The sequence below is a fragment of the Microplitis mediator genome, chromosome 5 (genome assembly GCF_029852145.1).
Source record: "Microplitis mediator isolate UGA2020A chromosome 5, iyMicMedi2.1, whole genome shotgun sequence".
NCBI lineage: Eukaryota > Metazoa > Arthropoda > Insecta > Hymenoptera > Braconidae > Microplitis > Microplitis mediator.
The window spans coordinates 19,660,540-19,785,937 of NC_079973.1; the positions used below are offsets into that span (position 1 = coordinate 19,660,540).

At 29.0% G+C, this 125,398-nt stretch overlaps 13 protein-coding genes and 1 long non-coding RNA gene across 20 annotated transcripts; 3 read left to right on the top strand and 11 right to left on the bottom strand.

Moving 5' to 3' along the window:
- Positions 1–5,429: 5,429 nt before the first annotated feature.
- LOC130667419 (DNA translocase FtsK-like) lies at positions 5,430–6,913 on the bottom strand. Its single transcript, XM_057468969.1, has 2 exons — positions 6,755–6,913; positions 5,430–6,584 (listed from the first exon to the last, which is right to left on the bottom strand). The coding sequence occupies exons 1-2, from the start codon at positions 6,764–6,766 to the stop codon at positions 6,135–6,137; spliced, it is 462 nt and encodes a 153-aa protein (XP_057324952.1). The 5' UTR covers positions 6,767–6,913; the 3' UTR covers positions 5,430–6,134.
- Positions 6,914–8,841: 1,928 nt separating this feature from the next.
- On the bottom strand, positions 8,842–16,839 carry LOC130667414 (uncharacterized). The gene is made up of 10 exons (XM_057468963.1): positions 16,717–16,839; positions 15,167–15,296; positions 13,365–13,739; positions 12,977–13,262; positions 12,526–12,903; positions 12,217–12,438; positions 11,968–12,132; positions 11,032–11,196; positions 10,726–10,962; positions 8,842–10,476 (listed from the first exon to the last, which is right to left on the bottom strand). Exons 1-10 carry the CDS (start codon positions 16,753–16,755, stop codon positions 9,864–9,866), a joined length of 2,610 nt encoding a protein of 869 aa, XP_057324946.1. The 5' UTR covers positions 16,756–16,839; the 3' UTR covers positions 8,842–9,863.
- A 2,158-nt stretch (positions 16,840–18,997) lies between these two features.
- Positions 18,998–21,463, bottom strand: LOC130667417 (uncharacterized). Its single transcript, XM_057468967.1, has 3 exons — positions 21,314–21,463; positions 20,505–20,616; positions 18,998–19,939 (listed from the first exon to the last, which is right to left on the bottom strand). The coding sequence occupies exons 1-3, from the start codon at positions 21,326–21,328 to the stop codon at positions 19,080–19,082; spliced, it is 987 nt and encodes a 328-aa protein (XP_057324950.1). The 5' UTR covers positions 21,329–21,463; the 3' UTR covers positions 18,998–19,079.
- Positions 21,464–24,696: 3,233 nt separating this feature from the next.
- On the bottom strand, positions 24,697–27,648 carry LOC130667351 (rh5-interacting protein-like). The gene is made up of 4 exons (XM_057468864.1): positions 27,358–27,648; positions 27,036–27,284; positions 25,184–25,432; positions 24,697–25,099 (listed from the first exon to the last, which is right to left on the bottom strand). The coding sequence occupies exons 1-4, from the start codon at positions 27,551–27,553 to the stop codon at positions 24,834–24,836; spliced, it is 960 nt and encodes a 319-aa protein (XP_057324847.1). The 5' UTR covers positions 27,554–27,648; the 3' UTR covers positions 24,697–24,833.
- Positions 27,649–34,725: 7,077 nt separating this feature from the next.
- Positions 34,726–36,478, top strand: LOC130667418 (uncharacterized). The gene is made up of 3 exons (XM_057468968.1): positions 34,726–34,948; positions 35,039–35,275; positions 35,607–36,478. Exons 1-3 carry the CDS (start codon positions 34,934–34,936, stop codon positions 36,291–36,293), a joined length of 939 nt encoding a protein of 312 aa, XP_057324951.1. The 5' UTR covers positions 34,726–34,933; the 3' UTR covers positions 36,294–36,478.
- A 2,987-nt stretch (positions 36,479–39,465) lies between these two features.
- Positions 39,466–58,946, bottom strand: LOC130667415 (ras-interacting protein RIP3). Its single transcript, XM_057468964.1, has 6 exons — positions 58,481–58,946; positions 57,837–57,995; positions 50,364–50,605; positions 43,694–43,992; positions 43,198–43,546; positions 39,466–42,514 (listed from the first exon to the last, which is right to left on the bottom strand). Exons 1-6 carry the CDS (start codon positions 58,619–58,621, stop codon positions 42,250–42,252), a joined length of 1,455 nt encoding a protein of 484 aa, XP_057324947.1. The 5' UTR covers positions 58,622–58,946; the 3' UTR covers positions 39,466–42,249.
- LOC130667420 (uncharacterized) lies at positions 46,044–47,505 on the top strand. The gene is made up of 2 exons (XR_008989839.1): positions 46,044–46,770; positions 47,185–47,505. It is a non-coding gene; the product is annotated as an uncharacterized LOC130667420 (long non-coding RNA).
- Positions 58,947–60,421: 1,475 nt separating the features above from the next.
- Positions 60,422–61,806, bottom strand: LOC130667352 (putative ankyrin repeat protein RF_0381). Its single transcript, XM_057468865.1, has 2 exons — positions 60,528–61,806; positions 60,422–60,438 (listed from the first exon to the last, which is right to left on the bottom strand). Exons 1-2 carry the CDS (start codon positions 61,804–61,806, stop codon positions 60,422–60,424), a joined length of 1,296 nt encoding a protein of 431 aa, XP_057324848.1.
- Positions 61,807–66,706: 4,900 nt separating this feature from the next.
- Positions 66,707–72,147, bottom strand: LOC130667680 (odorant receptor 22c-like). Its single transcript, XM_057469448.1, has 8 exons — positions 71,503–72,147; positions 71,047–71,243; positions 70,710–70,935; positions 70,523–70,647; positions 67,978–68,077; positions 67,582–67,692; positions 67,349–67,504; positions 66,707–67,267 (listed from the first exon to the last, which is right to left on the bottom strand). The coding sequence occupies exons 1-8, from the start codon at positions 71,833–71,835 to the stop codon at positions 67,217–67,219; spliced, it is 1,299 nt and encodes a 432-aa protein (XP_057325431.1). The 5' UTR covers positions 71,836–72,147; the 3' UTR covers positions 66,707–67,216.
- A 205-nt stretch (positions 72,148–72,352) lies between these two features.
- Positions 72,353–78,956, bottom strand: LOC130667682 (odorant receptor 22c-like). Its single transcript, XM_057469450.1, has 8 exons — positions 78,640–78,956; positions 78,098–78,294; positions 76,580–76,805; positions 76,405–76,517; positions 73,402–73,501; positions 73,006–73,116; positions 72,777–72,932; positions 72,353–72,689 (listed from the first exon to the last, which is right to left on the bottom strand). The coding sequence occupies exons 1-8, from the start codon at positions 78,931–78,933 to the stop codon at positions 72,639–72,641; spliced, it is 1,248 nt and encodes a 415-aa protein (XP_057325433.1). The 5' UTR covers positions 78,934–78,956; the 3' UTR covers positions 72,353–72,638.
- Positions 78,957–79,374: 418 nt separating this feature from the next.
- On the bottom strand, positions 79,375–83,261 carry LOC130667681 (odorant receptor 22c-like). Its single transcript, XM_057469449.1, has 8 exons — positions 82,926–83,261; positions 82,433–82,629; positions 82,096–82,321; positions 81,909–82,033; positions 80,556–80,655; positions 80,156–80,266; positions 79,927–80,082; positions 79,375–79,846 (listed from the first exon to the last, which is right to left on the bottom strand). Exons 1-8 carry the CDS (start codon positions 83,217–83,219, stop codon positions 79,796–79,798), a joined length of 1,260 nt encoding a protein of 419 aa, XP_057325432.1. The 5' UTR covers positions 83,220–83,261; the 3' UTR covers positions 79,375–79,795.
- Positions 83,251–96,996, top strand: LOC130667676 (sensory neuron membrane protein 2-like). Of its 4 annotated transcripts, none has more exons than XM_057469441.1 (8): positions 83,251–83,801; positions 91,622–91,773; positions 91,989–92,151; positions 92,904–93,152; positions 93,338–93,549; positions 94,507–94,681; positions 95,984–96,229; positions 96,703–96,996. In XM_057469441.1, the coding sequence occupies exons 2-8, from the start codon at positions 91,724–91,726 to the stop codon at positions 96,994–96,996; spliced, it is 1,389 nt and encodes a 462-aa protein (XP_057325424.1). In that variant the 5' UTR covers positions 83,251–83,801; positions 91,622–91,723. The 4 variants fall into 4 exon arrangements, with proteins under 4 accessions (XP_057325424.1, XP_057325423.1, XP_057325422.1 ...); XM_057469440.1 differs by lacking the exon at positions 83,251–83,801 and adding an exon at positions 84,993–85,033; XM_057469439.1 differs by lacking the exon at positions 83,251–83,801 and adding an exon at positions 87,098–87,243.
- LOC130667679 (proton-coupled amino acid transporter-like protein pathetic) lies at positions 95,192–106,588 on the bottom strand. 3 transcript variants are annotated; one of them, XM_057469445.1, is made up of 8 exons: positions 106,351–106,588; positions 104,219–104,341; positions 102,635–102,724; positions 99,906–100,263; positions 99,523–99,798; positions 98,420–98,598; positions 97,680–97,849; positions 95,192–97,592 (listed from the first exon to the last, which is right to left on the bottom strand). In XM_057469445.1, the coding sequence occupies exons 2-8, from the start codon at positions 104,278–104,280 to the stop codon at positions 97,351–97,353; spliced, it is 1,377 nt and encodes a 458-aa protein (XP_057325428.1). In that variant the 5' UTR covers positions 104,281–104,341; positions 106,351–106,588; the 3' UTR covers positions 95,192–97,350. The 3 variants fall into 3 exon arrangements, with proteins under 3 accessions (XP_057325428.1, XP_057325430.1, XP_057325429.1); XM_057469447.1 differs by having other exon boundaries at positions 106,485–106,544; XM_057469446.1 differs by lacking the exon at positions 106,351–106,588 and adding an exon at positions 105,373–105,520.
- Positions 106,589–106,902: 314 nt separating this feature from the next.
- Positions 106,903–121,650, bottom strand: LOC130667678 (proton-coupled amino acid transporter-like protein pathetic). Of its 2 annotated transcripts, none has more exons than XM_057469443.1 (10): positions 121,197–121,650; positions 118,454–118,573; positions 118,169–118,294; positions 116,900–117,050; positions 113,887–114,093; positions 112,559–113,001; positions 109,665–109,843; positions 109,326–109,522; positions 107,760–108,107; positions 106,903–107,674 (listed from the first exon to the last, which is right to left on the bottom strand). In XM_057469443.1, the coding sequence occupies exons 2-9, from the start codon at positions 118,459–118,461 to the stop codon at positions 108,033–108,035; spliced, it is 1,386 nt and encodes a 461-aa protein (XP_057325426.1). In that variant the 5' UTR covers positions 118,462–118,573; positions 121,197–121,650; the 3' UTR covers positions 106,903–107,674; positions 107,760–108,032. The 2 variants fall into 2 exon arrangements, with proteins under 2 accessions (XP_057325426.1, XP_057325425.1); XM_057469442.1 differs by having other exon boundaries at positions 106,903–107,677.
- Between the last annotated feature and the right edge of the window lie 3,748 nt (positions 121,651–125,398).

Sequence of the window (125,398 nt, forward strand, 5' to 3'; positions counted from 1 at the left end):
CAGCGTATTTCTCTTGTTCCTTCCATCCTTCCTGAAAACTTCTCTATTTCCTTCTCTTTATCTTCTCTTACCTCGGGTTTCGAAGAATATATGTCCGGATACATGTATATAGTAGACTTGATTAAAGGTGTCATTGCCGAATAGTCTGTCCAGGATTTTCTCATTTTTGTCTTTTTACCAGATTATGTTTACTAAAGTCCTTTGGCTTTTGAGACACTTTTCAAATGTTTCTTAAGACCATACACTTTTAACGAATATCTATCTATATATCTGTTTTCATTACGGCCCAAAAAATATTTGTCACGCTTCAGCAACTTTTTTCTGGCATCACTTGAATTTTTCTAAATCTTAATCCATTGACTTTCATTGTTTCCAAAATGTCATTTTCTCGATACTTTTCTTAAACGATATTTTTTTACCTTCAATCTACAACTAAACAATGAGACTTATCATCATACCTGCTTAAAATTATTATCTATATTATCCTTTCTAACAAAACGTACTTTTACCTTTTACCCGAACTAAATTTTTCAAGGTATAGATCAAAAATATTTCAAGTTTTCTAAAACTTTAAAGTCATCGCAGCTTAATATGTATTAAATACAACATTACTATGCATCTTCTATTAAAAAAGGATATTATTTGCTAACGAATACTAATTGCCATTGTTTAGATTGTATTATAGCTAACATAAGAAATAAATATATCAAAGGGTAAAACTGGTTTAAGTTTTAAAGTCAAACAAGACTATGGAAACATGTATGGAGGTTTTTTTTTATGTCGGTGAATCACGAGAAAAACGAGTCTCTTTTTGTAATGGCTGACTTCATGAAGGCAAAAATCACAAAGTTAGGGACTGCTCTGGGTTTCTTAAAGGCCTGATGATGCTGGATATAGTTTACCATCGAGGGGTGCACTATTTAGTCCCGAGGGATGCGCAGCTGTCATCTAGTGCATCCTGATTGGCCATCACTTACCGTCGGCCATGCTGAATTTTTACGGTCTAGCTTCTTACTACAATGAAATCATACGTGTTCAAAAAGGATCACTGATGCTGTACTGGGATCTAGGATCTGAGATCATCGACCATTTCATAAAAGAATTAAAACCGTTTTGCTTTAAATTGTAGGTGGTTGATTTTTTTATTTCTTCCTGATGTTGTTTTTTTTATTTTTTATTTTCTAAAGAGTTAACGGATTAGCGAATGTATTTTTATAAATTGTTGTTGAATGAAATCTGGCTCGAAAGTAAACATTTGAGTTTTCGGTTTGGCACTCTTTCGTGTTATTGAAACAAATCCCGAGCGACGGGTTGTCGACGTCGACGTTGTCGTTAATGCAACTCGAGCATATAAAAACGTTTTCAAGTGCTCGAGCTTCCGAGGTACATGTGTGTATGTACATGTCTATGTCTATATAGTGTATGGTTGATATTACAATAAGACGAGGTATGTGTAGAAAGGGTAAGAGAGATGAGAGTCGAATTTACGAGAGGGTTACAGGGATGTCATCTACCACTGGTAGGACGCGTGTGCGCCCACCCTCGTAAGGATTAAGCGCAATTATTGGAATCGTACAATAAACCACAATGTGATTCACACGCTTCTTTCTGTACACAACATGTTTTTTTTTTTTTTTTCAATTATTTATCTACCTTTTTTTAATACAAATGTTTTGTAACTTCTAGTGGCAAATGATTAAAAAAATTTTAAGTGAAACATGAATTTTAAATTTAATTATATTACTGAAAATTTTTGAGAGTACTATATATTGTTCTCTAAAAGCGAATTAGTGAAATTCATTAGCAATAGTGAATATTCACTAATTTAGTTTAAGAGAGTAAAGGATAAATTTTTATATGCGGGATATTTTCAAATAATGATCCATAAAAAAAATTTGGCTTATTTTTTTTTATATCAAAAAATAAAATTACTGTTGAAAAATGGAAACGATAATTCAGTAATATCCGTGTAAAAAAAAATTCGTTCCAAAAAGATTTCAGAAAAGTTCGACATGTGGAAGTTCTAAGCTTGAGACAGATTAGAACTTCGAGTTTCATGGAACTTTTGTAATTTTGATCGTAAAAAAAAGTATCTAAGACTTCATATAAGCAAATTTTGAATCAAAAAAGAAAACATATTTCTGAAAACTTAATTTTGGTATATCTTACCCTGGTTCCGAAAAAGTTTAAAAACCATAAATTTTTAATTTTACGAAAGTGTTTTGATTCTTATGGGGCTATTGGGTTTTAATGGGAACTTTTTTGGAACGAAAGTACAATGAAGTAAAAAATTTGAAATGTTCTTTTTTGACTCAAAACTTGCTTACATAAATTTTAGATAAACTATTTTTGTTTACTATTAAAATTACAAAAGTTCAAAAAAATTTCTACTCGAAGTTCTAATCTGTCTCAAGTTTAGAAGTTCCACATGTCAAACTTTTTTGGAATCTTTTAGGAACGAATTTCTTTTACACGGGATATAAATTAATTTAATTTCATCAAGGACACGGGTAAACAAAGTATATAATCGATAAAATACATGTATTTCTATATGTTTTGAACTCATTTTAATAATTTTATTTGAAATTTTTCATTAACTTCAATTTTTTTTTTGAACACCCTCTTATTTGTTCTATTAAATTATCAAGCAAACATAATTGATTCTAATAAAATAATTACATTAATTCACTTCTCTAGGATTGTAAAGACTGAAATCGTGAAATGAAATTTCAAAATAACTTTTTTCTAAATAAATACGATAACTTAAAAATTTTTTAAACTACATAAATCCAATTTCGTAAGAATAAAAATTTTTTTCATGACACTGGTCGACTGAAAATTTATAAATTACAAACACTATTAATTATTTATATAATTAAATTACGCAATTGTAATATTTCATTAGAATTGATATAAGATAATATCAAATTTACATTGTTACGAAATAATTTCAAGATCTGGTTGTGTGTAATTTGATATAATCTTAAATAAATAATTGAAGTAATTAGAAATGAAAGTATAAAAGTATTTCTGACACATAATAAATTTAACTAAACAAATAATTCACCATATCTACAAAGTTAAGTTAGAAAAATATATATATATATCACAGCAAACTGACAAAGAAATAGAGTGACAAATCGATTAATTTATATAATTTTTTCAAGACTCGATATAAAAATCAGTTGACAAATTTTCAAGCAACTTATTGTCGTCTTGTCACACGGCAACTATTTAACCCCCTCAGCACTCTCCTGGCCAACTGATGGCTTGTTATAACTTCGATAATTATGTTACCAATGCCTCGAAGGACAAAGAGCTCTTGAAACGAGTAGAGGAGATGAATTGAGTTGAACTCTACGAGAGCAGTGAGCGTGGATGATCGTTCTCTCTACTCTGTTATACTCTCGCGACATATATACATATATACAAACGAGTGCTGAAAAAACCACTACGTCGACGACGATGATGATGATGACGACGATGGTTAGCCTGGTAGCCCAGCTGCCGGTAATCCTCCCTTTGTAATTTACTTCCATGACCCCTAGAGCCAATGGCGCGGACCCACAGGACTTTTCAATCTTGAAAAAAAAATTTTTTATTTTTACTCTAAATTCTACTTGACCAATAAATTATTCGTCTTATTAATTTTTATAAAAACAAAATACGCGCCAAAATTAATTTTAACATATATTTATAAATATATATTTTTTTTTAATTAAAATAATTAATGTCTTATTTATTTTATAAACTTTTAGAAGTAAAAAAAAATTTTCTGAACTAAAGAATAAATTTTTTTTTTTTAAATTGAAAATTAAAAATTTTCTTTAAAAATAAAAATAATAAATTTTAAAAAATGATGGTAGAAAAATAAAAATTTTTTGCTGTGTCTGCGCCAATGCTTGACAGTTGATGTCACCATAGAGTTGCCCTACGGATAATAGAGTCCGCGACTTTAATGGACTCGCTAATCCTCTTCCCTGTTTGACGGTGAGGGCATTTTATTGTATATACATCACACATATATAGACATATGTGTACATACACATATATTTATTATTATATACTAGATATAATAGAAAATTACCGAATACATAGAAAAAGACTTGAGCAGGGGTGGTGACTGCGTGGCAGAAACGTAGGGATGAACTGGCCGCACGTACCAAGTCTGTCGACGCGTAATCGTCCTGGTGAAAGGATAATGAAAATAGGGATCGGTACTGTTGTATGTATATATACATTATATATAAGGATGGAGAAGTTTAAGTGAAGAGTAAAAAAGACAAGTTGAATATAGAAAAAGATAGACTTTAAAAAGAGACATGTCAGTATACATCGTTGTATATATGAGTAGATACGCCCCTTGTGTGCAACCACTGGTGCGATGATACCTTGATTTCTCAAGTGACGAGTCAGGCACCCTCGTACTGGACTACATACACACGTGGTTACTTATATACATATATATAAACATACTTATACATTTAAATTTACCTGAGACACAATATACATATTATATTTTATATAATTACATTGATATACAATACGTTTTTTTTTAAAACTTGATACATCAAATAAAATGTATTTTTAAATAATATGTTATTAGTTACACGCAGAGAAATTTTCAGTAAAAATTACCCAAAAAGTTTAATATTGTGAGGACATGTGGTAAATATCTAAATTTTTCCCATGCATATTGTACAACATACTACTCGATAGCATGTAAATGAAGTGCAATTTCTACTGCCTAGTGCAGTCAAATAGACCTGATAAACGGAAACAGGTCAAGCCAGGGCTGATTTTTTGAGGTGAGCTTAAGAACATGATTACAAAACATATACCAAAATATCAAGGTAAAATTTCAATTAGACAGGTGAAAAAAAATACAAACCACTTTTAATTAGCGTTTTATCGAAGAATTAAATAACAACATGCTAAAAATTTAGTTACTGGCTAGACGTCCTTACAGTACCAAACTTTATAGGTAATTTTTACTTGAAAATTTTCTGCGTGTACACTGTAAAAAAACTGGGGTAAGTCCAGGCGATGTAAGTGTTAAAATTTTCGATGTTAATTTTCAACACCGAAAGCATCAGTGTTAAAATAACACCGCCACCGCTGTAAATATTCTTTACTGGTGTTAAAAAAATTTCCCGATGTTACAATATTTTACTTTGTGAATATTTTTACTTAATCGATTACTACAGTTAGAGTTTTTATTAACTAATTAAATTATTGGTGATTGAAATGGTGGGCATTAAATTGTATAATTTTAAAATAAATTACGTATAATATGAATAATTATTTAAATAAGTTCATAGCAAAATTGAAATTTTCTGCAGATAATATTCTTTAAATTTTTATATTTTTTTATATGTAACATTTTTTTTTTTCTAATTTCTATACGTGGAATTTTTTTTTTTTAACACCGCCAAGTTACACCGGTGTTAAATTCAGTCCATTTCTTATACTGCTCTATTACATTGATACTCCTAATTAATAAATTATTAAGTTATTATTTAAATGAATATATAAATTAATTAATTTAATTAAGAGTGTTAATTAAATCAGTTTTTATTAAGTGGATGTTGGTTTAATAAATAAGTAAGTGATCTTAATTATGTAAATCATATTATTGCAGAAAATTGCATATGAATAAAGGCACTGAATATAACTGGATTTACAATCAGGTCGCGAAAATAATATGTATATAAATATATATGTGTGTGTATGTATGTAAGTATCGTGGTGTAGAATTGTATTGAGAGTCGAGATACAGATTGAACAGAATTCCTCTATTTGCCCCCTTCCGAAAGAGTGAGTATGTTCAAGTGAAAGCAATTGTGCAGGAGAAACGATCCAGGAAACTTGTGTACTCTAGTACAGATTCATTGGGTCAGCGAAACGAAACTTATGTATGATAATTGTAGTCAGTTAGAATTTTTATTTTATAACAATAAATTTTTTCATTAGATACAACAATTACTTTTTATTAAAATTACTTTCTTCATTTAAATATTCTGCACAATTTATTTAAATTTATTACAAGTCACGTAATGAAATATTATTTTTTTTGTTATTTATCAAATTTAGTTAGTGATTGATTTAAAAATGATGTAATACTTTATTATTAATTAGCCTTGGTACTGTGGATTTGGTTGTTGATACTGAGGTCCAGGAGCAGCTTGAGGTTGTTGACGCTGTTGATACTGAGCATTGAAAGCAGCAGCTTGATTTTCATAATTAGGCTGCTGAGGGTTCGCACCGTATTGCACTTGAGGTTGGTACTGATGCTGACCCTGGGCTGGCAGCTGACCCTGGGCAATCTGGACTGGTTTAATAGGCTGTGCTGGTCCCAAATTGGGGACAGGCTGTGGTGGAAGATGAACCACTGGTTCACGTGCTTGTTGAAGCTGCAACAATTGCTTTATGTTCGCTGGCGCTTGAGCAAATGGTTGATAATTCAATTGTGGCTCTTGGTAACGTTGTGGCTGTGCCTGTTGAGGTTGGGCTTGAGGTTGATAATTCTGTTGATGTTGAGCTTCAATTATATTTATCACCGTTACTAAAATACCCACCGCAATCTACAAAACCCATAAAAAATAAATGTAATATTATTTGACAGAAAATTACACAATTTTATATATTTTTTGTTACGCCACTTAAAATTACTTAAAATAATTCTGAATATTTAATCTGTCATTAATTTTATTATGACCATAAAATCAAAATAATAAAATTGATAAAAACTCACAAAGAACTTCATGATTGTAGAGAGTTAAAGTAACTTTAGGTCTTAAGGGAGTAATGATTAGAGAACAAGATTCTAAACAGACTGAGACAAAACAGCTTTACGAGTCACTTCTATATGGGCGTCGTTTTACCCATTTCCCAGTACCGCAGGATACTGGAATATATAAACCGCCGCCAACTTTCATGCACGATTGGCCACAAATTTTTAGCACCAACTGCTTACATTATATTATGCATATATTATATATGAAATTGTATTATATATACATTTGTATTCAACTTATCACGTAACTCACACATGCAGCTTCTAATTTACCTGGCACCCGCTGACAGCTTACAAGTCAGGAAGTGATTGCAAGGTTTAAAATTAGTATCACTTATTTTTTTTTTTTTTTTTTTGACGTTTCCTAAAAATCAAAAACACGAGTAAGAAAAAACAACCCAAACTCGTTAGAAGCAATCGGCGTAGGTTTTACATGTACGTGGTACATATGTGAATCGTTGCAAGTCGCCTGTTATAAGCAACGAACGAAAATCCCTTTAAAAAGTCAAATAATAAGTAATAAATTCTGTACAAACTAAAGTTAATGACATAGCAATGCTATTTCATAGAAATATTATGCATTTACGAAAATTTATTATTTTTAATAATTTGCTTTGAACAAAATATTAGTAATAATTATAACGAGCGTCAAGACATGAAATTTGAGCGACCGAAAGAGTGAGAAAGATTTAACTAGATAATGTAAAGCCCCTGATAGCCATTTTGATCGCAAGTTGATGGAAATCTACAATCGAAATAAAATATCAGGTTGACTACAAATATTTCATGGTGCAAATAGTTGACGGTAACTTGTAGTCAACTTGGAAGTAAAATTTTGCACATTTATGTTTTTTGTCAAAACTTTCAGATATAAATTAACCCTAATCCCTTGGGTCGTTTGTATCCATGAATTTTCAAATATTCTACGGTAAACGGCCTACATGCCTCCGAATTTTGATGAAAATGTTTATTGAAAAGGGGATTTTCTGGTCTGGCAACAACTCTATCACTAAGTTAGAAGTCCAAAAAAGATCAATTAATTTTTTCAGATTTTCCTTACAGTATAATATAATTAAACGAGCGGCAAACGCTAATGACCCATGTTCAAGGTTTACGGGTACTGAAAACAGCGACATGGGATTAGGGTTAACTTTTGCTTTCAAAATTTTTTTTCTGAAACTTGAAAGCAACTTTCTGATTCAATTTGCATTCTTATTACGGCTGTATTAATTGACGTCAACTTGTAGTTGATGTTATACTTATATTGCAGTCAAAACTTGGAACAGCAGAACTTGACCTAAACTTGACGATAACCTGACCGAAAATATTAAGCAAGTTTTTGAAGAGAAAGTCCGGCTATCAGAGGCATGACAGAGGAAGTTGCTTGTAACGAGCTTTGACTGAATTTTAATTTTTTAACATCATTAATTATTGATAAAATTTAAATTACTCATTTTTTCCGCTTCCTTAATACAAGAAATACGAACATAATTAATTATTTAAATTGATTATCTTTTGATATCAATTAAATTTCCTAGTATTTTTCAAATAAAATTTTCTACATTGTATTTAAATAGATTGTTTTTATTACCAAGTAAACTAATTTAAATGACGCAACATTGTGTTAACTAGGTTGTAATTAGATACGATTAATTTTTACGATCATAATAGCTACCTTAAGATTTATTTCATCAGAACATTCAATTATCGTGTTTCCTTTTAAAGTTCACTGTTCTCATTTAATTAAATTTAGTAAAAAATAGTAATTCAATCTTCAATTGATGCAACAAAAGTACGGAAAAAAATTGTAGTTGCTACAAAAGCAGCTGTAGTTAAGGTTACTACAAGTTGGAGTAAAGAAATGCCAACTCCAACTTGGAATGACTTCAACCACACGTATAGTAACGTCAGTACTATTTATGTAGTATCCTTTACTACATATTGGATTACTCGCTACTACAATATTATGATTAGAAGATCACAATTTTTTTTCCGTGTAAGAGAACAAATTTTTTTATCAATTAAAAAACAATAAAATAAACCCATTTACTTATACAAAACATGTTTATTTTTTAATAGATATAAAAGTATAAAAGTCTTAAAAATATACATACACATTTTTAAAGTATTTAAACTATCAACTATCACATTGCGTGAATGAACCAGTTTGTTCACCACAACTGCAAAAGATTACGTTATGTACTGACGTAGACAAAAAAATATTATTATTTTATCATCAATAATATCAATAACATACCGATAGATCATGATTAATAATTAATAATTACTATTATATAAATAAATACAAATTTATTATTTTTTTCTTTTTAATGATAACAGTACACAGTTAGAAATTTTGTGTTAAATTAAACACAAATCGTGTTGCAAACGGTCTACACAAATTTTAGTGTTAATTCAACACATTGCGTTTGTGTTGATCTTTAACACAAATTTTATGTTAAATAATTGAACACAAAATCTGTTATTTTGACAGAAAATTTGTGTAAATTTAACAGACTTTTCGTGTTAAAATTATCTAATAAATATAAGCACACAATCTAACCAACTCAAGTATACTGATCTACCCCTAGTACAACTTATGTCAATTTAGCAAACAATTAGTTCGATTTTCTGTGATTTCTAAAAAACGGAGCTATGAATTATCCTCCCGTAAAATATAAATAAAAAAATCATTGAACCTGATCATAAAAAAATATGAAAGTTATCTATGATGATATTTAATTGTAAATCAATTATAATCTAAGTTTCCTTGCAGACAATGCTGCTGCAATGCTTTGCTCGGTTATAGTAATGAAGAAACGCGCAAGAGTGTTTAGCTAAACAACACAAATTTTGTGTTAATTTTTGAATACCACAAGAAATTTGTTACAGTACAGATTTTCTAATCATTTAATATAAAAAATCAGTTAAAGTAAAATAACACAAACGGTTTGTGTTGAATTAACAGCTTTCTGTGTTGAAAATCAACACGAGAAATTTAAGCAAGTAATTTTTTAACACAAATACACAAAATTTGTAACTGTGTATCTTGTATTTAATAAATCACTCAATACTGATTTTCGGTAACGGGGCGAATGCCGCTTTGTGACTGCGCAAAATGTGGATACTGCTGGGGTTGTTGATTGTAAGTAGAAACCGCATTGGGATGATACTGCGGGCGGATAAGTTGAGATTGTTGTTTCAATTGTTGATTGAGTTGATGATTGAGTTGTTGAAATTGAGGGTGCGTCGGAAGAGGTTGAGGTTGAGGCTGAGGCTCAGGCTGTTGATATGGTTGTGGTTGTTGATACTGAGGTTGAATATATTGAGATTGAGGTTGGGGTTGAGGTTGAATATATTGAGATTGGGGTTGAGGTTGAGGTTGAAGCTGTTGGGGCTCTGGTTGATGTTGATAAGGTGTTATTGGGGCGGGTGCAACTTGTTGAGGGACGTAAGGTTTGTCTAATTTATAACTTATACTGTTGGCAATTATATTGTAAGGAACTTGTGATTGAAATTGCAAGAGCTCTTTTATCGAATTTGGAAGATTAGTTGAATATTGGGGAGCTGTTTCTACTTGTGGTTGAGCTATCCTGCTGTACTGGGACAAATCAACTTCTTGTTGCGGTTGCTGCGGTGCTTGACGCTTTTGTCTGTGATTACCAATTATTTTGTCGGCACTGAAAAAAAATAAATAGCAGTTGGTTGTATATTTACAGCTTCTTAAGACCGTACACAGAAGAAAAACGTTATCGGGAACCAAGTCAAGATTTTTTTGAGCAAAGAGAATTTGTACATGTGAAACATCTGCTTTAATTTGACTGTTGGTTGAGTACAAATGGCTATTTGGGATATTTTCTTGAATCAAGAGTATTTACCTTCAGCCGGGAACGTTTTTTTTCTGTGTAAAAATAAAAATGCCAAGATACCTGAATTTTTCTGGAATGCCACTGGTGTATGGAGTTTGGGATTGAAATTTTAGTAATTGTTGAATATGAGCCGGGAGATTAGTACTGTAGTGCGGTTGAGGTTCGGCTGCGGGTTGAGATATTCTTTTGTATTGAGATAAATCAGGCTGTTGTTGTTGTTGTTGTTGAGGCTGCTGATGTTGAGCTTGACGTTTTTGGCGATGTTGACTTCCTTGTTGAGCCGCTAATCTCTCGTATCTAAAAAGTGAGAAATAAAATTAATTATTTATAAATTGAATATAAAATAATTATCGCTCAAATTTATACCTAAGATGCTCAGGAATACCGTTGACATAAGGGGTCTGTGCTTGGAACTTCAACAATTCTTGTAAATGAGCTGGTAAATTGGTACTGTAGTGAGGTTGAGCTTGAGCGTGAGTTTGACGTTTTTGTCTGTGTTGAGATCCTTGTTGGGCTGCTAATCGCTCATACCTATAAAAAAATCGATTATTTATAAATAATTAACATAAAACCGAGTCGCGTTATGAGTCCGTTGACTTATATTTCTATTGAAGACATTCCCCCTTCATGGCTATGAAAATAACCATGTGCATGTAAAATTCTCTCAGCGAGTAAATCGCTGTCGGTTTTTACCCCCACTATGAAAAAGCAAGTCTAATCTCACGCCATTACTACACATTAACATTACAAACCGAAAATTTCCGACAATTCCCAACAGTAATTTACTTTCTGAGAGGACTTTACGGGGTCGTGTTGCCCTCGGCCTGATGGTTCCAAAGGAAGTTACTGAAATATCGAGCCGAGGGCAACACGACCCGGTACAAATTAATGTCGCCGATTAATTACACACTCACACGCTTGTAAAGTAGGGGAAGTGAGAGTTACGGCGTTCGACTGCTGAGCAGAAGTGGGGATACAGGAATTCTGATCAGGGTTGCCAGATTGTACTACTTATCGCAAATTAGGCTACATTTCACATACATGTGATACGACAAAACTTCTTGTGCTACAAGTCGCAATATTTGGTAAGTTACACTAATAGCAATGAAACCATTGTAGACTTTGAATTTTACGCGCCTGAAATATGATTTGTTGAAGCAAATATACAGTTAAGTAGCACATTAGGCTCTTTTTAACCCTGATTCTGATAATTATATTCCCCTACACCCCTGTGAGCAGGTTCATAACGCGAATAGGCTGTGTTAATTATATGTAAAATACTAATGACATTAAAGGGTGTACCTAAGATGTTCGGGAATACCGTTGACATAAGGGGTCTGTGCTTGGAATTTCAACAGTGCTTGTAAATGAGCCGGTAAATTGGTACTGTAATGAGGTTGAGCTTGCGCATGAGTTTGACGTTTTTGTCTGTGTTGGGATCCTTGTTGAGCTGCTAGTCTTTCGTACCTACAAAAAAATTCGATAGCATAAATTATTAACAATAAATTCATAAATTTTGTGTACAAAATAACAATTTTAGTAAATGTGTACCTAAGATGCTCAGGAATACCGTTGACATAAGGAGTCTGTGCTTGGAATTTCAACAATTCTTGTAAATGGGCCGGAAGATTTGTGCTGTAATGAGGTTGAGCTTGCGTATGAGTTTGACGCTTTTGTCTTACACGTTGGCTGTGACGAACTGGTTCTGGTTCAGGTTGACGTTGGAATTTTGGTTGAGGCAAATTCTTTTCTTGAGCCAATAAAGCTTCATACCTACAATTAAATGAACAAAACAATAATTTTTAATTATGACTTATGTATTTATCAAAATTTGCCATTAATTTTAGTGTAAATTTTTACCTCCATTGTTCGGGAATATGATTGACGTAAGGAATTTGCTGCTGGAAGTTAAGCAGCTCTTGGATACGAGATGGAACATTCGTTTGTAGTTTTGGTTGTGGTTGTTGTTGAGGCTGTTGTTGTTGTCGTTGTTGCTGTTGTTGTTGTTGTTGGTGGTGTCTTGATTGCTGACGGCTATGACGAGGCTGTCCAGCTTGACGTTTCTGTCTCGCTGGCCCACGTGGTCTTCCGCGGTACGGAGAACGAGGCCGTTGTTCTACAGGCTGATGAGCTTCAGGTGCTGGCTCAGCTGCAGCTTGTACTGGTGCTGGTTCAGGTTGAGCTTGTCGCTGAGCCTGTGGCTGATTTTGGTATGCTAATGCACTATTGAATTCATATCTAAAAATTGATGAAAATTTTTTTATGCTAGTCAAAAAAGCTCAGCAATATTTTCTAACTCTTAAATATTTACCTAAACTGTTCGGGAATAATGTTCATGTAGGGAATTTGCTGTTGGAATTGAAGTATTTGCTGAATTTGCGGTGGCGCTTTATCGAATACTTTGTAATTTGGGTATTGTCTTTGAGCAGGAGCTACAGGAGCTACAGGAGCTACAGGAGCTTCTGCTTGTTGTTGATACTGTTGTTTTTGTTTCCTACGTCTAGGAATTGGAGCTGGTGCTGGTTCATACTGTTGAGGACTTGGAACAGCATGTGCTCTTGCTGAATGATGATATGATTTCCAATTGACGTTTGCTCCTAATTAATTTATTTTATTTTAGTTCAGTAAAACCGTTTCAAGTTTCGATTCTTTCATGAATGATCAGTGAAAAAAAGTTCTTAAATTTTAATTTTAATTACCACTGTTAGCATCTTTGTATTGTAAAGCGCGCTGTCCTCCTTGATTACCATCATAAGGACCTTGGACAGAGCTCTGACTGTGTCCGTCAGTAGCTCCTTGAATTTGAAAATTAGCATTTCCATCCGTAGCTCCCTGGATCTGGAAATTAGCGTTTCCATCCGTAGCACCTTGAATCTGGAAGTTTGCATTTCCGTCCGTAGCTCCTTGAATTTGGAAATTTGCGTTTCCGGTCGTTGGTCCATAGTATTCAGCCCTGCCGTCTGATGCGCCATGGATTTGGAAATCGGAATTTCCGTCTGATGCACCTTGGATATTAAAATTTGTGGTTCCATCACTGGCACCTTGAATTGAAAAATCTCCTGTACCTAATGATTCTTTTTAAAAAAAATAAAAAATCAATCAGTCAATCAATATATTTTTTCTTTAAATTAGATACAGTACAACCTGGGTATAAGTTACTGTAAAGGGCTATAGGAGAAAAATTTTTTGAAAATGGCTTTCCTTTACTACTATCTTTTAATCTGTTTGTGTTTGTACCCGCAGTAGTTTTATAAGTTAATTGACGTTTGTCATTTATCTACGTATTCTCCCAAGCTGCTCGAAACTTTGATTTGGCTTGAATAGTCCGAGCATCTAAAGGCTCAGAAAGTAGAAAATTCATCAGGGATTGAAGAAACGTCCCCTTTCTGGGTAAACCTCGTAACTACATTTTTTTCATAATTGAAATTATGAGTGAAAAACATTCTTCAATACTGCTATTGGGTGAAAAAAGCTTCAAATTTGAATAATTATAACAGAATGTTCGAGAGACTTGGATTTCAATATTTCCATTACGCACGTGTAGCAGAATAGATGTTGTGACCGATTTTTGAAAAAATTATAATTTTGCAGTTACGAGATTTATCCAGAAAAGGGACGAAATGGGCAGTGTTACAATTCAACTATCAACATCTCTACTCAAGGGAAGTAGCTACAGCTCTACCCACGTATTTTATCCTATCGACAAAATAGCAATTCTTTGTGAGTAGAGTTGTAGCTGAGTAAAGTTGAAGCTGAGTAAAGATATAACTGAGTATAGAGTTAAACCTGAGTAAGAAAAACTGTGTTGAGGCTGAGTAAAGTTGTGAGTGAGTAGAGTTGTAGCTACTTCCCTTGAGTAGAGATGTTGTGAGTAGAATTGTAACACTGCCGACGAAATAGATAATATTAGCTTGTTCGAAACTGAATGGTAACAAATTTAGGAAACCCTTTTTAGGGTATTGAGGAGAAGTTGCATCTTACCATTTATCTCGAAGCAACCTGATCACCAGTTCAGGGAATTGATACCACGGGGGACCTTTTTGATGCCCACTTCGACCAGAGTTTCTTTATTTCCTGAGATGGTAGTAATGTTTGGCCCAAGAGAGGTATGGACTCGTGGTGGCTGTGTCTAGATACCACGCGCATTGAGGATTTTTTATTATACCTCCGGTTAATGTCCACCTTAGTCGTCAATCGATTATATTTTTCGGCTTAGAGTCGTCTGAGGCGGGGATAGGGGTGCCCTGCGACGCGTATATGTCCAAAAGGGCGCGGGAACGGTCTCCCGTAAAACGGAGGTGGACTTCGGTTTCGTTACACTAATTAATTAATTTGCGTACATGCTTGAGTAACTTATTCAAGGACTGCAAAATCTTTTTCGCAACAACTGAAAATTTTCGTTAGTGGAACTGGTGTGGAAGTACCGTTTCGAGACGAGCGACAAAAAATAGAAGGGAAATAACTTATAACCAAGTTGTACTGTAAATATAATTAAATTTACCTTTTTGATCATCATAACTAATACCCTTTTGTCTATCGTACGTTAAACCTTGAGCTTTTCGATTACCATCGCTTGGTCCTTGAATTCTAAACTGAGCTGCACATAGTGGCAGTGCCACCAGAAATAATAACTGAAATAATTTATAAATTTAAAAAATATAATCTATTCATCAACAGAAATCTACTATATATGTCAGGAAATGAATGTAAGAAATTATAATATATAATTAATGCAGTGTGATAAATATTAAAATAATTTTTAAAAAATTATCAGTCAGATTTATCTTAAGTGAGTGGGAATAAACTATCTATTAGTTTTCTTAGATAAATTAGCATAAGACTGCATCGACAAGTGGAAGGGAAAGTTGCTAGACTAACTGCAGTTGCTTTTGCTTTTTCTTATTTTGTATATATTTATATGTACACGTTAATAGATATGTTTGCAATAAATTTAGATTTATCGAAGATAATGAGATTTTTTGTACGATACATTTGACCTTTACTGATTTTAACAAATAACTTGTTGACGTCTTTGTTGATATTTATATTATATATATATATTTAGGGATTAAATTGAGCAGCTAAATCATTAAAATAAACTATATATATATATATATATATATATATATATATATATATATATATATATATATATAAGTGTGTCATTACTCCCCGATATTACGTGATTAGAAAGTGAAGTAAAACAGTAAACTTGCCTTTCCTTGCGCATGCTACAGTTCGCAACAAGTTTTCTGGGCGTGTTATATGTTTACGATAAAAAAGAGATTATAATTTATCTAACAAATTTCTCAATATTTTTTTAAATCTTTATAAAAAATTTTATAATTAAATTATAAATTTTTATTTCAAAAATATTCAAGTTTTAAATACACTGCAAACAATCGGAAGTGAATTTGGAGTGATTATAGACTTTATTTAAATCCGAATTCACACGAAGTTTCGGAGTTTTTAAAGAAAATTACTCCGCTTACGGAATAAATAGGGAGTTTATTTTTTCAGAGGAGTGATTTCGGAGTCGTGGATTTTATTTCAATCCGCATTTACTCCGATTCAGAGTTTGAATATTTAAATTAACTTCCCTCCGGAGTAAAATTCACTCCGAGGGAATTAAGTAAACAAACAGTCATCCGCTCCGTATTCACTTCGCAAATTTTTTACAGTGTAGTAAATGACTTTTAATTGAAATAATAAAATTTATTCAATTAAATTGGCATTCAAAATATATCGTCTATGAACAAATGGAATTTAACAACAAATACTGAGACACTTGAAACAATAAATTTATAAAATTATCAGATTTTTATTTGAAATTAATTACCACTTTTATATTAAAATGCCGATTAATGAGTATTATTAATTAACGTTAATTAATAAATATAATTTTTTTGACAAATTATGAAGTATAAATTCACTGAGAAAAATAAATTAATAATTAATTGAATTAAAAAAATTAAAAATAAAATATAAATAAGTAAATTAAAATTAATAGAATATAAATGTGTTAATTAAATAAAAAAATATAAAACTTACGAGTAATCTCGTCATGATGAAGAGGCAATGCCCGGACATGCTCAAGGGTGGAGTGTATCTGAGGCGGGCGCGCGGCTCTCGAAACCACTTTATAGGCGAGGGTTATAGGCGAGGGGATGTGACTCGTGAAACCCACCTCCATTCCGTTTTCAACTGCTTCTGAGTTAACTTTTAACCATCTACTTTATGGACACATATCGGTCTACTTAATATCTCTATCTATATTTATATATATAAATATAAATTATTACATTTGTGTTTTCATGATTTGCAAGTAATAAAAAAAAAAAAATTATAAAAAATGCTTATTACACTAGACTGATTCATGATCGACTGGTTACAGAATCAGCTGAAGTTTTCCGTTGCTGTCTGACAAGACGTAATGTAAATAATTTTTTTCCGTCAAATAAGAAAAGAAAACTTATTTAATATCGTTATTATTTATAAGGTAAGCTCAGTATTTAATCAGGCAAGTAAGTTTCCTATTGTAGATTAGTCATTTACTCTCGCGCAAGAGTTTGCTTTTAGACGGAAGTTCTAATATGGATTAAAACTCTTCAATGCATGGTTTTAACGATCAATGAACTCATTTTTTTTTTTTTTTATTAATAACATCGCATATGTAATATTATTTTTTTAAATATAAATTGAGTGTTATAAAACCTGACATAAGGTTACTTAATTTTTGAAATGAAAAATGAAAAAAAGTCGATGAAAATATTGATTGAATATGCATATTTATTTGTTTAAAAATTATATAGATTAGTGATGGTATGCAGAAACGAAAGGGACATCCAACATGCGATATATGTGGTATACATATATAGTTTTGAACAAGAACGTATAAAACCATTGCAGCGTGAAGGCCACGAAAGTGGATCGCTTAAATGGTATAACTACTGCGGCCTTCCTGATCCGGAGAAAATCTTACTATCCTGTTCGTTAAAGTGAAATCCAATAAAATTAACCCCCACCCACTCGCCTTTATCTAAGCTCATTAGAATTATTAGTCTAATAAAAAAAAATCTTATTTTTAATCATACATTATAATTAATATATGACACGCTTTATTTAATAATACATCTAATCAGTCTCGAATATTTAACTTTTATGTTTTCATGAGAGCGTTTCTTTTTGTTTCACTTCTCTTGTCTAATCACTTATATTATTTTTTCTGATAAATTATATTAAATAAATTTAATTCACGATACAACCTGGCTATAAGTTACTTAGCTATAAGTTACTTCCCCTTGATTTTTTTTCGCTCGTCTCGAAACGGTACCCCCACTCCAGTTCCACTAATGAAAATTTTTGTTTGTCGCGAAGGAGAGTTTCTGCAGTCTATTTATAAGTTAATCAAGTATGCACGTCGATAAATGACAAACTCTAACTAACTTATAAAAGAACTGCGGGCACAAACACAAACACGGCACACACATATGCAGAAAACCGAGCGATCGCCGAGTAAAAGACAGTAGTAGGGGAAAGTCATTTCCGAAAAATTTTTTCTCCTGTAGCCCTTTACTGTAAATTATAACCAGGTTGTACTGTATATTAATATAGAAGTGACTCCTATGCTGGCATAGAAGTTTCTTCCATTATTTGGTACACTGTAAAAATTTTGCGAAGTGAACGCGGACTCAATCCGGAATAAATTCGGCGTGACTGTTTATTTTATTTAATAAGATTTACTCCGAAGGGGAGTTTATTTTAATATTAAAACTTTGAATCGGAGTTAATGTGGATTTAAATAAAATCCTAATTACTCTGTCAAAAAAAAAACTCCCAATTTACTCCGTATGCGGGGTAATTTCTTTTAAAACTCTAGAATTCCAAGTGACGGAGAGAATTCGGAGTGAAATAAAATCCGGATCGACTTCGAATTCATTTCCGATTTTTTACAATGTACAATATTAATTTTTCTGTGTCACGAAAATTCTTCCACATGTTTATATACAGAGAAGGAGTTTCTATATCGCTGTGTAAAATAATAATCATCAGAAGTATTTAAACCGAATCACAAACATGAAATTTATAAAAAATTATTTTCAGCCGTCAATTTTTTAGTGTAGGAGTGGAAATTATAAGCCATTTCCAAAAAATTTTTCTCCTGTAGCCGGTTTCAGTAACTTATAACCAGGTTGTACTGTAGATAATTCTACAAATTTTTTTTTTTTACTAAGAATATTTATCTAAAAGTTTTTCATAATAATATGATACATACATAAATTAATAATATACAATTATAATGTCAGAAATATTAAAATTTTCTCACTTAAAATTTTTTAATTATATATTTATTGATTTAAAACTTTCTACAGAGACATATCAATCATAGTATTTAAATATATATATTTATAAAATTAATATTTATAACTTTGTTCTTCTGAAATCTGTCTTACGGGAGGATCATCAACAATTTGACCGTCAGGTTGTACATAATAAACTTTATTTGGATAGTGTCCCGAGTATTTAATATCATTTGGCAACGGCTGCGGGACAAATGGTTTTTTGAATTCAAATAAAATCTGGTTGGCTAGAACATTATACGGAATCTGCGCTTGGAATTGTAGCAACTGCTGAATTTCCGGCGGCATTTTTTGATATCCTTGACTGGATGATTCCTGATTATAATTTCCAAAATCATTTTCTAATGACCTCTTTCCTTGATCTTGACGCGAGTAAAGCGACGTACGTGATCCAAAACGTTGATTAGACCTTTCGTCATTTTTGTATTTAATTCCGGCTTTTGGAGTTTTTTTAAATGACGCAATTGTGTGGGTTGGATAATTTGTACGATAATCTGTACCAGTTTGTTGATTATTATTATGATTATTAGTATTCACATTAGAAGGGGTCGTATAACTTGGGTGTCTTATTGATGACGATTCTGCGAATTTTTGAGATGATTCTTGTGGCGGTAAATATTCTTGTGATTTAGCTTCCAAATTATCCTGTGCAGCCGTTTGCGTGGGATTTAAATTATAAAAAAATGCATAAGGATTAACATAGGGAACTTGGGGTGTATAAACTTGATTAATTATTTGTTTAATATGTTCTGGTACAGCGGAAAATGGCTTGTACTGATAAAACGATTCGTCTGTCTGTTTTTGCAGTGTAGGTTTAGCTCTTGGTCCTGCTTGAGGTTCTTGTCTTGAATTTCGTCCTTGTCCATGTGATTTCCATTGCGTATCAGGATGCGATTTATCATTTATTTTGTATCCTTAAAAAAATATTTATTATATTTAGTAATTAATAATTTTTTATTTATAAAAACAAATGATCCTAAAGTTAACAGACAGCTAAAAATTTTCGAATTTTTTTTAACAATTTAATTTAAAAAAAAAAAAAATATGCACATGTAGAAAATTAAAAATACTATAGCTGCAATTTTCAGAAATATTTTTTTTTATCATTTATCGTTTCTAGAAAAAATCAAGAATTATTCGTCGGCTAACATCAGTATTAAAAAAAATAATAATATTTTTATAAATGACTTTTTCTTGATAAATATAAAAAATATATCATTTTTGTCACAAGAATTTATTGACTAAAAATTTTTTGATTAATCAGCGTCAAATATTTAATTTAATTGAAGCCATGAAAATGAAAATAAATTTTCTACTGATACTACTAAATTTTTTTTTTTGTGCAAAAAAATAGTCGATCAAAAAAATGACTAAAAAATAATTTTGAGTCGAGAAAATTGGGATAAATGGTATTATATATTTTTATCGGTAAATATCTAGTTGAATAATTTTTTAAATGAATAAAAAAATATCACTAACCATCTGGGGATCGATAGTTAACACGACTTTGTTGTGGTGCACGAACTGTACGATGTGCAGCAGCATCTTCAGCATGAATCAACTGGCACGACACAGTTGCCAGAAGGAATGCCTTTAAATAAAATAAAACAACACAGAGTATTACAACTATTCAAAAGGTTATTTGTGATGTTACTCGTTACATTGATGATGTAACTTGCGGGTGAATCTAATGAGGATAGAAAGTATGTAAAATGTGCATCCATATATCCTTGAATATATACGCTTCTTCATGCATATATAATACATTCTACGATATTTATCTTATTAATAATGTTAATTTATGTATCCTCATTAACGCTACAATCAATTATTATAAATTACTATAATAAAAATTATTAAATATATAAAATATTAAAAATTAAAATATTTTCTATGATTTAAAAAACATTTTGACACTTGGAAAATTTAAAAAGCACATTCACTTATTTTTCCAAATATTTACATACACAGAAAAAATTAACTTTTTGTTGCAAGAAATATTTTGCATTATGAATTGAAGACAAAAATTTTCTTAAAAAGAATTTTTTTCTGCACCCAATAAATTTTTATTTTCAATTTAGAAATTAAAAAATTTATTGGGACAAATGAAAATTTTTTTGAAGTGAGTAAAAATTTTTCTGTCAAGAAATCCTTTTTTTCTGTGTACAATAATTCACTCAATGTAATAATTTTTCACTTTAAATTGATCAATGAAAAAAAAACACTTGATATTTTATGAAATGAAATGTAAATTAAAAATATTTAAAAAATATAAAATTTAAACTCACGGTAAAAAATATCATCGCGTTAACAAGGATTAGATATTTATTTTCCGTGGATGTGCGACACAAGTTTTGTTGAAGAAATCAGCCGTGGAGACTTGAGAGACTTCTTTATAGAGGCTGAGGTTCTCTCATGTAATTGGCTCTATTCCCGCTGCATTGCTTTACTACTTTTAAGATAATATTTGCCTGAGGTAAAAAGTTTCCATTCAAGAAACTCATAAAATTTCACAGGTACTATCAGATTACTAAAATATTGTTCATGAGTATTATATATAATGATAGATATCTATTGTTGCAACAATAATAATAATAGCCATTAAAATATAATAAATAATACTCCGGAAGTTTAAAATAATTTTTATTGTCGTTATTAAAAAATGATTTTAAATAATTGTTGCATATAAATGATGAATTTATCAAAAATTTTTATGTGTAGATACAGAAAATTATATTCAAAGTGAAATCATAACTCTAGTTGTAGGTTTTGATATTTTTTACTGCAAGGATTCTATAGAAATTATTATAAAATGAAGAAAAAAAAAATTTTTTACTACAATAATGTTTTTATTGTCTGCAATAATGTTTTATTTAATTATGAAAGTAACGTTTTAAAGTTACATGTTTATATATAATATATATATTATATTACTATAAAAGGTAATTGTTCCATTTATTATATTTAAATTTATAAAAAATTTCATTGTTCTATTTAATAATAAAATAAATTGTTTTTTTCCATTTACAAAATCTGCTGTTTATGAACTTTAGTAGAATTTTATTTTCTAATATTTTTATTAATTAAAAACAATAAAGTTTTGTTTAAATTATACATGATTCAGAAATTTTTTAAATTAAAACTTGAATTTTTATACTTGAATTTTTATTTTACAATTTATATCATTTTATGCGTTGAAGATAAATCGGAATCTTCTTCCATCGGATGTATGATCGTTGGGTAACGAATCAAATGACGGTTACATCACCTTCTGTGTTTCCAACTCATGAGATTATTATCAACAACTAAAAAACTAGTACCCTGATAGCCAACTTGACATCAAGCTGTTGACAACTTTCTGCAGCAGTTTGTCGCCAAGTTGGGCGTAAAAATTGGCATTTCTGTAAGTTGATGTCAACTTTCTGAGAAAGTTGATGACAAAAGTTGGCATCCATTGGTTGACGGAAAGTTGCTTTAAATTTTCTCAGAAAGTTGTCGGCAGGTTACGGCAGTAATTTGTCGTCAACCTTCTGGGAAAGTTGGTAACAACTTTTAGTCAACAGTTACAAAAGTTGAAAGTTGTCGACAACTTGTCATCAAGTTAGTCGCAAATAATGTACACCAACTTTCTGACCAGAAAGTCTTGCTATCAGGGTAGTCCCGGTATTTTTAATTATATACACCCTGATAGTGAGACTTTCTGATCAGAAAGTTGGTGTACATTATTTGCGACTAACTTGATGACAAGTTGTTGACAACTTTCAACTTTTGTAACTGTTGGTGTCAATCTGTTGCAATCAAGTTGATGACAATTTTCAGCTTTTGTAACTGTCGAGAAAATTGAAGGCTACTTTCCGTCAACTAATGGAATGCCAACTTTTGCGGTTAACTTGACCACAAGTTGCTGCAGTAGATTGTCGCTAGCTTACTGCCGCAGCCGGTGACACGACCGATGACCCAAAGACAACTGATCCCGACAATTGATCTTTGCGACGATTGATCCGCCGATAAAATATACTCACACACATATAAATGTGAAAAATTTGTGTGTGAGTATATTTTTTATGTTACACGCACACAAAATTAGTGAAAAAAGGGCGTAATTTTTCACATTTATATGTGTGTGAGTATATTTTATCGGTGGATCAATTATCGCAAGGATCAATTGTCGGGGATCAATCGTCTTTGGATCAACGATCAGGTAACCGCCGCAGCCTGTCTATCAGGGTAAAATCAAAAATTTTTTAGTGAAAAATAATCAATTTATTTTTTGTTATTAATTCTAATTAAAATTTTGAAGACAAATATTAAACGGGTAAACACAGATCATTAGACTGTGCCTTAAAGTCTTGCTTGCATTTGCATAGATTATTAACGCACTCAGAGTGATCAGGAAAACATATATCTTTTCTCATACATAATTGACCTAATAATGGCATACATGTTCTGTTTTTTTGTTCATAATGAATAGCACATTCACATATATTGTATTTGTTGCATCTTGCATGTCGGATCTCTTTACAGTCGCGATTGATACGACAGGGCTTAGGTGGTTCAACTGAAAATAAAATCAATTAAACTCCTTTAGACATCAATACTTATTAGTTGTGTGACAATTTTTTTCTTTATATATCAATTAATTGTACAATTGTACAATTTTATTCTGTATATGAAAGTACCTGGTATACATTGATCATTTAACGTGGATAAAAAATCTATTTTGCATCTACATTTATCGTCAACACATTCTGAATTTCTAGGTACGCAGTCTTTATCACTAAAACACATTCCATTCAAAAGTGGTTTACATTCTGATTGATTTTTTTCAACGTATCCTGATTTGCAAACGCATTTATTATTTTCAGAACATTTTAAGAGACTCAGGACATTGCAATCTCCATCTTGGTAACATGATTTCCCTAAGGGTACTGGAATTAAAATATATTTAATGGTAAATGAGAACTAATATTTTTTTTTTTTACAAATTCCCGTGTAAAAAAATTCGTTCCAAAAAAAAATCCCCAAAAAACTCGATGCGTGGAACTTCTAAACTTGAGACAGATTAGAACTTCGAGTGGAACTTTTTTTGAACTTTTGTAATTTAATAGAAAAGAAAAAAAGGTTATCTAAGACTTTATATGAAGTTCTTATTAGAAACCAATAGTCTCATAAGAATCGAAAAATTTTCATAAAAAGTTCAAAATTTGAGGTTTTTAAACTTTTTCGGAACCAGGGTAAAATGTAGTAAAAATATGTTCTAAAGATGTTCGTTTTGTTCCAAAATTCGCCTTTTTTTTTATTATAAAAATTACCAAATTTAAAAAAAAGTTTCACTTGAAGTTCTAATCTGTATCAAGTTTAGAAGTTCCACATGTCGAACTTTTTTGGAACGATTTTTTTTCACACGTGTTCATAATGCAAGATATTTTTTTGAATAATAATTACATTTCACGCAATCGGTACTAGACTCAGGTGTGAAAGAAGGTTTGCATTGACACTCGTTGTCAATACAAATAGAATTATCTGGCGCGCATTTTTCATTTTTCCAACAGAAACTGCCTAAAATCGGCTGGCAGCTCGTATTGTTTACTGCAATGTTATGTTCTCTACAGATGCAAATGCTATTGCTTGAACATTTTGAGTGCCTTATCCCACTACAATCAATGTCCATTTCGCAAAACTTCCCCAACTGTGCTATAATAACAATTGCAGGCTACTTTACTCATTTTTATTAAAAAAAAACACTTCAAAATTTTATTTTTTAAAACATATTAAAAAGTAATTGCATGAGATAATAATCGTTATGTTTCAAAAAATCTGCTTACGTGGTACACATTCAGTATTGGATTGAGTTACAAAACCAGATTGACATTCACATCTAGATTTAAAACATACAGAATTATAAGGCGCACAATCTTCAGCGTCAAGACAAAATTCCCCAATTAGTGGTGCACATCGTAAGCCGTCTACTACCGTGTGATTTGCTTTACAAACACACACTTTATCATTTGAACATTCTGATCTCCAAATGTCTTTGCAATCAGCTTCGGTTTCACATTTCTTGTTCAAGACAGCTTAAATCATAAATAAAAAAATTGATCAACATGTGATTTAATAATGAAACTGCGAATAATTTGGTATTTTTCCAATTCATTTACCCGGCACGCATTTAAATTTTGATTCTCGAACAAATCCTACTTTGCACTGACATTTTTCTTCAGCACAAATAGAATTATTTACTGAACATTCTTCACTCCCCATACAAAATCCATTTAATAATGATCCACATATCGTATCGTCGATTGCAAAATGATTTCGTTTACAAATACAACGATAATCCTCAGAGCATTTTGCATGTTGGATTTTTTCGCAAGCTTCATTATTTTTACAATACCGACCTAAGATCTCTAAAATACAAATAATCAACCCAGATATCAATTTCTATTCCATTAATAATTAGTTCGACTCGGGTCAAAAATAAAACTTTATTCAGGCTCATCGATTCAACTTATTTTCTTTTGAAGTTATCGATTTATCGACGATTTTTTGATAAGATCTCGACTTTTTTGACTTAAATTTAATTTTTGTCAACTTTTAGAGCTTTTCTTAGTTTGAACTCATTCGTCTTTACTTTGAGCACGACAGTCATTCTGTACGGTATTCACCTTACCTTAGACTTGATCAACCAAGTCAAAAGTAAGCAGTATTTTTTTATGTTAATTTTTTTTTCACGTTTCATCTTAGTTTTGAATTTTTTGCCTTATAATTTAAACCAAAATGAGTCTAAATCAAGTCAATTTCGACTTGATTTTGACTTTTTCGTCTTAAAATTTGAGAGGACTCTTTTCTCTGTCACATTCAAGTCGACGAACGGTACTACACTGTAAAAAGAGCGGTGTTAAAAATAAACTCATTTTAACTCCGCCCGGTGTTAAAATGAAATTACACCGGTGTAGGAGGCGTAATTCGGTGGTGTTAAAATACCGGTATTAAATCGGTGCAAAAGCAGGGTAACCGGTGTAAAAGCGGAGTAATACCGATGTAAAAGCGGGGTAAACTGCATCCACTTGGAGTTTTAACTTTAAAGATTATAAAACATAAAAAATGTCAGTTCTTTATGAAAATTAATAAAAAATATGATTTATTAACAAGTACACTGAGAGAAAAAAAAATTAAATTCAAGTAACCATGTTTACTTAACTCATAATACTGAAAACAAGAAAAAATTTTCTACATCGAAGTATAATATTTCTTATCTTTATAACAATTGTTTGAATCTACTCATAAATTTCTACAGACAATGCATTTTTACTAAAATTAAGAAAATATTTACTTGGCACTATTTAAGTAAAATAATACTTAAATCAAGAAATTTTACTTGGAAATATACACTTTTTTCTCTTAGTGTATATAGTGATCGAATAAGTAAAAATATTCACACAGTAAAATATTTTAACACCGGTAAAGAATATCTACACCGGTGGTGGCGTTATTTTAACACCAGGATATGTTTTTTAACACCGGTACAGAATATTTACACCGGTGGCGGCGTTGTTTTCACACCGCTTTCGGTGTTGAAAATTAACACCACCGATTTTAACACCTACACCGCTTGGACACCCCGGTGATTTTTTACAGTGTATGCTTGTTTCAGTAGCGCAGTCAATGGAAACTTTGTCCACGTTTTTCTCTTAAACAAGTGAACATTTTTAAAAAATGAAAACGTAGATTGCTAGATTATAGAGTAATGCATCGATCCTCGTTCTCAATTGTGCGTTTAAAGATTTTCTTTGAGAGAAAAGCTTGTACAAAAATTACTATAGACCCTCCTTAAGCTAAATAAGTCTAAACCATAAGTCAATTTTGACTTTTCGTTATAAATCGTGACTAAGTAAGCCAGTTAAGCCTGAAACGAGGCGAAAACTTAATGTATTTCGACTTGGCAAATCAAGTTTTATTTTTGACCCAGGGAGACTAATGTTTTTTTTCTGTTTATTTTCCCTTACTAACTTCGTACACATTGATCATTAGATTTACTCTCAAAGTGCAGTTTACACTGACATTTGTCAAATACACAAATAGAATTATCGGGTACACATTCTTCCTTTGTCCAGCAATATCCGCCTAATAAAGGCGCACATGTTGCATTATCCAAAGAAATATGATTTTCGCGACAAACACATTTTTTATCTTTAGAACATATTGCACGATTTATATCATTACAATCTTGATCATTGTCACAACGTTGTCCGAAGTAAGCTAAAACAATATCATTTTAAATATAATTAATTATCTTGAATACATCAATTATTTTAAATATATTTTAACTCACATAGTTTACATTCGCGATTAGATACAGCAGAAAATATGTGTTTGCATTGACATTTATTATCAACACAAGCAGAATTTAAAGGAAGGCAATCAGAATCACTACTGCAAAACCCTTCTATGAGCGACGTACACATTTCATTTTGGCCTATTGCAATACTATTCATTTTACAAACACATTTTTTATTTTCGTCGCACATTGCTCGGTTTATATCATAACAATCTTGATCACTGTCACATGATACTCCTAAGTAAGCTAAAAATATTCAAATCCAGTAAAATTTTAAATTACATAAAATTTATACAGTGAAATCTCTTTAATTTTAAATATGAGAGGCTGGAATCAAAGTCACAATTAAAATACATGGCAGTAGACGGGCACATTACACTTTTTGTGTACACTGTAAAAAGAGCGATTCTTTAAGATAAAACGTAACTTGTTAGAGCTTAAAAGGCTCATAATAGTATACTGTACAACTAGTGCGGTAAGTTGTCGATCGCTCACGGGAGCAAAGTTGAGCGCACGAACGAAGTGAGCGATATGAGTACTATTTTAGTTTCGCTGTTTTGTTCACCAAGTAACTTTTTGCTGATTCAACTGTTGCCGCGACATTTTGGTGGGTTATACGATAATTTACTTGTCGCACGCAGATAATCGTATAACGCACACAAATGTCGTGGAAAGTTGAATGGGCAAAAAGTTATTTGGCGAACAAAAGAGCGTGCGCCAAGATAGCACTTATATCGCATGAATGATAAAAAAAAACATGTACCTGAAGATAGGAACGTTTTTCCTGAAACTAAAATCAAAAAATCGAAATGAAAAGTAAAAATAATCTATTGGATCTAGATTTCTGAAATGTTTCGTACGTCAGCCGAAAATTGCAGCCTACCCCATTTACTTCTGAAGTAAAATTATATAAATTTTTTTCATTTTCGTTGCACGGAAAACGTTCCGATCTTCAGGAACATAAAAAAACAATTGCATGCAAAAGCATTTTCGAGCTCGACGAGCTCGAAAATGTGTTCACACTGATGTTTTCGAGCTTTTTGAGCTCGAAAACCGCGGGAAGTTTTGGGACTGGCCCGCAAGGCCAACCGATGCCCAGATTTTTTTTTTTTTTTTTGTCAATCACTATTTATTATGAACTTAATAGTCAATGATTAAAGTTTATTTTAATTTTAAACAAGATATTTTTAAAAAAGCAATTATATATTGCTTAAAATAAACGATTAAAAAATCATAAAAAGTTAATCAAATTTCAAAACTATAAACTGATTTTCTAGTTGAATGTTGAAATACACCTGACGTAGTAATTTAACACTGAGAGTTCTTTTATTGTAAATTGATAAGAAAAAAAATCAAATTGATTCCATACAATTTTTTTACAAAAACGAAATTTTTCGAAAACAGTTAAAAAAAAATTCAAAACGATGCTCAATTATATTTACAAAAGTGATTTTGGAATGTTTGAAAAACATTTAAAAATAAAAAAAAGTGTTTTGTAAAATTTTAGGGGTACCGCGTTTTGTCCCCCTCTCCCCTATTCATAATTAAATATATTTTAATACTCACATCGGGTGCATTCACGATTAGACAATAATGTGAATCCAAACCTGCATTGACACATTTTATTTTCACAAAAAGAGTTGTCAGGTACGCAGTCATCATCTGAATGACAATATCCGCCTATGAGTGGTCCACATGCTGTATCGTTTAATGGTGTGTAATTATCTCTGCAAACACATTTATGTTCAGAACAAATTGCATTTATTGCGTTGCAATCAGCGTTGTATTGACAAGGCATTTGTAAGGATACTAAAATTTTTCATAAGCAATCAATAATCAGTATAATAATAATAACAACTAATTGTTTATCTTCATACCATTGCCTACACAATAATATTGATCCGGCCATTCTAATATTTCGCAGTTGGTATTTTCAGTACAACATGATTTTTCAAGATGAGGATTACACTATTAAAATTATTTCAATATCAATTTTATTTTTTTTGGTGAAATTTTAAGATACATTAAATTTAATTATTGTAGTATTTCAAGATAGGGGAGGGTGGGAGGTCGAGCCCTACGTATAACACCTGGAGCAAAATGGACCAGCCGAAACTTCTGAAAAAATTATTTTTTCATATTTATCGGCCGTTTCTCTATGTCTGAGGCGAATTTGGTCACTAAAAATATTCAAAAATAAAAATTTTTTTTTTAGTTGATAAATTTTTGAAATAAAGTGAAACTATCCATAATCTAAAAAATTAAAAAACACGTTTTTTGGGTTCAAAATAATGCACGGCAAAAAAATATTAGTAAATATTACTGAGATTCTCGTCAAAAGCGCGCCTAGACCGAATCTCAGTAAATTTTACTGAGTAGAACGTAAGAAATTAATAACAGATGCATTTTTTTGACGTCTTGTATTTTTTTAAGGTTTAAGTAGTAATTTTAAATAGTCAAGCAGTATATTTCAACGATTAACTGTTAATTATAACAGTTTAAACATTAAAATCATAATTTTACTGATTGAAACGACATTAGTTATTGGACGTAACATAAATAATTAGAAGTTGAACTACAATTATTGTCAATCATTTTTTTCCGTGTGACAAATAAGAAATATAGAATTGTTTTTTTTTTTTATTAAATAACAATTAGTCATTAAGCTAATCGAGGGTGAACGATTTATTACACCTTAAAAATTTTTTTTTGAGTAACATAAAACCAAAAATAGTTGTCAAGAGAAAGAAATACATTCTTAATAATCAAAACAATTTAAAAAAAAAAAAAAAATTTTTTTATCACTTTTTGGAGGGGGGGGGGGACTCTCTCTGCCCCACAAAAAAATTTTTTTTTCAGAATATCTTCGAAATTTTCATAAATTTGTTCGAAATAGGACAAAAGTACAGTGATCTGATGGTTGAAAGACACAAAAAGTAATAACTGGCTTAGAGGGGCCGCTCTGCCCCACCCTCCCCTATGTGAATCCGATAATTTTAAAACAATAATTTGCATAATGTTTAAATTGTAATTGATTAATACTCACGAAGAATCCATGATCAACGCATTCAGTAATTTCAAAAAACTCTGGTTCCTCAAGATCAACGGCAAATGAGGAAGTCAAAATTCCGAAAAATATTAGAATAATTATACTTGCATTCATCCTGTTAACTATTTAATGAAAATGATTATAAATAAATTTCTACACGGAGAAAATTATGTAGTAAATTTTACTCAATGATTGTTAGTAAACTAGAGGCAAGACGCATAATTACTTGTTTATTTCTAATAATTGTTCGGTTACGAAGTAAAAAATACTCAATTTCGAGTAATTTTTAAACAAAAAAGAATAGAAAATAATACAAAATTAATTAGTTTTTGATTTTTTTTGTATTTTGTTTTTGGCTGAGGTTAATTCTGAACTGTAGGGAAAATTTTTTCAAAAAATTATCTCAACGTAAGGAAAATTATTGCTATCGATAGTTTGGAAATAAAGAAAAAACGGGAGATTTGTATATTCTACTTACTCATCATTTTTACGATTTGTTATTAACTGTACTGATGTAAACGATTTATATTTATTATATATCCTATAAAAAATTATAAACTCAGTTTTTATCAATTTGACTTCATGTTTATTGCTAATAAACATGTTTACAAGATATAAAATCGTGACTTGAAAAATTGTTCCGATATAAAAAAATATCCGTACAAATGTTAGTAAACGTTCTTTACCAGCTATTTAGTTATTTGAAATAATAAAAAATATGTTTATACGACTCTATTATCAAAATCTAATATGATAACGACAGTAAAAATAAAACATGATTTCATAAAGTGAAAACGATTTCTTCTCGGAACGATTACAAAATTTAACGGCTTTAAAATTTTCTAAGCGCAAAATATTTTTTAGCAATTTAAAGTGGAGAGACGGGGGGGGAGTAAAATCACTAAATTTTTGCTGATTAATAATTACTAATAAAACTAAAATTTAAAACAATGTTATTTAATAGTTTTAAAATTATTCATTTCTTCTCCTCTAAAATTATTAATTAATTAGATGTTAATATTTTCATGATTTTGAAAAATAACAAAACAAAAAGTTTCCGCTCAGATGTTTATTTTTAAAATACTACACAGATAGAAATTCATGGTAACCGTTCCTAATACGTTTATGAAATATCATCCCATACCGTTATAGTAATGACTACTTGGATTTATGGGATATAGGCCCATACTTTCTGGGAAAAGTTCCCATATCGCATGTGAAAGAATTATGGTAATGATTACTATAATACTATGGTCATCGTTCCCATTATACTATGGTAAACGTTACTATAATATTATGGTAATGGTTATCATATATTATGGTAATCGTTACCATAATATTATAGTAACCATTATCATAATATATGGTAACCATTACCATAACATTATAGTAACGGTTACTATAATATTACAGTAATGATAACTATAATATATATGGGTGCCGTTCCTAAAATCGACATTTCAAAAAAACCGGTTCCCATGCATTATAGAAACCATTCCCATAATATATTGTAATTGTTACCATAAATTTCTCTCCGTGTAGAATCTTATATTGATTTAAAAATCGTTTAAAATTAAAATTTAAATTAAACTGAATCATATTAACTAATTGATCTTTATACTGACTACTCTCTAAAAATGAACCAGTGAAATCCACTGATTCACCAGTGATATCCACTGGTGAATCAGTGGATTTCACTGGTTCATTTTAAGAAAGTACGGACATAAAAATAATAACCTCTGAGATTTTAATTATAAATTATATAATTTGTAATAAGTCAACGATTCCGTAAAATATATTCTCTACACTTTTTAGTTAACAGCAAAAAAAAAAATATTGACAACTGCTTACTTGAAAATATTCTCTAGTTCAATAATCGATGTTAATTTTATCAATATCTTCAATATACTGAAAAAACAATATTCTCAACGAAGTATAATGATCTTAATTATTAATGATACACATAATTACTATCTAATAAAAAGTAAAAGATATTATCAATTTGGATTTAGTTGAATGTCACCTTGAATATTGTACCGCGTGTAATAGTTTTACTGATAAAAAGAAATAAAGATTTATTTAATTCGATTTTTATAGTTTTCTAAGCACTTAATCGTCTTTATATTTTTGTGATATAATTTTAACATAAGTATTCGTTTCATAATCTTTTGATCGAAGTATAATTTCTTAAAGTACATATAATATGTATAGTAACTTTGAGTTCTGATGATAAGAAAATAAAAAATATTATTTTTTTGAAAATTATGTAAAATATCGTCTACCAGCCAAAATGAAAAGATAATTAGATTATCTTTGTATCATTAATAATTAAATTATATTTAAATATATGTGATATTTAGATATAACAGTATATTAGGCATCAAGGGAGGGAATTGCCTACCCGAGACGTAGGCAAGGGTGGTAACCACGAGGATTGGGACGTCTTACCCCAACTAAAATTTTTCATAAGGGCCTGACGAAGTCTTTATCAGGTTAACCTTATTTCAAATGAGGTCCAGATCAGGGTATCCTGACGAGGAACTGATATGAATGTAACGCTTAAGACCCATGAGGTCCTTATCAGGATTTTCTTATCAGGTCTTTACCAGTATATCCTCATCGAATCCTTATCAGGGTTGCCTTATTAGTAATTATTTGTAAAAAAATATTAAATTGCAAAAAAAAAAAAATAGAGAATTTTAATTTGATCGGAAATGTTATCTATTGTATTAAAAGCATTAATTAGAGGAAGTAAACGTGTTTTTTTATTGATGAAAAAATCCCGATGACTGCTGGGCTCAAACCTGTGCGTCCTTCCGATTCAAAGTCCTTGATGCTATCCACTTCACTGACATAGATATGCGATCTTGTCAGTGTATAAATATTATATTCATTATGATGTCAAAAAATAACTGATGAAGAAGTAAAAAATCCGTGCTGCAGTGATTGACGTGATTTTTATATAATATTCTTTTGTACTTAGTTTAATTTTTAGCCTGTAAATAAAATATTTAAAGGGATTGAATAACTTTCTTTGGAATACGGATATCCTGATGAGGTCTTGATAAGGAACTCGTCAGGTTTGCCTTAATAAGGCAAACCTTATATTAACCTGACAAGGTCCTTATGGTACTTTAGGCAAATCAGGAAAACATTCTAGTCGGGACCTTCCTCCGTGATGTGTATACTATTTTTCACCAGATCTACATCTGAAAGTTTAAATTCCTGCTCTGTTTAGAGGGCGGAAAGTCGATCTTTTCTTTTATGTGAAAACACCCTGATAGCCACACCTTGCTCAGCGAGTTTCTGCAGTGAAACATTTTCGGCTAAGTTAACAACAAGTTTCTGGCAAGCCTTGGCTGGATAATACTTGCGTGCAAGTTGATGTAAATCTGCGGCCGTAAACTGAATGTAATTTGGCAGAAAAACTTGTCAATTTGAAGTGAAACTTTTAATCAACTTAACGTCATTATCTGACAGTAACATTTGAAGTCAAATTGAATTCAAGTTACAATCTACTGTCAACTTAACCACAACTTTTTGCTCTCCGAATTTTGCTGTTAAGTTGACTTCAGATTCCAGCCGCAACTTGAAGTTAACTTGCGGTTATGGTGGCTATCAGAGCAAATGATAAAAATTATCGCAAGCACCATTCTTGCCACAAACAGAGGCAAAAATTTAAACTTTCAGGTTCAGATCTGGTGAAAAATAGTATACACACCACGGAGGAAGGTAGAACGTCTCAATCCTCGTGGTTACCACCCTCGCCTTCGTCTCGGGTAGGCAATTATACCCGCGGCTTGGAATGTCCTACTTTTCTCCCTTGATGTGTGATATACCATTGCCTCTGTTTATGAGAAGAATGGCGCATGCACTGTTTTTTATAATTTGTTTTCTCACAAAAAAAAATAACGACTTTCTTCCTCTAAACAGAGCAGGAATTTATATTTTCGGCGCCGGTATGGTGGAAAAAACTTTTTTAACTAATGATAATTTAAAAACCTACTCAACTAATTAAGACATATCATGACAAAATTATCTGAAAGGTAGTGGAGGACTTGAATGACACCTTACATACAATGATTATAAATTATCACAATGACAATACTATAAACCGGATACAATTACTGTGGGTTGCAACTAGTTGCCGCACCCAATAAAAAGATATATTTACTAAAACAAAACGACTACTTGTACTTGTATACAAGCACTTGAATAACTTTATGGACCAGAGCGTGGTTGAAACCTGTATCGACCACACCAACAAACGCATCAGCACCCAAAAAAATATTTTTATACATAGTAATACATCACATAGATTTTCAATAGACTTCATACTCCTGAGAGAAGCGAAGGAAATTAGATATAGCAATAGTAATAGAATGATCAAGGCCTTTTGGCCCCGTAGATCACGAGAAACTCGAGAACTCAGCCTTAGTATAAAACGCCCCTCTTGCTTATTCCCGCCGCATTATTATTGTTCTTCGTCTTATTGAACGTTTCAATATTACGTACATCAATATGTATTCGATCATTGTAAGTTTAATCTCAAAAATTACCATTATGTCAAATAATTAAATTAAATTTTTATATAAAACAGTGAATTTAAAATATAAATATTTATAGATACTAGGATTAATTGGTTCATCAATAGCTCAAGATTTACGGCAACCATCAATTTTGTCCGAAGCGCGTTATCTTTCTGGTGACGGAACATTTGGTGCTGCTTATACTCAAGATGACGGAGTGCAATTTAAAGAAGAAAGTGACGCTAATGGTGACCGAAAAGGTTCTTATTCTTACATAGATCCGACTGGACAAAGAAGAACTGTTTATTATACTGCTGGTAAAAATGGCTTTCAGGTAAATAATTAATTATAGTTATTGTTATTGCACTGTAAAAAATTTACGGAGTGAACGCGGATTAAATCCGGAGTGAATACGGAGTGGATGACTGTTTATTTTTTTGATGCTCCCGGAGTAAAATTCACCCCGAAGGGGAGTTTATTTTAACTGAATCAGAGTGAATGCGAATTTAAATAAAATCTAGATTACTCCGAAATAAACTCCGTATTTATTCCGAGTGGTGAAGTGAATTCGAATTTAAATAAAATCCGTAATCACTCCGAATTCACTCCCGATTTTTTACAGAGTATTATTATAAATAAATAAAAATATAAAAAAAAAAATTTAGGCAAGTGGTGACGGTATTCCGGAAATAACACCGCCGACACCTGAATACGAGCCTCTACCAGAATATAATCCCCCTGATTATCGACCACCGCCACCACGTTCATATAAATTTCAAACAGACCCAGATGCCAGACAATTAACTTACGACTCGCCTTCACCATCACCTCCTCCGCCACCCCCTCGTCCACGTTTACATCCACACCCACACCCACGTCCAGCTCGTCCGCGTATAATTTATCAACCCCAATATCAACCAGAGTACTCGCCGGTGACTCAACCACCCGAAGTCCATGAGTACCAATACGAACCGCGACCAACGCCGACTTACAAACCACGTCTACAAATTCGTTATACACCAGCGCAGCCTCAACCTCAACCTCAACCTCAGCCTCAGCCGCGGTTTCAATCTCAGCCGCAACTTCATTATCACCAACCAAAACCTCAGTACCAACCGGAGCCAGAGTATAATGAACCCGTACCTCAATATCAACAAACAGAGCCACAGTATCAACGACCTGACACTTACAGACCTTATGTTGAGTATTCATTCCAAACTCCGACAAATCCAGCGCCTCGACCTCGATACAATGAAATCACAACTCCTGCGCCTCGTAGATTTTATCCACCAGGTAAATTAGATTTTACCAGAACTTCTGACGGATTCTCTTATACTTTTAATAAAAATTAAATATATGGAATTTTTTTTTTAATTTTATGTATATTTATATATTTAATAATATAGAACATATATTAATTAGTCGCAATTATTGTGTTAATTTTGTAACGGCATTTATTTCTTTTTTTTTTAAATAAAAATTGTAACAATACAATGCAAAGGTCAACAAGTTTGTGGTATTTAATTGCGAAATTTTAATTATTTTTTAAAAATAAATATTAAATAATTTCCGCACTACTTTACTATTTATTTTTATTTAATTTATTCAAGAATTATTGAGTGATATTTATTTATTATAATCATGAGAAAGTATATGGATTTAAATAATCTTATAAATTATTTATTCTATTTTAATCTTATTGTCGTTGTTATGATAATGGAGTGCCGTGAAATCAATCATTAGACTACGCCCTGAAATAAAATTCTGAATTTTATTGCATTTAACATCGAGAAGAGGGCACAGTTATCTCACTAGTGTGTTTTAAGTTCACTTCACTTTACTTTCATCTTTTAACCTTTGAGACTCTCCCTTTGTGATGCAAGAGACTCCGAATCATTGGTAAAATAAACTTTACCCACGATGTACATACATCAATTCACGGATTTAAGTTTAGTAGCAATCTATGGAAATGCCAATTGTTCATTACTTATTCATTATATTTTTATTTCGTTACTCTATCATCAATTTGACGTAAATAAACAGTAATACTTGCAACTATAAAATATATTAGTACACAGAGAGAAATTTATGGTAACAATTACAATATATTATGGGAATGGTTCCCATAATGTATGGTAACCAGTTTTTTTTTAAATGTCGATTATAGGAACGACACCCATATATATTATAGGTTTCTAGGCCAGAATATCCAATGTAAAAAGATCCAGTAGATAAAATATCCATAAGTAATAATTACCACTTGAAATAAATCCGTGTTTAAAAATATCCATAACCGCTTTGCCGATTGGTATCCACTAATTATAAGATTTATTATCAGTAATTATACATTAAATACATTCAAATTATAATAATCCATCAAAAATATCATATTATTAACATGTTCTATATCTATTTCATGGGCCATTAATAAAAAATACCCTATTTTCTAACAGTTACAACACATTTGTTTTATCATTATTGCATATATAAATATTCATTAAAAAATCTATATTTTTACAATAATGGTATTAAAAATATCCATGTATAAATTGTTGTTTTCATATCAATGAACCACTTTTGCAAAGAATTATTATTCGCAACCGAATGGCCTAAATATCAAATAATAAAAATTTTTGTATGATCAGTCCTAAGCGTATTTAACGCTTCAGGCATGAAAAGATATGACCAGACATGAACAGGCATGGACAAGTATGATCAGGCCTGATCATACATGAACAGGCATGGTCAGTTCTGATCATTTTTTCCCGGGTTCCTTAACCTTGATCCATAATCATTAACATTATGGCAAAAACAGTTCCAAGAATTGCTATTTTGGATATTTTTGGGAATTGATTATTTTCATTTGGAAATGTTTATTTATGGATAATTTTTTCAATGGATATTATTGCATTGGAGATTTTCCATGGATATTTTTGCATTGGATATTTTTATGATGGATATTTTGACCGGTCACCTATTATAGTTATCATTACTATAATATTATAGTAACCGTTACCATAATATTATACACGGAGAAAAATGCTGGCTCGAAACCTAACAATTTTTATTATGCTGTCGACCAAACTGGAAACAGGAAGGGAAGCATACAAAAAATTATTGTGCTCATACGAAAAATTATTATATATCACAACACTTACTACGCGCGAGAAACTTATCGATAAGCTTTAATAACAATTACTTTCATACATTATAACAATTGTGATGCGGCATAATAATTTTTTATAAGAGCATGATAAATTTTTGGATGCTTCACTTCCTGTTTCAAGTTTGGTCGACAGCATAATAAAAATTGTTAGGTTTTGAGCCAAAATTTTTCTCCGTGTCGTAATGGTTACTATAATATATGGTAACCATTACCATAATCATATGGTAATAATTCCCATACATTATGGGATCGATTACCATAATATATGGTAAAGTTTACCATAGTATAATGGGAACGATTGCCATGATATTATGGGAATAGTTACCATAATATATTGGGTTCATCCCCATATGCACTTAGGAACCATTACAATATGGTTATAGGATTGGTACATATTTACTTATGTGAACTATTCCTATAAGTATGGTAATCATTACCATAGTTCTTTTACATGTGATATGGGAACTGTAACCATAATGATGGGAACTTTTCCCAGAAAGTATAGGCCTATATCCCATAATTCCAAGTAATTATTACCATAACGGTATTGGATGATATTTCATATACGTACTAGGAACGGTTACCATAAATGTCTCTCTGTGTAAATAATTATTTATAAATAAGTCGAAACTGTTCAATAGTATATTATATACCTAGGTCAGTAAAATAAGAAAAGTCTCAGATCACATGCAATTGTTGATCGAGGCAAAGCCGAGGCTGACAAACTTGTGCTCTGAGGCTTTCTTTTTCACTGGCCAATGTGCGTATACTATTTTTCTGCTCGATGGAGCCGGAAAGTTGCAACTTCGTTCAGGGCAGCGGCCTGAAAGTTTCCACTTTCCGGCCAGAGGGCAGAAATATAATAATCTGCAAAAAAAAATAAAAATAGTATATTACACACCTAGGGCAGTAAAGTAAGAATTGTCCCAGATCACATGTAATTGTTGGCCGAGGCGAAGCCTCAACAAAAATGTGATCTGAGGCTTTCTTCTTTACTTCCTGAGGTGTGTATATTATTTTTCTCATCGATCGAGGCGGAAAGCGGCAACTTCGTTTTGCACAGCGGGACGAAAGTTGACGCTTTCCGCCCAAAGACGAGAAAAATCAATTTTTTGAGAATTTCAAAGGTACATTGAAAAAATTGGGATTTTATGTCAATCAAAATTCACTTCGTCACTCAAAATTGCTGAGTTTAAAAAAAAATTACTCCACGTACGGAGCTAGTAGGGAATTTTTCTCTTTCAGCGCAGTGATTTGGGAGTGATGAAGATTTTATTTAAATCCGGATTCATTATGAGTGAATTAAATAAACAAAAAATCATCCGCTCCGCATATTCACTCTGAATTTAATCCGAATTTTTTTACAGTGTATGCAACTCCTCAATAAATCATAAAATAATAAAATAAAATGAATGATATTTTTAATGATATTTATTTATATAAAGACATTATGAGTATACAGATGCATTATAATGATTATGGCAGTAATATACTGACTCTTAGCTTAAAGTATGTGACATCAACGGTATAAAAAGTAGATAAAAACAGCTGCTAGAGGCGATGGCATTTTAATACAAATATCTTAACAAAAATAAACTTAATCAAATAATAATAATAATAATAATAACTAATAACATAAAAAATTACATCAATATTACAATAAACCTTAAATCTATTTATTATTAAATGCGTGCCAGTGTGCCTCCTTCTATCGGTATATTACTAAAATAATCTAAACAAATATAATAAATTTACAGTACGTAGTTCCAAAGACAAGGCACTATGCGTCTAATAAACCAGTTCATTAATTATTATTTATATTTTAAACATCGTTGCATATTGATTATCTATTCACACACTAGTTATGATTATTTATTATTAATTTGTATTTTTTTTCTTTTCATTATTCTATTTTATTTAAATTATTATTATCATTATCAAAGATTATCGAAGCACAGAGAAATTTAATTGTTATTCAATTGCACTGTAATTTTTTCATTCATCAAAAATGTTTTACGAACTCTCGTCAGTTACCTCACCTTGTTAATTATATTTTTAACGTAACGAAAAAAAAAAAATTAACAATATTTTTAAAATTTGATTATTATTTTAAATAATTTATCAAAAGTATCATTCAATATTTAAAAACTAAATAATTTTACTATTAAATCACTGGACTAATTACTTATAGTAAACTTTAGTATTAAAAGACAATAGTTATGTTTTATTGAAAATATTTTTTTAATATTTCCGTTATTTGTTTTTTTAAACTTCCCGCTGTAAAAAATTGAAAATTAAAAAAAAAAGGGTCATTGGTTTTGGTTCGATTTCCAAAAATCGAGTTTTCATCAGATCTTATTTTGAGATCCTAGGAAACTATTCCATGTCCGGATGAACGCCCGTGTGTGTGTGTGTGTGTTTGTAAATTAATTTTTATGGTACACAGAAAGATTGGAACCCGACTGGTTACTGTTCTGCACCCGACTCAATACGTTGCTGGAAAAAAATGCTCGATTGTGGTGCAGCGCCACACTGATTACTGTGCGGAACCTGATTGAGTGATATGCGCACATAACTTAGTCAAGTCCCACACAGTAATCAGTGTAGTGCTGCACCACAATCGAGCATTTTTTCCAGCACCGCACTGAGTCCGGTGCAGAACAGTAACCAGTCGGGTTCCAATCTTTCTGAGAACGATATCTTTGGAACGAATCAACCGATTTGGTCATTTTTGGTGGCAATCGAAAGGGTTTATCAAGACTTAGATCTGGATAAATTTTAAAATCGAACGGTCGAATGAGTTACGAGTTATACGAAAAATAAATATTAAAAATGTTTTTTTTGAGGTTATTTTCATATAACTCATAATCTACTTGCCCGAATCACCTCGTAATGTATTGAGCTCTAAATCTTGATGAGTCCTTTCGATTGCCGCCAAGTAAATTCAAATCGGTTGATTCGTTCCAAAGAATTCATACGACAAAAATTAATTAATGTTTAACTAATTGTATTTTTTTTTTGTTGAACAAAATAAAAATTTTTGAATCTGGAAGAATTCAAAAATTTACGTTTAATAACTTTCTGAGCAGTGCTGCCAGATCGTGGGATTGTTTTACCATTCCCGTGGTGAAATAGTACAGAGTATAACACCAGGCGGGGGTAAAAATATCCCACGATCTGGCCGCACTGTTTCTGAGCTTGAAAACATCGGGAAGTTTTTGGTGTTGGTCGCAGAGTCAACCATTTTTCAGATGTTTTCTTATTTTTTAGTAGAAATTACAATATGTACAATAATTTCAACTCAACATTTTGTCCTTAAAAAAACTGTGATCACTTGAAATATTCAAGCCAAAAATTTAAACAATTAAATTTCTTGAATTATTTAAAGAAATAAAATCGTTAAAAAAAACTATAGTAGCAATCAGTCGTGAGTCAGTCCAATAAAAGTGAAAAATTAATATTTCCTTAGGAGGCACGGCAACTTTTCCATACTCGTGTTCTTAAAATTATTATCAATTTATTATACACGTAAAATGTAATAATAATTATAATTATATTTATTAAAACTGTTATAATTATATTTACGAAGACATAAAGGAAGAAAGCGATGTCATAAGCAAATTTAATAGATTGTAATTTTACTTTTTATAAAATATTATTAAAATAAAAATTAACATCGCAAAGTAATTTATAGTGGAAGCTTATTTATCTTTTAACTGTCACTTTACTTAAAATTAATTAAATAAAGTAACAAGTGTTATGTAATTTTAATTTCATATTTTGACTTTACGGTTCAAAAAAAAAAATGTCTTATTTATGAGGGATATTTCAAAATCGCGATAAAAATATGTAATGGATATTAAGTATCCACGTAATTAACAATATTATCTACCTTACGCATTAAAGTCATTAAAGAATAAATTTTAATTAAAAATTAATTAATAAAAAAACAAATCACTAATTATTTTTAGTGAATTATAAAAAAAAAAAAATGATTATCTAAAAATAGAATCACAAAACGCACGGTGATGCAGCCGTTATTATTATGTGTGTGAACGAATAATTGTTATTAGTATTGTTATTTTTTTTTTATACTACAGTAAGACACGTATCGACGTCGGATTACGATAGTGAGGAAAATTCTAGCTGCATAGTGTAGGATCTACCATACCACGTGCTATCATCTCGGCAATAGCTGGGTCCTGTTTAATCTGATTCTGCAATAAGGTCTGTTGTCCTGAAGTGAAATGAGTGCGTAAGTGAAATACGGTGTCTTCTTTATTCGGGAAATCCATACGACACACTGGACAAAAATTGCCGCCAGTGTTGTAAGTTTGCAGCGGTGGTGCTGAATTTGGAAAATATGCTGCTGCATGTTGGACTTGACCAGACTCTATTGAATGAGATCTATAACATTTAATTTATTTTAAAATTATTGGTAATTATTCATGTTTAAATATAGAAATTTTGTTTATTCGTTATTAACCTTTACAATAAATTGAAATTTAAGAAATAAGGTACCGGCGGGTAATAAGGCCTAGCTAAGGGCCCACCATTTAAATATAGTGGAAACCTAAACATGCAAACATGCAAATAACCTTCTCAATAAGACAATTTATAGGAAGCGGTTAGTTTAAATATCATTTTTGTCACTTAGGCCTTATTACCCGTGGGTACCTTAGTTCTAATCTGTCTCAAATATAGAAGTTCCACATGTCAAACTCTTTTGGAATCTTTTTGGAATTAATATTTTCTACACGAGAGACCAACTGAAGGTTTAAATTTAAAATCAAAGTATTTTTTTTCAAAACAATCAGTAGTATCATCTTGAAAATTTCTTACATGGTAAAAACATTCTAGTTCTTCTAACCACAATATTGTAGTAAAACATCTGTAGCTGCCAGTACTCCAATATGTAGTAAAGGATACTACATAAATAGTACTGACGGTACTGACTTCACTACAACTGTGGGTGAAGTTATTCTAAGTTGGAGTCAGTATTTCTTTACTCCAACTTGTAGTAACCTCAACTACAGCTGCTGCTGTAGCAGCTTCAATTTTTTTCGGTGTACATATAAATAAATAATTACCGTGCATGTTGTATCCATTCATCTCTAACAGTAAATACTCTATTGCATATTTCACAAACATAAGTAAGAGGTTCTTCTTTTAATTTATGAACAGAAACTTCTCTACGCAACTGCTGCTGTTGTTGCTGCTGCTGCTGTTGTTGTTGTTGTTGTTGTTGTTGCTGCTGTTGTTGTTGTTGTTGCTGCTGCTGTTGCTGTTGTTGTTGCTGCTGTTGTTGTTGCTGCTGTTGCTGTTGCTGCTGTTGATCAGAATTAGGAGCAGTAGGCGTTGATAATGGAGTAACTCCCGGTCTATGTCGAAGTTTATTCATGTGAATAACAAGTTTATCACGTCGTGCAAATGCTTTTCCTATAACCACACAAAAAATCTTATGAATAAAATATCCAATAATAATTTAACAAAAAAAATTTTATAAAAAAATTTTAACGCTCAATTATCATTAAAGATTAAATGAATCGTTAAGTGAATTAAATGAGCCATAAATAAATAACGTACCACAAACTTCACAGGAATACGGTTTTTCACCCGTATGTATACGCATATGTATAACAAGTTTATCTTTACGTGCTAAACCTTTGCCACAAACAGTACAAGCAAATGCTTTAGTTGTTGGTTCTCCAGTATTTGTAGCTTTTGAAACAGAACCAGGACGTACACCGCCTACATTATTTGTCGTTCTTAACGGTTGATTTAATGTAGCCGCGCGATTATTTGGAAATTGTTGATCTGTTGTACCAGGAAATACTGGCATTACACCACTTGGTCGTGCCATTGCTGCTGAATAATCTGGTGACCTTTACAAAAATTGAATTTATTTAAAATTATTGTTTTATTAACTTAATAATTAACGGGCAACCTACAGTCACTGTAGGTTCCTCGAGTATTACCGCAATAGTAGTTTATCTATCGAGTGCGATTGTGTTCAAGACGCGAGTGTGAAGATTGGTGCCCGAGCCGAAGGCGAAGGTACCAACACACGAGCGTCTTAGACTCGATTGTACTACATAAATACATTAGTTTTTGTGACAGATATTTGAAATTTACTACATTTTAGGGATGGACGATATTGAAAAAAAAACATCGATATCGTAGCATCGATAGTTTTAATTTTTTATTATTGAGTATCAATATATCTTGTCTAAAAAATATCGATAGAAAATATCGATAATTTAGAAAAAAAAATCGATAGTTGAAATATCGACAGATATAGCGATTCCTAATTGAAAAAAAACATCGATAGTGTTAATTTTTTATTATTGAGTATCGATATATCTTGTCCAAAAAATATCGATAGAAAATATCGATATTTTAGAAAAATAACATCAATAGTTGAAATATCGACAGATATATCTCATTCCTAATTGAAAAAAAACATCGATATCGTAACATCGATAGTTTTAATTTTTTTATTATCGAGTGTCGATGTATCGTATCCAAAAAATATCGATAGATAACATCGATACTTTAGAAAAAAAGCATCGATAGTTGAAATATCGATAGATATCTTCCATCCCTAACTACATTTAGTGCCTATAAATGGCAGGTTATAAATCCGCGTTTATTCATTTGGTACGATTTTTTTTTTTTGGTTCCTTTTTGGCTATCGTCCCGATAGAGCCACGTGCTACTTACTGTTGTTTATATTTATTTCTATATTTTTTGTTTATTATTTAAAATGTCTTGTATATTTTTTACTTTCGTTTTCCAAATACTTGACTTGTTGGTATGTTGGTATTTTGCAAAGTGTCGTATGTATATGTGCTTTGGAGCTGTTGAATGAAATGTTTTTATGTAGGGTAATAGTTAGTAGGTGTTAGGTATTATAACGTTAAAGGATTTTTTAAATGTCAAAGTAAATGCTTCTTATGAATTTGGTAAAATTATTTTGAGTATTTGTTGAAAATTAGAGAGAAGTCGGTAAGTTCACGAATTAAAATGATGATAAATTTTGTCACAAGATGGCTCGTTAAGTTACTTCGATATATTTTGATCGTTTGTTGTCGCACATGCAACCAAAAAATATTTTTTGATCCGATGATGACGTCACTATTAGAACGATTAGGTATCTTTTTTACCAGCCGTATCTTATCTAATATTTTTAGCTGCTGGCTATAGGCGCTAAATGTCGTAGATTTCAAGTGTCTGTCACAAAAAATTTATTAAATATGATTTGAATTTAATTGTTTATTAAAATGTCTACTCTAAAATTTACTCTATAATCGTTTGTTTATTTTTATTATCATTGAAATTCAATAAGACAGATCTCATCAATAACTCGCAAACTTATTGATTTCGATGATTGTATAATCATGGAATTCTTGAAAAAAAATCTTCACACTGTCAAACTTTTTTTTATTAATCGTCTAATATATTTTTTTTTCACTGATACCAAATTAACTTTTTTTTCATTTTTATTATCATAGAAGACATGGCATGCACTAAATTTGTCTTACTCTCTTAATTATATATATATATATGTACGAGCAACCTGCAGTCACTACGTGACTGCCCAAATATATCACTATTAAGTTTATGAAATACACAAAAAAAAAAAAGATTTTTTGCTGCAAAAAATTTGTAATTTGCACCAAGAAATTGTATGCATTATGAATCGAATACTAAAATTTTCTTGTGGCGAGAAAAGATGTTTTTGGTCAAGAAATAATTCCTTGCACCAAGTAATTTTTTCTAGTTTTAAATAAATTTTTGTTTTCAATTCACAATGCAAAAAATTTATTGGGGTAAGTTAAAATTTTCTTTAATCGAGTAAAGATTTTTTGTGTCAATGAATCCTTTTTTTTCTGTGTACGATCTTTTGGCTTTGAGAAGCTCCCTAAAACCAAAAAGGAGTATAAAAATATGTCATTTTGGAATTAGTAACGCGATAAAATAATATAGCTATATATTCAGTGACATTCAGTCATATCTACACGGAAAAAAAATTCGACGAAAAATTCCAATATTACTATCGTAATCCTGGACTATACTTTTATTATCTGTAACATTCAAATATATGATACGAAAATTTACAGTTTTTAAAAGATTTTTTACTATTCACTATCGTAATTTCATTAAGAGTTTATTGTAATCAATTCAATAAGAAATATTACAATGTTACTATCGTAAATAGTAAAAGAATAAAAAATAAGATTTAATTATACTATTTATTCTTTTATTCTTCCTTTTAATTTACAGTGCTGCCTCTATGTTTTTACAATACAAGCTACAAAAATTACGATAGTTGGATTGTAAATTTTCTGAAATGGTATAGTATATGCCATCTGAAGCGTTTACGTATGAAAGACAAGTGTTGTCACAAACCATGATGTGATGCTTGTATGAGTGTATATATATATATAAATACAAATGATGACATCTACTTTGTCTGTATTATTTGTGGTTCAACTATATATATTTATAAATCAGTTCATCTTTATCCACAGTGGAGTGCAGAAATAGAGGTTATTATTCATGACGTTTTTCGGACAATTGTAAATAAGAAATTTAAAATAAAAACTGTACTTTCGTCATTACAAACCTACATAGATTGTGGAATATAATAATTTGGTGGTGTAAGTATAATTATTATTATTCAATTTTTATTAAACTTAATATTCTGTGGGTATATCGTATGATCCTGAAGTTGGCAGATAATTAGTAATTTTCGGATTTTTTTTTTCACCAAAGAAATTACAAAAAAAAAAAAACTAAAAAAATACACATGTAGAAAATTTAAAAAACTATGGGTGCAATTTTTTTAAATATTTTTTTTTTAATTATTTATCGTCTAAAAAAAAATCCAAAAATTATTAGATATCTGCTAACTTCAGTATCATGTATATCGTTCGTTTTAAAATCATTTATCTGGACAAGAAGTTTATTTTTATAAACAATTTAGTAGTATTTTGTGGTCATAGGATAAATGATTCTAAATGAATGAAAATTTATTTTTTCTAATAAATTCAATTCTCCTAATTTTGTTACAGGATAATCTTCATTTGTCGACAATGAATAATTTTACCCGGCTTTGCGAGAGGTAAAACATTTCAATAACCTCAAATTATGGACATTCAACATTTCTTTATGATACTGAAGTTAGCAGACGCCTAATAATTTTTGGATTTTTTTAAAAATGATAAATTATAGAAAAAAAGTATTCGAAAAAATTGCACCTATGGTTTTTTTAATTTTCTACATGTGCGTATTTTGAATACAAATAAATGAGTTATTTATTCATAAATTTTATATATACCAAAAAAATATGTTTGAAAAAATATTAAATAAATGTTTTATTATTACTACTTCAACATGTTTTATTTTTATTTCGAGATTGTATTTTCCTTCTCAATTTAACTGTTAAAAAAAAAAAAAAAATTCCAAATGATAAATTTTTCTTTTTTATTAATTATAAGTTCTACTTTTTTAAGAAAATATATTTTACTCCATTGACTTCTAATTATTATTTTATATTTAAAGAAATTCTACATTACCGACTCATTCATTTTACGATAGTTGTATTAGAATTTATGTTAACACAACTTGTATAATTTACTCTATAGTATCTGATTTTTTCTTTCTGGTAGTAGTATAAATTATAAAATAAAAATTACGATAGTCTATTGTAAAAATTATTATTGAAAACTTATAGTCCAGCGTTACAATACTATATAATGAAAATTACGATAGTTAAATCGTAAAAAATCCGTGAATTTTTTTTCCGTGTAGTGACAGAATAATTAGAATATTAATTTATTTAAAGAAAATAAATACGATCGTCTTTTTTCTCGCGTAATTTAAATGCGATTCGAATGATATAAAAGATAGTACCAGAATAATTAAAATATTAAGAGCATGTACCAGGTGATTTTCAAATGAACAGTTTTCACAGGTAAAGATCCAAATCATTAAACAAAATATTTCATTCGATGCGTAAACTTATTATTTATCGAATGAAATGTTTCTCGATCGGAAATTGCAGTTTATATCTGAGAACAGCTCATTTGAAATTTCCATTTGCTAGTGTAAGTGCAACAAGGACCGTTTCGTTTGTTCACATGTGTGTTAGAAAGAGAATAGACGGCATATCCTCTTAATTTACTTAAATAAAATAAATACGACGGTCTTTTTTATGTGTAATTTAAATGTAATTCAAATGATATTGATAAAATAATTTATCTCAGTACTTGGCAATAAAATAGAATCAAAAATTGAAACCAAGAAAAGGAACAAATTCAAGCCAAGACCTTTTCAACGATACCAATTTTAATAACATTAACTAATTCTATCATAAAGATATGGCACAAAATTTTTCTTACTCTCTTAATGATTAATTAATCACTTATATTAAAATTACAACATACTTATATTAGAAATAATAACACCACAATTACAGCGATAAAGAAAAGCAAAGAAAAGATCGTTTATTGAATACAAGATATGCGCTGTATTAATGTCATTAAGTGACTGACTGAATCTCTCTTAAAATGAATCAGTGAAATTTCACTGGTTGAATTAGTAAATGTAGCGCTCACTGGTTTCAACCAGTGAACTTAAAATATGTAAATAAAAAAAATGTAAACAAGTAAAAAGTTCTGAAATTAAGTGTGAATTTACGTTAATAAATAAACAATATTTACTTATTATCTTTATGTGATATTTCAACTAAGTTTTACGTAACAATAATAATTATATGACCAAAATTTTTACAGAGTATAAAAACAAATAACTTGGGAGTTAATTTGATAGTTTGGAACTAAACTCAATCATGAGTGACATTTTAAAATTTAATGTTCAATAATTATTGGATTATTTAAAGCTAATTATCAAGGATGATGATACTCGAATAGAACTTTATTTTATTATTAAGTAATTTAAAATCAAATATAATTATTATTAAGAATTATTTAATTAATAATCTCAACTTTTCACTTTGTTTTTAAAAATACCTTTATAAAGAAAGAAAATTAATCGAAACTAATAATTTATAACTTATTTTCTTTATATTTATATACTGCACCGGAGTATTTCACTGGTTCAACCAGTGAGCGTTCGTTTCACTGGTTGAATCAGTGAATTTCACGGCAGTGTTACATTTCTACTCACAACATCTCTACTCAAGGGAAAACAACTTTACTCAGTCTCAACTCTACTCACATTTTTTTTATTAAGGTTTAACTCTACTCAGTTATATCTTTACGAACTTTACTCAACTTCAATTAAACTCAATGAAAACTTTACTCAGCTACAACTCTACTCACAAAGAATTGCTATTTTATTAATAGGCTAAAATATGTGAGTGGAGATGAAGCTGAGTAAAGATATGAGTGAGTAGAGTTAAACCTAAGTAAAAAAAACTGTGAGTAGAGTTGAGGCTGAGTAAAGTTGTGAGTGAGTAGAGTTGTAGCTACTTCTCTTGAGTAGAGATGTTGTGAGTAGAATTGTAACACTGCCAATTTCACTGGAAAATTAGTGAGATTTCACTGACTCATTTTAAAAGAGTAATTTCGTTTCTATTAAATAAGAAGAGGGTATTTGTTTTCTAAATTTTCAAATGTTATAAAATCAGTTTCACTTTCGTTACACGGAAAAAAAATGAACTATATAAATTGAGAATAACAAGTAATATAATGATAAAGTGATCAGTAAAAACTGTCATTCTAAATAATAATTTTTTCATTTATGATTAAAACGTTAATAATTACAGGATAAGTATGAAAATTTATTGTCTATGCAATAAAAATTACTATTTGAACTTTGAAAATCGTAACTGATACTTAGAAAATTGAAACATGTTATTAAATTTATTATTTGGTATGTTAAAATTCCCCATATTAACACCCGGGTTCCGGGTTATAATTTCAAATAGGGTAGAGGTACCGATTTGGCCACTTTGGGGCCAGTTTTGGACACTTAAAAAATTCAAATAAAATAATCTGTAAAAGACCCAATAACATAATCAATTTTTTAAATATGCCTAAAGATACTTCTATCCCACTATTAAAATGAAAATTTTATTTTCCACTTTTTCATTAATTAAAATAAAGAATAAATGTCCAAAAATAGAGCAGTGGCCACAAATGGTACCTCTACCCTACTAATTTTTAAAGTTTATTTTTTTCCATGTACAATATAAGTATATAAAAAATATATGTAAATATAAACTTACCATGTGCCAATAGAACGAAGAACTCGATGCCCATCATCGTAACCCAAACCATCATCCGGTAATGTAAAGGTAGGATTAAGTGGTTGGGGTGCTGATGAAAGTCCTGGACCAGTGAGTCTAGTCTGAGCTACTTGCTGTGCCATGTGTTGCTGCAGTGTCGCATGCGCCGTTGCATGTGCTTCCACATATGATGAACGCTGCTGTTGCTGTTGTCCGCTTGTCGACATTTTGTCTTTCTCGTTCTAATAATTATTAATTATTGTTATTTTATTATTACAATTTATTATTCTTTATTGAAAAATTTATTTTCATTGTTTTTTACTCAGAAACTGTTTTTTTTTTTTTTTTGTACTACTTATTTGATCTAAATAAATCCGAGTGATTTTTCAATTTTATACTTAAATTTTTTATTATTTGTTGTGATCAACTTTATGAAAATAAAAATAAACGTACAGTTGGACCTCGTTATAAGACTATTATTCTTTTTTATAAACCAGGTATCGCGATAGTTTGAGAAAGAAACTAATAGTCTTATAACGAAGTCCTACTGTATTTATTTAACAAATCAAAGCATTTTTGTCTAGTAAATAAGTTTAATGGAAGATATACCCGATGAAAAAAGATTTTATACAATTGTGTAAAATTATATATAAATTGGATAGAAAAAATGGCCCGATCCAATTGTATACAATCGTACATAATTACATTTAATTGTATACAAATGTATACATTTGTATATAATCACATAATGTTTTCGTATAGATTATATATAATTATATACAAGTCTATATAATTGTATACAAATATATACATTTGTATGCAATTTTATTATTATTTTTTTGCATTTTTATATGGAATTATATACGATTGTATATAATTATATAAAAATTTTATATAATTATGCATCACCTCTATCCAATTGTATATAATTCATATATAACTGTATACAGTTATATAAAATCTTTTTTCATAGGGTACAATAAGGTAAAAGCCCCTATACCCGCTCACTTTTCATTGGAGTGAGATTAAATCACTCAATATAAATTAATAAATAAAATGAAAAACCATATTTTTTTTTTTATAGTTATTTTTTGAAGTTTCGAGTATTAAAATAAAATTTAAGTTTGAAGAATAATGTTGATAATTAATTATTATTAATTTTTTAAATAAGGTCCTTGAGTGTACCCATAGTCGCTCACTAAAATTTGTGATGTACCATTACTCGACCAACACATGGCCCTATAGTCGCTCAAAGACAATATCAATTAAACTATATTAAGTTTATTGATTTGGACAAATAATTTATAAATTATACTACTTTATTCTTCCATAATATAAAATTTCATGAATTTTAAAAATGTATTTAATAAGATATAGTTACAAAAATTTTTAAAAAATTTGACGTAACCTAAATTTAATCTAACGAATGAACGTTAAAGTAAAAAATGCCCGGCTGAGCGCGATTTTGAAAACAGTCATTTAATTTAAATTTATAATCTATTATAAAATAATTTGATACGTCATATTTTAATATATTTAGATTCACAAATAATTATTTATCAATAATAATATTTTTAGTTGTAATTTTTTTTTATAAAAATTATAAAAAAACGCCTTAAACAGTTAAAGTGAGCGACTAATGGTACTGAGCGGATATAGGGGCTTTTACCTTAAATATAATCTTATCAATTTGTGTGTAATTAACAAATATTGGGCGACTGAAGTTGATCATTGAGTTATCAAAACGATTATTAAATAAACACATCATGTAATAAATCAATTAAACTTTGGGCTGTTAATTAAAAATCTATTAATGTTCAATAACATAATATAATCTGCTGATCTATTTGTGGGAATTTATTATTAATAATTTATTATTATTTTATTTTGTTACTCAATTATACATCTTTTAATTAAATATTTACAATAAATATTTTTTTTTTATTCATTGTTTTACTATCGTAACATAAATAAGAAATAGTAGATTATAGTCATTTTTAATATTTTATAATAATCATAATTAAAGTTGTTATTATTGTTATTATTTATGATCGTGAAGTTCAAAAGTCTTCGAGTAGACAAAAAATTTAAAAATTTAATAATTTACAAAATTTATTTATAGTAATGCCAAGGGGTTGGGGGGGGGGGGTAAATTTAAAAGTTATTCCGTATAAAAAGTTTCCAAATTTTTGACAAAAAAGAACTGAGTTACATTTCTTAGTAATTTCGAAAAAGTTTCAATTGAAAAATGAAAAGCAGTTTAGAATTTTTTAAAAATGTTTTTGAAGTCTGTTAAAAGTTACTAGAACGTTAGCAAAAATTGCTAAATCAAACAATTTTAATCAAAAATCTTATAAAACTACTCAAAAATATAATTCAGTTATGATTTCTCTCAAATGAAGAAGTCTTTCACAGACAAAAATAATTTCTTCTTAAAATACTATTACTCGTCCTAAAAATTTTTTTCATTATGACTTGAAAACAAAAATTTTTTTAGGACGAGAAAAATTCTCTTACGCCACGAAATCCTTTTTTTCTGTGTATGCAAAGTATAGTCAATTTCGTTTCCATACAAAACTAAATCAGAATCATTATACTCAATTATCAAAAAAAAAAAATAAATAAATATAACCATTAAAAAATATATAATGATGTAACCAGATCTTTAATCCACAAGCCTATTAAAATTTTAGTATTCTCTGAAATAATTTTGAACTACGATGTTTCCGTAGTTAAATTTGCGACCCGAGCCGTTTACGCTACTCAACTACAGGATTTAAACGCCGTATATCCCACCCATTAGCTTACGATGCAATACAATAGTAACTCTATACACTAGAGCGATCAATGTCTCGAGCCTACATTATACTCGCCCGGAAATTTAACCAAAGCAAATAAATTAATCTCTGCTAATTTGTATCATACATTAAAATAAATAATGATTACAATAAATAAATAAAATACAAAAGAATGATTGATGATAACCGCAGTGACGTTGAAAAATATATTTTATTGTAACAAAATATATGAGATAGTATGATACTGAGTTAGCCAACGTCTAATAATTTTTGAATTTTTTTCAAAATAATGAATTATAAAAAAAAAAAATTGCACCTATATTTTTTTAAATTTTCTACATGTGCATTTTTTTAGTTTTTTTTTGTCATTTATTTGTTGAAAAAAAAAAAATTCAAAATTTTTTAATTGTCTGTTAACTTCAGGATCATAAACTACCAGACAATTAAAAATTTTGAAATTTTGTTTTTCAACAAATAAATGACAAAAAAAAAAAACTAAAAAAATGCACATATAGAAAATTAAAAAAACTATAGGTGCAATTTTTTCAAATACTTTTTTTCTTCATTATTCGTCGGCTAACTTCAGTATCATGTTAATTTCAGGATAATGAAATAGTCTTGACAGTGTAACAAGTATTAAGTATGTCCCTGTAATGTATACCGAGGGTAAATTGCAAAAACATACTTGTCCTTCGATCAATGCTGACTGGATTCTTCAGTGCACTCACCAGTAAAACTAAATAATAATACCCAATAAAAAAATAATCCTTGATACAAATAAAAATATTAATTTCCCATCGTCCTCGATATTTTAAAAATAAATAAATAAATTACAATTCATCAGCTCACATTTTTTTGACTCCCAAACAGCAACTCAATTTTCTTTCTCAACAACCCAACAGTAAAATAAACTCAATTCAATTGTTCAATAGTCTCACGTACAAGTACATACATCACTCTCCTTTATCTCGTCGTTACTCCGATAATAAAGTCCTCACTCAACTCACAGACAATACTCAATAAAAATCTAATAAGTCAATCAATTATATCATTTATCCGCAATTTATTCCGTAAGCAAAAGTTCAATTTTTTATTATTATAAAAAAAAATAATAATAATACTAATAATAAATGTTTTGATTAAATTCGTAATCCGTAAATGCGACTCACGGAATGGACGAAAGGACAAAGGGATGCCCAAAAAAAAGTAAAAAAGTAAAACCGTACAAAAGAGAAAGGCCAGTGATAAAAATAAACAAAATCAAGTAGTTAACACCGCGATACGTGGAGACATATCGTCTTATACGAGTTTCAAATCAGACAATTAATTTTTTTTTTTCTGGTTCAAATTATATGAAAATTTGATTATTAATGAATAATATTAATATGTATAGTATGATGATGATGATAATATATAAATGAGATGAAAAGATAAGAGCGAAGACGACACACACACACACTTGTACAACAGAAGGAGGCACGCGGAATGCAGCGTGGCAGACGAGAGAGGAGAGACTGGCGCGTCCGACGACTGTAACCGTCGTCGATGTGCCCCGAAACGTTGTGTTGTATATGATAGTGAGTAGAGGAACATACAACACTCGAACAAACTTGTGGAGACAAGAAACAGCGAAAACGAACGCCCATGAGAGAGAACGGATTATAACCAATATATACATATAAAAGTAATATATATATAGATTGAGAGAGAATGAGAGAATGAGGAAAAAAGTGGAGGGTCTGGGGCCGCGTGAAGGTCCTGCCACCGCGGACCTCTGCGATACGTTAACGTGTATTACGACCAGCTAAAAGCTACTCTATAAGACTTAAGTACTCTGTAAGTCATCATGTCTACAGTTTTAGTACATCTATCATTACATACTTGTATTGTGTACTTAATAAAAAAAAGTAATCTCATCTCATCTCGTCTCCTGTCTAGTCTAGTCTACTTGTCTGACGTAATGGAGTAGTAGTACACATCCTTGATAAATAACTTTCACTTTTATATATACTGCGGTACTGAGTACAGTAGATACCGCGTTTGGTACACGGCAGCTATAATAGTGGCTGGAGATGAATAAACTATTTGTGTAATGGATGTAAAGTGTAGACAGACAGACGTCTATGGGCGCAGTGCGTCGGCCCGGTGACCTTGACATTGACATTCAGCCCAACATCACCACTTGACTCCTCGATCAGGGTTTATGTCAAGATCCATATGCGACAAATTGTGTAAACTACGCGACATATTTTTAAATATTTTCAAATATTTACACAGTTCTAGAGTGTATTACTTTATGACTGCACCCACTTTGCCACCTGTTCCTTTGAGTTAAGAAAATTTTCGTTTTTATAAAATAAAAAGGGTTTTGAGATGTTAAATTTTTTTAGAAATATTTTATCGTCCTGGAGTCAACGGACAATTTACAATTTTCGAATTTATTTTTCAACAATTTAATTAAAAAAAAAAAAAACTAAAAATATGCACATGTTGAAAATTTGAAAAACTATAGATGCGATTTTTTTAAACATTTTTTTTTTTATAATTTCTTGTTTTAAAAAAAATTCAAAAATTTTTAGACGGCTAATTTCAGTATTATATTCTATGATCCTGAAGTTAGTAGACAATTAACAATTTTCGGATTTTTTTTTCAACAAATCTATTACAAAAAAAAAAAAAATTAAAAAAATGCACGTGTAGAAAATTAAAAAAACTATAGGTGCAATTTTTTTGAGAATTTTTTTTTTTTAATTTATTGTTTAAAAAAAAATCAAAAAATTATTAGACGTCAGGTAACTTCAGTATCATAATATTTTGGTAATTTAAATAATAACAATAAATAAATAAATATTTTCAATTTTGGAGCATCAAATATTTTTTCGCTATAAGAATGTCATTGTCCGGAGCAGCCAAAGATTTTATTCAAATGTTAAGTGTTTTCTTTCTTTGAAATAATTTTTTCTTGTTTTTATTTTGTGATAGTTATTATTATATCTTATTTTAAAATTTTTTTTATCCGTATACTGCGGTTGAGAGGCAAAGTCTCGGTACCTCAAACCTCATCCTCTTTAGATCTCTCGTCATTTACAAGCGACAACTCGCGCGGAGGGTATTGTGTGTTTGTTGTCGATCTTAACGAAACAGGTTTTCTCAGTTATAGTAGCAACCAACCGAGCAACCAAGGAAGGTAGCCAGGCGCACCTGTACCTCTACTCAGCTAAACGTAAAAAAGAATATCGACTTTTACTCTTTATGTTGTTACTCTTCGACTCCACTTACATTCGGCCATGTGTAACAAATTCTTAGACTTTACTTGCATTACGGTATTCTATATTTTAAAAGTATCCATGCCCATTACATGCCTACACCAAGGATACAACATTACACCAAGTACCGAGAATTCCACATCCATTAATACCCAATACTAATCCATACCTGATTTATTGTTATTACAGCAAGTATGTAAGTACAGCAACAACTACAAGTAGTAGCAGTAGCAGCTAAAAGGTGGGGCGAAATCGAGACGTTTATGTTTTGCTGGTTCAGTTTGTAGACATACATGCATTGCATACATTAATACATACAGTACTGATATACATACGGATATAAGTACTGTATGTATTTAAGTACAAAGGTCTAACAAGGACAGCTTGAGGCGAGACGTTAAAGAAAAGAGAACTGACTTTCGCTTTCCAAGCGCGACGCAGCCCGCGCCGATCAATAGCGCCGCAGCCAACGATACGGTTACACTCTCGTACTCGGTTTGCACCGTATGTGTGAGGGGGTGGAATTATTGAGACCGTCCCTCGCATCGAGACCTGACTAAACGAGCAATACGACTACCGAGTTCCCAGTCCCCAGTCCCGAGTTCCGTGACACGGGGAACTGAAAACTGGGAGGTGTAGGGATTTGTCTCCACAACTACACTAAACTACACCATCAGACCATAGGGTTATGCAGTCAAGGGGTTGAGGGTAAGGAAACTAAATCAAGGACCAGCCCAGACCGATCACCAACGCCCGTACATTATTGAACACTGCGTCATTTTAGTTACTCTAGTTTTTTTTTATTTTGTAATTCTTATTCTTGTGACCAATTTAGCTGAACATATCTCATGATTTAAATATAGATGTTATTTTTATTGTTTTCCCTGAGTACATTTATATATACATGTATATGTATATAGATTTTTATTTATGGAAAGTTAAAAATCTTGTATGCGCTTGATAATTGCTACGTTAATTAGAGTTTAATGTGGTATCGCGAGAAACCACGTGTTGTCTTTATATATATTATATTTATATAGATATATATTTTTATTAGTATGTAAGTGGGTGTGTATGTAGAGGCGTTGTTGTGTGAATGTAAAAGTGGCAAGGGCAAATGAATTTGCACCTATGCTTTTAAAGGGATGACAAGGCCGGGAGGATGGGAAGAAATAAACAGAAGCTAAAGGCCTGAAATCCCAACCAACTACTGCTGAAGGTCTTGACATTCTCGACGTATTACACATAACACCCGTCCATTTAACCTGGTGTTCGTGCTAAGTCATTTGGATTTTTTTAAATTTATTTTGACGTACGTGGAAGCTTGTCAAATTTTTTTTTCTCGGTAATTAGTTATAAATTAGTTGGATGGATGAATAAATACATATGCAAGTATTTAATGAATTTACCTGATTACTGACTGATTGCGCGAGTTGTTTTAACGTGTCCGCATAATTTTTCAAAACTGTTTCAGTGGCCATACAACTTGCTCGGAATTCAAAAAACATATCCAATTTATATAGACACTTTTGGCATATATTTTTTGGTAGGACATCTTCTTTTGTTGTCTGGAATAAAAAAAAATTTTTTTTAAGGGGTTGGTTAAGCAGATTTAAAAAATTTTTAATTATTTACGATACTGAAGTTGGCGGACAATTAGAAATTTTCATATTTTTTTTTTAAATCAATTACAAAAAAAACTAAAAATATGCACGTGTAAAAAATTGAAAATACTACAGGTACAATTTTCAAATATTTTTTATTTGATTTATCGTTTTGAAAAAAATCTGAAAATTATTAGACGTCGGGTAATTAATTTATGATACTGAAATTAGCCGACGTCTAATAATTTTTGAATTTTTTTCAAAACGATAAATTATAAAAAAAAAATATTTGAAAAAATTGCACTTATAGTTTTTAAAATTTTCTACATTTGTATATTTTCATTTTTTTTTTTTTTTGTAATTGATTTGTTAAAAAAAAAGGAAAGTTGTTAATTGTCTCCTAATTTCAGAATCATAATTATTTACGAAAAAAAAAAAAAATTACTTACCACAGAACCTATGAGAGTACGTATTTTAAAAAGTATCTGTCTTTGCTCACCCTCCTTATCAAATATTTGTAGCTGATGATTACTTTTTAATGAGCACAGTCGACACAGTTCGGAATAATTGAAATTTTCATTCATTGCCATTGTTTGTGGGGGGGAAGGGTGAATATTTTGTAAACTCAGTGGGCTATAGTGAGGTTATAATGACACGAAAAAAAAAAAATTTAAAAGACAATTATTATTTATATTTACTATTTATTTAAATAACGATTGAGGTATTCCGTTTTTTCGAATTATCACTGGTTAATTTTTTAGAGTAATTGTTTCTGTAGATAATAGTTAAGTTGAATAAGAATATAATAGTTGTTTATAATGTCAAAAGCACACATTAGTACGAGTATTCAATGCCGGAAGGAGTTAAAAGTCGCCATTTTTACGTCCCTTCGCAACCCTATTCAACATATATCCCGTAGTCGGTGAATTTCAGCCCGACATTTTTATTGTAATTTTAAGAACACGTCGTGGAGAAAATATCAAACTGCAAAAGAATCTCCGATGGTAAAAGAAGCGCTGAGAGATCTATGTGAGTTGCGGGTGGTAAATCGCTAAGATACAAAACTACATTATCGACGTTTACGAAATTTTTTTTGTCGTAAAAACGGAGATTCTACGGTTTCCGTAGCGCCGCTAAATGACCGTGAATTCTTGTAGAACTCGACGAAATAAGACTTTCTTAAAGAATAAAATTTTTCGATATCTCGCTTAGTTTTTGAGAAAAATAGATTTCGACAAAAATGCGATTTTTTAAAATAAGTGAAATATTTCATAGATTTTAATATTTTTATTATTATTGAATTTTTTCCGGAAAGTGCATTTGAAAACGAAAATTTTGAAAAAAAAAACGTCTGAATTAGTCCATTTTTGAAGAAGTTATAGCTATTTGAAAAGAGTCTTATTTCGCCGAGTTCTACAAGAATTCGCGATCATTTGGTGGCGCCACGGAAACCGTAGACTTCCCGTAAAAACATCTTTTTTCAAAATGACATCTTTGAAAAATTATAATTTGTTTTTCATAAATTCTTACTTTATATAGGGTAAAGGTACCGTTTTTGCCGACTCTAGGGCCAGTTTTGGACACGAAAAATTTAAATAAAATAATTTGAGGAATACGCAATGACAACTAATTTTTTAACTGATACATATCTTGTGATACATGTTAGTGTACAGTCATGATACGAAATTAGGCTCGTTTTCTTAGAGTAAGGGTTAAAAAAGGCAACGACTATTTTTGTTTTTTTTTTCATTTTCTTGCATTGTCATCTGATTCTGAGCTATGTTCCAAATTTCAACGCTCTAGCTCATCGGGAAGTTACTTAAAAATCAATTACAAAATTCCACCCGAACAGACATACATGAAAGCGAGTTAATAAAAACGTGGCAATTATACTGAGATTTATATTATTATTATAACCAAGTATAAACAAAAAATATTACATTTCATTTTTAATCTGTTTAAGTTATTTTTAAGATGATTTTTAACCTTTAGTTATTTTTGCAGGAAAAAATATTTTTTACGATAAAAATAATGGAAATAAGTTACTGGTTTTTAGGAGTTTAATCCCCAATTAAAAGAAATGATTCAAAACGATTTGCAATGTTTAACTCCTATAAGGGCGATTCAAAAGTATTCAATGTATTGAAAATCATTAAAGAGTATTTAAATTTTTTTTTTCAAATCATTTCTTTTAATAAGAGATATCAAATATATATTATAAACTTAAGTTGTAACATTAAATCACAATTTATTTTATTTTTTTATACAGAATGAGGTTTAGTCGCACACAAATTTTGAAAAATAAAGTATTTTGTTTCATATAGTAATAATAATGATACATGTTATAAAAATAAATTCATTAAATTAATTTGATAATAAATACTGATTTCTTACAATCTAAATAATACTAAGTAAAAATATTTATATAAATATTTCATTGTAATTTTTTCAAATCTTTATTTGTTAGAAATTTAAAAATATCCCTCGTAAAAGTACTTGGGAGTTGCAGTTCTTGGAAAATATCATTAGTTGAATCAATAGCATTGAATAAGAATTTTTTTCTTCTTAATGCTTTTTTTAAGCGGTAAGTCATCATTCCAGCATATAGGGGAAAAATAGATTTAATGTCTAAATCTAAAATAGTACTATCACTAACATATTTTAAACTTAAAGCTAATTTGTGTACACATTTATTATACAATACATAATGATACGTTACATTACTTTTACCAACAAATGTTGTCTTCATTTTTTCAATTTCGCTCATGCACTGAATGCTTAATGCACCGAATTTTTCACTATTTACGACCGCTAAGTTTTCTTGATTGACATAAAAATTCGCCGCACTACATTTCGCAATATGTTCCGTAATTGCATCATTAACTTTTCCTGAATTATTTAGTCTTGAAGTAAATGCTGTTTTACCTCTAGTGTTTTTCAAATTAATATCAATACCAGCATTTAGAAGTTGCCTTATGATATTATCGTCGGTCGCATTCATAATTCCGTAATGAAGTGCTGAATCTTTACAATCTGTCACCATATTTATATCAAACATATCATGATTTAAGAAAAATTCTACTGCTTCCGAGTTTCGCATTTGGACAACAATATGCAGAAGACTTTCTCCTAAATGTTTTTTTCTGATATTAACATCTAAACCGTAGGCCAGAAGAAGTTTTATAATTGGTACATTTCCTCTAATAGCAGCAAAGATTAGTGGTGATCGATATTTATCGATATCAGCATCAGCATTCGGATTAGCATTATTTTTTAAAAGTAGCTCTACCATTTCTACATTCATTAAACTAATAGCGATATTTAATGGTACAATGGCAAAATCTAATTTATAACAATGCATTAACATACTCAGACTGTGAAGGGATGATAGTAATAACTCAGGATCAGAAGTATGATCTTCTTCATAATATTTGATAACTGCTTCCAGGAAACTTCCCGATTCAGAGATTTCAATTTGATGATTAATATTACTGATAACGTCTGCTCCATAGCTTATTAGACTTTGAATTGTTGTCAGGTTATTAGTCATAACAGCAATGTTAAAAACTTTACCCCAGCATTTACTTTTTGAATTTATATCAGCTCCTTTGCGGAGCAGATAGTTCACTAATTTTTTATCATTATTAACAGTTGCTATTTGAAGCAACGTTAAACCACTCAAGACTGGAATCACTTCGTTGATATCTTCGATCACACCTTTTTTTATCGACTTGGAAATGTACTTGTAGGTAAACTTTGAACGGCTTAATTCCATTGTAATGAATTTGATATAGTTGATAATTGTTTATTTTTAACAAATGAATATTTAAATAAACGAACTTGAGCACTTTACTGTTAGAGTTACTGTTCACTTTGTACTAATTCAACGATATATTATTGGTAAAATTTGGTTGTACTGATGTAGTCTTAAGACGAGAGTAACTGTACGACTGGCAGTCTCAAGATCAAAACTGAGTTTAAATGATGATGTCTATGGTACCCTCAACTTTAGCAAAAACGCCCCCGATAATGATTTTTCTCGCCCTACTCTTCAAAATCTATCGTCATAATTACAACAAAGACATAATTACTCAAAAGTAAACCCATATAGGACAATAATAGTTCTCAAGTTGTTCTTAAAATTAATTTCTTTCTACTAAAATTAAATTCGTCTATTCGACAATACGGGATTCTCAATAAGTCCATTATCTTAACTGTTATAGTTTTCCAGTCTTTCTCTCAATAGCTTTCTAATCTTAAAATTTAAATAAATTATGAGCTAATGACGATTGTATGTTATAGAAATATTTATACTAAAACTAACTATTCATGAGTTTTACGAAAATGCGAGTAATTAAATACTTATGTATTGTACTATTGTAATACTGTCTATGAGTGTCCCCTGATTAAAAAAAATGATTAAAAATGATTTCACACGTTAAATGTCCATAAGAGAAAGGATTAGAAATGATTTGAAGGATTAAAAAGTATTTAAAATGATTAAAAAACAAATCATTTTAAATACTTTTTAATCATTTTTTTTAATCAGGGTCATTACAATAATCCATATTTGAAGCATGAATATTTTCTGGATTTTCTGGAAATAATTAGACTGTTAAATTTTTACCTGAGTCCTAATGAGCGATTTAATTACGGTCCGGGGAAAATTTTCGTATCTGCAATAGATTTAAGTTAAATTAAAATATATTGTTGTCCGCAAAAATGAAACGTTTTTTTTTAAGAGCAACTGAAAATTTTTTCTATTTACTTGGAATATCATTGAAAAAAAAAAGATTTTGCGTATTTGAGTCCTTGAAAACAGTAGTTCTTTGAGCATCCTATTTTATCCTCTTCCCCTCTTCTATATATATATATATATATATATATATATATATATATATATATATATATATATATATATATATATATATATATATATATATTAAAAACTAGCTGTCCCCCACCCGCTTCGAGGGGCTGAGATTAAAATTTATATTTATTTATTAACAAACTATTCTTGAAAAAATTTGATATTTGTTATTGATTATTTTTTTCAAATATACTTTTTTTTTTAATATACACCTACTTATAAAATTTAATTACAATTTTAAAGTCCAACCAAGTTATAATTAATTTACATAATTACATAACTAAATTAAAAAGTTATGACAATGCTTCTTTGTACACTAACTTGTCATACCATCTTCTGGTGCATAAATAAATAAGCTGGAAGACTCATAATCTTTAAAAATGATTAAAAATCATTATTAGAATATATTTACGAATATGTCTATGTGGGATTTAGGAAATTAAATAATATTAGTTACGTGACTATCGTGAAATTTTAATGAATGTATCTGACTACCAAGGAATCATAAAAGTTGAACTCCTAACATCTCCTTCAGAAAGCGTAAATACAAAATACTCAACGCCATTATTAAATTGAAACCCATACGTCTTCACTCTGAATCCTTGGAAACTGTTCAGAATAATAATTTTTTTAACTTTTATTGTACCATAAATCTTTAAAATCAACAAAAATTACATACTCATATAATTAATTAGCCCTCATGTACCGATGACGAATAGTACACTGTTAAAAAAATTGTTTGAATTTTCAAAACATTGTATATAACGCAATAAACACATACATTTGTGCTTGAAATTTCATCACTAATTTCGTATAGAAATCTTAATCAAAATGAATTCGATGTTAAGAAAATCAATCGTGAAGATGATAAAGAAGAAAAATATCGAAAAAAAAAAAAATTTTTTTTAATCAATTTTCTTGAAAAGAAAAAAAAATTAAAAAAAAAAATTTTTTTTTTCGATTTTTTTCAAGAATTACTGTTTTTAATTGAAGAACTGAAGCTTGTCGTTAAAAAAAACTTTTTGACATTGAAGAAATGATTAAAAACCAAAGAATCGCTAATTATGCGATTTTTGGCTAAATTAATAAATTTAAAGCTTCGGGACACTAAGAAAGAAAAATCGCAGCGCTTTGAAATTTTCAGGGTTTTTTCAGAACACTTCGAGGTCGAAAAAAAAGCGAGGTTATCTTTTGTTCATCCGTTAATTTCGAATTTTCTTTCTATTCCTTAATTTTTGTGACCAGTGTATTTTAACTCGTACGCGATGAAATTAAATAAAACTTTCTTTATTTAAAACCTTAATCTTTTAGTTACAAAATAGAATACAAAATAGATTTTAGAATATATTCGAAATATGAAAATAATGAAATTCCCAATGTCCTTCCGATATTTGCTATTGAATTATTTATTTTTTTATTTTCGTAATAACAAAATTCATTATCATTCTAGTTTACTACATGAAAAGAATTTATGCGTTAAAATTACCGTGACAATCGTGATAATCGCTCGCTCAGAAATCATGAAATTATTAAAGAATAAAATATTTTATTGATCATTTTCTATCTTGATAAATTTGCATACTAAAAAAATAAGGAGATGCATATTTAATTCTTTCCGTATACAGTTAATTAAATAATGTTATTTTTGAAAAAAACTTACTTTATCTAAAGAAAGAATACATATACTAAGATCCAATCCGTTCAATACCATTGTAAAAAATGCAATCAGACTGTGTGAAGATTCAATTTTTTCACATATTCTATTCGAACATTGAAAATAATTCAAATATCATTGAATGAAAATAAGTTTCGTTTCATTACACAATTAACTATAGCTATTATATCTACACGGAAAATAAATTACTCTTTTGTGAAATATATAAGGTGTCATAGTGATATTAATTAGACTATCCCGAGTCTAAATTTTCAACTTACATTTAACTAATAGAACTTACATATAAGTAAATCTAATTACTTCTTTTTTTTACTAGTATTCAGTTGTCTGTAAAAAATGTTAATTATAGTGGGATTCACACATACACACACATACACGACAGAATTATTAGTAGGGGAGGAGGGGGCAAAGTGGGCCCCTTAAAATTTTCTTTACGCCAATAAATTCGGACGGATAATAAGCTTATCGAATTTTCTTATATAATGAGGGCTAATCTAAACCACCAAAATTATTCATAAAATATAATTTATTAAGAAAGCAGACTATTATCGCAGCAGGCTATTAAAATGACTTTTGTCATATACACTCATGCCATAAATTAAAGGAACAGAAAAATTTTGGAAGCCTATGCATTGGTTTAGCTAAAGAAATTTATTCGCAGCCTAATGCCTAATGTTTGGCTTGAAATGTTTTAAAATTCGTTGAGAAATTTCTTTTGTTGAATAATAAATAATACAATCAGTTATTTCTGATCAGAGCCTCAAGAGCAGCGATTCTTACGTCAATAAATTGTCCATAAGATGCGTAAGTTTTAAATAAAAGTGGATTACTCGGTAAGTGTCCATATTTTTGTAAAATTCTTATAACTTTGAGACACGCAACAGTAACGGTATATTTATAACACGGTAATAATTTGGACATCTTAAAAATGAGAGTGAAAATAGAAAATTATTTAAATAAATTCAAAAATCATTATTCAACAGAAGAAATTTCTCAACGAATTTTAAAACATTTCAAATGAATTCAGGGAAACATTAATGTCATAGTGTAATACACCATACCCCTGTATTACTATCAAAAAAGAGTTAGTGCCACTCTGCTAATGTATAGCGGGAATATAATAACTCTGAAATAAGTTTCTTACCAGGGACACTACAAGCTGTGGGCGCGATCTAGTGGCGAGCACCGAACTACTCTCGCTGCTGCTGCCTACCACCATAACTTCCTCTCCACCATATTTATCTCTTCTCCCAGAAAATTTTTCTCTCAGTTTATGTCTTGATGTAAGCCAACAGCAGCGGGAGTAGTAATCATATAATGCCTAACAAGGATATGAAATCAGTAATAGCTTAAAATTAAAAAAAAAATTATTTAACATACATTATTTAAATTTTAAATTTTTTTGTTACTTCAAAAATTAATAACTAATGAAATAAAAATATTTTATAAACTTTCATCACGTCATCTTATTGGGTATGTTTATAAAAAGGGCTCCAAGAAACAAAAAATTTATAGATTAATTATTTAAACTTTTATACCGCCTTTTATGACAACACATACCCGTAAAAAAAAAGTTAATTAAAAATTGAGTAACTTTTTGAAAAATGGTAATACAACTTTTCGTACCGCGGAATCATATTCTCTGAAGTGTCTAGATGACACCAGAATTTTAAAAAATTTTTTAATTAACATTTAATTGCATAAAAAAATTATTTAACAACTACGCTCACTAGAGCGGCGGCGCGCGCATGCCGAAACTGCCGCCCAAAAGCCGATTTTCAACGTTAAATAAAAATTATAAATATTGGAGCTACAATTCGGGGAATCCAGAACTTTTTTACTGAAATTTTCTGCTCTTTCTGAAATTTTTTTAATATTCAAGCTATCACTTATATTTTTTGAGATTTTGCCAAAAAGCTGGACGGCTAATTTTTTTAGCGATTTTTAGTTAATAACAATTGTAATTTTCTTTTCCAAAAAAAAAATCCAAAAAACGCTTTTTTCTAAACACCATTCCGGATCGTTTAAGCAATCAACCATATTTTTAGGAGACCTGTAACTATTTTTCGCAGGTTTTCATCTTTTCGACTAGACTATATAGATTTCAAACTAGAAAATAATTTTTTTTTTTTTTTCGGTACGATTATTTTTCACGAAGTTACAGCCTTGCAAAAATCACTAAAAAATGTCTAAAATTTTTCTGTTCTTTTAATTTATGGCATGAGTGTATTATTGAAATACAATTGTTTCATAGTTATTCGAAAATATCACACGTGTAAAAAATAAAAAATATCAAATCCAAAACTTTTTGGAGGGCTTATTTTGCCCTTAATTTTCGATTTTTCCATTTGAACGGGCGCAGCATAATGAAGTGAAAATATGTATCAAGAGTCTAAAAAGAAGTAAACGCGTAAAAAAAATTAATGATAATATAATTATTTTTCTTAAGGGGCCCATTCTGCCCCCCTCTTCCCTATAATATATAATAATCTATGAAATATATTGCATATTTATTTCACCGACTACATATCTTATCACAACAATAATTAATTTTTCATCTGGCGTAATCTATGCAAACTTTTTGCTAGTTACAGAATAAACCTTCAGGTTTAAAGATTCCGGAATTAAGTTGTACACAAATTATGTAAAACTTCTTAAAAGTGTAAAGTAACTCATCGTAGTTTGGAAAATCTAAAGATAATATGAAAATAAATAAAAAACCCGATTGTTTTAGAAAAATCTCTTATTTAGTGTTAATAAATAATCGCATACCTTCGTCAATTGTTCACGATCAAGTGTTATAATACCGTATGCTGAAAATGTATATTTTTTACTAGTATATGTCATCATTAGCATTAACATTTTTTTAAATTTACTATTACAACTCGTCCACTCCAATTCATAAATTGACTGTTGAATACGCGCTGTCTTAAATAAATAAATAAATTATATTATAAATAAATATTAATTGAGTTATTATATGATATATTTAATATTATTGATACCATTTCTGTAGCCGTATTTGCAAAATTGCAGTAAAGTATTATTTGGACACAAACTCCAGTTGCGTGAACTAAATTTTTTGCTAACAATTCCCAAAGTCTTTCCGATATTTGCTATTGAATTTTTTATTGATTTATTTTCGTAATAACAAAATTCATTATCATTCTATTTTACTACATGGAAAGAATTTATGCGTTAAAAAATTACTGTGATAATTGTGGTAATCGCCCGCTCAAAACTCATGAAATTATTAAAGCATATAATATTTTATTGATCATAAAAGAATGAAAATATAATTTTTATCTTAATAAATTTCCATTATAAAAAAATAATTAGATGCATTTTTAATTCTTTCCGTGTACAGTTAATTAAATAATATAATTGTAGAAAAAACTTACTTTATCTAAAGAAAGAATACATAGACAAATATCCAATCCATTCAATACCATTGTAAAAAAAACAACAAGATTGTATGAAGATACAATTTTTTGACATATTCTATTTGAACATTGAAAATAATTCAAGTACAAATGGGTTTTACTTAAATGTCACTTTATTAAAAAATTAAATATAATTCGTACACCGATAAGTTATTTTTGTTTGAAATGGTTAGGTGTCATACACTGCAAAAAATGTTGAGTCCGTGGCGTGGTGTGAATGAATTGGTGTTAAAATTTTCAACACTGCCGGTGTAAAAATTAGTGGAGAGTGGGGTCAATTGAACCAAAAATACTTTAACATTTTTAACTTCCCGCTAAGAAAATTGAAGATTTTCAAAAATTTCGGGAAGTTATTGTTTTCACCCCGATTTGCGAAAACCGAAATTTCATCAGATGTCGACGTTTGGAGGTCCTAGGAAGCTATTCTGACTCGAAACGGCTGATCCGATCGATTTCAAATTTTAATCAGCTCTAGAATTTATGAAAACGCGCCGATTGCTACCTCAAACGTTAAAATCAGTTAATTAGTTTAGAAGATATCGGCACTGAAAAGTTAAAAAATTAACATAAAATGTAATTTTTTTCGGATACATCAAAATATAATGTACTAAAATGTGTCTGAAATCATACAAATTCTTCCTCTGTATAGTCTTTCGATTATCATATAATGTCATATAACTTGTTCTTTAGTTTAAAACATATTACCAATAAAAAATTGAAAAAACACAGTTTCTAATATTTTTCTCGTATATTTCATATATTATTGCTGTGATCTAAGTCAAAACTCACTCAAATCTTGATTTTGATCACTGACATTGATTTCTGCCTCAATACATTTATTTCATAGTACATAATCGGGAATAACAATTCAAAAACCGCTTCTTCATTAATGATTTTCGATTCTTAACTTTTCAAACTTTAACATAATACGTAACTTGTTAGAACTTGAAAAGCTTATAAAAAAATAATTTCATGTAAAAGCATTTTTGAGCTCGAAGATCAGACATAAATAGGCATGAGTATTCAGGCCTGATTAGACATGGAAAATAAGCATGCCTGACCAGGGATGTTCAGGTCTGATCAGGTATGTTTATGTCTGTTCATGCCCATCCGGGTAAAAAAATTATAGATAAAAAATGGCCCTATATAATTATATATAATTATGTACAATTATATACAATTATATATAATTATTTCAATAAAAATAAAAATAAAAAATCTGGGCGTGTGCAGGATTTGAATCGTGCACCTCGTGCTGGAAAGTTTTTCCCGCTACCCGTTGACCTAAGAGATTGACTTGAAAAGTAAGTTTCTTATGAATTTGAAGTAATAAAAATTTTATACGTGATGGATTCTTGGTCAACAAAATTTTATATCTAATTTATTAATTATTGATTTATAGTTATATATAGATTATAGTTATAGCGCGCTGATGATCGAGACCTGTTGCTTGCTCAGGATGCTGTACACTTGATCCTTGATTATTGTTGGTGTAGACTGCCAGTATGCTGAAAAAAAAGGTTCGAAAACTAGTTTCGAAATTTCTCGATTTTCCATTTTCCTGTGAGCGTGAGAAAGTCCTGTAAACTTATTTATAATAAAAAATGATATGTATAAAAAAAGAAATGAAATTTGGCGACCGAATGTTCTGGCGACTGAACATATATAATCATATATGATAAGACAAAATCTTTTTTCATCGGGTGATTAGAAATAAAATAATTACTTGTGATTAATTGGTATGTTAAAGTTTTCGCTGTCAGAATCATCATTACCCAAATATATTTTTCAAAACTTTAATTCTTATTAAACAACCAAGAAATACCGTCAGAATTTGCTTTTGATTTTGTATTATCATTCCTGCATAACATGCGCCCGGCAAACTTCACAAAATTACAGCTGACAACAGAGCTACTTGACTGCATGAAGATCAGTCTATGCATGCGCAACTTCCTCCTCGACTGTATAGAGCTCATTACAGCCCACTTGACACTAGCGCGTAAGCGCATCATTTACCGATTGAGTTTCGTCTGCACGTAAAAATCCGCATACGTCCGCCGGGCATGAAATAGTATATTGTGTCACAAGGGATGAAACAAGACGATTTCAGACTAGGGTGACGTTGGCTGCCCGAGCCGCAGGCGAATCTCTGTTTTATGGTAAAAGAAAAGTTTTGACCAAATTTCGTCCAAATTGAAAGGGGTGGATTCCAACTACTGGTCAATTCGACATGGAATGACCCAGTATCATTAACATCTCTCCGTGTATCATCGCATATTTTACAAATTCTATTATTTAAATTTTTAAAGTGTCCAATAGTGGCGCTATAGTGGTCAAAAACAGTACCTCTACCCTCCATACATGTTTCAAAAAATCACTTTAACCGTAGTACTTTTCTAGACATAGCTATTTTAATTTGCGTTATATGTGGCTAGTAGATTACAGTTTAGCAATGCTACGACACCTTAACATTTCAAATAAGAATGATTTCGTGCATACTTACGATAACATGGAACGATGTTTATTAACTAATTCTATCATATGTTGAACACCATCATTATCGTTATCGCTATCCTTATTGTTAATATCAATATGTTGATTCATATTTCTAAAATCATCAGCTAATACCTATGAATCGAATCAATCGATTATTAGTTAATTGGCAATCGTTATCACTATAATTTATATACCAAAAAGTTAATTGAAGTGTGAGTCATAAGGTGAATGAAAAAAGTATCACATATTGTTATGCAACAAATACCAAAGTAATTAAGACATTGCTCATACAGTAACACTAAAAGGTATCGATTCATCGTCTGATACGTAAATGGGTATGTAAGTGGCCACATAACTGAAAAATCCATTGTACTATTTGATTGAAGGACTAATGTTTTCAAATAGTGAGTAAATAGTAACCTGTAAAAAAAAATTTAATAGTTTATTATGCACTGAGACAGTAAAGTCGGATCTTGCGACCCTGCAATATTATCACCCGATTCGAAAGTTAAAAACGCTCAATAGACTTACAAATATGGACGTAGAGCATAAGATAAACCGATACCTATCATAGAAGTCATATAACAATACCGTACTTTTTTCGAAGTATTAATGAGCATATGAATTTCATTTTGTAAATGGACTTTTGTCCTGACATAAATCCATCGAGTATGAAATTCTTTTAAAATTTCAAATAACTCACGTCGATGAAACCATAATGTTGAACCCTTTAAATTGAAGATTAAAATTAATTTAAATTTAAATAAAATTTTTTATGCACATCTCAATAAATAATTAAAATAAAAGAAAAAGTATGAACATCATTGTTTATCAATTTATCATTAATTAATATTCCGTAGTATCTTTTAAAAAATTCGGAACGATCGTCGTAGCCCATTATCCAAAAAAAGCCCGCTGTCACTAATCAGCATTCGGAAACGGACTTAAACGGAAGTTGTAAATATTATAATAAATGTTTTTACATACCTTTAGGATACTCATCCCAACACCAAATGCCAGCGGGGTAAAACTAGTAATAAAATCTAAATCAATATTTTCAACAATATACAATGTGTATACAGCGAAACATATGAATAAACTCTGTGAAATGACCCCAACAATATATAATGTAGTTTGCAATAAATTTGATTTACGATATTCACCACCAAATGCATCACGAAGTGATACACCTACTGTATTTAAAATTGTTATATCTATATTCCATAGTTCTTCACATGATGTTGTAGTGAGGTTATCACGTTTTTTATCTCTGTTAAACATTTCTTCAAAATGTGAGTCTTCGCTTAAACACTTTAACATTTGTCATTCGATAACAATAGATATGGGGGAATGGACGGATAATATTAGCAAAGTTTGTAGTTTGGTTCCCTTGGAAACTAATTTCCGAAAATTCAATTTAATTATAAAATTGTCATATAAAATTTCAAATACATAAGAAAATGACATCTTCTAAGGGGTGCAACAATGAAAAGCTATTTTCTGTTGATAATGACGTATTAATTTTTCATAAATGTTGTCGTCACAATGTCTAGGGCTTACGGCTGCGCGGGTCCGAGTAGGTGGTAAACAGGAGTACGAAGTCAACTACCGAAGAATAAACTTCACTAGTTGCAACATATGAGGGATTCGGATAGTATTACATTTTACTTATATGATGTATTCTATTTCTTTGATAATATTAACTGACTTTTATTTGCAGTTATACGATGCGTTGGTTTATAAAAATATTTAAAATATTATAAAACAGTGAACATTCTACTTGATTAACAAGGGACGATAACAATTGAGTTATTTCTTTTAATGAAATATTTATTCAAAAACATAAATAAGGCTACGACTCAAGTAAGTAAATCTAATTACTTTTTTTATTGATTAGTATTCAGTTGTCTGTAAAAAATTTTAATTATAGTGGGATTCACACATACACACATATACACGACAGAATTATTAGTTGATATAATACAATAATTTATGAAATTATTTGTATATTTTGTATACAACAATAATTGATTTTTCATCTGGCGTGACCTATGCAAACTTTTTACCAGTAACAAAATACATCTCTAGGTTTTAAGATTCCGCAATTATAAGGTGTACAAAAATTATGTAAAACTTCTTAAAAGTGTAAAGTAACTCATCGTAGTTTGAAATATCTGATCATAATATAAATATAAATTAATAAACATATTGTTTACAAAAAACTCAAAAATCTTATTTCATGTTAATAAATAATCACATACCGTCCTCATTTGCTCACGATCAAGTGCAATGATACCATATGCTGAAAACGTATATTTTTCACTGGTACATGTCATCATTAAAAATAATAATTTTTTAAATTTAATACTACAACTCGTCCACTCTGAATCATAAATTGACTTTTGAATACGTGCTGTCTTAAATAAATAAATTATATTATAAATAAATATTAATTGAGTTATTATATGATATATTTAATATTTTTTATACCATTTCTGTAGCCGTATTTGAAAAATTGCAGTAAATTATTATTTGGACGAAAATTGCAAATGCATGAACTACATTTTTTGTTACCAATTCCCAATTTCCTTCCGATAATTGCTATTAAATTATTTATTTATTTATTTTCGTAATAATAAAATTCATTATCATTCCATTCTACTACATGGAAAGAATTTATGCGTTAAAAAATTACCGTGACAATTGTGGTAATTGTTCGCTCAGAACTCATGAAATTATTAAAGCATATAATATTTTATTGATCATAAAAGAAGGAAAATATATTTTTTATCTTGATAAATTTCCATACTAAAAAAATAATTAGATGCATTTTTAATTCTTTCCGTGTACAGTCAATTAAATAATGTAATTTTAGAAAAAACTTACTTTATCTAAAGAAAGAATACATATACAAAGATCCAATCCGTTTAATACCATTGTAAAAAATGCAATCATGCTGTATGAAGATTCAATTTTTTCACATATTCTGTTTGAAAATTGAAAATAATTTAAATATTATTGAGCGAAAATTAAGTTTCATTTTATTAAACAATTAACTCTTGTATGTACACAGGAAAATTACTCTTGTATCAAATATATATGATTATATTGATTATATTATGGTGTCACATTGTGTGTTTCTTCTTACAAGAAATTGTGCTGTTCAAAATTGCCAATCTATCACGGAAAGATTGGAACCCGACTGGTTACTGTTCTGCACTCGACTCAGTACAGTGCTGGAAAAAAATGCTCGATTGTGGTGCAGCGCCACACTGATTACTGTGCGGAACCTGATTGAGTGATATGCGCACATAACTTAGTCAAGTCCCGCACAGTAATCAGTGTGGTGCTGCACCACAATCGAACATTTTCTTCCAGCACTGTACTGAGTCGAGTGCAGAACAGTAACCAGTCGGGTTCCAATCTTTCCGTGTAATATGTTTCGAATGAAAAAATTACAAGATTTCATTTAAAATCATTTTTTTAATCGAAGAAATCAGAGAATTTCAATTTTCTTCTATCAAGAAAATTATTCTCCAACTTGAACAGAATTAATAATGTAATAATTTTTATAGATTTACTACTTAAGAAAATATTTTTTTTATAAAAGTTAATTTTTTTTTACAGTGTACTGCGACACCATAACGTTTTCAGCAACAATAATTTCTTCATGTACCCGAGTCGAAATATTGAACTTACATTTAACTTACACGGAAAGAACGAGATTGGACTGGGTACAATGTCGGATTGTACTGAGTCCCATCTGGTGTGAAAAAAATTTACACATTGGACCTGCTACAATCTACATTGTAGTGGCTACAATGTACATTTAACTCAGTCCAATCTGAGATTGTACTCAGTTCCATCCAAGATGGGGCTGCGTAACATGGGACTGAGTCGAATTCCGCGTGGTGGTGGCTACGATCTTACATTGTAGTCAGTCCAATCTATAGGATGGTAACCAGTCCTATGTTACCGATGGGACCTATTTAAATCTAACATTTATTCAGTTACCATGCTACATTTAACTGACTACAATGTAGGATGGGACTCAGTACCATCTCACATTTATAAATTTAATGCCGTTAAAGGTTACTTTATTTGAATTCACATAGTTTTATTTTTCAGTGCAGTACAAGTGTTCATGTTCATTTGCATATTTTCATCTTTTTTAATTTATATGTGTTTATTATTAGAGTAAATTATTTTCAATTTTTATTCTTTTAATTTTTAAAAGGTAAGTTGCTAAAAGTATCGAATTTTAACCAATTTAATAACGTTTTACATTATCTCAAACACTTTGTCTTCAAACTAACCATTCTTTTTTTTTATTTACTTAATTTATTTTGTATGACCCTTAAAATAATTAATGATACTGAAGTTAGCCGACGTCTAAGAATTTTTGGATTTTTTTTTGAGCGAGAAATTATAAAAGAAAAAATATTTCAAAAAATTGCACTTATAGTCTTTTAAATTTTCTACATGTGCATATTTTTAGTTTTTTTTTTTTATTCAAATTTAATTGTTCAAAAAAAATCAAAAAATTTTTAATAAAATATGAATATATATATAAAATAAAATATGAATATTCAAATAATTTATTATAATATAGATTCTACGTCATATAAATATACTGATCTTGAATGCAAAAATATAGAAAGTTATAATATAAAAAAGCACGCTTTGTTACAAGTTGATATATTTTTAAGCAGTGTAAATGTATTATTTCATTTAAATACTGCACGGAAAAAACAGTTCTGTAAAAGTTACAGAAAAAAATCTGTAAAATTTACTGATGATATTATTTGTAACATTTACAGATAAAATATGTTATTTCTACAAATTCATAAATGTTATTTTTATAAATAACATAATGTAATACTAGCAGATAATATTCTGCAAAAATTACATATTTTTTCTGTACACTGTAAAAAGAGCGGTGTTAAAAATGGATTCATTTTAACTCCGGCCGGTGTTAAAATAAAATTACACCGGTGTAGGAGGAGTAATTCACCGGTGTTAAAAGTACCGGTGTTAAAGCGGGGTAAACTGCGTCCGCTCAGAGAATTAACTTTGGAAAGCTTACAAAACGCAAAAAATATCTTGACACACGCACACACACACACAAACTCACGAGCGCACACACGCTTGCACGCACACACACTCAAACATGCAAGCGCACACACTCACACACAAGGGCGCGCACATGCTCACACGTGAGCTCACACATGCATACGCACACACGTAAGCTTACACACATGAGCTCACACGAATGAGCTCACTACACTAGCTCACTACACGAGCTCACACGAATGAGCTCACACACACGTGAGCTCACTACACGAGCTCACACGAATGAGCTCACTACACGAGCTCACACGAATGGGGGTAAGTGTGCGCATGTGTTTTGCTCTGTATTTATACATAAATACTTCTGTGAATTCTACAACTTCACTATGTAACGTTTACAGCCTCAAAATGTAAAAATTACAGATTTAGGTTTACAGAACTCACAATGTAAAAATTACATTTTTGGTTCTGTAAAAATTACATAATTTAATTGACAGATAAACATCTGTAAATTTTACAGACTTTTCTGTCATTTTTACAGAACTGTTTTTTCCGTGTGGATTATTTAATTCAACAACTCTTCTGCTTTTATCAAATATCAATGTTTCAATAATTAACTGACTGAGACTTGATCGAAATATTGGCATCTTAACTATTAATACATCCAGAGTTGCGCTAAAGATATGAGGATACGTATAATGAATACATCATTTGTTCTTAATAAACGGAGATCTAATTCTCCATTATCAATTCCACCATTTCTTTACATCAAATAAAATTTCTTAACTAATAAAGATATTGTTTTTTCAGTATACTTACGATAACATAGAACGATGTTGATTAACTAATTCTATAAAATGTTGAATGCAATCGCTGTGGTTATCACAAACATCAATATGCTGATTCATATTTTTAAAATCATCAGCCAGTACCTATAATTCGAATCATTCGATTGTCAGTTAATTAGCAATTGTTATCACTATTTCTTAAATACCAGAAAATTAATTGAAGTGTGCGTCATAAGTTGAATGAAAATAGTATCACATGTTATGTAACAAACAGCAAAATAATTAACACATTGCTCATACATTAACAATAAAATGTATCGATTCATTGTCTGATGCGTAAATGGATATGTAAGTGGATAGAAAGCAATTGAAAAATCCATTGTACCATTCGATTGAAGGACAACTGTTTTGAAGTAGTAAGTAAATAGTAACCTGTAACAGATCATTTATTACGCACCTAGGGGGAAACTTAGGACATTGTGACCTGCGCAATATCCCGACTAGAATTTCTTCCTGATTTGCCATAAGGACCTTATCAGGTTAATATAAGGTTTGCCTTATTAGGGCAAACCTGACAAGTTCCTTGTCAGGGCCTCATCAGGATATCCCTAGTCAAAAAAAAGTTATTTGCCATCGGGTCAACCTGACGAGTTCCTGATCAGGATCTTATCAGGATATCCTTATTCAAAAAAAAATTATTTGCCATCGGGTCAACCCGACAAGTTCCTCATCAGAACCTCATCAGGATATCCCTATTCAAATAAGAAGTTATTTGTCATCACGTCAACCTAACGAGTTCCTGATCAGGACCTCATCAGGATATCCCTATTCAAAAAAAAAGTTATTTGCCATCGGGTCAACCTGACAAGTTCCTGACCAGGACCTTATCTGGATATCCTTATCCAAAAAAAAGTTATCCCATCCCTTTAAATATTCCATTTACAGGCTAAAAATTAAACAAAGTACAAAAGAATATTATATAAAAATCACGTCAATCATTGCAGCACAGATTTTTTACTTCTTTATCAGTTATTCTTTGACATCATAATGAATATTATATTTACACTTTCAAGATCACATGTGTATGTCAGCGCAGTGGATAGCATCGAGGACTTTGAATCGGATGGACGCAGGTTCGAGCCCAGCAGTCATCGAGATTTTTTCATCAATAAAGAATATGTTTACTTCCTCTAATTAATGCTCTCAATACGATAGATAACATTCTCGATCGAATTAAAATTCTATTATTTTTTTTTTGCAATTTAATATTTTTTTTAAAATAATTACTAATAAGGTAATCCTGATAAGGATTTGATGAGGATATCCTGGTAAGATCCTGATAAGGCAATTCCGACAAGGACCTCATGGGTCTTAAGCGTTACATCCATATCAGGATCCTCGTCAGGATACCCTGATCGGGACCTAAATTGAAATAAGGTTAACCCGATAAGGACCTCGTCAGGCTCTTATGAAAAATTCTAGTCGGGATATTGTCACCCAGAGGCAAAGGCGACTAAAACGCGGGTTGTCATGTCTTATTATCTTTCCGTAATGCGTATACATTTATTTTTCACAACAGAATAGAAAGTTTGGTTTTATAATAAAATATGTTTTAGATTATCGGAGATGTAAAGTTTCAAATTTTTAAATTATACTCTGAACTGTTGATATTTGCAGGTTGTGTCTGTTTGTATTTATGTAGCATAAACGCTGAATAGACTTACACATATGAACGTAGGCCATAAGATAAACTGATAATTACAATGGCAATCATATAGGAGTAACGTACTCTTTTCGAAGTACTAATAAGGTCGTTAATTTTATTTAGTAAATGGACTTTTGTCCTGGTATAAATCCATCTCGTATTAAACTCTTTCAAAATTGTAAATAATTCATGTCGATAAAACCATAACGTTGATCCCTTTAAATTAAAAATAAAGATCAACTATATGTCAATTTAGAATTTTTTTGAAACACTTCGAGAAATAATTGAGTTACGAAAAATAAGTATAAAAATTTTAATCTAGCATTTTAAAATTAAATTAACTATCGAACTATTTTTTCAAAAAATCAATTGAACTTGAAATAAAAATTTTTCGTAACATCAGTAAATTAATTACACTCGGTTTTCGTAGCTCGTTATTCAAAAAACATCTACTCTAATTGGAAAAGCCCGCTGTCACTATTCAGCATTCGAAATCTTCTAGCATTCAACCAAAAGACTTAAACGGAAATCATAAATATTATAATAAATATTTTTACAGACCTTTAGAATAGTCATTGACATACCAAATACAAGCGGGATGAAATCAGTAATAAAATCTAAATCAAAATTTCTGACAACATACAATGTGTATAAAGCGAAATATATGAATAAACTATGTACAATAAGCCCCACAATATATAATGTAATTTCTAATAAATTTGATTTACGATATTCACCACCAAATGCATCACGAAGTGATACACCTACTGTATTCAAAATTGTTATATCTAAACTCCAAAGCTCTTCACATGATGTTGTAGTCAGGTAATCGCTTTTTTCATCTCTGTTATACATTTCTTTAAAATGTAAGTCTTCGCTTAAACACCTTAACATTTGTCATTCGACAACAATAGATATGGGGGAATGGACGGATAATAATAGTAAAGTTTGCAGTTTGGTTCCCTTGGAAACTAATTACTGAAAATTGTATTTAATTATAAAATTGTCGTATAAAATATTAAACACATAAGAAAATGACATCTGCTAAGGGATGTAACAATGAAAAGCTATTTTCTGTTGATAATGACGTATTAATTTTTCATCAATATTGTCGTCACAATGTCTAGGGCTTGCGGCTGCTAGGGTCCGAGTGGGTGGTTAACAGGAGTACGAAGTCAACTGCCGAAGAATAAACATCACTAGTTGCAACATATAAGGGATTTGGATAATAATACACTTTACTTATATAATGTATTCTATTCCTTTGATAATATTAACTGACTTTTATTTGCAGGTATACGATACATTGCTATATAAAAATATTTAAATATTATAAAACAGTGAACATTGTACTTGATTAACAAGAGACAATAACAATCGAGTTATTTCTTCGAATGGAATATTTATTCGAAAACATAAATAAGGGCTTCGAGTTTAGTAAGTAAATTAAATTACTTTTTTTATTTACTAGTATTCAGTTATCTCTCAGAAATTTTGATTACAGTGGGAATCACACATACACACACATACACTATACAGAATTATTAGTATAATATATTATAATAATTTATGAAATAATTTGCATATTTATTTCACCGACTGCATATCTTATCACAACGATAATAAATTTTTCATCTGGAGTAATCTATGCAAACTTTTTACCAGTTACAGAATACACCTTCAGGTTTAAAGATTCCGCAATTAAGGTGTTCAAAAATTATGTAAAACTTCTTAAGAGTGTAAAGTAACTCATCGTTGTTTGAAAAATCTAATCATAATAGAAAAATAAATTAAAAAACGTATCGTTTATTAAAATCTCTTATTTAGTGTTAATAAATAATCGCATACCTTCGTCATTTGTTCACGATCAAGTGTTATAATACCGTATGCTGAAAATTTATATTTTCTACTAGTATATGTCATCATTAGCATTAACATTTTTTTAAATCTAATACTACAATTCGTCCACTCCGAGTCATAAATTGACTTTTGAATACGTGCTGTCTTAAATAAATAAATTGAATTATAAATAAATATTAATTGAGTTATTATATGATATATTTAATATTATTGATACCATTTCTGCAGCCGTATTTGAAAAATTGCAGTAAATTATTATTTGGACAAAAAGTGCAAATGCATGAACTACATTTTTTGTTACTAATTCCCAATTTCCTTCCGATAATTGCTATTAAATTATTTATTTATTTATTTATTTTCGTAATAATAAAATTCATTATCATTCCATTCTACTACATGGAAAGAATTTATGCGTTAAAAAATTACCGTGACAATCGTGATAATCGCTCGCTCAGAAGTCATGAAATTATTAAAGAATAAAATATTTTATTGATCATAAAAGAAGGAAAATATATTTTTTATCTAGATAAATTTCAATTCTAAAAAATTAATTAGATGCATTTTTAATTCTTTCCGTGTACAGTTAATTAAATAATATAATTGTAGAAAAAACTTACTTTATCTAAAGAAAGAATACATAAACAAAGATCCAATCCGTTCAATATCATTGTAAAAAATACAACACGACTGTATGAAGATTCAATTTTTTCACATATTCTATTTGAACATTGAAAATAATTCAAGTACAATGGGTTTTACTTAAATTTCACTTTATTAAAAAATTAACTATAATTTCTACACCGATAAGTTATTATTGTTTGGAATGTTTAGGTGTCATAACACTGTAAAAAATTTTTAGTCTGCGCCGTGGTCTGAATGAATTGACGTTAAAATTTTCAACACTGCCGGTGTGAAAGTTACACGACGCACGGTGTTAAATTTTTGATACTGTGAATTAGAATGTGTATACCACCAATGTTGTAAATCTATAAGTTCTTTATTTGAAACTCTTGATTACTTCGACGCTGAAAATTTAATTTTTATTCCAAAATAATCTACATCGTTAACAATAATGATATACTCGTGCTGCAGCCTGTATATTATTTGATAATTTTTAGCTACACATTATATGTTAGGGCAATATTTGAGGTAATAACACCGAACGGTGTGTAAGAAAACACTCATACCATGTTAAAAATACACCGCTTGATATTTCACACCGTCAATACACACCCAAGACATCGTGTAAAGTCCTCGAGGACCATTTTCACACTAAAAATTTTTTACAGTATAGCAACACCGGATTATAATGGCTATATAGGGTAGAAGTACCATTTGTGGCCTCACTTCTATGCGCTAGCGTTCTTCCAAAAGCTTTGTCGATACTCCCGAGGCCTCCAAACATTCAACGGACGCCTCAATTTTGAACAGGATCGTCGTCTATAAGAAATTCTATAGGAAATTTAGACTCAGGACTCGGTGCTGAGAAAAATTTTTTCTCCTTCCTTACTGAAGTTAAAGAAAGTAAGAGTAGCCAAAATCAAGTTATTTTTTTGACCCAGGCACTGCTTCAGTTTTGGATATTTAATATTTTATTTTAATCAATGAAAAAGTTTTGGATATTTAATATTTCATATTAATCAATGAAAAAGTATAAAAAAAAAATGTGCATTGTAATTTGTGATAAAAGTATCTTTGATAACATTCGAAAAATTATTTATATCATTGCATATTTTACAAATTCTATTATTTAAATTTTCAAAGTGTCCACTAGTGGTGCTGTAGTGGTCGAAAACAGTACCTCTACCCTAATCCGAATTTATGTAAACATGTTTCAAAAAATCACTTTAACCATAGTATTTTTCTAAACATAGCTATTTTAGTTTGCGTTATATGGCTAGTCGATTAGAGTTTAGCAATGCTATGCCACCATAACATTTCAAATAAGAATGATTTCCGTGCATACTTACGATAACATGGAACGATGTTTCTTAACCAATTCTATCATATGTTGAACACCATCATTATCGTTATCGCTATCGTTATTATTAATATCAATATGTTGATTCATATTTCTAAAGTCATCAGCTAATACCTATGAATCGAATCAATCGATTGTTAGTTAATTGGCAATCGTTATCACTATAATTTAAATACCAAAAAGTTTATTGAAGTGTGAGTCATAAGTTGAATGAAAATAGTATCACATGTTACGTAACAAATAGCAAAGTAATTAACACATTGCTCATACAGTAACAATAAAACGTATGGATTCATCGTCTGATACGTAAATGGGTATGCAAGTGGGTAAATAACCACTGAAAAATCAATTGTACTATTTGATTGAAGGGCTAATGTTTTCAAATAGTAAGTAAATAGTAACCTGTAAAAGAAAATTTAATAGTTTATTATGCACTTAGACAGTAAAGTTGGGTATTGCGACCCCACAATATTATCACTCGAGTCAAAAGTTAAAAACGCTGAATAGACTTACAAATATGGACGTAGACCAAAAGATAAACCGATGACTATAATAGAAGTCATATAACAATACCGTACTTTCTTCGAAGTATTGATGAGCATATGAATTTTATTGTGTAAATGGACTTTTGTCTTGGCATAAATCCATCGAGTATGAAATTCTTTTAAAATTTCAAATAACTCACGTCGATGAAACCATAATGTTGAACCCTTTAAATTGAAAATCAAAATTAATTTAAATTTAAATAAAATTAATTATGCACACCGTGATAAATAATTAAGGTAAAAGAAGAAGTATAAAAATCATTGTTCAGCAATTTATCATTAATAAATTCTTCGTAATAACTTGAAAAAAATTCAACTCGATTTTTGTAGCCCATTATTCAAAAAACGTCAAATCTAGTTGAAAAAGCCCGCTGTCACTATTCAGCATTCTGAATCTTCTTGCATTAAACCGAAAGACTTAATCGGAAATTATAAATATTATAATAAATATTTTTACAGACCTTTAGAATAGTCATCGACATACCAAATACAACCGGGATGAAATCAGTAATAAAATCTAAATCAATATTTTTAACAACATACAATGTGTATAAAGCGAAATATATGAATAAACTATGTACAATAAGTCCCACAATATATAATGTAATTTCCAATAAATTTGATTTACGATATTCACCACCAAATGCATTACGAAGCGATACACCTACTGTATTCAAAATTGTTATATCTAAATTCCAAAGTTCTTCACATGATGTTGTAGTCAGGTAATCGCTTTTTTCATCTCTGTTAAGCATTGCTTTAAAATGTGAGTCTTCGCTTACACACCTTAATATTTGTCATTCGACAACAATAGATATGGGGGAATGGACGGATAATAATAGTAAAGTTTGCAATTTGGTTCCCTTGGAAACTAATTACAGAAAATTGTATTTAATTATCAAATTGTCGTATAAAATATTAAACACATAAGAAAATGACATCTGCTAAGGGATGTAACAATGAAAAGCTATTTTCTGTTGATAATGACGTATTAATTTTTCATCAATATTGTCGTCACAATGTCTAGGGCTTGCGGCTGCTAGGGTCCGAGTGGGTGGTTAACAGGAGTACGAAGTCAACTGCCGAAGAATAAACATCACTAGTTGCAACATATAAGGGATTTGGATAATAATACACTTTACTTATATAATGTATTCTATTCCTTTGATAATATTAACTGACTTTTATTTGCAGGTATACGATACATTGCTATATAAAAATATTTAAATATTATAAAACAGTGAACATTGTACTTCATTAACAAGGGACGATAACAATCGAGTTATTTCTTCAAATGGAATATTTATTCGAAAACATAAATAAGGGCTTCGAGTTTAGTAAGTAAATTGAATGATTTTGTTTATTTGCTACACTATAAATCGAACTGTTGGCAATCTAAAACACATAAGTGTTTTATTGCCATTTAAATACATTGTAGTCACTTTCGAGACACTTGCAAACGTGTAGAAAATGATTACAATGAATTAAAATGGCAATAAAACACTTCGATTTACAGTGTAGTATTCAGTTATTTTTAAATGACTTTTTCCTGGTAAGAATCTATAAGAATACATAGGATTGTTAAGAGGATCTTGCAATAATTTTTTTTCTATTTCAGCTACAAATTAAATTATTGAATAAATTAATTTAGAAGATTACGAATTTATTATCTGACTCAAACATTTTTTATAAATACTGAAATCTTTAATAAACTATGAAAAACTTCTTAAAAGTGTAAAGTATCTAACAGTTGTTCTAATAATCTGAATAATAATAAAATTTGATATTAAGTAAAAAAAATAATTTATGAAGACGAGGCTACTATAAACTTACGTTTGCCATTTGCTGACGATTGAGTTCTAGTATGCCATATGCAGAAAATTTATATTTTTTGTTAGCTCGCATCATTATGATCATTAAAAATTTTACTAATCTTTTGTCATAATTTATCCATTTTGAATTATAAATTGAATAACTAATTTTTTCTGTCTTATAACAATCATATAAATATCAATAAAGTTAATAAATAATTCTTTAAATAACAACTTAAACTTTCAATACCATTTCAGTAACTGAATGCGAATAATTACAATAAATTATAATTTGTATAAAAAGTGTCAACGCATGGGCAATACTTCTTGCTGCCTTTGACCAATGACCTTCGGATAATTCCTGTTAATTTTAGCTTATTAATTATCTAACATTCTTTATTTTATTATATAATTTATTCTTTGATGATTATTCATATATCTTACTTTATCCAAAGTGAATATGCAACAACAAAGATCAATCCCATTGATTAACATCGTAAAAAATACAATGGGATTAAATAATGATTCTATCTTTTCACATATTCTATTAATAATTTTAAAATAAATTGTTAATAATTTTTTTTTATTTAAAGTCACTTTGTAACAGCCGAAGTCATTAGCGACTGTAAACTGTTGGAAGTGGTATGTTGAGACGTGGGGGTTTTTGTAAGGTCGACGTTAGGCCGAATCTTAGAGAACAGATTTCTTTAGTTGACGCTGGGATTCGAACCCACGTCTTGCCAGTTAAAGTTTGAGTGGTAAGTCTACTTACCCCTCGGCCATAGTGACTGGTTTATTGATAATTTAAAAAATAATACAGCACAACCTGGTTATAAATTACTGTAAAGGGCTTATATAGGAGAAAAATTTCTTGGAAATGGTTTTCTCCTACTACTATCTTTTACTCGGTGATCACTCGATTTTCTGCATATATGCGCGTCGGGTTTATGTTTGTGCCCAGTCCTTTTATAAGTTAGTTGACGTTTGTCAATTAGCTACGTACAAAAGGATCTTTGATCCTAGGGTACTGCCAATAATGAGCTTGCTCAATATTTCGTTATAATAATATTATGGTGGAAAATAGGAATGTACAAAACGCGTGTGTGCCCAAAAGGGTCAGGTTCGTTAGTGGAACTGGAGTGAGGGTACCGTTTCGAGACGAGAGAAAAAAAATAGAAAGGAAGTAACTTATAGCCGAGTGACTTTTAATTAAGTTGTACTCTAATTAATGAAAAGAAAAATTTTTTATTTACTTAAAGTACATTTCCCGAGTAATAAAAAATTAGTTTTAAAAAAAGTTCATAAAAGGGAATTTCCAGATTTGAGACGATTATGGACTTTTGAATTGATCATTTTTGGAACTTTAAAAAAATTTTTTAATATGTTTTTCGGAATTTAGTAGACAAGAATATTGTGACTTAAGTTCAGTTTTGCAGATTCGAAAAACATTAAAGACAAAGACTTTAAAAATTTTTTTGACTCTTACTAGAACTTTTCAAGAGCCAGGTCTGGAGATTGAAAATTTTTTAAAAATTCAAATAATAATCAACTCAAAGTTCAAAATTGTCTCAAATTTAGAAGTTAACTATTAGAACCTTTTTGAAGCGAACTTTTTTTACACGAGTTTTAAATTTTTTTAGGAAAGTCGATCGGCTGTAACTTTCGAAGTATTCAAAAAATAAAAATTTTATCGTTTATTTCAAATGTCAAGTTCAAAATTAGAATAATTGTACACGGAAAAAATAATCGGTTACCGCTACCGATTATTTTTTGGTAGCAGATACCGATTTTGTTTTCGGGAGCTGCTACCGATTATTTCAGTAGCTATTACCGATTTTTTTGGTATCAGTTACGTACACACACTCACACACACGCGTATACAGGGGAACACATACGCGCACTCGCGCATGCGCGGACACATACTCGCATACACACGCACATACGCAATTGCACCCATGAACACACACACACGCACTCGCACACACGTGGGCACATGCATACACACGTGGACACATGCATACACACGTGCACACATGCACACACACGCACGGACACACATCCCACAGAAAGTTTTTTTTTGTCCACTGAAATTCGTCTATAGAACCGAAATAATCGGTTGCAGTTACCGAAATAATCGGTAGCTGTTACCGATTATTTCGGTAACAACTACCGATTATTTCGGTAGCTGCTACTGATTATTTTTTTCCGTATAAGCACAATAAAATTTTACAACGATTAAATATAATTTGAGCTCAGAGATAATTATTTTAAATTCAAAACTGAGTAGTTGATATTTTTTTGTTATTTCATTATACTTACGATAATATATGACGATGTCTACGAACTAGCTCAATTATAACTTGATTAATATTATCATTATAGTCAGTATTTACATATTTATTCATTTTGCCGAAATCGTCATCCAATACCTGTGGTAGATTACCATAAGACTCAAATAATAAATACAGTCGGATTCCATTAACTCAGAACTTCCCCTTAATATTGACTCCCACTACGAGCTGCGCTATCTCTCACCCGACGTTATACATGTGTATGTGTAGTTTATTCTTTAAAGGAGAATGAGCATTCGATAAGTCCCAATTTCCAGAAAATTTCCGTTCCTCCGTAGACTAACTGTCCGAGTTAATGGAATTCGACTGTTACGAAATGATTATCTAGAAGAAAAGGATTTTTGGGTGCAAAATAATTTGACCTGCCCCAAGAAAATTTTTGCTTTCATTTCACAATGAAAAATTTTTCTTGCGTCAAGAAATCCTTTTTTTCTGTGCAATAATATTATTAGTTTACCAGCAGATTTATGCGAAGATGTGTCATTAGTTGTATGTAAAGAGTGTCACATGTCAACCAGTAAAAAATTCCAACATATTCAACATATTGTTCATACAGTATCAATAAAATATATTTACTTATTGTTCCGTATCCAAATGGATACGATAATGGAAAAATGGTAAATGAAAAATTTACTGTACTATCTAAATTACATAAAATCTTCACATAATGAATAAATAGCATGCTGAAATTAAAAAAAAAGCAGAGTACTGATGTTATTCTTAATGTTTCATTATTCGTCTGGATAATCACTTTTACACTGTAAAAAATCCGGAGTGACTCCGGAGTGAATTGGGAGTGAAATAAAATCCGAATTCACTCCGGATTCACTCCACCACTCGGAGTTCCGGAGTTTTAAAAGAAATCACTCCGCATGCGGAGTGAATTGGGAGTTTTTTTTAGCGGAGTGATCTCGGAGTGACGCGGATTTTATTTCACTCCCAATTCGCTCCGGTCCGGAGTTTTAATACTTAAATAAATTTATATTAATTTATATTAAACTGCTAAACAATGTGTGTGTGTGTGTGTGTGTGTGTGTGTGTGTGTGTGTGTGTGTGTGTGTGTGTGTGTGTGTGTGTGTGTGTGTGTGTGTGCGAGTGTGTGTTTGCGTGCATGTGTTTGTGTGCATGTGTGCAAATGTGTGCATGTGTGAAAATTTGTGCGTGTGTGCGAATTTGTGCGTGTGTGCAAATGTGTGCGTGTGTGTGCGCGAGTGCGCGTGTGTGCCTAAATATGTATGTGTGTATGTGTGTGCATATCAGCTGATCAATAATGTAATACGCGAATTTTTACTTCGATTTTATTATGTGGAGTTATATTTTATTAATAATATTTTCAAAACTCCGCTTCGGAGTGAATTTCACTCCGGAGGGATTAAAATAATAAAAAATTATCTATTCCGCGAAAACTCCCCTGCGGAGTGAATTTCACTCCGAAGGCAGTGAATAATTAAAAATTCATTCACTCCGCATTCACTCCGGATTCAATCCGCATTCACTCCGCGAATTTTTTACAGTGTATTAACTCTGATATATAAGTATGAATTATAATATATATTTTCTTACAAATATGGACGTAAAGCATAAGTGAATCCAAGAGATCCAACTGCGAACAGATAACAGTAACGCATTGATTTCGATTTATCGATAATGATATAAATTTCGTTTTGTAAATTTAATTTCGTTTTTGCATGAATCCATAGAATATTGAAATCTTGTAAAATATTAAATAGCTTGCGTTGATAAATCCATAAAGTTGAACCCTTTAAATTAACAAAAAAAAATATCAATTTTTATTATAGAAATTAATTTAATAAATAATTCAAGTATTGGATTATTGTCCATTCTATTTAATAAAAGTAAAATCAAATAAATTCGATGTTACTTTGTTAGTTAATTGTATGTTAAACTATTGAAAATTTTTTCAGTAAAGAATTTTTAGTAACTTTTTTTTTTAATTGCTTTATTGATTTAACACCGTGCGTCGTGTAACTTTCACACAGGCAGTGTTGAAAATTTCAACACCAAATTATTTACACTACACCGCAGACATCGGAGTTAATTTACCCTGCATTTACAACGTTTTAACACCACTTAAATAGCACCACTACACCGGTGTTTATTTAAACACCGCGTCGGTGTTAAAATAAATCCATTTTAATACCGCTTTTTTTACAACGTACTAAAGTATACACTGTAAAAAATTTTCGGACTCGGTGTAGTATAAATGACTCGGTTTGAAAATCACACCACATTTGGGTTAATTTTGGGTGGTGTGAATTAAAAAATAATACACCGTCAAGCGTGTAAATGTGTTATTTATGATAATTTTGCGTTAAGATAAATAATCATAAAAATATTGAAATGTTCAAAATACTGTAAGAAATTTTTTGTGTCACGAATGTTGCCCGCGGACATCAAATAAATCCAAAACTTTATAATAATTTATTTACTTTATTTACTCATTTAATTTTTTCAGTAACATTGCAAGCGTTAGTGTGTTCACATACTATTGTAATTACACACACACAAAACCTTTGAAAACAGGGCACATTACCGATTTACAACGTCTGCGGATGAAACATTAAGGGAACCCATTAATCAAAACTATAACGAGTAACACGGAATGGTGTAAAAATAGTAGATTACACTGCGTTAAAATTACACCAGGAATTTTTACACTATTATTTCACAATAGATGGCCGTGTAAAGTTCTCGGGGGCCATTTTTACACCAAAATTTTTTACAGTGCATATATTGAATATATACAAACCTTTATTATACACGTTGAAATCGATAAGATAATCGTAAAAACTTCAGCAGCGTAACTAATATCATTATATCCAACATTATACAAAGTATTTATACAAAAATACAAAAATGTACTTAGACCCAAAGTACCAAAAATAAATATAACAATTTCAAATAAATTTGCTTTACGATATTCACCACCAAATGCACTATTAAGCGAAATCCCTACTAATTTCCAAATCATCAAATCTATACTCCAAAGTTTTTCATACAACGTCAAAATCATTGTAATTAAATTCAATTATCTCGGTCTTAAAAACTATTATTTGTTTATAAAAATGAGTATGAGCTTTAAAAAATATATCGCGTTTAGTAAAAGTAGAGAATTGATTGCCGCGTTATTCTGTATGTACATGAGTTCAAACTAGTTCTCGATCATAACAGACAGGTGATATAATAACAAGTTAACAATTGTTAGACTATATATGATGTTAGGTTTTTTCTGTTGCCAGTAAACGCATCATTTTAACATCAATACTGTGCTGCTATTTTGGCATATCTAGGGCTTTTGCAATAAAGCTCTAGTTGGTATAGACAGGAGTGCGAAGTGAACTGTCCAAGTGTGTATATAACACTTTAACTTTAACACTCACATTATCTCTATAATATTTTAATCGATAGTTAATGTGGCGATTCAATTTTTTATAAATTGCGTTCAATAAGAATTTATTAGTTCATATATTTTTTCTTAAAATAAAAATATAATGACAGTTAAAAAAAGTTTTGATGACAGCTAAAAAGAAAAGGTCAAAAATATGTTTTTATTAGATATTAATATTTATGTAGTTTTTGGAATCTGATGAATTTTTTATATTTTTAATTTGGTATTTATGCAAAAAAAAATTTATCGATTAATAGTGTAGATTATTATCAAGACTGAAAACTATTTGAATATGTAATAATATGGTAACTTATAAATTATTCCATACTTGTGCATTCATTATCTATTATATAAAATATTAATACAAGCAACTTTATCCGTAATTCATGTATACTGAGATAGTTATCTCTTGAATTAATAAACACTTAATATAATACCCTCTATTATCAGTCATAAAGTGGTGCACATAAAATAAAATTGTCGTTTCTGTTTCTCTTCTGAGTACATTGTAGAAAAAAATAAAATTATTTTAGAAAGAAAAATATTAATTCAATTAATTTTTTAAATTTTTTATTTGATGAATAAAGCGCGAAATTTAAAAAAAATATAACAAATTATTTTAAATAAAATTTTCACCATTTAAATTTCGGTCATAATTTATAATCCTGTTATAAATTATTTTATAATTTAATTATAATTAAGTTAATGATAAATAAGTGCAGTGAATTTTAATGTGAGAAAAAAATTTCTAAAAATCCCTATTGCAGTAAATTTATTTAAACGATTAAAAAAAATAAAAATAAAAAATAATAACATGACTTCTTGTCGTACTCGATTTCGAAATTTTTTGTCGTACGTTCCGGGATTGGTACTAATATCATTAGGAATTTATCTTGCTACTGAAAAACCGCATACTCATTATGTAATTAATCAAATTCGTGAGGTAAAATTAATTAGAAACTAATAAATAATTATAATCATGAATAAATTTTTGAAGGACTAGTTACAAAATACGTGAGACAATTTTTGACTTAGTATTTATTTTTTAAAAATTTATCTGCTGGAGACTTATGTAAAAAAAATCAGTAATAAATCCTGATTGGCCGACAATTTTTTAAATTTTTATGAAATCAAGAAACAAATTTACAATAAAAATAAAAAAAATAGAATAGGGTAGAGGTAGGATTTGTGGCCACAGCTCTATTTTTGGACATTTAATACTTTATTTTTTTAATAAAAAAGTGTAAAATAAAATTTCCATTTTAAAAATGGGATAAAAGTATCTTTGAAGAAATTTTCAAAACTAATTGGCCAAAAACGGTACCTCTACCCTATCTATAGTTTTAAAAAGTAAAACTAATATATAATATCACGTAAATTTTGGATTTTTCATTTTTACCCTGACATTAAATGAACGTCGCCTGTCACTCGACGCAAACGTTTACCCCCACTCGCTTCAGTACCAAAACGTGTTTGTTCTCCCTCATTATCATCATTAACGATGCATATTTTGTGCCTGAACCTTAAGTTAATTCAGGTTTTATTCTCACAATTATTATACTTTTTTAATTAATGATAAATTTTAGGAAGCAGAATTAGTTGAAGGAAGATATGGCTATGAAATATGGAAAGATTTAGACATATATTTTAAAGTAAGGCTGTACCACATAACAAATCCCGAAAATGTCATGGAAGGAGAAAATCCTATTATCGAAGAACGTGGCCCCTATGTTTATAAGTAATTAATATAGAATTAATTAATATCATGTACGGTATATATAAGTTATTAAAATTACGGATTTATAAATTAAAATCCTAGACATTGTAATTATAGATGAAAAACCGGTTTTTCTTACCACAATTATATATAGATATATGTGTTTATATACATATATATATGTATAAATAAATTACTCACCTTACCGACCTACATTACTTTGCCACAATGTCTAGCTTAAACATGAAGAAACGAGTGACACACGTGGATGAAAAACTTGACGAGATGGCTTTCACCATATTTAGAACTTATCAGTTCAACAAAAGTGCATCCGGAAGTTTTTCTGAAGATGATCAAGTCGTTTTATTAAACAGTGCTTATTTAGGAACCCTCAACACTGTAATCAATTACTTAATTATTGAATAAATTACACTGTAAAAAATTCGGAGTGAATTCGGAGTAATTTCGAATTTTATTTAAATGCGAATTCACTCGAAGAGTTTCGGAGTTTAAAAAAAATTAATCCGCATACGGAGTAAGTAGGAGATTGGTTTTTCAGCGGCTCGTGTAAAAAAAAATTTTTGAAAAAGGGTTGAAAAAGTGTTGACTATTCTAAACTTTTTGAAGTTTAGAATAGTCAAAACGTGACACAACGACGAACTTTTTTTGAACGTTTTTTAAACTTATGAAAATTCATGAGAAAAATCAATCAATATCCTAATACGAAAAACGTTGAGAAATAGTTCAAAATCGGTTTTTTCTGAACGTATTTTGCCCGGAAAAATGTTAATTTGTAGTATTAAGTCAACTGTTTTTTTCTGTGTTTTTTCAAAAGTTTAAAAATCGTTTAAGAAAAGTTCGTCATTGTGTCACGTTTTGAAGTTTAGAATAGTCAACACTTTCTTAACCCTTTTTCAACAATTTTTTTTTACATGGGGGAGTGATTTCGGATTTCATTTGTATCTGCATTCACTCCGATTCAGAGTTTTAATATTAAAATGAACTTTTTTTAGGAGTGAATTTCACTTTGGGGGGATTAAATAAATAAACAGTCGTCTACATTTACTCCGCGTTCACTTCTCTAATTTTTTACAGTGAATCACTTTCAATATTAAAAAAAAAATTATTATTATTATTATGAATAATTCCAGATAGCAACTAAATTTCCGGCGTTCATCGGCCGTTTTGGCAACAGTATACATAATTTATTTCCTAAAACTTACGATGTATTTTTACGTGGCAAAGTAAAAGACATATTATTCGACGGATTGCCATTGATATGCGACCCTGTTAAATACAAAGATCTAGCTATGTTATGTAACTTTCTCAAAGGAAAAAAGCCACCCATAATTAAAGACACCGACAAACCAGGCGTCTATTCATACAGTTTGTTCGACAAAGTATATTTATTATAATTATTATTATTTAACTTTTTTTATTAATCACTTATTACAATAATAATACAAATACATTTACAACAAAAAATAAATAAAAATCCATAATTTTTTTTAACATTAAAATAATAAATCATATTTATAATTATATTTAATAAACAAAGACATTTATAATTAATAATATGTTACAGAATAATTATACCGATAGTGATCCCTTTACAGTAAATCGTGGTGTTGAAAATAAAGACGCGTTAGGTAACACAACGTCGTACAAAAATTTACGTATAACAAAATATTGGAGTGAAAAAGAATGCAATGTAGTGTCGGGTACAGATTCAATAACTTGGGCACCAATGACTGAAAAGTTACCATTTGTATCGGTATACGAACCTAATATATGTCGGTATGTACAAAAATTATTATTATTCATATTTTTTATGTTATATTATTATTATTTTAAATAATCATACAATTATGTATCATAAACTTGTACACTAAATATTGCATACGTTGTACACTGAGAGAACAATTTATTTGAGCCAAATAAGATTTGTTTCAGGCAAATAAATTCCATATTTGAATGGACCCAATTAGTATTTATTTGAGACACAGATATGGCTCATTTGAATGAAATAATGATTTGTTTATAGTTATCAATCAAATCTTTATTTGGAATATTTTTTCAATCAAGATTTGTTAACTATAAACAAATATATATTTGGATGAAATAAATGATTTTGTTCAGTCAAATAAATCTATTTATTTCGCTCAAATAAATTATTCGCTCAGTGTATTGATAAAGATTAAATTTATCTATATATATAGGGGAGCAAAAAGAGGTAGGGTAGGCAAAACGGGTAAACATTCCAAAATCACTTTTGTAAATATCATTGAGCGTTATTTTGAATTTTTTTTGTTAAACTTTTTCAAAAATCAATTGTCAGTTGAAAAATATTAATGACTTTTGTTTTATGATAAAAACTATTCAAAATTTATTTTTTTTCTTTTGTATCCAATAATCATTTAAAATATAATTTTTCTTCATGTAAATTCCTTACAAAAAAATTTAACTTAATCAAATTGATTTAAATCAAAAAATTTTTTTTCTTTTTACCTTTTTTATGAGGTACCCCATTTTGCCCGCAAAAATGAAAAAAAATTTTTTTTTTGCGGTAACTGAAAATGTTTTCTATTTACTCTGAATATTATTAAAAAAAAAAAGATTCAGTGTATTTGAGCCCTCGAAAACTTGGTATTTCCTTGAGTACCCTGTTTTGCCCCCACCCCCCTCTTCTATATATATTATATATATGATATTGTATAAATAATATATTATTATAATATAAATCGACAATAATAGACGAATGACGCCAAATTTTAAAAGAGAAGTAATAGTAAATGGTTTAATGGGCTACCGGTATGAACTGGATGAAACTACATGGCTAAAAGAAAATATGGGTTGTTACTGTCTACCTAATGCAAAAAAAGTACCGGAATGTCTGCAAACCGGTCTTCTAGAAATCACCAAATGTCAGGTTTTATTATTATTTATATAGTTACTATATTATTAACAAATGCTTGTTTTTTTTAACATTTTTATCTGAATACACTACGTAGTATCACGCATGTATTTTATAAGATACTGAATAGACATAATATTGCTTAATAAATAATTAACCATACGCACGTGCCACTTATTGATATTACATTTAATGTATGTAGTTTTTTTTATTTTGTACATTTACTATAATAATATTTTTGGTAATTATGTAGAAGTAAGGCTTGACATATAAATTTTTATTTTCTCAATTTTTTAAGTTGGCCAATTTGAGAAATCATCAGTTTTGAATTTAAAAATTTACTTGTGATAAATTTTCAAAAATTGTGTTGAATAGTAGGAAGTTAAAAAGAGAGAAAAAGGGATTTTGTAAAAAAAAAAAGGCTGAGTAATTTGATTTTATGTTTTACTATCCTGATTAAGTACTTCAATTAATTATTTCATACACTGTAAAAAAAAACCAGGGTAAGCCCAAGCGGTGTGTATGTTAAAATTTTCGGTGTAAAATTTCATTACTGAAAGCGGTGTTAAAATAATCCTGAAGTTTGCAGACAATTACAAATTTTTTTTTCTTTTTTTTTTTTTTAGAAAATCAATTACAAAAAAAAAACCGTCCATAAAGCATCCTCAGCGCTTTCGCTCTTGAGGTGTGCAAAACTAAAAATATGCACTTGTAGAAAATTAAATAATCTTTGGTTGCAATTTTTTAAAATATTTTTTTTCTACAATTTATCGTTTTGAAAAAAATCAAAAAATTATCAGACGTCGGCTAACTTCATAAATAATTATAGATTATTAATGATAAATAATTATTAGAATAAGTATATAGCAAAATTGTAATTTTTTCCAGATAATATTCATCGAATTATTATGTTTTTTAAACCGATTTAACACCACCAAATTACACCGCCTACACTGGTGTTATTTCATTTTAACACCTCGTGGTGTTAAATTGAGTCCATTTTTAACACCGATTTTTTTTTAGTGTAAATATGCATCAGATATTTAAAAAAAAATTAATTGAAATGTAAAAAAATTTTGGCTCTAAAAAAAGTTCAAATTTAAAAAAAATTATTGTAAACTTTTTAGATAAGAAAAAATTTATCTAAAATTCTTACAAAATAAATTTCGTACGACTTTCAAGAAAAAAATTTAAAGATTCCTTTTACCCCCTTTTTTTTAACAGAAAAAATATATTTTTCAGCCAAAAAATAAATAAAATCCCATTCCTATACAATTACCATTGTAATATATATATATATATAAAAATTAATTATAGGATGCACCGGTAATATTTTCTGAACCGCATTTTCTTCATGCGGATCCGAACCTTTTGGAGTATGCACGTGGCTTAAAACCAGATCCAATTGAACACACGACATTTATAACAATCGAGCCTCTGAGCGGAGCACCACTCAGTGGTTCTAAAAAAATTCAACTTAATCTAAACTTACAAAGAATTCCTGGCATCACTTTGCTCGCAAATGTTTCCGAAGGACTTTTTCCAATTCTTTGGGCCGAAGAGGTATTTTATTTATTTTTTTTATCAATAAATAGTTGAGTCAATGAACGAATAAATTAGATAACAGATTAATTTATTAATTCACTCATTCATTCATTTATTTATCTGTTTCTTACCAAGTTAATTTGCGGTCTATAAATTTTAATTATCAACCGTAAGTGTTACTGTGTATTACAAAGTGTCGGTAAGATATCTACAAGGTCAGTGGTGTGTAAAAAAATCAGTTTTTATGTAATCACTAATAATTTTATGATAATTAAATTTATAAATTGCAACTATAATTAATGATAATATTTTTTTCACTTATACATATATATATAAATATATACAACGAAATTCTTGAGCAATATAACTTGATCATAATAAATCAGATGATTTAAATCTAAAAATTAATATTTTTTAATTTATCTATTTTATTCGTTGCAATGAATAATTCAATTGAATTGATAATGACAGCAAATTAAAAATGTTTATAGGCAAATGTAGCACGTGTTGAATTGCTGGGACCAGTTATTAATGCACACCGTCTTTTAAATGTTTTTAAATACTTCACATGGATACCGATTGTTATTGGAATATTTTTAATAACAAAACAGATGTGGTATCGCAGTCTTTCAGAACCAAATGACACGTTAAATCGCATACAAGTAACAACAATAACAACAACAGCATTACGTCCGGAGGATAATAATTTCCTACGTCAACCGAATCAGCAACTCGCCTTGATAAGACCCGCGAATCGTAATCGCAACCGCGTCTTCAATAAGTGAAGGCCATGTATTAATTTATTTGTCGCTCTATTTTTTTTTCTCAAATAATCATGATGATGATGATGATAATAATAATGATATACTGTAAGATATTCATAAATTTAATATTTATATATGTGTATATTTATCTTTAAATTGTATACTACTACTTATTCACACAAGTAGACGTCGAAAGAAGTTGCGTTGGAGCGACACTAAAATTCCACGTGTTCCAAATCACTCGTTTGGCCTTGGAATCAACCCAGCCGGAATTTATTAAACTTTTTTGTTTTGCTTTATTCGTTTAAAACGCGTATAAAACACACTTTTGTTGTTAAAATTAAGTCTTAATACCAGGAATTTTGAATAAGTTAACTACGCGTAATTTTCAATTATATCAGACATCGCGACCCACGTGCCAGATATTAATGCGAATATTGAAAAAACTCCAAGTAATGAATTTTTAATGAGCCTCCAGTAGCACGTACCTAGATGACCTTCCCAGCATGAAATTGTCTCAACAATAACGGGGATAGCAATTCCCAGAAAGGAGAAAAATACTGCGCCGACTAATGAAATAAAAGGCTCGAGATTTGGTATCGCCAGAGCAATCACAACTATAACAATTTTTAAAATAAAAAAAATGTGTATAAATAATTAATTGATTATAATTACTGTTGATGTAATAGATAAATGATAATTACCAGTAAGTAAAGCCATAACTATTCTCCACACTGTTTCGCCAATAGCACCGTATTTATGACTCAATCTAGATCTCACTGCTGCTGATGTTATTTCAAGTGGAACAAAAAATTGCAGACCATAAGTAAAAAGAATAGCTAATGCTATTGTTAATTTAACAACTTGAGCGAATCTGTAATATAATTATTACATAATTTTAATTACATATATATATATAACTTATATTTATTGTTACTGTAATTAGCATACTATTGAAAGTAATGTTACACTGTAAAAAAAACGGGGTAATTCCAGGCGGTGTAGGTGTGAAAATTTTCGGTGTTAAAATATTTTACTTTGTGAATATTTTTACTTATTAGATCACTACAGTTAACACAGTGTTATTAATTAATTAAATTATTGATGATTGAAATAGTGGGCGTGAAATTATGTAATTTTTTAAATAAATTACATATAACATAAATAATTATTTAGATAAGTACACAGCAAAATTGAAATTTCCTCCAGATAATACTCATTAAATTTTTATATTTTTTTATATGTAATACATTTTTTTTTCTAATTTCTATACGTGGATTTTTTTTACACCGATTTCACACCGGTATTTTAACACCGCCAAATTACACTACCTACACTAGTGTTATTTCATTTTTAAATTGCGCCGTGTTAAATTGAGTCCATTTTTAAGACCGCTCTTTTTACAGTGTAAATTATATTGATATAAGAATAAAATTATACTAACGTGTCATCAATTGGTAAATTGAGAGTAATGATTGATTTTGTTTCTTCACCATATTTCAAGTAACCAAATATTCCCATTATCGCGTACAAAGCAACAACAATAGTCATAGTTATGTTAAGAACACTTGGGCAGCCTAGAAAGTGGTTGGGTTTTTCCATACTGTTTTCGATTGGCATCACCTGACAGTTATTAAATTATTATTATTTTGATAAGTTTAACTTTTTTTTCAAACCCAGTGTTTATTCATATGAAATAACAATAATATTTTATTTAAAATGTGTGAAATATTTTTGTTATATGATTTAGTTAAAGGTTAATAACATTGCTATATATTTTTTTTATTTTTATGTGAGATTTAAGTCAGATAAATTTACGTAAATAAATATATATATATATTTTTTTATTTATTTATCTATAAAACAATTACGGGTATTTCAACAAGATAATCTTAATCGAGCAATGAACTTTTTTTATTACTGTGGTATTCAATATTTTTTTTGTTTTTTTTTTTTCCACTGTGAAAAAATTGCGGAGTGAACTCGGATTGACTCCGGAGTGAATGCGAAGCGGATGACTGTTTATTTATTTAATTCCCTTGAAGTGAAATTTACTCCGAAGGGACGTTTATTTTAATATTAAAATTCCGAATCGAAGTGAATGCGGATTTAAATAAAATCCGTAATAACTCCGAATCCACTCCCAATTTTTGACACACAGTAACAAATTAGCGGAGTAAATCCGGAGTGAATGCGGAACGAATGACCGTTTATTTATTTATTTTCCCCGGAGTGAAATTTACTCCAAAGGGGAGTTTAATTTAATATTGAAACAATGGGTCGGAGCGAAATTCATTCCTAAAAAAAGTTCATTTTAATATTAAAGCTCCGAATCGGAGTGAATGTGGATTCAAATAAAATCTAGATCACTCCGAAATCACTCCGCTAAAATGACAAATTCCCAATTTACTCCTTATGCGAACTGATTTTTTCTAAAACTCCGGAACTCCGAGTGACGAAGCGAATTCGGATTTAAATAAAATCCGTATTCACTCCGAATTTTTTACAGTGTCGTAAAAAAATTAATTATTGGAGTAATAAACTTACCACGCCGATTCCTTCGATGGCAAAAATAACTGTAGCAAAGAATTTCGGTAAATTTTCAACGCTGGCGATATATTTGATGTCATTCGTTGGTTTGAAATCATAGAAGACGTAATAGAGAGTTGACGCCAAGCCAACAATCATAAATACATTAGCAAGTGCCGAAAACGGTATTAAGTATCTGAGATTGCGTATTTGTGATAATAAAATACATGCTGGTATTAATGCTAAAATATATAGCCTTATATTTATATCAGAACCTGTATGATAATCGGTTATCTGTAAGAAGCATAATACGAAAGTTAAATGTGTTAATTAAGTCAATGAAATTAAACTTAATATGTTGTAATAACAAGTGTTAATTATTGAATGGCACAATAACTCACTTGCTTGATAGTAGTTGAAATAAACACAACGTAAACACAAGCACCACCAAAATAAGTGCAACAAAGTGCTGTGTCTACTGCTAATTTCATGAAATTTGCATACGGTCTTATTGCTTTAGGTCCGCAGGCAAATGCTGTTTGTGCTGTTTCAGAATATGTCATTTTGGGAGTTTTCGTCCGCCTACAGAGTGCGTGAGATGACCTGACGAGAATGTGGACACAGTGACCACAAAGTAATCCTATTAAGAGTGTTCCTATTCCACCGAATAGAAGACCGCCGTTTTTTAATGCATTTGGCATCGCTAATATTCCTGAGCCTAGGGATGATTTTACCATATGGACCAATGAACCGAGATCACTATTTAAAAATATTTTTTATTTATTAATTATTTATATTTCTATATACATTTTTATTTCATAAGTATTTTAATCATTCGAGACATTTCTTACACTGTAAAAAATTTTCAGAGTGAAAGCGGATTCAATCCGGAGTCAATTCGGAACGGGTGAGTATTTATTTATTTATTTCCCTTCGAATGAAATCCACTTCAAATCGAAGTTAATGCGGATTTAAATAAAATCTGTAATCACTCCGAATCCACTCCCGATTTTTTACAGTGTATAGATTTTTAAATTATATATAATGAGATATTATATTTAAGTTAAAATTATTAACTCTGCAGTAAATTAAGAAAAGTAACATATGGATTTTTTGGTCATGTATGTAAATATTAAAAAATTAATTCTGATGTTAATTTATTTTATAGTAAAACTAAAGGTTGTTTAATTACATTATGTCAAGTAGCTATAGCTATAATATGAAAGTATACTTTCAATTTAAATTTAAAGTTTAAATTTTAAATTCATAATCAAAGAAATTTAAAACCGAGGATTAGTTTCCCAATGAGTATTCATAGCAATACATTAAAACTATTTAATTAGTCTTAAATGGGGACTAGTCGTTAGTTATAAGCTCTTATGAATTAATTTAATGCGGTCTTTTTAATTTGTTTACATATCAATATTCGAAGTAATTTTACTTTCAAATTTAACTTGTAAAATACTCATTTTTTTTAAAACTGAAATATCAAAACTATTGACTGAGCCATCAAATTTTTAATGTCGTCAGTAATTATTGAACAGAAAAAATTTTAGTGTTTTTGCGGCAAACTAAAAAATTTTTTAAAAATTTCAAAATTTTGTTTAAAAAGAAATGACGTCAAACTAAAAAAATAATATCAACATTTATCATTCTTTTTACATAGACATCAAACGATAACAATAAATCAGAAAATGAAAAGAATCAGAACATTTTTTTTATTTTTACACTTACGTAAAAAACAGATGGGGGTAAAAATATTTTTAAAGTTATATATGTATACCAACTATTTAAAACTTTTATAAAAATAATTCAAATGCAAGTAAGAACAATTCATTAGGGTGAGCCAAAAAAACCAACCTATCGAATTTATGTCTTAAAAAGGAACTAAATATCGAGAAAAAAATTCTCCCATTGGGCAAAATTTTTAGCTCAATTTTAAAAGGTGTCGGTAGCCATTTGAAATTTCCCATTTAAATAACATGCAAAAAATCCAAATACTTTTCTTTTATTGTGATCGATAACAAAATATTATTTGTTACAACGTGGATATTGTTGGTGATTTAATTGCACTACATGTAGAACAAATTTTCTCGTAGTATTGATATTTTTAATAATAAAGCCTTGAATTTGTGTGATTTTGTTTACTCTAGACTTTGATGGCCTATTAATATACGAAATATCAAGTTAACAAGTTCGACTCTCAGGACTTTCTTTTGAGAAATTTAATGCCCTACAAGAATATTCTAGAGCCGAATTTTTGTCTCACATGGTTCAAAAGTTATAATATTTTTAATCAAAAAAAATTTTTTTGCATGTTATTTAAATGGGAAATTTCAAATGGCTACCGACACCTTTTAAAATTAAGCTAAAAATTTTGCCCAATGGAAGAATTTTTTTCTCGATATATAGGTTCTTTTTAAGACGTAAATTCAATAGGTTGGTTTTTTTGGCTCACCCTACAATTCATAGAAAATTTTTTATTAAAACATTGATTTAACAACCCCATTATTTTCTAAATTCTGATTGAACTTTTCAAATTTTATGTCAATTTAATTTTTAAATTTATTAAAAATTAAAAATTTTCAGTTTCTAACATAAAATTTTGAATACTTGCCAACGACGTCGTTAAAAAATTAAAGAAAAAAATCGGATATAATTTCGATTATTAAAAAATTTTAATGTTAGTAATTTACGGCCATGATAAAAGCAATAAAGAAACAAACAAACAAATGTTTGTCTTTACACGCAAAATTAAAATATATTTATAACTATTAAGGAAACATGACATATTGAATTAATGAATGAATAAAAAAAAGTTTAAATCACAAAGAAGCTTAAATTCAAATCATGACCTTTCCAATGATACATAGTTTAGCCAGTTTTATTAGTTGTATCTAAAGATAAGGCTTTGAAAAAATTTTCCTTATATTATCATAAGAACATAAATTATATTTATTATTTATTTTTTTTTTCTTTCATTGATAAATCATTTCGATAAATAAATTATCAAAAATAAAATTGTATTGCTATTATTTTAAATAATCAAAATAAAAACTAAATATGATTGAAATTCTCATATCAAAAAATAAAGACAAGACAGAAAGTAAATATAAATATTGATACTTACGAATAGGTATTTTTCTTATCTCGATGTTCAAATGGATCATAGAGTTCATCTTTCTCGTTGTATTCACCGATAGCAGGTGCTATCTTTGTACTGTTAATCAAATATATATGACAGTTCATCATTTGTACTTCATTTTTTTTTCTTTGTTGTATGATAATTCATACTTTATTGCTTATCAAATTTCATCATTAATATCAATAAATAAATCAATCAAACAAGATTTAAATTATTTACAGGGATATGCAAATCGGGTTTTAATCGAATATATCTATTCAATTCAAAATTTGTCGAATAATTCGAAACTTTTTGAATTGAATTATTCGTAAAACTGTTACAATTTTAAGTCGTTCAAAAGAAAATTTTAGAATTATTCGTAAATTTTCTACTAATTCGAAAATTTACAAATTATTCGAAAAATTAAGAATTATTCCAAATTTTGAATTATTCGATTCGATTCGATTCGATACGAATAGTTCGTACACTGAGTAAACAATTTATCAAATATTAATAAACGTATTTATGAAATATCGATAAACCGATTGTCAAACATTAATAAATATGGACACAAATATCAAAATTATAAATAATTTTTGCAAGTCCCATTTTCTTAATAATTCTTCCATAACACTTTATTTTTTATCTTTAATTATTATGTAAACAAGCATGAAAACAATTTATTAACCGTAACACGTCTATCAGTCAGTATGTTAGGTTGAGGATACGACGTCTGAAAACTGTACAAATCTCACATATTAATAATTAATACAAGTTTATCAAATATTAATAAACTTATACTAAATATTGATCAGCGACCTATCGAATGTTAATATAAATTTAGTAATATTTAGTCGATGTAAGAAATCAATATTTAAAATTTTTAGACTAATATTTAATAAATAAAGTCTAATATTCGGTACATATAATTTATCAAATGTTAATAAAATAATAAATCATTTTATCAAATGTTAGTACACTTTTTTTCTTAGTGTACGTTCGAACTATTTACACACCCCTAATTTTTTATAATCTATTTACTTTGCTATTAGAAAAAAAAAATCTATTGCCGATAATTATCTAATTTGTGAGATATGTTGATATTTATAATCAACAATCCATGTTTACTATTGAATAATTAATAATAATAACAATTCCATACGTCAAAAAAAAAAAAAATATAAAGGAAAATATTTAAAATATATCAAAAATATAAAATTTGTATTTACGATCAATATAATAAATCGATATTAAGATAAATAATAATAATTCGATTGGACGTAAGAAATTGAATTAGTCAAAACAAAAACAAGGAAAGAAAAATATTTTTTGAAATCAATAAATTTAATTATTTATTAATTATTGACAACCGTAATTTTATTCTTCTAACAGTAAACTTTTGTTATCAAGACGATTACGATAAAGTTACTTGAAATTATCGTAACATAATTTATTTTATGCGTCATATATTCACTATCTTTTATTTGAACATAATTATACATTAGCCGACCGTGAAAATAATATTTTTTTATTTACTTTTAATCACAAAGAAATTCGGTGATTAAATATTTATAAATATATCACACTTACGTGCTGCTAAATTCCTTCATTTGATTCCCAGGTGTATCTTTTTCAGACGTACTCTTCCACATGTTTAATTATTATTATTTTATTCTACTTTTTTGACTAATCTTTATTTTTTGAATTCTTATCCTGAAAAATACACAAAATTAAGTCATAAAAATTATTTCAATTAATGTCCATTAAATATTTTTCTTACATATATGTACTTTAACAATTGTCATGATAATCCGTAATAAAATATTTTGCGAAAGACATTATTGCAATGCGTGTAAAAGTGTAGAAATAAAAAAAAGAAGTGGAAAAAAAATTATCAATATCAAAAGATTAAAGATAATCCTTGAGATAAAATTCTTTGAGCCAATTCTTGAATCACTGAATGTTAACAATTTTTTTTTAAATTTATTCACTCGATTTTTATGTAAATTAATAACTCGAATGTATGTTAAATAAATAAACTAACCGATAAAAAAATGAATTAGACGGAAGAGAAAACTCATTGTAACAAGAATTTTTACAAGTACACAAGGTCATAAATATAATTTCTAATCATCAGTTCACGTAAGTGAAATCGTTGTGATGGCATTGACACAAAATAAAATACGGAAATAAAAACACAATTAATTTACGCACCACGTGTGTTTGTAAATAAAAAGCGAAATGTTTTTATTTATTTTTTTCATACTCATCAATGAAATAAATAAAATAAAAATTTTTTATCTGCTTTAAATAAAATATTTTTAATAGATTTGTTTTTTTTAGATAAAATTTAAAAAACCGGATATATCTGGGCTTTCCGAAAATAATATGTCGTCACTTATGTTCAATGAAATGATAATAATAATAACTCGCGTATCAGTTTAAACGTGTAAACATATCGATCAAAAAATTTATTATTTTTTCAGTGATTTTAAATCAGAAGATTTAACTGATAGCGGTATGTCCAATAACTGTTGATAAAATCAATTGATTTATCATAAATATAGGTATTTACTGTTATAAATATTTCAATCACTGCGTAATCATTTTTTTCTATTAGTCAAACTGTAACAATTGCATATAATTTAAATTAATTGATGCAATAATAGTTTACTTTCCATAATTATTCAATTAAAATTCAAATTGTTAATAATAATAATAATAATTAATTATAAGTAACTTACGCAATTAATCACATAGTAAAATACTGGTAAGACATAAATATCACTTTATATGTTTATAAATAATTATTATTTATTTTTACCACAATAATTAAAAGCTTTAAAAAAAAAAATGCAGTTATGTTTACGATGGTTTAAGGCTTGAAATTTTTTTTTAATCTTTTGCGTTTCATTATTCAAAAGTAAATGAATTTAATTTAGTGCACTCTTATCTTCATGATAATTACAAAGCCGCAATTTAGTTTTTAAAGTTACGAGTGATAAACATATATGTAAAAGTTACACATAAACTATTTTAATATCTATGAATTTTCAATACATTTTTTCCTCACTATCACATCTATATAAATATATAAATATAAATGCAGGTGAACTGTATGTATCATTTATTATCATTCATGAGCACGTGCTAAGTGTAAATATATATTTATAAAATACGACGATCTATTTACTTATTAAATTATGCTATTATCACAATTATATCAAGAGTATCACGATTTCCTAGAGTGATTATTCCACGTTATTATCATAACTTTTTTTTTACAATAAAATATAAACATAATTTCCAAGCGTAATTACATCTTTATTTTCTCTTATCAATAAATTAATTCAGTAGTACGATAAATTATTTTTTTTTGACATTTGGAAATAAATAAATATTTTTTAGATCCAATTAATCATTCAAGAATTATAATTAATTAGTCAGTTAAATTTCATATTTTTTGAAAAAAATTTTTTTAAAAATCTTTCATTTAAAATAAAAAAAGAATTAATTCATTGAAATAAATATCAATGTAAAGATAAATAAACTATAAATATTTATCTACATATGAGATTAAATATAAAAATAAATTGTGTTAATTAAATAAATTAATCACAAAAATCATTTACAATAGACAAAAAAAAAAGTAAATAAATAATCCCGAAGGTTTTTTTTTTTTAAAATGCGTCGGTGGTAACAAATATAAATAAATTACATACTTGGTATTGAGGTTGATAGTTGAATCTATAATATATTTTATATATTATATATTTTTTATATTTAATGTAGCAATAATTCACAGCTTATGTCTGATGTACAAATAAATACATATAACAAAAACCCGTAAAAGTACTTGCGATCAGACGAGCTGATGTTGAGAAGACGACGATTGAGGAGACTGTACGTCTCACCTGACGGACGGTCTGTCACACTCTAGACTAGACTTTATTGTATATACGGCTTTTAAAATAAATCACACGTGAAAGAGACCGCGATTATTACGTTACACGCGAGTGAGTTTATACATACAGACAAACCCAGAGATATAATTCGCGTTATCAACAACCGCCACACAGATTACGGATTATTATTATTATTATTATTATTATTGTTGTCATTATTATTATTATTATTATTTTACCTTAAACATAATTAATTCTTATAAAATAAACCAAAAATTTTTTTATTTAATTGTTATTATAAAAAAAAATTTCTTTATCAAAATAAAAAAATACCTTTATTAATAATTTGCTGACACAAGTAACACACAATTCACTTAAATTTGATTATTATTTATTGTAAACAAATAAACAAAATTCACTTTTTACATAAAATTAAATTTTCAAATTCATTTTTATATTTTATTAAACAATTAATTGTACTCTTCTTTATATAAAAAAAACAATGAATGTGGATTGTTCGAGAGACAAATTGTAACTCAAGTGTCTCGTGGTATCAAGCAGTAATATATATAGTGGATGTGGATGATGATGATGATGATGATGTTAATACACGTGAGGGTCGTTCGCGTTGTTGGTAAGTCATCAGTATGAAACGAAGAAATAACTCGTGGGGGAAACTTTAAACTGTCCTCAAGGTGTTGTTAATTTCTATTGTATTATAGATATGTATATATTACGATATATGTTAAGAAGGGAAAAAAAATAAAATTTAAAGAGGAAGAAGTAATGAAACTAAAAGTTGTGGTTAAATATTAAATTATAAGTTAAATTAAAGAGGACAGGTAATAGAATCCGTCCGTACTTATGAACCCGTTAACTACGATTAACTTCTGTTATGCGTTCACACTTTGTCTCTCCCTTTCTCTTGTCGTAAATACGACCACCACTTCTTATTTAGCTATAAACAACAACTGCCACCTTCATCTCTTCTACCACCTCCAATTTATTCCTCCTTCAGCTCTTACTCCTCTTACTTCTTCGCCACTTATCTGGTTACATTACATTATATTGCTTACATTAGAGGTTCGATTCGATCTATAGTTTTCTCTCCCCGATTGTTTTTGTCCTGGTTATAATATTCCTACTATAAGTAAGTGAGTTAAATAATGTTTTATTCTTCTCACGCATACGCTAATCGACAATAATGTCGTCTTTATTGCACTTACGGTTTTAAAATCCCCGTCAGTGTCTGCATTCTCGATCTCGTTCGTCCTTTCACTTTTTTTCACTAGAATACACGTGACTCGGTATTATCTTGCGGTTGTGATTTTTTTTTTTAACTTACTTTTAATATTTAACAATACAAATAATTAATTATTTTTTGTTGATGTTTATTTTTTTTTTTCTGGTAAATCAGAAGTGGGGAGATTAATAAAAAGAAATTTCATTGAAGTGATTTGATATAACTTTCTAATTATTGGTATTTATCTTAAATTTATTTAACATAAATCATTTTTTGTTTCTTCTTTAAAGGTTTTTATAATGTCACGTAAATTTTCCACTGCTCCAAATATCTGGAATATATATGTATATGTATATATTTATTATGATAATTAAATAATTAAATGTTTAATAACAATAATTCTTATTAACTGTTAAGACAACTTTAGATATTTGCACGAAATCCTCATCGAAGAATTTTTTTTTTTACAATTAATCTTATTTTTTATCTTGAGGAATAATAAAAGTAAATATGGTAATTTTTTTATACTGTTATGTAAATATTATTAAATTCATGGAATTTATTTTTTTAACAATAAAATATTTGAAAATTTGTATTTTGATATGAATGAGAAGACTATTCACTAATTTTAGTGATAAATGTTTTTTTCATATTTAATTTATGAAATTTACTTTTTATTGAAGAAATTGCTTTTTTTTAAATTCTCAAAATTTCAAAGGTTATCGAGATTAATTATCGAGACGTTATAAATAACTCGTAGTCGACTGATCAAAACTTAAATTTATGTTTCTCAAAATTTCTTCTTTTTTTTTTAGCAGGGTCTCGGATTTTTTTAATCTCATTCTATTCGTCATTAAATTTTTTATCGTATTGTTTTTTTTTTTTAGAGATTAAACTCAGGAAATTCCGGTAATAAATTAACATTTTCTAAGAAAAAATTACTCTAATCTTCAAATCATTTGTTTTGTTTTGATTAAATATAATTTAGTAAAGAATTCTAAGTCTTCAGAAAATAAAATAAATATATAAAAATATATGCATATATTTTTTTTTCATATTTAGAAAACAATAAAATTTTTCTAAAATAAAAATCTATAAAATAGTCGATCCTGTGCTGTGAAAAAAATTAGTTTATACCCCCCCCCCTCCACACACACACACACACACATGCGCTTTCCTCTGAAAAAGCCTGAATAGCTTCCTAGGATCTCAAAATCACTAAATATTTTTTTGAAAATTTTTAATTTCTATAGCGAGAAGTTAAAAAATAAAATAAAATTTATAAATTATTTTGTGACAGAAAAAAATCACATGACTGCAATAGTACGTGTGAAAATATTTTGACAAAAACTTGTGTTTTTGACAGTTGTAGAATTTTTCATTAAAGTAATTTAGTATTGCATCCAAAAATTAATATTTTGATTACTAGTTTTTCTAAACTTGTCTATTGATCCTATTGAAAAATTATTTTTGCACTATTTTTTGAAAATATTGTTTCGATTATTATTAAGTATGATAGCAAAATATGAAATTTAAAAAATTAACTTACAAACAGCAAGAGCCACATTGTAATAATAATAACATTTTTAGTCCAACGCAAAAACAAATAAATAAATGGCGTTTTGTCGTACCACTTGGTCATTATTTCAATTACAATAGGCATTAATAACATTGTAGATGTCATACTGAAAGCTGTCAATAATCCAAGTACCGGTACCATTTGTGGAATTGCAGCAGCAAGCAATGCTGGAAAAAATATATTAATACACAGTTTAAATATTTATAAAATAAAATAAAATGTCAAGTAAAAAAAAATTTATAAATTTTCGAAACACCTGAATCACAAACGCATGGATATTTGTATGATATAACATAAGTTATGTCTTACTTGAAACAGTTACACCACATAATTTGAATAGAATTTCATACATTTTAGCATGATTTCCTATTATCGCTTCAGATTTTTTAATTATTATTGGCCATAGAATAGTCACTGGCACATAATAATGAAGGCCATATGTACAAATCACGGACAATGTTACAACTATTTTAACGAGGTTTGACGCGCTAAAAAATAACATTATTTTTCATTGAAATTAAATTATCTTTAGGTGACAGAGTCACTATTTTTCATTATTTATTTAATTTCTACACATATATTCAGGAGAGAACGAGGCATAATTCAATGCCTAAGCAAATTATTCATTTTTGTGACTCTAAACACTGATTATGATTTTTATCTTTTTCACACAAATCTGTCATTATTTAATAATATAAAACAAAATTTCTCTTCTCTTTTACAATTATTTACATACTGTAAAAAATTTTGGTGTAAAAATGACCCCCGGAAACTTTACACGGCTGTGCTGTGTGAAATAATGGTGTAAATTATCCATCCGTGTAATTTTTACACGGTGTAATCTAATTTTTTACACCATTCCGTGATACTCGTTATAATTTTGATTAAAATTCCCGTACGGAAAAAGTATATCTCCGTATATATTCGGGAAAATCTGAATATATGCCGCATATATGAAATTTTGCCCGTATATATCCCGGATATATATTTGTTTCATACGGGTTATCATAAATGATACATTTACACGCTTGACGATGTAAAATTTTTAAGTCACACCACCTTAATTTAACACAATATTTGGTGTAATTTTCACACCAAAATTTTTACATCGTCATTTACACTACACTAAGTTCAAAAATGTTTTATAGTGTATGCCCCGTTTTACCCTGAGTACTATGTACTGTTTCAAAATCAATAAAAAATCAACGATAGTTAGAGAAGTTTTGATAAAATTAAAAACTTTTTTTTTTTTATTGTATTGGGTATTCTTAAAATATTTAATCATATTCAAAATAATTAATTTACCCAAATAAAATTGAGTACGTTTGAACTTTCGTATAATTAAAAAAAAAATAAGATTTTCATTACACTAGTACTGTCGGTTTTAGAATTATTCTTTAGAATCAAATATAATTCCACATATTTAGTAGATAATGTCAAGAAAAAAATTTAATTGAATTTTTGAAAATTTACAAAGAATCAATAAATTCGATGAAGCCTGTGATTTATCATAAGCTTTAATATTAAATATATGAAAAAAAAAATTTTTCGGATTCTCTGAAACTCTTGAAAAATTTAATTGGATCTTTTCCTTATCATTATTTATTAATCTATAAAATTTCACTAAATTTTGAATAATTAACAATTTTCAGATGTTTTTTTCAACAAATCAATTACAAAAAAAAAAAAACTAAGAGCATGCACGTGTAGAAAATTAAAAAAAACCATAGGTGCAGTTTTTTGAAAAAAATGTTTTTTTCAATTTATTGTTTTGAAAAAATTCAAAAACTTATTAGCCGTCGACTAACTTCAGTATCATATAAAATTATCATATAAATAAATGAATAAATAAAAACTTGATTTAATATTTTGTTACATATTCAAGGTGATTAACGGAATATTCCACACTCAGCTCTAAATAAATTTAATTAGCAAACTCGCTAAGCGATATTGCGTATTATATAAGGAACAAAAACAGTCATGGTAATAAAAAATAGTCTGATCGACTTGGTCATAAATTAACATGAAATTTGTAAGAAAACTAGTAGGTAATGAATTTTAAAAAATATTAATACATATATGCACATAAATGAATTTGAGTACTTCTGCATAACTAAATAGATAAAGCGAAGCAGATAATATCTATGTGTATATTAGGGTGATCCAAAAAATAACAAACTTTTTTTTTTTTCTTCCAAACAGGTTCAAAAGTTTCATTTAGATAAAAAAAGACGTCTGTGAAAATTAGAGCTCTTAATATTAACATTAAGAGGTTCCTCATCGCACTTTTCTATTTCCCATAAGAATAACATGGGAAAAATTTTTTTTACGTCTTCTGATTTTTATAAGTAGCTAACGATGCGTCATAGGAATAAATGGCAGGCATATTTTTGTAGGGAATTGAATGCTCTACAAAAAAAGATTCTTATCATTTTTTGAGGAATCTATTTGTTCAAAAGTTATTTGAGGTTGAAGTCGAATTCATATTAAATTTTGAGATTTTCTACTTTTCCGGTGAAACTATCAGACTTATTACAAAATATCATCAGACCTTTTTTGTAGAGAATTTCATTCCGTAAAAGTTATTTCTAATAAAGTTTTTTCGAATTCCGCATTGCTTTCTAGTTATTTTTATTTTAATGTCAAGCTCTTAAAATCGATCAGAAGACTATTTTTTTATGAGCATCACATTAAAATAAAAATAACTAGAAAACAATGCGGAATTCGAAAAAACTTTATTAAAAATAACTTCTAGGGAACGAAATTGTCGACAAAAAAGGTCCAATGATATTTTGTAATAGGTCTGATAGTTCCGCCGGAAAAATAAGAAAATCTCAAAATTTAATATGAATTCGACTTCAACCACAAATAACTTTTGAACAAATAGATTCCTCAAAAAATGATAAGAATCTTTTTTTGTAGAGCATTCAATTCCCTTCAAAAATATGCCTGCCAATTATTTCTATGACGCATCGTTAGCTACTTATAAAAATCAGAAGACGTAAAAAAAATTTTTCCCATGTTATTCTTATGGAAAATAGAAAAGTGCGATGAGGAACCTCTTAATGTTAATATTAAGAGCTCTAATTTTCACAGGCGTCTTTTTTTATCTAAATGAAACTTTTGAACCTGTTTGGAAGAAAAAAAAAAAAATTTGTTATTTTTTGGATCACCCTAGTGTATATATATGAATAATTACTTACACTCGATTAAATGGTAAGTTTTTAATGACTGTATCGCATGCATCTTGATACTTATTATATCCAAAAAATCCGAATGCCATATAAATAAACATATTTAACATCATACTCAACGTTAATATCCGCGGCATATTTTTTGGATTTTTCATACTGTTTTCTAGGGGCATTATCATCGTCATATTATGAACGGCAAATAAAAAAATGCTACTGAAAATAGGTACTGAGGTAATATTAGTAAAGATTTCTAGCCGTCCAGGTGATTTGAAATCTTCGAAGAAATAATAAAGCGTTATTGTAAATCCTAGTCCTAGAAATATTGCTCCCAAAATGGAGAAAGGCATGAGGTATTTAAAATTTGGCATCAATGCGAGGATACAATAAATCGGCAAAAATATTATTATGTAGATACGAATGTTGATTGATGTATCTACGAAATTTTCAATTATCTGCAATTAAAAAAAGAATTTAATAATAATAATTATAATGACAATGAGTATAATTAATGAAATAGTGAATGAATGAATGAGAAAATGAATGAATGTTAAGTGATTGTCTGATTATCAATCACTTATTTTTTCATACATGTATGTGTGTATAGTTATCATGTCCGTATTATAAATTTAAGTAGAGATTAATGTCAATTAACAAAGTTTGTAATTTCCGGTTAAACTTAATTTTATTTTACAAAACATTTTTACTGGTTTTACTTTATTTTAAATTTATACAAACCGGAAATTATTACGTATTAAACTGATGGTATTTACTCAGAAACGCTTCTAATATAATTTATATATTTGTATAATCAACAAAATCTATTAATTTGTATGTATAGTATGATGTATATCTATTTAAAGAGTAAATCACTACAATAAGCAAAACAAAATACACGATCATTATTACGAAAATTGACTATTTCCGGTTTTAGTTTACTGGAACTAAAATTTAATTATTATTTTTTTACTCTCATTATATTTATGGAATTTTATAATAACAATTTTTTTCTATACGAATTATTTTGTCCGGAAATTTACAAATGAATTTCAAGTTCACTTGAAGTAATTATTAAAAAATTTTTCATTTATTACATTTATGAAAAAGTTTTTTTTTTTATGTAAATTGAAAAGTAAAAAAAAAGAATGAGTATTAATTTTTTTTGCTGTCATGTTTTGCTCGACCTTAAATCACGTAATATCAATTAAAAAATCTGAATAATTTTATGTACTGAAATTCCATAAAGATGAGTCAACTTTAAACTAGTTACGAGTTTATACTACGTATATTAATAATAATAATAATAATAGTAATATATAACCGTGGCAGTAATGAATTACCTGTTGTGTTGAGGTAGCGACATATATCGAGTATATAATAACTGTTTCATATTGAATGAAACATATAAGTATATTTGTAATGACATTGAAGTGAACTGTGTACTTTCGAATTCTTTTTGGTCCAAGTGCAAATGACGAGGATACTATTTCAGCGAGATCCATCGATGGTTTTTTAAACCGTTTACAAAGAATATGTGAACACTGCACCTATATATTGCAATATAAGTAATAAAACAATATTACGCTGTAAAAAATATTGTCTCGGCGTTAAAAACGGCCGCGTTAAATTTCTTGTGTTGATTATTTTGTGTTAAATCAACACATTTCGATATCTTAGTCGAAAATTTTAAATCGATCTACAATTTTACGCTTCAAAAGTGTAATCTACTACAAAAATCAAAATTATCAACATTTATTTGGTGTTACTTTAAAATTAACACAAAATGGAAGTGAAATCAACGTTTTATAAATGTCAATTTACACAGTTGAAAAATTTGTGTTAAATTTAACACAAATTACATGTCCCAAACGGTCCACTCAATTTGTTGTGTTAATTTAACACACTATACTTGTGTCAAACAATAACACAGGTTTAAATCTTGTTGAGATCAGATAACACATTCAACTTTAGTTACATTTACACTTGATGATGTCATATAATTGATACAAAAAATTGAACCATTGTATTTTTGTACACAAGTACACAAAATTTTCAACTGCGTACTTTAGAATTGTTTATTACACTGTAAAAAATTGAGAGTGAATTCAGAGTAATTGCGGATTTTATTTAAATCCAAATTCACTCTGATTCGGACTGTTAATATTAAAATAAATTCTCCTTCGGAGTGATTTTCACTCCGAATTTCACTCCAAGGGGATCAAATAAATAAGCAGTCATTCGCTCCGCATTCACTTCGAATTTAATCCGAGTTTACTACGCTACTTTTTTATAGGTAATTAATGTATCAAATTCATCGTTTACCAAAAGCTGGAATGTGTATCATACTCTTTAAACATGAATAAGTGAATATTCACTTATTTTAACTAATTCATGTTTAGAGTGTACTAAAAAAAAGATATAGTTATAATTTCGAATTATTTCAAGCAATGTGAAAATTATTTTTTCGCTAAGCAAAAATGTCTCTTTTTTTTTTTTAATTATTCGATTTACACTAAAAAAATTGCTAATTAAATCTGGAGTGAATTCAGAATGGACTACTGTATTTATTTAATCCTCTTCGAGTAAAATTCACTCCGGAGAGGAGCTTGTTTGAATATTAAAACTCCGGATCGGAGAGAAAACGAATTGAAATAAAATCCAGATCCCTCCAAAATCACTCCTTCGAAAAAACAAACTCCCTATTTACTCCGTATACGGAGTAATTTTTTCTAAAACTCCGCAACTCAAAGAAACGGAGTGAATTCGGATTTAAATAAAATCAGTAATCACTTCAAAATCACTCCCGATTTTTTACAGTGTACTATTTACAACTGGTATAAAATATTACGTGATTTTTTTAAAAACGACTTTAATTCAAATATTGGTAACTATCAAAAAATAGTTAAATGTTAAATAATAATTGTTATCACTTTTGACAGCCTCTAAAATATATACCAATTATATTTAATGAATATCTACGATATAAAAATAAAATGTAAAAGTTCACAATTTTTTGGTGTTGCCACTGACGTTTTAAGAATCAACTGTGTTGAAAAATAAGGCAAATATTGTGTGGGCCATTTTTAACACAGAGATAATATTGATTTTAACACAAAATTTTTTACTGTGCAACAATAATTATAATATTAAGAAGCAGCAAAAACTGAATAACAATTTAAATAAATGAAATAAATATAAATAAAAAAAAATACAAGACATTGATTGATTTTGACTTTTTGATTAATCACCATTTCCATTACTGACTTACTCATTATTTATTTAATTAATGGATTACTATAATGATTGAGAGAAAATAAAAGATAGTTTTGTTATGTAATTTATATATATTTTAAATAAAATATTTATAAATAAAAGGAATACTAGGAATAGGTATTAGTAATAAGAATGCGGGCGCACCCTTTTTATTATTAAATTTACAACAACTAACTGACATCATCATTATATTTGTAAATTCATTTCATTATTTTAGAGTTTAATCTTTCGACATACATTTTTATAGACATATTTATCAGTAGATAATTTGGTAATTTTTTGGAGCGAAATTCACTTCTAACAGGAGTTTATTTTAATATTAAAAGTCCGAACCGGAGTGAATTCGGATTTAAATAAAATTCAGTTTACTCCGAAATTACTCCGCTGGAAAATCAAACTCTTCATTTACTCCGAATGCAGAGTGATTTTTTCTTCAACTTTGGGACTCCAAGTGACGGAGTGAATTCGAATTAAAATAAAATCCGTAATCACTCGAATTCACTCCCTTTTTTCAGTGTAGGAGTGAACTTTACTTCGAGCGGATTACATACATAAAGTTATCCGCTCCGCATTTACTCCGGATTAAAAATCGGCGGTCACTTCGCAAATTTTTGACAGTATGTAAAATATTAGTGAAGTAAATCCGGAGTGAATGCGAAATTCGCTCCAAAGGGGAGTTTAATTTAGTTTTGAAAAACCGATTGAGTGAAATTAACTCCTAAAAAAAGTTCATTTTAATATTACAACTCCGAATCGGAGTGAATGCAGATTGGAATAAAATACAAATCACTCCAAAGTCACTCCTCTAAAAATCAAACTCCCTGTCTACTCCGTATATTTAGTGATTTTTTTTTAAACTTCGAGTGACGAAGCGAATTCGGATTTAAATAAAATCCATATCACTCAGAATTCACTCCCAATTTTTGACGATGTATAAGTGTGGAAGGAGATAAAAAAATGATATTCGTGATTGAAAGGAGCCTTGATAAATTGGCGACGAAAAAAAGATTAAAAGGGGAAAAAGAAAAACAGCGGAGTCATAAAAATAATGAGAATGATACTGCACTTTAGCTGACTTACTGTGAGGACAGCGGTGTAGCAGCTTATCAGTCCGATCACCACGCTGGAAACTAAGGCCGTTGCATACCCGGCTCGCCTGAACGCGTGTGGAAGAAAAAGTATGCCGCTGCCAATCGAGGCCTTCAGCAGGTGCATGAACACCACCAAGTCCCTGTAATCCAACCATTATTTTAAATCTCAAGTTTCTTTTCACTTGTTGCATATTACATTGTCTTTAGCTATTAATATTCAGTAGATTTATATTTTAATAAACTTTTTTTTTATTTATTTATATTGCAAAGCTTAAAAATGTTTTTCATTTCATTAATTATTGAAGTTATAAATTTTTAGCAATTATGTAATTTCACCATCGACTTTTTTGGGCCATAAATTTTTATTTAATTACATACGAATTCATGGAAGTTAATTAAAGATTTTAATATGATTTAATTATTTAAATATTTAATTGATAAATAATTAAATTTAATTATTTTTTAATTAAATAAAAACTTATAAAATAATATTAGAATTTATAGAAGTGAAAGGCAACAATATTCAAATTTTTTACAAGAAATTTCCACTTCTTTAATTTGTTTTTAAAAACTTTTTTTTAATTTTGTAGAAATTTTGATACCCTTTCCCTAATTGATAAAAAAATTAAATTACATTTTTTTTATAATTTTCAATAAATCGCCAATTTTTTCTTTGAAAATAACGATTGTTTTTTTATAATTACTTTTAAAAAATTGATGATTAATTGAAGTCAAATTCCATAATTATAAAATTTCTAATGATACTGAAGTTAGCCGACGTCTAATAATTTTTTGATTTTATTTTCAAAACGATGAATTTAAAAAAAAAATATTTTTAAAAATTGCACCTGTAGTTTTTTTAATTTTCTACATGTGCATATTTTAAGTTTTTTTTTTTTTTATAATTTATTATTTTGAAAAAAAAATCCAAAAATTGTTGATTGACTGTCAATGTCATGATCATAATTTCTGGTTAAACAATAATTAAAAAAAAATTTATTTTCATCGGTTCTAATTTATAACCAAATAATTAATGGAACTTTTATGAGTTATTTCCTGCCTAATTTACTATAATAACAAATTAAAAAAAAAAAAAAATGACAAAATAGGACCGCCGATTTTCAGTAAAATTACAGGAAGCAATCGTGTGATAATCGTGAGTGGACGAGGTCACCTGCTAACTTTAAATAATACAGACACACATACAACAAAATTACGCGTCTATTAGTACATTATATTAAAATACTTATTCACATACGAATTAGGCTGTTTTATAATTCGTGCTGCAAATGGATCATAAACGTCATCAGTTTGTTGGTCATGGTCTCCATCAACCTTCAGGCCACTGGACTCGTTACTTCCCCGCGTTATCACCCTTCCACCTCTAAGTATATCAGTATGGCAATGGAGATAATAAAACAAACAAAATAATAAAAGATGTAGAGAGAAAAAATCAATACAAATAAATTGACATGAGAAAAAAAAAGTAATTTAATCAGTGGTGATAAATGAGTACGTAGATCTCGAGTACTCTGCTGCTTACTTATCCATGTCACGACAGACTCACCACCTTGCAGCTTTGGAATATGACAAGGTCTACCTCAAGGAAGAGCTACTTATTTTATGTTTCCGTATCCCGGAGGTCGCCTCCGGTCATAGTCATCTAATAAATATATATGATAATTAATTAGATGTCTATAAAAAAAAAAAATAATTACAAGATTAATAATAATAAATTAAGTATAAAATTAACATAAAAATGAAGTAATTAAATTTTTTCCATTAAAATGAAAAATTACTTTCCAATCTCGTTAATAATTATTCTTATATATCTCGAATGCTAAAGTATATTATTATGCAGTCGACATAAAATATAACAAGACCGTCACTTTTTACCTCGAAATCCAACACGAATGGTATCAATTATTTTTGACTTTTATGGACTATATTTATAAATATATATTTTTATTATTATTATTATTATTATCATTATTATTTGCTTAAAATCATATACCGATTTAATTAAGGGTATTCTCAAACAGTTTTTGAAAATATTTAACGACCTTGAACTGTCATAACAGTATGAAAATTTTATTAATTAATTCCAAAAAATTAAAGCGTTAATTGAAAAAAGGAAAATTTCGTCGTAATATAGATTTTTAAAAAAATTACTTACAATTGTTATCAATTAGGAGTTAAACGAAATTTGGCAAATAAATTTTACCCTCCAAAATTTAAAAATTTGAACTATGAATTGGTATGAAGATTTTATTGAAATTTACTTTTCAAATTTCGTTTAACTCCTAATTGATATTAACTGTAAATATTTTTTTTAAATCCCTCTCGGCGAAATTGTAAGTGCGTTACAATGACAAACTTTTTGTTAACTTCTGAAAATACAAAGAAAAAAACAATACTCTTAATACTACAAATTATCGTTTTTGACTCACCTAAACGGAAAGAAAAAAACTTTATAAATTAGTGTTTAAAATTATAACCCGGAACCCGAGTGTCAATATGGGGAATTTTAACATACCAAATAATAAATTTTATAATACGTGTCAATTTTCTTAATATCAGTTACGATTTTTAAACCTCAAATAGTAATTTTTCTTACATAGACAATAAATTTGCATACTTATCCTGTAATTATTCACGTTTTAATCATAAATGAAAGAATTACTATTTCGAATGATAGTATTTACTGCTCTCTTTATAATTATATTACCTGTCGTTCTCAATTTATATAGTTAATTTTTTTCCGTGATGTAAACTTTTTTTGACGTTCCATTAAAAATGCTAGGCTACATAATTTTTTTCACTGCAAAATATGTTCAGAAAAAACTGATTTTTAACTGAATCGTTTATTTGAGAAACCCCATAAGTCATGTTTTTTACGAAATTGGGTTTTTTGCATTTTTGGGTTCTTTGGATGACCCTCCATAGAAATCAATCAAAATATGCATCAAATCAGCGTTTAAAAAATAATTAACGGGGTGAAAGCAATTTCATTTAATTGAGAAACCCCATAAGTCAATGACTCAAATAAACATATGCAGTTTTAGTTTTACAGAAATAACTTTTTTTTTTTTTTTATTTAAAATTCGCGCTTTTTTGGGAAATTAATTTCAAATGTTGTTTTATTGTTGACTGTTATATGACTAATTAAAATGTTTAAATTAATTATAATTTTTTGTAATTTCTGAGTTTCAGAGTTCAAATACATATTTAATACTTCATTTTATCAGTGTAATAAATGATTTGAGTAGAAAAATTAAAAAAAACAATGATTATATGGACGGATTTGTGCAATAACGTCTTAACTAACCTTATAAGTTAAGACGTTATTGCAAAAATCCGTCCATATAACTTTTTTTTTCGTTTGGTTGAGAAACCCCATAAGTCAATCAACTTTAAATAATTTTTTTAAGTAGTTTCAGTTAAAAAATTAAATTTTTTTGTTGGAATCATTTTCAGAGACGCTAACATTATTGTATCTAATTGTTTATTTATTATTTTAATGTCAGGTGTTTCCAAAAAAATGTTTTTTGTGTTTCCTGAAAAATTTTGTTTTCTTGACTTATGGGGTTTCTCAAATAAACGATTCAACTATTTATGAACTTTTTTTTAGCGTATCTTAATAATATCGAGATATTTAATGATTTTTCTCTTGAATTTTTAAAAGTTTAAAAAGTTCGTCGTTGTATTATGTTCTGAAGTTTAGAGTAGTAAGCACTTTTTCAACAATTTTTTTTTACACAAGTAGGAGTTAAACAAAATTTGATGAATAAATTTTAGCCTAAAAATTTGAAAATTTGAATTATAAAATTAATCTAAAATTCTATTGAAATTTATTTTCCAAATTTCGTTTAACTTCTAATTGATATCAACTGTAAATTTATTTTTAAAATCCGTTTCCACGAAATTGTAACTGTGTATTCCTTTTTTCAATTAATCTTTAACTTTCTTTCCATTCATTATCAAAATTTGAACACAGATTACAATTTAGTCATTGAATATTTTTAAAAAGTGGGGGGAGGCACTGTCTGAGAATGACCTTAAGCAAATAAATAAAAAGCTTAATTTTGTAAGAAATTGATTGATTATCAAAAAAATTTAAGATGTTAAAAAAAAATGGTACTTTTAGTCAAAAATTTTGCAATTTAAATTTTAATACAATATACATAAAAAAAATATATATATATATATATTTATATAAGAGCATTTATATATTGATCATGGCGAACACGTTATTGTTACACAATCGTACTTGACCGCAAACTTACCGTGATATTAATATGACAGGTTCGTGCGCTGACGTTTAACAAGTTTGTTTGAAATAATTGGATATGGAGTACTTGATATTTATTATATATTTTTTATAATCTTATAGATGTGTTGTAGTTTTAATTTTAAGTATGTAGTTATTATATAAATATTTATATTTATGGTGATGAATAAGAAGAAGAAACAGACGATGGTTGAAATGTTGATGACCTGAGTCAGAGACTGAAGAATAAAAATTAGTGTTTTTTTATATGGCGATAGTTTTTTTAAATAACAAGGTTATCTTGGAAGATGTACTCAATTAAATTCAACGTATGTCTGGTTTGTCACCTTGCGTAAGTGACAGGAATTTAATACATGCGTTTGTCATATGTTTACTCGGCAATTATCTTATGTTGTTTGTCTATTGATATTGTTATTTTACAACTAGACATGGAAAATAAATATATATCTATATGTATATATATTTTCTAAGTATTTCAAGTGTCTGGGGTATTCCATTAATTTAAAAAATTTTATTTGTCTTATTAGAACTTTTTTTTAAATGTTGCGTCAGATAATTTAAACATTTTTGTTTTCTCAGTGAATTTATAAATAAAATATGATTACATTTGTAATTGTAGTTTATTTATTTTTTAAATTATTAAGTTTAATTGAATTAATTTTTTTGAGAGATGAAAAAATTCTTTTGTGATAAAGAATGTTTATATTGACGATTAATGATAAGATTAGACTGATAGTCGCGTTCATTAAATGACTATCAAATACTTATAATTCAATTATAAACTTTTTTTTTGTATCTATAGAAATCTGCTCCATTGTCTTAATTCGTTAATTTTTTATATTTGTTTTCATTTTATTATTTATTTTATTAATGATTTAAATATATTTTTTTTGTGTGACGGTTATCAGATTTTTATTGACAGAAATTTATAACTTTAAATTTGTATGAGTGATTAATTGATTAATATTTTTAATAAGTAATTTAATAAAAGAGTAAACTGTCAAAAATTTGCGGAGTAAGTCCAGACTGAGCGTAGAGTAGATGATATTTTATTTATTCATTCCCCTTTGGAGTGAAATTTATTCATATAGGGAGTTTTAGAAAATATTAATTATAAAAAAACTATAGAGTGAAATTGTAGTATGGAAATAATTACGAGCTCTCTGTCTATACACTGTACAAATTTTGGTGTAAAAATGATCCCCGAAAACTTTACATGAAAGTAAGAGACCCAGTACCTGATCAGGGAACCAGTACTCGATCACTCCATATAAATTTATATCTATATATTTAGTAAAAATAGATATACAAATAGATGAGTGATCGGGTACTGGATCTCTTACTGTATAGAGTGAAATAACGGTGTAAGAAATCCGCGGTGTAAATTATCCATCCGTGTAATTTTAATACGGTGTAGTTTACTTTTTTTACACCATTCCGTGTTACTCGTTATAATTTTAATTAATGAGCAACAAATGATCATTGGACATTTTTAACTTTAATCAATAACTATATTAATTTTATTTAGATATTAATTAATATTTTGAACATTTAAATATTTTTATTATTATTTTTCTTAACCCAAAATTATCATAAATTACACATTTACTCGCTTGACGGTATAAAAATTTTTAATTCAAACCGCATAAATTTAACACGATATTTGGTGTAATTTTCACATCAAAATTTTTACACCGAGTCATTTACCCTACATCGAATCTACAAATTTTATACAGTGTATATTGACTTTCTTAAAATAAATTAGTGAAAATTACAATAAATCAGTAAATATTCACTGCGAATCAGTCCCAATTCAACCACTGAACCACGGATTCACTCCGTCACTCGGAGTTTCGGAGTTTTTTTTAAAAAATCACTCCGCATATGGAGTTTGTCTTTTCAGCGGAGTGATTTCGGAGTCGTCTTGATTTGATTTCAATCTGCATTCACTTCGATTCGAAGTTTTAGTATTAAAATAAACTCCCCTTTGAAATAAATTTCATTCCGAAAATTTTTTGCAGTGTATTTGTTCAGTGGATACTCTGTAAAAAATTGGGAGTGAATTCAGAGTGATTACGGATTCTAATTCAATCCGAGTTCACTCCATCACTCGGAGTTTTAATATTAAAATAAACATTTTTTAGGAATTAATTTCACTCCGACCCGTAGTTTCAATATTGAATTAAACTCCCCTTCGGAGTGAATTTCACTTCCAGGGGATTAAATAAATAAATAGTCATCCGCACGGAATTCACTCCGAATTTACTCCACGTTCACTCCGCAAATTTTTTACAGTACATGAATATGAATAGAAGTTATTGATGTAAAAGTTGTAATTTATTTCTAATCGTTTAAGTCAAGTTTAAATAAAATATTGAAATTAATTAAGTTTATTGTAATAAATAAATAAAAAACAGGATGTATAAGTATATAAATTAAATAATAAACAATGAAATTTATAATAAGCGAGTATGTTAAGTAGGTTTATTATATGAAGATAGTTGTTAACTAATAAAAATAAATCGACACGTTTTTATTGCCGTTTTTCTAAGTAATCAGCCTTGGTGTTATAAGTAAGGACAGAGGGACCCTGAAGCAGATCAAGTCTTGGAGGACAAGGAAACGCATTAGAATTAAATAATTATTTTAATTAAATAAAAGAAAATGACCTTGTCTGTCCTAGAACTTTTTTCCTTGACATCGAATCAATTTTAATTACAGGCAAAACTATCGAAAAATAAAAAATCGCTGAAAAAGTTGTTTTCGCATTTTAAGTTTCCTGCTACTTTAGAGTTTATAAATATGTTTTAAAAATTTGCATTTTAAATCTTGATGGTTTATTAGTTATTCAGAATTTTGTTTTATGTTTTTTTTTTTTTCATAACTTGCAAATTATGAATATTACTAATCGCGAATTTAAACCGGATCTCTTTTAAGTAAAAATTCTTTTAATTTCAGAAATAATGATCGTAAGTATCATCAATTTATATAAAAATATCGAACAAATATTAAATATGACCAACGTTAAAAATTAACATGACAATAAAAATTCGTCTAATTTGAATTTTAAAAATTAAATTTAATATAAACGTGAAATTTTGATTTTTACAATTGCTGTGTTTAAATGATTTTATGTCATAATCTATTGCATTTTTTAAAATCATCATACTAATGAATAATTGAGGGTTAAAAATGCGAATTGAAAAAAGTTATATACGAACATGTATATGTTAAGACAGATATGTCGATAAATTCTGTTGTCATTTTTGGTGACAACAAAAGAGGTTTCATTGACATCCGAATATACTCGCGCGAAACAAATCTTTTCAACGATAACGGCCGATTTTTACGATAAGATAATTTCAAGTTAACTTTATTATATTTAAAGGTCATCTTTTTAAAAACAAATTTTGATTTTAACAACCCGCTCATTTACTTTTAAATTGTATTAATAACAACTTGTATATAGGGTAAGAGCACCAGTACCCAGCCCCTAACCAGTAGCCAGCCAGTCATATATTTTAACATTGGCTAAAAATATATATACACAGAAAAAAACAAACTTTAAAAATTACTATTTGAAATTATAAGCCGAAACCCGGTTGTCAATATGGGGAATTTTAACATTCAAATAGTAAATTTTATAATACGTGTCGCCTATTTTCAAATAGTAATTTTTCTTACGTAGACACTAAATTTTCATACTTATCCTGTAATTATTCACGTTTGAATCATAAACGAAAAAATTACTATTTAGAATGATGGTATTTACTGATCACTTTGTCATTATATTACTTGTCATTCTCAATTTATATAGTTCATTTTTTTCCGTGTAGATATAATTTAACATAAGGTGGCTGGTTACTGGTTTGGGGCTGGGTACTGGTGCTCTTACCCTCCAAATTAAACGTTTCAAATAACTATTGCGTTGTGTAAATTAGCATATCACACACTGAGAGAGAAAAGTAGGGGATTCCGATTGACTACCCGAGCTGAAGACGAAGGTGGCAAACACGCGGATAGGGACATCCTACCTTCCGTCATGGTGTGTATACAATTTTTCACCAGATCTGTACTTGAAAGTTTAAATTTCTGCTTCTGTTTGTGGGAAGAATGGCGCATGCCCTAATTTTCATCATACACGGAAAAAAAATATAGTAGTGGCTACTCTCTAGGATAGTACTGAGTACTTTCTGT

Excerpts from the sequence above, each read along its gene's own strand:
- LOC130667414 (XM_057468963.1), bottom strand. The coding sequence starts at position 16,755 with ATGTCCGGGCATTGCCTCTTCATCATGACGAGATTACTC. Across the intron at positions 13,740-15,166 it reads TAGTTATGATGATCAAAAAG|AATCATTAGGTACAGGAGAT; the intron begins GTAAATTTAATT and ends TTTTTTAAAAAG. Across the intron at positions 11,197-11,967 it reads GGTATTCCCGAACATCTTAG|GTATGAGCGATTAGCAGCCC; the intron begins GTACACCCTTTA and ends ATTTTTTTATAG.
- LOC130667417 (XM_057468967.1), bottom strand. Across the intron at positions 19,940-20,504 it reads TAACTATCGATCCCCAGATG|GATACAAAATAAATGATAAA; the intron begins GTTAGTGATATT and ends TATTTTTTTAAG.
- LOC130667351 (XM_057468864.1), bottom strand. The coding sequence starts at position 27,553 with ATGTGCGACGAAAATAAAAAATGTGTTTGTAAAATGAATAGTATTGCA. Across the intron at positions 25,433-27,035 it reads TAATGATCAATGTGTACGAA|AGATCTTAGGTCGGTATTGT; the intron begins GTTAGTAAGGGA and ends TTTGTATTTTAG. Across the intron at positions 25,100-25,183 it reads AAAATTTAAATGCGTGCCGG|CTGTCTTGAACAAGAAATGT; the intron begins GTAAATGAATTG and ends TTATGATTTAAG.
- LOC130667418 (XM_057468968.1), top strand. Across the intron at positions 35,276-35,606 it reads CTGGTAAAAATGGCTTTCAG|GCAAGTGGTGACGGTATTCC; the intron begins GTAAATAATTAA and ends AAAAAAATTTAG.
- LOC130667415 (XM_057468964.1), bottom strand. The coding sequence starts at position 58,621 with ATGGCAATGAATGAAAATTTCAATTATTCCGAACTGTGTCGACTGTGC. Across the intron at positions 50,606-57,836 it reads CGCAATCAGTCAGTAATCAG|AACGAGAAAGACAAAATGTC; the intron begins GTAAATTCATTA and ends AATAATTATTAG. Across the intron at positions 42,515-43,197 it reads GAATGGATACAACATGCACG|ATCTCATTCAATAGAGTCTG; the intron begins GTAATTATTTAT and ends TAAATGTTATAG.
- LOC130667352 (XM_057468865.1), bottom strand. The coding sequence starts at position 61,806 with ATGGAATTAAGCCGTTCAAAGTTTACCTACAAGTACATTTCCAAGTCG.
- LOC130667680 (XM_057469448.1), bottom strand. The coding sequence starts at position 71,835 with ATGTTAAAGTGTTTAAGCGAAGACTCACATTTTGAAGAAATGTTTAAC. Across the intron at positions 68,078-70,522 it reads AAACATCGTTCCATGTTATC|AATATGTCAAAAAATTGTAT; the intron begins GTAAGTATGCAC and ends ATGTTCAAATAG. Across the intron at positions 67,268-67,348 it reads ATCGTGAACAATTGACGAAG|ATTTTCCAAACTACGATGAG; the intron begins GTATGCGATTAT and ends TATTATCTTTAG.
- LOC130667682 (XM_057469450.1), bottom strand. The coding sequence starts at position 78,933 with ATGTATAACAGAGATGAAAAAAGCGATTACCTGACTACAACATCATGT. Across the intron at positions 76,806-78,097 it reads TATGGCCTACGTTCATATGT|GTTACTATTTACTTACTACT; the intron begins GTAAGTCTATTC and ends GATCTGTTACAG. Across the intron at positions 73,117-73,401 it reads GTATTCTTTCTTTAGATAAA|CAATTATCGGAAGGAAATTG; the intron begins GTAAGTTTTTTC and ends ATAATTTAATAG.
- LOC130667681 (XM_057469449.1), bottom strand. The coding sequence starts at position 83,219 with ATGCTTAACAGAGATGAAAAAAGCGATTACCTGACTACAACATCATGT. Across the intron at positions 80,656-81,908 it reads AAACATCGTTCCATGTTATC|AATATGTGAAAAAATTGAAT; the intron begins GTAAGTATGCAC and ends ATGTTCAAATAG. Across the intron at positions 79,847-79,926 it reads ATCGTGAACAAATGACGAAG|ATTTTTCAAACAACGATGAG; the intron begins GTATGCGATTAT and ends TATTATGATTAG.
- LOC130667676 (XM_057469438.1), top strand. The coding sequence starts at position 90,850 with ATGACTTCTTGTCGTACTCGATTTCGAAATTTTTTGTCGTACGTTCCG. Across the intron at positions 92,152-92,903 it reads ATTTAGGAACCCTCAACACT|ATAGCAACTAAATTTCCGGC; the intron begins GTAATCAATTAC and ends GAATAATTCCAG. Across the intron at positions 93,550-94,506 it reads TACGAACCTAATATATGTCG|ACGAATGACGCCAAATTTTA; the intron begins GTATGTACAAAA and ends CGACAATAATAG.
- LOC130667679 (XM_057469445.1), bottom strand. The coding sequence starts at position 104,280 with ATGTGGAAGAGTACGTCTGAAAAAGATACACCTGGGAATCAAATGAAG. Across the intron at positions 98,599-99,522 it reads CCATCGAAGGAATCGGCGTG|GTGATGCCAATCGAAAACAG; the intron begins GTAAGTTTATTA and ends AATAACTGTCAG. Across the intron at positions 97,850-98,419 it reads AATTTACCAATTGATGACAC|ATTCGCTCAAGTTGTTAAAT; the intron begins GTTAGTATAATT and ends ATTATATTACAG.
- LOC130667678 (XM_057469443.1), bottom strand. Across the intron at positions 113,002-113,886 it reads TCGCTACCTCAACACAACAG|ATAATTGAAAATTTCGTAGA; the intron begins GTAATTCATTAC and ends TTTTAATTGCAG. Across the intron at positions 109,844-112,558 it reads AACTTACCATTTAATCGAGT|CGCGTCAAACCTCGTTAAAA; the intron begins GTAAGTAATTAT and ends GTTATTTTTTAG.